The 137,630-nt window shown below is 41.5% G+C and overlaps 2 protein-coding genes and 1 non-coding gene across 4 annotated transcripts; 1 reads left to right on the top strand and 2 right to left on the bottom strand.

Annotated features, from left to right (window-relative positions):
• Positions 1 to 16,471: 16,471 nt before the first annotated feature.
• Positions 16,472 to 87,874, top strand: LOC106565282 (eyes absent homolog 2). Of its 2 annotated transcripts, XM_014132221.2 has the most exons (16): positions 16,472 to 16,861; positions 65,220 to 65,288; positions 68,081 to 68,121; positions 69,306 to 69,430; positions 69,734 to 69,847; positions 75,815 to 75,891; positions 76,203 to 76,383; positions 76,520 to 76,659; positions 77,102 to 77,185; positions 81,858 to 81,947; positions 83,833 to 83,891; positions 84,858 to 85,018; positions 85,289 to 85,403; positions 85,765 to 85,886; positions 86,255 to 86,355; positions 86,766 to 87,866. In XM_014132221.2, exons 4-16 carry the CDS (start codon positions 69,328 to 69,330, stop codon positions 86,844 to 86,846), a joined length of 1,428 nt encoding a protein of 475 aa, XP_013987696.1. In that variant the 5' UTR covers positions 16,472 to 16,861; positions 65,220 to 65,288; positions 68,081 to 68,121; positions 69,306 to 69,327; the 3' UTR covers positions 86,847 to 87,866. The 2 variants fall into 2 exon arrangements, with proteins under 2 accessions (XP_013987696.1, XP_013987697.1); XM_014132222.2 differs by lacking the exons at positions 16,472 to 16,861; positions 65,220 to 65,288; positions 68,081 to 68,121; positions 69,306 to 69,430; positions 69,734 to 69,847 and adding an exon at positions 69,890 to 70,289 and having other exon boundaries at positions 86,766 to 87,874.
• On the bottom strand, positions 50,800 to 50,875 carry trnap-ugg (transfer RNA proline (anticodon UGG)). The gene has a single exon. It is a non-coding gene; the product is annotated as a tRNA-Pro (tRNA).
• A 21,760-nt stretch (positions 87,875 to 109,634) lies between the features above and the next one.
• tgm5l (transglutaminase 5, like) lies at positions 109,635 to 118,087 on the bottom strand. Its single transcript, XM_014132220.2, has 14 exons — positions 117,975 to 118,087; positions 117,331 to 117,510; positions 116,898 to 117,131; positions 116,350 to 116,468; positions 115,967 to 116,095; positions 115,321 to 115,498; positions 114,964 to 115,099; positions 114,678 to 114,781; positions 114,140 to 114,379; positions 112,156 to 112,185; positions 111,779 to 111,988; positions 111,342 to 111,499; positions 110,950 to 111,086; positions 109,635 to 110,185 (listed from the first exon to the last, which is right to left on the bottom strand). The coding sequence occupies exons 1-14, from the start codon at positions 117,979 to 117,981 to the stop codon at positions 110,032 to 110,034; spliced, it is 2,016 nt and encodes a 671-aa protein (XP_013987695.1). The 5' UTR covers positions 117,982 to 118,087; the 3' UTR covers positions 109,635 to 110,031.
• Between the last annotated feature and the right edge of the window lie 19,543 nt (positions 118,088 to 137,630).

The following is a 137,630-nucleotide window of genomic DNA, read 5'->3' on the forward strand; positions in this document are numbered from 1 at the left end:
CAGTTGGTAGAGCATGGTGTTTGCAATGCCAGCATGGTGTGTGCAACGCCAGGGTTGTGGGTTCGATTCCCACGGGGGGGCCAGTACAAAAAAAGAAATGCATGAAATGAAATGTATGCATTCACTACTGTAAGTCGCTCTGGATAAGAGTGTCTGCTAAATGACAAAAATGTAAATGTAAGGTCTGCACTCATTGACTAGTGAGAGAAAACACTTTCAGTAGAGTCACTGTAAACAACCTTGAATGTTTGAAATGGTCCTAAATCCACTGTTCTTCTATACCAGGGATATTGAATTATTATCCTACGAGGTCTGGAGCCTGCTGGTTTTACGTTCTACCTGATACTAAATTGCACCCACCTGGTGTCCCAGATCTAAATCAGTCTGTGATTACAGGGGAACAATGAAAAAAAGCAGTGGAACCAGTCCAGAGTTTAGCTTGAGGGTTTTATACGTTACTTGACTCGTCCTGAAAAGGAAGGAGATTTCTCATAGTTCAGAGTGACAAGACAATGAGGAACAAGATGAGGCAGTGAAAATGTAGAGCCTGGAGCCACTTGGCAAACAGGAGATGAGGAAATGAACATATCGCAAAAAATGTTTTCTCACCTTTGACGCTCACTAAACTCTCCAGCCACCTCAGGCATAGAAGAGCTAATACAAAGGTCACCTGGAGACTCCCTCTGTGACCCCGCCCATCCCTTAAGACAAAAAAACAGGAAAACAACTTGCTGGGGTTCCGCTCCAGATTGGCCCAGTGGCATGGGACTCTGAGAAGTCAAACAGGTGTCTTTCTTTTTGTTACCTGGCTCTTTTTTTTTCTTTACCTAACTTCCACGTTCAATTGGCTCCTTTACTCTTGGACTCAGGCTCTCTCTCTCTCCACAACTCCTACTGTTACCCCTCCAACTCCCTCTGTCTCTCTCTCTCTCTTCCTCCGTCCCTCTTTTTCTCTCTCTCTCTCTTTATCTCTCTCTCTCTCTCTCATTGATTTGCAACGAACCATCTTAACTTGTGAGCATCAGGGGTGGTAGGGGGGTAAAAGTCATAAGGATAGGCCTCCCTCCCTCAATTCTGTTCAAAAACGATCAATGGCACTGCAGTCAAAGCAGATTGGTAAACCGATGACACCGAAATCTCCTCCCCACCTCCGTCCGATATCCAATCCATAAAAACATATGTACTTCATGCTGCGTATTGACCAAAAATCACTTAAAGCATTTTCCCATCATCTCCAATAACTTCTCAATATCAATAACACATTAACAACTGCAACTCGTCAAAAGAGGTATCATATTGCCAAATACATTTTTTCATCTTCAAAGACATATTTATGGGACATTCATGTCTGTTAATGTTACAGCTCATCTTTTGTTTTGAAACATTTAGCTCCAATGTTAATGTTTTTTATATATAAATATAATACTTATTTTTGATATTGTGAAAACAAAAGGTATGGTATATTTTTACTCGACTAATGAAATTGATCGAATGATACCCTGCCATTTGACCACACTGGCCCAAATGTGTTGTCCTGAAGAAGTAATAGGGTCAGTTAATCAACGTGTTTGAGGGGATCAGTTTGAGCAAGGCGAGGGAAATAATCTCTACTCTTGATCACATAATGAGTAGTGATTTAGGATGCAGGATGATTTATATATCAGTGATTCTGTGCAGTCCGACTACAGTCGGTCAGTCAATCAGTCAGTCTCATTAAGAATTACCTCATTCAGGGTTTGCCCTTCATCTGGCCTTACATTAAAAGGGTTGTTTAATGTCCTCAATAAAATAAAGTATATTTTAATATTTGAAGTCAGACATAACAATACAATTCAACATTACAGTATGTCCACAATTAAGTGTAGCCTTAAAACAAGTTTTTAATTGTATGTTTCAAATGAATGTGGATGCAGTGGAACGACCTCAAAGCCACAAGCAATTGGAAGAGAGCCCTCAAATGTTATCCATTGTGTGTTTTTGGAGCATTGTTGGATACTAAGAGGAGAACAATATTGTTTCCATCATACACCAAACGTTGGGCGGCAAACATAGTCACATATCGCAACCGAGCCAAGACAGTCAGGAAACGTGTCAACATTTCAGCACAGCATTATTAAAAAAAAGGTGAATTTTGGTGTACCTCAAGGTTGCATACCTTTGTACAGTATGACCTGCTGGAACAGCAAAGGGAGGTTCTGAGTGACTGATCCATGGCCTCTCCTCCGCTCTCTCTCTTTCTGTGATGCAAATCTGTTTCAGATTGTGAGTCTGCGGGGCTTCTGAAACTCAGGAAGCCGAGCAGAAGTACCCAACATTGTTCTCGTTCATAAAAACAAGGCTCCCTCTCTCTCTCTCTCTCTCTCCCTTTTTTTGGGCGTTTTAAGATTTAAAGTGTAATCAAAGCAGGCCCCAGGAGTAGTATAGACAGGCCAGATAGCCGGAGGCTGGTGGAGAGAGCATTTGAGATGTGTCTCCAGTGAAGAGTGCGTTCTGACAGGAAAGCCTAGAGCAGGTGAAACCAGAAAGAGGGGAGAGGTGCTGGAAATAAGCTCTTTTTGCTCTGTCTCTCTCTCGCTCACACACACTCTTTCTGTCTCTCCATTTCTCTGTCTCCCTTCCATTTTGTTGTTCTCCTCTCTATTTCCCATTGTTTCGAGGACTGATAAAGGAATAACACTAAGAGACATGCACACACAGAATGCCAATAGCCCTCTGCTAGCTCTAGACACAAGAACTCTGCAGCACAACAGACAGAAATCACAATACAGAATAGTTCCAACTAATAAGATAACAGCTTTTCAGATATAGTATTCATTATGATAACAATGCAACCTATATATAGTATGGCTGTCTGGTGTTTTGGTCATGCACTGTTAAAACAATACATAAAAAAACAGTATCTTGTTGTTTGATAGTCAAAAAGAAAGTACATCTACAACCTCTAATTGTTGATCCAATATTTTTAATTAAGTTGGTTGGCTGTAACCCCAGAAGGGGAATTCCTTGTTTTTGATTGCATTGTTACAGTACGTTGCTACAACACTGCATTGGAGGGAGCTTGTTATTCATGTGGGCAAAAAATCATATGATTAAACTTGGCAATAAGTATGGTAAGTTTATTATGATCATGCTCATATTGTTGCCGGTGATTTTAATGCACGGAAACTGAAATACGTTGCACCTCAATTTTATCAGCATGTCACCTGTGCAACTAGAGGCTACAAAACTCTAGATCACCTTTACTCTATACACAGAAACGCATTCAAGGCCCTCCCTCGCCCTCCCTTTGGCAAATCAGACCATACCTCTATCCTCCTGCTTCCTGCTTGCAAGTAAGAACTCAAACAGGAAGTACAAGTGGCGAGCCCAATAGGGAAGTGGTCCGATGAAGCGGATGATAAACTACAGGACTGTTTCGCTACCACAGACTGGAATATATTCCGGGATTTATCCGAAAACGTTGAGGAGTTTACCACATCAGTTACCGGCTTCATTAATAATTGCATTGACGTCGTCGTCCCCACAATGACCGTACGTTCATACCTAGCCAGAAGCCATGGATTATAGGCAACATCCGCACTGAGCTAAAGGCTAGAGCTGCTGCTTTCAAGGAGTGGGACACTAATCCTGACGCTTATAAGAAATCACACTATGACCTCTGATGAGCCAACAAACAGGCAAAGCGTCAATACAGGACTAAGATTGAATCCTACTACACCGGCTCTGACGCTCAACGGATGTGGCAGAGCTTGAAAACTTTAACGGATTACAAAGGGAAACCCAGCCGCAAGCCTACCAGATGAGCTAAATGCCTTCTATGCTCGCTTCAAGGCAAGCAATACTAATCTATGCACGACCTTTAAAAGAGGTTTACATTTGCAAGGCCATGGGGTCAGATGGAATACCAAGACGCGTACTCAGAGCATGCGCTGACCAGCTATCAAGTGTCTTCACTGACCTTTTCAACCTATCCCTGACTTGGTCTATAATACCAACTTGTTTCAAGCAGACCACCATAGTCCCCGTTCCCAAGAATGCCAAGGTAACCTGCTTTAATGACTATCACCCTGTAGAACTGACATCAAGTCATGAAATGGTCATGGCTCACATCAACACCATCATCCCAGAAACCCTGGACCCACTCCAATTTGCATACTCCAACAGATCTACAGATGACGCAATCTCTATTGTTTTCCATACTACCCTCACCCACCTAGACAAAAGGAATACCTATGTAAGAATGCTGTTTATTGACTACCGCTCAGATTTCTACACCATATTTCCCTCCAAGCTCATCACCAAGCTCAGGATCCTGGGACTGAACACCTCCCTTTGCAACTGGATCCTGGGCTTCCTGAATGGCCGCCCCCAGGCAGTGAGGGTAGGCAACAACACATTCGCCATGCTGACCATCAACACGGGGGCCCCTCCGGGGTGTGTGCTTAATCCTCTCCTATACTCCCTTTTCACCCGAGTATGACTGCAAAACATCATCAAGTTTGCTGACGACACGACGGTGATAGGACTGATCACCGAGAAGGATGAAGCAGCCTATATGGAGGAGGTTAGTGTGGTACCGGGACAACATCCTCTCCCTAAACGTCAGCAAGACAAAAGAGCTGGTCGTGGATTATAGGAAACGGAGGGGCCAGTACGATGGGGCTGTGGTGGTCCAGAGCTTCAAGTTCCTCAGTGTCCACATCACTAAGGAATTAACATGGTCCACATACACACCCACACAGTTGTGAAGAGGGCACGACAGTGCCTCTTCCCCCTCAGGAGGCTGAAAAGATTTGACATTGGATCCTCAAAAAGTTATTCTGCTGCACCAATGAGAGCATCATGACTGGCTGCTTCACTGCTTGGTACGGCAACTACAAGGCATCTGACCGCAAGGCGCTACAGAGGGTGATGAGTAATGCCCAGTACATCACTGTGGTGGAGCTCCCTACCATCTAGGACCTCTATACCAGGTGGTGTTAGAGGAAGGCCTAAAAATTTGTCAAAGCCTCCAGCCACCCAAGCCATAGACTGTTCTCTCTGCTACCACACGGCAAGCGGTACCAGTGTACCAAGTGTGGAACCAACAGGAACCTGAGCAGCTTCTACCCCCAAGCCAAAAAACAGCTGAACAACATTTTGTTGTGTTACAGCCTGAATATAACATTTATTAAATTCAGATGTTTGTCACTGGACTATACACAATACTGCATAATGTCAATGTGATATGTTTTACAAATTAATAAAAAATGAAAAGCTGAAATGTCTTGAGTCAATAAGTATTCAACCCCTTGATATGGCAAGCCGAAATAAGTTCTGGAGTAAAAATATTAATTACACTTATGAATTTAACTTTGACGGTGTATCAATACACCCAGTCACTACAAAGATACCAGCATCCTTCCTAACTCAGATGGCGGATTGGAAGGAAACCGCTCAAGGATTTCACCATACTGTACGGCCAGTGGTGACTTAAAACAGCTACATGGCTGTGATAGGAGAAAACTGAGGATGGATCAAAAACTGTCTCACCCTGATCTGTTTACCCTATCTTTGTGATTATCTCCACTCCCCTCCATGTGTCGCCAATCTTCCCCATTATCCCCTGTGTATTTATACCTGTGTTCTCTGTTGGTCTGTCACCAGTTTGTCTTGTTTGTTTGAGTCAACCAGCATTTTGTCTCACCTCCTGCTTTTTCTAGTCTCTCTTTTCTTGCCCTCCCGGTTTTGACCCTTGCCTGTCCTGACTCTGAGCCTGCTTGCCTGGCCACTCTGCCTGTCCCTGACCCTGAGCCTGCCTGCCGACCTGTACCACTGCCCCCCTCTGGATTACCGACCTCTGCCTTACCCAGACCCTGAGCCTGCCTGCCTGCCGTCTGGTACCGTTGCCCGACCTCTGGTTTTCTGACCCCTGCCTGTCTTGACCTGTCTTTTGCCTGCCCCTGTTGGAACATTAAACTATTGCTTATTCGACATGGTCTGCATCTGGGTCTTCCCTTCATATCTGATAAAAAAAACATTGTAGTTTCTCCACAATACTAACCTAATTGACAGAGTGAAAAGAAGGAAGCCTGTATAAAATAAAATAAATATTCCAAAAAAAATGCACCCTGTTTGCAACAAGGCACTAAAGTAATACAGAAAAAAATGTGGTAAAGCAATTCACTTTTCGTCTTGAGTACAAAATATTTTTGTGGGAAATCCAATATAACACATTACTGAGTACCACTCTCCATATTTTCAAGCATAATGGTTGCTGCATCATGTTATGGGTATGCTTGTAATCATTAAGGACTGGGGAGTTTTTCAGCATAAAAATAAATAGAATGGAACTATGCATAGGCAAAATCCTAGAGGAAAACCTGGTTCAGTCTGTTTTCCAACAGACACTGGGAGAATAATTCACCTTTCAGCAGGACAACACAAAAAACACGAGGACAAATGTACACTGGAGTTGCTTACAAGAAGACAGTGAATGTGGAATAAGTCAAGGGGTATGAAATACTTTCTGAAGGCACTGTATATGTACATAGCTAAGTCAATTACCTCGTACCCCTGCACATTGACTCGGTACTGGTACTCCCTGTATATATTCATGTTATTTTTACTTGTTATTGTTATTCGTTATTCACCGTGTATTTATTCCTCGTGTCACTATTTCAATTTTTGTTGTTGTTTATTTTTTATTTTTTTTACTCTGCACCGTTCGTCTACACCTGTTGTTTACAAAGCGTGTGACAAATAACATTTTATTTGATTTTATGGTCTTGGAAGATCCTTAGTCACGCAATGCAACTGCCCCAGGCCATTCAAGTTGATTTAAGCCTAATTACAATGCGCTACATATTTGCAGAAAATTAATGTGTGTGAGATGTGTTTTTCACTATATTTAAAGAGCCAGGAGGGCAAAACAGATGTTTTCCTAATTTTACAGGAAAGCAACTATAAATGTCATGCCACAAGGGTGTAAGCTCATGGAACTATCACAATAAACTATTATCTCTAACACATTTTTTTTAATATTGCCCCAAATGTTGACCTCATCTCAGTTCACCCATGTCATTGGCCAGGAGATAAATACGGAAACAAACTGTAGTTGTTATGATGGCAACTGCTTTGCTCATATAACCTATGCTGTTGTATTATTTCCCGGACAATACATTCTCCCACTAGCAACTACATCATATTTTCCCATAGCTACTCAACAACAGCAGTACAAGCAGCCTGACTAGGGTGGAAACCATAAACATAAGTCAAAAGCTACCTCACAAAGCCCTATTATCCCACCAACACTGCTGCCTTTGCCTGGAGCAGGATTATTCTCACTGTTTCAGCAAACCATTATCTCAGGTGGCTTATTCAAAGAGACGTCGTCACCCAAGTATGTCTGAGCCATGTCACCGTCAGTACACACACTGCGTATTGTCAATGTAAACAGAGCCCGTGTTGTGTGTGAAACTATTTCACACTGTCTTTCTGGCCTATAGAGAGTTCTTCAGAAAGGTTATACGTTGACACGCCTTGTCCCTTTAAGAATAAAAAATCCCCACTCATTCTAAAACATGCATGGGCCCTGCAGCCTGATGCATTTTTGACTGCCGTGGGAACCTGAAAATCTATGTGCAAACGTATCTTTCTCACCTCTGCGCCGACGTGGGAAATAAAAGTTGCAATTCTTGCAGGAGGTCATAAGATAGGGTGACTGGCTGGATGTGGCTAGGCTTTATAAGCATTCATGCGGGGGTTATAAATCTCTTGAGGCAAGAACAAGTGTCAATCATGGCCATCGGCCAGAGAAGCCCCTAGATTGCTACAGACCTCACACTTTGCCATAAAGTACTAACAGGGTTTTATCACTTCCAGGGTACTCATAACCTCTTACATTGTTGTTTACATAGCTTATAGTGGAAAGTACCATCTAATTGTTATTGTTCATAATAATTTAAACATATTAGTATATACTGTAAGTGTTTTTGGAAGATTCTATTGTGAATAAAATATTGGGGAGTAGTATCAAGTTGTTATTGTTGATATAACATACAGCATCAAATTGTTTGTTGTTTGCTGATTTATATGTGATATGACAGATATGTAAACAATTTTAACACAAGTTGACACAACTGGTGTAATGTGTGTTCGCATTCGAAAGCAAGCACATTTATTAATTGAGTACCTGCCTCAAAGACATTCAATTCTACATTTCCGCAGAGACCTTCCTGTACATTTATGATGATGTATCATGGTTCATGTATTTGGTGAGATGTGCGTCTTGTCTTTGGAGCACCCATTTTTACAGGGTTGAACAAAGAAACAATGGCTGGCAAGGAAGGTGTACTTAGCTCAGAGGAACATTAGGGTGAACAAATATTATTATATATATTTTTTGTGATTACTGATCAATTCATTTATACATTTATAATTAGTACGTTTTGTTATCTGTGTAACTAACCTTTTTTATTTTTGATGGTGTGGTTTTCATATAAGCCCTTGTTCTTCCAGCCACACCTGCACACCTTTTTGTATTAGTTTTTTTTCTGTATTGTTGTTTATCACTTGTTTTCTTTGATGCAAATACGTTTTACTTAACCTAAACTTAATCTTAACAAATTAAGTGTAGAATTAGATTGGATAATTTATAGATAATAGGTCAAATAAATGTAATAATATAATGTTGTTGATATTTTCTAAAAGCCCCAAAATCTAAAAGTCTAACCTACATAATTCTAACAATAATACTGAAAATATGACATTGCATAATTCACTATAGTTATATTTTCAGAATATATGAGATGAAAAGCCACAGAACCAGTGACAACAGTTTTTAATGTATCACATACAATACGGTCCATTGTTTTATATAATTTAACATTTATTCTCACTTATTTTATTACTGCACATGTAAAGTAAATGGTGGTACGTACATCAGAAACCTGTTGGGTCTAGGTAAGTGGCAAGGGTGGCCTCACTCACAGGTTAAGAATTCCTCCCGAGAAACTCGCTCTATTGGAGGTTTACAACCTGAAACATCTGTTGTAATTTTTGTCAAATTGAACTTTTATTACCTGGTCATTAAAGCCGTGGCAATGACAAAACCAGATGGACTCCGCTGCTCTTACAACTGCTGTGTTTTTATGGTGTTGGTGAAAATTGAACCAAAGGGAGCCCTGTGCATTATAAAATTAAGGAAATCATTCTCACATTCCGCAGACAAGGGGATCGGTATGGAGATTCGCAGCGTGGGGGGCGATCGGGGTGGTGGGGCCACTCGGTACCGGGGTAAGAGGTGGGGGTCGGCTGGGTAACACGCATTCAGAACCACCCTGAGAGAAAGTGCTTCCGTTCACTGGGAGGGAGGGAGGGAGGGAGGGAGGGAGGGAGGGAGGGAGGGAGGGAGGGAGGGAGGGAGGGAGGGAGGGTCGATCCAATGTTGGGGAAGGAGGGGGAGGAGGAGGGATGGCCTGGGAGTCACTTGTGTGTTTATTAGGTAACATGGAGGCAAAAAGTTAGAGGGAAGGATGGATGTAGGAGGAGAGAGATTTGGCCTAAAGAGAGAGGGGAGAGCAAGTTTGGGGGGTTGGAGGGTGATGGGGGAGTGGTAGGGGGGGACACAGATGCGGTAGTTATTACAGGACAGCTTCCACTGTGTAAACACCCTGTGAGGTGTACTATTACATCCGTCTTTCCCTGTTTACGTTCTCAGCATAGGCCTTATAAAAGCGTTTCAAGGCTCAATTGAGTATTTTATACAAATTTTACTTGATGTAGCAAAGTATTTTGATACTTAAAAGGAGAATAGGTTTTCTGAGGGAGCAAGACCATCATCAGTGCCATTAAGCCTTGTGACAGTGCGACCATTGCAGTGAGCCAACCAATCTTTTTAGAGGAAGACGAGACAATGGTTGCTTTTATTTCTCCTCCGCACATTCCTATGGAAGAATGGAACTTGCCCACCCGCCTTGCAAATGAATCAGAAGCAGACAAACTCCATGTCTGGGTCACATTACATCCCAGAGTCATAGGTAATGTTACGGAACTTTTCCATATTTCTCCCCCCACCACTTCCCTCTGCTGTTTTGTTTTGAGTTCCACAATAAGTGAGAGAGTATCAATATAGGAAATGTACACATTTGTCAAAGGGCTATTGAAATTCATCACCAACGCATGGTGAAATGGGAAAATGTACACACGGTTATACTCCTACTCCGTGTGCCAAAAATAGCAGTAATTGGGGATAATTTAACCCTATATTCCTTGTTTTCAGTCTCTTAATAGGAGTTAGCATGCATGAGAAACTCTTGCCTGCGTTCCCTCCTGCTGGTTGACTTTATCATTCTTGAGGTGTCAAAAGAGTGTCAGAGAGATTTCTCTATTGGAAACGCACCAGGAGACCTGTTTCCTCTTTTGCTAGGCCTGCGGTTCGCAGGTTCACAGCGACAGACTTGCTCATATTACAGGATGTACATCCAGACTGGGAAGGACACGACTCCGAGACGACTCCCAGACAACCGCCTGCCCTTATTCTAATGTAGTTTACGTTATGTGGCTTAGGTTTTGTGTCTGTGATATAAAATATATGCTTATGCTTATGTGATATTATATGCACAATGTAGCCTAATATTGATGCAATTGGTTGGAAAATGTTCTGTTGGTATATTCCTTACGCAGATTTGCTGATACTGTATGTGCCTGGGCATGCTTCTGCGCTTATTGTAGCAAATGTTAGGCTACACAAAGGCCACTTGATGTTAATGCACACAAAGCATACTGAAACTGCGGTGGGATATATTCATTTATGTGACATAATGTCAATTATTTATTTAGAGTCTAAGACTTGGGGGGGTGCTAAGCTAACATATGGAATTGTTTTAAGATGGTCATACTATGGATCATTTAGCTATTTAATTTGGAATTTTAGGACCCCTTTAGGGGTCAATCCCCCCCCAAAAAAAGTATTTGATAAAATAGAGATTTTGGCCCATAGATTTTACAGCCCATAGAAATGCATTGAATAGCACATTCATAAATGGCAAAAAGTACAGTCAAAAAATAAATCATGAGAAACATAGTTTTGAAGTGTCTGTCCTAAATCTGGGAGATATAAAAAAAAATTAAAAAGGAAATATCTATACACTACCTGTCAAAAGTTTTAGAACATCAACTCATGCAAGGGTTTTTCTTTATTTTGACTATTTTCTACATTGTAGAATAATAGTGAAGACATCAAAACCATAAAATTATACATAACCAAAAAGTGTTAAACAAATCAAAATGTATTTTATATTTGAGACTCTTTAAAGTAGCCACCCTTTGCCTTGATCACAACTTTGCACACTCTTGGCATTCTCTCAACCAGCTTCACCTGGAATGCTTTTCCAACAGTCTTGAAGGAGTTCCCACATATGCTGAGCACTTGTTGGCTGCTTTTCCTTCACTCTGCAGTCCGACTCATCCCAAACCATCTCAATTTGGTTGAGGTCGGATGATTGTGGAGGCCAGGTTATCTGATGCAGCACTCCATCACTCTCCTTCTTGGTAAAATAGCCCTTACACCGCCTGGAGGTGTGTTGGGTCATTGCCTGTTGAAAAACAAATGATAGTCCCACTAAGCCCAAACCAGATGGTGTATATATTTTGATTTGTTTAACACTGTTTTGGTTACTACATGATTCCAAATGTGTTATTTCACAGTTTTGATGTCTTCACTATTATTATACAATGTAGAAAATAGTCAAAATAAAGAAAAACCTTTGAATGAGTAGGTGTTCTAAAACTTTTGACCGGTAGTGTATATCCATTTTTTTTTACACACATTTAACCCCTTTTTGGGGGTAGGCACAAAACTTCCTTCATACGTCCATTTGTTTTGTTTAATCCGATACTGGTTACCTTCAGATGAGTCCCGTGATACTTGTGGGGGTCATAGAGCAAAAAGGAGAACACCATCGTTTTGTAGGTCAAACCCTTTGTAGGTCAAACCGTTCGGACGCTACAGACATTTTTGTGATTTGACTAACACTGCTGTAGCTCTGCCACCTTTCACCGCAGATGTGGAAGTGCGACACTGGTGGATGTGGTGGATTGAGACGCATCCAATGCAAAAAAAACCTGATATCTCTAGCTTAAACTGACTGATTTTGATGGGGATTTTTTGTTATATAACCAGTGTGTCAATCGACTCTTATAGCCTTATATATATGCAATTGGTTGGGAAATGTTTAGTTGAAATACTTTCCATACAGGGCCTCTACCGGGTAGCAAACCCAGGCATGGAAACCCCAGAAAGAATTAGTGCCCCCCCAGTTTTGTTTCTCAATTAACATAACAAATGGTATATGATTAACCATGCCAATGTAGTGCTGCCAGGCATGCCAGTAGCGCAGACTGGGGGAGGCTAAATGCCAGGTGTATGCTCATGATATGAGGAGGTGTGAGGGTAATGTAATATTTAGTAGTTAAAATCCCAAAATGCATTCTGATTGGGCACCTAGCCATGCAATGTAAATATATATTAATTTTTTTATCTACCAGCTGGTGCTGTAACGGTGACAAATATGCATATATTTGGATGGTTTTCTTTCATTGATACCTATATTTTTTAAATTAAAGTTACACTGTATTTAAAGGGATGGCCTAAGATAAATGTACTGAAACCCCTATTGAATGAAAATTCCACAAGAAAAATATGTTGGCCAGCAAGTGGGAGGGTTTTCAGTGGTTTAATTATATGTATTCAGCACACATAAGGGAACCACGCCTGCAAAGCCCATTAAGCACCTAAATAAGGGAAGTCTGAATACCAGCTACTGAGAAGTGCGTAGGAAAGGTGTGCATAGGAAAGGGCCCTTATGTAACAGTATAGCGTCCGTCCCTCTCCTCGCCCCAACCTGGGCTTGAACCAGGGACCCTCTGCACACCAACAACTGACACCCACGAAGCATCGTTACCCATCGCGCCACAAAAGCCGCAGCCCTTGCAGCGCAAGGTGAACAACTACTTAAGGTCGCAGAGCGAGTGACGTCACCGATTGAAACGCTATTAGCGCGCAGCACCGCTAACTAGCTAGCCATTTCAGATCGGTTACACTTACAGAGCATTATTAAACAGCATATGTCACACTTTAAAAGAAGTATATCTTGAAAAGGTCTAACTCAGCCTTCATAAACCCTTCATAAGGCCTTCAAAAGGCAACAATTAATTTGGCAATTAACATACATAGGATGATATGATGGATAGTGCTTTGTTTACAAGGTGATACATGTTTATAAGGCAATAAGTTATTAAAGTGCTTCTGGTTGTTATTATAAATATACAGAAAAAACATATAAATGCAAAACGTAAAGTGTTGGTCCCATGTTTCATGAGCTGAAATAAAAGATCCCAGAAATTTTCTAGATGCACAAAAAGTGTACTTCTCACAAATTGTGCGCACAAATTTGTTTACATCCCTGTTAGTGAGCATTTCTCCTTTTCCAAGATAATCCATCCACCTGACAGGTGTGGCATATCAAGAAGCTGATTAGACAGCATGACCATTACACACGTGCACCTTGTGGGTGCACCTACGACCTCCCAGGTCCACCCATAGCTGCGCCCCTGCCCATTTAGGTGAAATTCATTGATTAGGGCCTAATTAACTGATTTCCTTTTATATGAATTGTAACTCAGTAAAATAGTTGAAATTGTTGCATGCTGCGTTTATATTTATGTTCATTGGGCATGTATAGTATAAGCCAAGTATTATGGAAATACACTATTTTGCCTAGAGCGTATAAGCAGGTTATATCAAATGAAATTAAATGAAATAGTTTTTGTCACGTGTGGACTAACAGTGAAATGGTTACTTACAGGCCGTCCCAACAATGCAGAAAGAAAGAAAATACAGAAATAATAGAAAAGCAAAGCATGTAATAATAAAAGTAATAATAGATACACAATGAGTAACAATAACTTGGCTATATACAATGGCTACCAGTACTGAGTTGATGTGCAGGAGTACAAAGTAATTGAGGTAGATACAGTTGAAGTCGGAAGTTTACATACACCTTAGCCAAATACATTTAAACCCTGTTTTTCACAATTCCTGACATTTAATCCATGTACAAATTCCCTGTCTTAGGTCAGTTAGGATCACCACTTTATTTTAAGAATGTGAAATGTCAGAATAATAGTAGAGAGAATGATTTATTTCAGCTTTTATTTCTTTCATCACATTCCCAGTGGGTTAGAAGTTTACATACACTCAATTAGTATTTGGTAGCATTGCCTTTAAATTGTTTAACTTGGGTCAAACGTTTCAGGTAGCCTTCCACAAGCTTCCCACAATAAGTTTGGTGAATTTTGGCCCATTCCTCCTGACAGAGCTGGTGTAACTGAGTCAGGTTTGTATGCCTCCTTGCTTGCACATACTTTTTCAGTTCTGCCCCAAAAAATTCTATAGGGTTGAGGTCAGGGCTTTGTGATGGACACTCCAATACCTTGACTTTGTTGTCCTTAAGCCATTTTGCCACAACTTTGGAAGTATGCTTGGGGTCATTGTCCATTTGGAAGACCCATTTGCAACCAAGCTTTAACTTCCTGACTGATGTTTTGAGATGTTGCTTCAATATATCTACATTATTTTCCTGCCTCATGATGCCATGTATTTTGTGAAGTGCACCAGTCCCTCCTGCAGCAAAGCACCCCCACAACAAGATGCTGCCACCACGTGTTTCAGGGTTGGGATGGTGTGCTTCGTCTTGCAAGCCTCCCCATTTTCCCTCCAAACATAACGATAGTCATTATGGCCAAACAGTTCTATTTTTGTTTCATCAGACCAGAGAACATTTCTCCAAAAAGTATGATATTTGTCTCCAAGTGCAGTTGCAAACTGTAGTCTGGCTTTTTTATGGTGGCTTTGGAGCAGTGGCTTCTTCCTTGCTGAGCCGCCTTTCAGGTTATGTCGATATAGGACGTGTTTCACTGTGGATATAGATACTTTTGTACCTGTTTCCTCCAGCATCTTCACAAGGTCCTTTGCTGTTGTTCTGGGATTGATTTGCACTTTTCACACCAATGTTCATCTCTAGGAGACAGAACGCGTCTCCTTCCTGAGCAGTATGACGGCTGTGTGGTCCCATGGTGTTTATACTTGCGTACTATTGTTTGTACAGATGAACGTGGTACCTTCAGGCGTTTGGAAATTGCTCCCAAGGATGAACCAGACTTGGGGAAGTCTACCATTTTTTTCTGAGGTCTTGGCTGATTTATTTAGATTTTCCCATGATGTCAAGCAAAGAGGCACTGCGTTTGAAGATAGGCCTTGAAATACATCCATAGGTACACCTCCAATTGACTCAAATGATGTCAATTAGCCTATCAGAAGCTTCTAAAGCCATGACATTATTTTCTAGAATTTTCCAAGCCATTTAAAGGCACGGTCAACTTAGTGTATTTACTTCTAACCCACTGGAATTGTGATACAGTGAATTATAAGTGAAATAATCTGTCTGTAAACAATTGTTGGAAAAATGTATTTTGTCATGCACATAGTAGATGTCCTAACCGACTTGTCAAAACTATAGTTTGTTAACAAGAAATCTGTGGAGTGGTTGAAAAACAAGTTTTAATGACTATAACCTAAGTGTATGTAAACTTCCAACTTCAAATGTATGTACATATAACTAGGTATAAAGTGACAGATATTAAACAGTAACAACAGCATATGTGAAAATTTGACCAAAAGGGGTCAATGCAGCTATTTCGTTAGTCTTATGGCATGGGGGTAGAAGCTGTTCAGGATCCTTTTGGTTCCAGACTTGGTTCATCATTACCGATTGATTTAGGGTAGCGGGGAGAACAGTCTATGACCTGGGTGGCTGGATTCTTTGCAGAGAGAACAGTCTATGACTTGGGTGGCTGGATTCTTTGACCATTTTTTAAAGCCTGCTTCATATATAAAATCGTTACTTTATATAAGCAGGTTAAAAGTGTTACTTTAAAAGTAGAAGCCTAGAAGATCTCAAAATGTACACACATTAACGACCTATAGAAACCAGCCAATAGCCTAGGGTCATTAGAATTGAATGATCCATCCACACATCTGAAGTAGCCTACTGTCAACACCATCACAGACTTTCAGAGAAAAGCCCTTAGCTAGTGAGCTCTTCTTCTCTTTTTGTGTAAACAACAGTTGTCTTTGTGTAAACAACAGTCGAGAGAGGCACTCTTGACCAAACAAAGATGTAAATGTGAGATAAAGAGATAAAGGAAGAGCTCAACTCTGCTTGAGCTATTTTGTTAACTGAAGAATAAAGAGAGTCAATTGAAAGCAACTCCTGCGTAATGGAACACGCACGGTCGCGCGCGGGGATCACACTCACACTCACACACACACACACACACACACACACAAATGCACTGTACAGCACTCGGCTCGTGGGGTATTGAGAACACCCTCAGGAGGAGGAACCAAGATTTTTCTATTTGCATAACATCACTTCCCTACCAGCGTCAAAGCAAACACGCTCCAGAAGGTGTATATGACACTATACGAGAAACGGCGCAATGTTTTGGATGAAAACGTACATTTAGATTTGGATGATAGCTGCCATTTCGGGTTATTCGACCATACACGAACGTTTCAAGAAGTCCAAACGAACTGCGCATACAATTCTAAAATCTACAGTCATCACTTTGAAGAAGATATATGCATAGACAGTGAGAAAAGACGTGCTGTGACTTCAGCTTGACCATTGAGCGTTCCAGTTTCATCTGTGGAAGACGTTTTGCTCTAGAGTGTTGAACACACTACGTGATATGGAGAGACAACACTGTTGAAAAAAATACCGGCATTTTATTTTTCCTGACCTAGACACAAATCATGGTAAGTGGATTAATAGCATATGATTGAATGTATCATGTCATGCTGCTTTTCAAAAGTCTTATTGCCTGTTCAGAAAAGGTGTTATAGCATGTGTTCATTATGTGTGGAATTAAACGATTTTTATGAGCGCTTGAATTATCTGTAGGCCTATAGGTCAGGCTACAATGCTACAGAACAAGTTTCAATTTAACTTAAAGTAGGCCTGTATTGTTTTTGTTGTTGTCATAGTACACTATAATAAACTATACAAACAATACTTTAGCGAGGCAATGCCATATCAGCATTAGTATATTACATAATGTAACGATAATATGGGTTGCGCTTGTGCCTATTGTATTTTTAAATCAACTCCAATCAGCAATTTTTAGCATTTTTATTTACTCTAGTTAAATTGGAATGGAATTACAGCAAATTACTATGCATTTAATGAAGTAGCCCATCAGACAATTTCAAAAACATTTCAATCCTATTTCCAATGAGTAGCCTATGTACAGTAATCTATATTTTCCTAATTTAAAACTGAAATATATTGCACTGCAGGTAAAGGCCTAACGTTACTTGACAGCCAAATATTATAATATAAAACAATAGCTATGATCTATGAGTTATGATCAATATACTTCTATGCATATTGCATACAATACCCATTGCGCCATTGTAAATTATATAATAGGCTACAGTTAAGTTTCCAGGGAATCCAACTTTTACATGCACCCATAATATATTACCTAACGTTGCCTTTTTACTCTATGGCAGCAATTACAGTTTAAGGCAACATAACTTGGTTTGAGTTGTCCAGTTACTGCCTTGTAAGTTTAGAAAAATATACATTTCACAGTTAATTTCACAGTTATTCTAAATCACGTATTTTTTTTGTGTGTGTGTGTGTGTGTGTGTGTGTGTGTGTGTGTGTTTGAGTAAAGTGTCTGTCTGTGTACTACGGGGAATGTTGGGGGAGTTTACCATTCTGTCCTACTTTTCCTTAAAGTTCTTTGTTTTCCTTAGTGGCAGTTGAATCCTTTCAACACTTGTTCTTGGCCTAAGTACTGAAGATTACACCTAAATCACGGAGGCCCTTTCCTCGCCAGGAACCTAATTAAGTCATTTAAGGGAACCACGCTAAGCATTTTTCAAAGACGGGTATTCATATTTCTCAAGGACCCCTTCATAGCTCCAATCTAAAATCGCCTCCTGTGTTTTGGTAGCCATTCCAAATACCTTTAAACACTCGTAGATCATGAGAGCTTCAGTCAGAAGTAGCCATGTCTGGATCTCTCCTTCTTGCTCTCAGCACAAAAAATAACAAAACCATTATTCGGTGTCTGAGAAATGCAGACAATGGTTCCATTGACATCTTGATCCACACTTAATAGTGCATGTGGCAAATGTTCAGTCATTGCTTGCATATGGATATTACATTTACTTGACTTGTTGAGGTGATCAAATATGCCTATCTTTCCATCAGAAAAATAAGAACGCTATTACATACCCTTATTTTATTTAAAATGAATATAATCTAGTGCTTCACACTAGTAGGCCTAACTTAATCAGTTAACTGAAGATACAATTATTCAGCTGCTTTGGCTGAAATTGTACTCAATTATGCCCTAATTCATATATATGCATGTGGTGAAGACCCAGGAAGAGTATTAGTTTTGTTTCTAACCGATTACAAAGTTTTGAGCAAATCCATCAGAATTTTACATTTTTCATGTAACTGAATGGGCAGAAAGACTGCAACCCACCATTTTGTATTTCAGCAAACAACCAAGTATTAAATCTAGTAAAATATGCCTCATATCAACTATTTTCCCCAATTTTATAAAAAATCTTTGACTTATCACCTCTCGTCCAAGTCAATTAGTTATCTGAAATATACTTGCGGAGAAAATATCAGCTCAAGCAGTATATTTTTTGTATCAATGCTGAATATAATATATACAACTGAATATAAATGATCAGGAACTTGCTCCATATCTGAATTTCTACACACACAAACAACATCTGGGAAAATTAAAAAAAGTGGACCACATACCGAAGGCAGTGTGTACTGGGGTGTGTTTGATTTAACACTCTGTTTTGTATCTTAATGATATTAGGCCCCATTTTTGGAATGGCCTTCTGCTTCGCGGGACCCTCTCCCTTCATGGTTCCTATTACTTGAGTCTAATAAATAGTGAATAAGCAGGAGCCCAAAGTCCTGGATCGAGGAGAATTTCCCATCCTGTACCGCGAGGCACCCCCTCTTAAGAAAACACAAATTAATTCAAAACTCCTCTGTAGCCAAAAGTTTGTGGAATTATACATATTTTCATAGGAAGCTCTGCTCTTCCTGACTTTATCTCCACTAATTTCATTATTTCACAGCTAGCACATTTGTCTCTCACTGGGAGGCAGGGGGCTTGAATTCTGGGACTCAGCCTGTATGGTCAACCAATCCTCTGTTCAATAGAGCCACTCGGGATAAATGCAATTGATCCACTCGGGATAAATGCAATGGCTTGGGACTGTCCTAAGTGTGTGCACTAAAGCAGCACATGCAGATATCCTGAATAAGTCAAAAGATGGTGTTTTCAAAAGGACTAGTGAACTTCACTTTATTTGCTAAATCAATCTGTCGACCAGAATATAGTATTCTCTTCTATTCACTGTTCATCAAATGCAAAGCATTTCACACTGTTTCAATAGGGTTCTCAATAATCAAATGATTTAAATTATAGCAGCATCTCACTGTTTTGGTTGTTAACCCTCAACCCAGATGTCTTAATATTTATTTAGTAGTTCATACTGTATTTATATTCTGTTCACTGGGGACAGCTAATGGCCATAAAAGCAGCAAGCTAAATGTAACATGCAGCTGTTTTGGTCACATTCACTTATCAATTTATTTCCTCTAAAAACACATTTTAAATCACGAGGCAGGTTTAATGCAACTCCGTCAAAGCATTGAACTGAACTGTGTGTAAACTTTCCATCAACAATACGCCTCTGGATTTAAGCCTTCGTTCCATAGGCTGCAACCAAAGAACTCTGACCACAACGTCCGTCTGTGGAACTATGACTTTAGATTCCACAATGAATAATTAGAACGAGAACAGCGTTTGAAATAAAACATTGAAGGAAATTGTTTCTTGGGTTTTAAATATATCTATTCCTATTCTAATTGTAAAATCAGATGATTGTTCTCCTTTAAAACCTTAGTAACACTTTACTTAAAGCTTGCAATTATATTGCCTGATGATGCAGAAATAATGCATTATAAGACTTATCATAAGCATACGACCCCCTTATAATGTCTCATAATAATCTCATAGTTATCAAAACCTCATACCTCCGTGTCTCACTGTCTCTTTGCAGTGACCATTTACCCAATAACCCCTACAATTACCATTTAATTTAGGCTTTAGAGAGAGAGGTGAATGCAATACAGGTTTACTGTAATCCTTGATTACCACGAGTAAATGGATCTATTGTGTTGGATGAATATGGGGAGTGTGAGGAGGGAACACTGAGTGAATGTGGTGAAATGAGGAAGGGAGATATGAAGGAGAGGGTGGGTCTCATTGGCTCTGCTTGAGCAGTTTGTGGAGAAGCTTCCATATTACCCCCCCCCCACACACACATATGCATGCAGAAACACACACACAACATGCACACACACACGCACATTTACATTTAAGTCATCCAGAGCACCTTACAAATTGGTGCATTCACCTTATGATATCCAGTGGAACAACCTCTTTACAATAGTGCATCTAAATCTTTTAGGGGGGGGGGTTAGAAGGATTACTTGATCCTATCCTAGGTATTCACATAAGGAACACACACACAATTCCTATAAATTCTACAGAACACCTTGGGAGGCCTTCACATTCTAACTCTGACAGACCAGGAGAGAGGACACACACACAAACACACCATGCTATTGTGTTCAACCTGTTCACACCTGTTGCATTACTCTTTCACAATTTCCACTAGAGCCTAACTCCAGATTTGAGGATATTCACATATTCTGCTCTGTATCGGGAATTATGACCTAGCTAAAATACATAAATCATTATTCGTTTTTATACAGTAGCTGTATCATTGACACCTGTGTTATTACATTCAGTTGCACTGGGCTGTTTACCATGGGAAAAAAACACATTCAGATCTTAAGTTTAAACTGATGAGTTTCCCCTACAGAGAGTAATTTAGCTGTTACTCCTAATGTGGTGGAATGGCAAGTTCTGTCACGTCAAGTAAACTACAGGTAAATCATTCAGCCAGGCACTAGCTAATGTTGCCACGTCTTTGGGTAATGGCTGTATGCTTCGCTCCAGTGTGTGTGTGTGTGTGTGTGTGTGTGTGTGTGTGTGTGTGTGTGTTTGTGTGTGTGCTGGTGAGCTCTGGGCAGCTGCTGGCAACTAGGGCGGGCGTTGTCATTGACTGTGTAGACAGAGGGGAAAGGGTGGAGGGCAGCGCTTTTTGTCCAAATGACTAATAAAGAGGCCTGCTCAGTCTGTGTGTGTGTTCCTAGGTGCCTGCCTGCTTTTTGCATGCATGTATGCCTGACTGTGTGTGTGTGCCTACCCACCCTCCCATCAGTAAACCAGATGTTTTACCTGAGAGCAGACCACCATCTGACTGGGGTCACCCACCGCTCTGGCCCACACCTCGTTTTTAAGGGGGCGTCCGGTAGGTCTGCCAGCTGTCCCTCTCCCTGACCCTTGTTCCGGGGCACTGATTCTGGGCAAGAGATGGTGGGGGTGGGTGGGGGGGTGGTAGAGGTGGAGGTGGAAGGGGCTGTATTAGGGGTAGATAGATAGCAAGAGAGTGGGGGGGATAAGGACAGACAGAGAGAGAGAGGGAATGAGACATAGATAAAAGAGGGAGAGAGATCCATGGTAGCTTGATTGAATGAAAGGCGGCTCGGTTACGCTGGGTAGGGGGGTGCAGACCCCCGTGCAGCTGGCATAAAAGCAGGCTTGTTGGTTGGAGTCCGCCAAGTGGAAAGGAAAAGGCCACCAAGTCTCTCAGCTAGTGTTACACACGCACGAACGTGCACACGCACACAGACACACATACACACATACACAAATGGCAACAGGTACGAGAGGGAGGGACCTTTTATGAGCTCAAAGCCACTTAATTGCCATTTTCTCTTTTCTTTTGAATGTTAAATAGAATTTTATTGGTTAATTTGTTGTTTTGATGGACAATGGAGCATAGTAGCAGCTTGTTTGAGTTGAGTACGTTTCTCACATTTATCCCTGGGTTCATTATTTCATTTTTTTTTAGATTATTTCAGTATTATTGGCCATTTCATATTATTTGTTATGCTTTTATTTAGATGTTTCTTTCAGTTAGGAATCTTTGTCTTTCCTGCAACTATCAGCATAGGCCTAGTCAGTTTGATAGTACATTACTGAGGCAAATTCAAGCTCGGAAATTAACTTAAAACTCCCTCACCTCACACATAGCCTGACTTGGCTTGGCTTGCTCCACTCAGCTGTATCCGTGGACATGTGGAGCAGGTTTTCCAAAACAGGAGATGATTTTGAGCCATAAAGGTGGCCTATATGTATTTATTTGCTTGTCCTGATCATATGGTTCAATCAATGAACACATGAATCAATAAACACATCCCATTAATATTGTTGTCATTAACACTTTCATCTTTCTGAATGTCCTACCCCACACGAACAGTGATGGTTGTCTCATAGCAGACTTGCTAATTACACTAGCAAAGATTATCTGACCATCTGACAGAATCAACTTTTTAAAAAGATTGTTCACCTCTTAAAAGAGAATTTCAATGACTTGTTGACTTAACTGGCAAAAAAAAAAGGTTAAATAAATAAATGTGCAGCATTCATGATGATTCAAGTTATTTTGAATTGAATTCCAGGAGCAGGGATTAGGACTGGGGAAACTAGGGTACACATCTAGGTACAGATCTAGGATAATATTATTAACCATTAGTGGGGAAGCACAAACATTACCCAAGACCAGTGTATAGGGGCTACTTCCTCCTACTGAACACACACAAACACACACACTAGAACAGAGCCCCCCGCCATGGGGGGGGACACTGGTCTTGGGTAATGTTTGTGCTTCCCCACTAATGGTTAATATTATCCTAGATCTGTACCTAGATGTGTACCCTAGTTTCCCCAGTCCTAATCCCTGCTCCTGGAATTCAATTCAAAATAACTTGAATCATCGTGAATGCTGCACATTTATTTATTTAACCTTTTTTTTTTGCCAGTTAAGTCAACAAGTCATTGAAATTCTCTTTTAAGAGGTGAACAATCTTTTTAAAAAGTTGATTCTGTCAAAAGTCAGATAATCTTTGCTAGTGTAATTAGCAAGTCTGCTATGAGACAACCATGAGACAACCATCACTGAACACACACAAACACACACACTAGAACAGAGCCCCCCCCCCATGGCGGGGGGCATCCCCGCCATGGGGGGGGGCTCTGTTCTAGTGTGTGTGTTTGTGTGTGTTCAGTGTTCTAGTGTTAATGAAATCCCTGGGCTCTGAGGTCATCCCTGTGTAAGAGTCTTCTCTCTCAGGAGCCCATTACTGGACTCTAATCGCCCCTCACATCTGCTCACAGTCTCAGACACACAGACACACACATGCGCCGGCATGCACACACACACACACACACACACACACAAGTGTGGCAGGCAGCCTTATTTACGAGCCATGCGGTTCAAAGGCTGCAGACGGGGTGAAGCCGCAGGCTCTGTGTGCTCTGAATGGGGACAGGCCCAGTGAGCGCGTGTGTGTGTGTGTGTGTGTGTGTGTGTCAGTTCCTAGGGTATAATATATAGAATTACATTTGAGTGTCCATGTGGAAAGTTTCCTGTGTGAATAATAATGGTAATTTTCTGTTCTATTCTATTGTGTTCTATTATATTCTATTGTGTTCTATTCTATCGTGTTCTACTGTACTCTGCTTATTCTACTCTAGTCTGTATGTGGTTTGGCTATGCAGAGCCTGAGAGGATTGTTTGGGAATGACAGTTTTGTGTTGTGTTTATATGACTCCCTTAGCAATGGCATACCCACTACAGTACACTTTGTAAACTCTCCGTGATTATGTTGTCTCAGCTGAACATTACCTTATTGCTTGTACGCACCTCTCTAGTTAAAATAAGTATTGATGCCCAATTACTCCCTAATGTACTGTAGACTACCTAGATGATGCACACCTGACTTATTACAGTACATATTTTCAGATAGGCTTATCTCTATGTACTATTCTTTACTGTTCTTAGTGTTTTTTCTATCTAATTGCTCTGTAGTTCTGTGCCAAAGGGTAGACACAAGGTCATAGAGGTTATTACTGGCAGATGGCACTAACGTCCAGAACGGAGTCTGTTTAGCCATGGCAGGACGACAATACTGAAGTCTTGTTCAGGGACCTTTGTTGAAGAGAGAGCGGGGGTCTGTCTGTGTGAGACAGTGTATTCAGTACCCCCAGGCAGTCAGTGGGGCCGAATTTAGGGTTCCAGGTGGAGGTCCATATGGTGTCATTAAGAGGTATTCAGTCACCTTCTCCACCTTGTAATGCATGTCACATGGAGCCATTATGCTGCAGGGAGAGGTCAGCTCATTTAGAGGTCATTGCCATTGTGCGACTTGCCTGCCATCCATCACACTGGCACACACGTACAGACACACGTGCACACACACACTAATCCACCCATGCATTCATGCATGGATGGATGCATGAAAGGACACGCACACACACATTTTTTCAGGCTAGACTAGATGCATATTTTAGTATAGTACCTTAGGATATACTGTACATACACATTTTTAAAACAAAAGTAACCACACTTTCATTTATTCAGGCAATGAATCATTCTGAAGGACAATTTAGAAATATCATCCATTGTCATTCCAAACGTCAGAGAGATAGATATATGTATGATGCAACACGTCATTCAATGCACCAGAATCCGATATCCGTGAAAAAAAGCCAGCTCTTGTAAAAATGAAGTCGGAAGGTGAACCAAGGCCGACCGAGGCCAATGGGGCCGTGGCCCTGTTGAGGTTTGTTTTATCTTCGGTTTCAATTGGAACCGTCCAGATCTCCTCGTGTTCCCATGCCCTTTTGCTCCGCTGCTCGGCTCCTCTGGACTCTACCAGGAAGCACCCTGCACATCACAGGGATGAGAGGGGAAGTCAGGGGGCTTGGACGGGGCTGTCACCGTTTACTTTCCCATGTTCAATTCCCCACTAGCATGGTCAGTCTGCTATGAAGTGCGTACTGCTTAGTATTATATCCTCTTTGTACAACCGTGAGTCAACAAGTGTGTTTTCCTTGTACTGTGTGGTGGGATTACTTTTTAGGCTTACGAATCAGCTGACTGGAAGAGGTCAGATTTGGGCATGATGATTCACTGCTAAGGCTTCTAGTCATTGTTTCTGGTTATTATTTTATCCCTAATGTTTATCTGGTGTTTACTGAGAAATTATATAATAGAATGGTAATGACTCAGTATGACATAATAATGACTTTAAGACATAATAATGACTTTAGGATTCAATTCAAACAAGCACTTTAGGACATAATAATGACTTTAGGATTCAATTCAAACAAGCACCGTTATGAATCATTTTATGCAAGTAGTTTGGCTCAAATAATGTATACTTTTTTGAAGTAAGCACCAAAAAGTACTCATAGTTACCAAATACTTTCTCTGAAAATACCGGGAAGATACCAGGTGAAATGGAGTTGTAAACTAAAGTGTCACCTTTCTTACAGTATATGCTTCAATGTGTCTATCCAGCCTCGCGGCTTCCCTGTCCAGTGACATCAGTCTACTATATATATATACATACAGTGCCTTAACAAAGTATTTATACCCCTTGACTTTACTTATTCCACATTTGTGAACCGTTTCAGGAAACTAGGCGTATGTCGTGGGTTACTACTTCACAGGAGAGCCGTTTGAACGTAAACCTTTTTTTATCAAAATGCGTTTTTTAGCAGAAATGCCTTCTCGAACATGTGAACTTTCATGTGCCTTAATTACAAACTTGTATGCCATTTGTAAATACGAATAAAATTGTTAAATTACGAGTGAAGTTGGTTTAGACACTGAAAAAGTAAGCAACCTTCCCGCTAGCCATGATTGGCTGAGATAATGAGTGGGCTGGACATGCCGAGAGATGAGTTTGGATTGGTCTGCCTATTTGAGCTGGTCAGTATGTCTACGTAATCCTGTCTAACGCGGCTTTAAAAAAAATGTATTGCGTAGGAAAAATGCATAAGCGTTGCTCTCCACTTTCTGGAGGACCGAGTTTTGAAATCAGTGGAATTCGAGTATGATAGCTAAGGAGATGGAAAAAACACCTGTCTCTGGATTACATCTTCAAACTAAGGGCAACCATGGCATCCGACAGGAGACGCGTCCATCCATGATGTATACGGGTAAGATAGTCTAGCTAGCTACATTTTCAGATATTACACATTTCAAATTTTGACAGAAAGTGGCTTAATTTCCAGTTAAAGTGTACTGTTAGTGAGCTAACGTTGGCTGGCTGGCTCGCTAGCTAACGTTACCTATATGATGTTATTATTCTTATCTCAGAGACATTGCTTGGCTAGTTATAGCGTAGTGTTAGCTAGCTAACATTGAATCTGGTTGGTTAGCTACCTGCAGATTCATGCAGGGTAGTAATGTCATGAGTTGGGATTATGGTTAATTGTTTAGCTAGCTAGCTAGCTACATGTCTTAACAAAAGACTCCACTATTCAAGTATCCATTTCAATAGAATGTCACTGCAACAACTGTTGATAGACGTACTAGCTGGTAAATTCGCCCTGGCTATCTACTCCGATTTCAGACCACGGGTAAGATAGTCTAGCCTGTTGTGGACAGCGGAACACCTAGCCAACAGCCAATGGAATCGCATGGCGCGAAATACAAAAACAACTAAAATACCACAATTCAATTTTCTCAAACAATCAACTATTTTACACCATTTTAAAGATAAGACTCTCGTTAATCTAACCACATTGTCCGATTTCAAAAAGGCTTTACAGCAAAAGCAAAACATTACATTATGTTAGGAGAGTACATAGACCAAAATAACAACGCCATTTTCCAAGCAAGCATATATGTCAATAAAACCCAAAACACAGCTAAATGAAGCACTAACCTTTGATGATCTTCATCAGATGACACTCCTAGGACATTATGATATACAATACATGTATGTTTTGTTCAATCAAGTTCATATTTATATCCAAAAACAGATTTTTACATTGGCGTGTGATGTTCAGAAAATGTATTCGCGGCGAGCTATTGTGACACCCGCCAAGTTCGGGGCAAACTAAACTCAGAATTAGTATTAGAAATATTGTATTACCTTTGCTGATCTTCGTCACAATCCACTCCCAGGACTGCTACTTTCACAAGAAATGTTGTTTTTGTTCCAAATAATCAATATTTATGTCCAAATACCTCCGTTTTGTTTGTGCGTTCAGGTCGCTGTAATGTACAATTTACCTTATTTTTGCACCCAAAATACGTAATACTTCCAGGTCAACTGTAATATGAATACCATTGTAAAGCACAGTTTTTCCCCTTTCCAGCAAAATCACTGACGAGACCTTCATGCTGCCCGTCTCTGTATGATTGAAGAAGGCAATCAGCTCCGTCGGGTCTTTTTGAAAATGTTGGGTGGAGAAGCGAAACCTGCTGCGTGATAGAGAAAGGGGCAGATAAGCTGTGTGGGGAAATGTCTTTTTTCACCCGATCTGTCCAACTTATCACATCTAAAATGAAAATAAACACTATAAAGAGTTCATATAATGTGTCATTACATACCTATTTGAAGGTTTGTGTAGAATTTGAATCAGGTTTTTAGGGCGGCGCTAAAGTTATCTTCAGAAGTAAACAGCAGCTGTCGCGGCTTTTGAGAGTCATGATGGCTTGCAGTGATGACACAAAAAATGAATGCATTCAGTTGTACAGTTGACTAGGTATCCCCCTTACCCTGTCCCTGTCTTGTTTTTAATCTGCGCGAGAAGCGCTACACCTCGTGGAGAGAGGCTCTACCACACAGAATGAGTTGCATTATGCATGGTGTACGTTACGTCACTTCACAATTTAACGTACAGCGTCGGAGGGGTCAGTTTTTTCAACTTTTCTCAAAAACTATCGGGCCATTACCATGTCAATCAACGCTTGAATAGAAACGTAGTTCAAGCTCCAGATTTTTGATGCCAACACAGTCGCTACAGTCCCATTAGTTTTCATTGCAGTCTCGTTTGAATGCTGTGGATGTGCAAATTTGTACAGAATGGAGTTAGTCAACAGTACGTCTTAACAAAAGACTCCACTATGCAAGTAACCATTTCGGGTGCGTTCGTAAATTCAGTTTTGCCATCTACTCCGATGAGCACTCATCTGAGTGTGCCAGAGTGCAGAATAACTGATGAATTACGAACACTCAACATCCGTTGAATATGGCCGGTGTCAGTAAACGTTGGCAAAAAAACGTAATTAAATTGTTGCCAGCAGCACAGTTACAGTCTCCAATGCTCTGGATAACATGAAAACAGCTCTGAAAGGGCAAGTAAAATGGTCAGAGTGGGGTGTTCTCTCATTTGTGTCAGGAAGTAGCAAGCAAGCTAGCCAATGTTAGCTTGGGTGCTTGACTACCGTTGGGAGGTGAGAACGATCGAATCAACCCTACTCATCGGCCAGAGCGTCCAGTGTGTGCTCTGAATTTACGAACAGACAAAAGTGTGCAAAGCTGTCATCAAGGCAAAGGGTGGCTGCTTTGAAGAATCTAAAATCTAAATATATTTTGATTTGTTTAACACTTTTTTGATTCCATATGTGTTATTTCATAGTTTTGATGTCTTCACTATTATTCTACAATGTGGAAAATAGTAAAAATAAAGAAAAACCTTTGAATGAGTAGGTGTGTCCAAACTTTTGACTGGTACTGTATATAAACACTACCGTTCAAACGTTTGGGGTGACTTAGAAATGTCATTGTTTTCAATGAAAACATACATGAAATGAGTTGCAAAATGAGTAGGAAATATAGTGAAGACGTTGACAAGGTTATAAAGAATGATTTTTAATTGAAACAATAATTGTGTCCTTCAAACTTTGCTTTCGTCAAAGAATCCTTCATTTGCAGCAATTACAGCCTTGCAGACCTTTGGCATTCTAGTTGTCAATTTGTTGAGGTAATCTGAAGAGATTTCACCTCATGCTTCCTGAAGCACCTCCCACAAGTTGGATTGGCTTGATGGGCACTTCTTACGTACCATACGGTCAAGCTGCTCCCACAACAGCTCAATAGGGTTGAGATCCGGTGACTGTGCTGGCCACTCTTTTATAAACAGAATACCAGCTGACTGCTTCTTCCCTAAATAGTTCTTGCATAGTTTGCAGCTGTGATTTGGGTCATTGTCCTGTTGTATGAGAAAATTGGCTCCAATTAAGCGCCGTCCACAGGGTATGGCATGGCGTTGCAAAATGGAGTCATAGCCTTCCTTCTTCAAGATCCCTTTTACCCTGTACAAATCTCCAACTTTAGCACCACCAAAGCACCCCCAGACCATCACATCGCCTCCACCATGCTTGACAGATGGCGTCAAGCACTCCTCCAGCATCTTTTCATTTTTTTCTGCATCTCATGAATGTTCTTCTTTGTGATCTGAACACCTCAAACTTAGATGAGTCTGTCCATAACACTTTTTTCCAATCTTCCTCTGTCCAGTATCTGTTCTTTTGCCCATCTTAATCTTTTATTTTTATTGGCCAGTCTGAGATATGGCTTTTTCTTTGCAACTCTGCCTAGAAGGCCAGCATCCTGGAGTCGCCTCTTCACGGTTGATGTTGAGATTGGTGTTTTGCGGGTACTATTTAATGAAGCTGCCAGTTGAGGACTTGTGAGGCGTCTGTTACTCAAACTTAACACTAATGTACTTGTCCTCTTGCTCAGTTTTGCACCAGGGCCTCCCACTCCTCTTTCTATTCTGGTTAGAGCCAGTTTGCGCTGTTCTGTGAAGGGAGTAGTACATAGCATTGTACGATATCTTCAGTTTCTTGGCAATTTCTCACATAGAATAGCCTTCATTTCTCAGAACAAGAATAGACTGACGAGTTTCAGAAGAAAGTTATTTGTTTCTGGCCATTTTGAGCCAGTAATTGAACCCAAAACACTGATGCTCCAACTGTTAAGATGACGTCCGAGAGGATAGCAGATGTTTTACGTGCCCCCATTTGATTGTGTTTTTTTGTTCGTTTATTTGCGTTGTTTGTAACTTATTGTTTAAGTTATTTACCTACCGTCTCTTATGACCAAAAATAACGTCTAGACATCAGGACTGCGATTACTCACCACGGACTAGCAGAATCCTCTTTTTCCTTTCACGACTCTGATGAGCCCGATGTGAAGGATACACTACTTCCTCTGGAACAGGCCCCGATCCCTGTGATCTGTTTGAAGAGGAGGCGGGGAAAGAGGGGGTGAAGGTCGGGCTGCATCCTGAGAATTTGTAGGCGATCAAATAAATCCCCACTTCCCTCCATTCTGCTTGCAAACGTGCAATCTTTGGACAATAAAATTGATGAGTTCCGCGGCAGATATAACAACCAATGGGATATTAAAAACTGTACATCTTATGCTTCACGGAGTCGTGGCTGAACGACGACAACATCAACATACAGCTGGCTGGTTATACGATGTACCGGCAGGATAGAACATCGGTGTCTGGTAAGACAAGGGGCGGCGATCTATGTATTTTTGTAAACAACAGCTGGTGCACAATATCTAAGGAAGTCTCGAGCTATTACTCACCTGAGGTAGAGTATCTCATGATAAGCTTTAGACCACACTACCTACCGAGAGAGTTTTCAGCTGTATTCTTTGTAGCTGTTTACATACCACCACAGTCAGAGGCTGGCACTAAGACAGCACTGAATGAGCAATATTCTGCAATAAGCAAAAAAGAAAACGCTCACCAGAGGTGGTGCTCCTAGTAGCCGGGGACTTTAATGCAGGGAAACTTAAATCCGTTTTACCAAATTTCTATCAGCATGTTAAATGTGCAACCAGAGGAAAAAGAACTCTGGACCACCTATACCCCACACACAGAGACGCATACAAAGCTCTCCCTTGCCCTCCATTTGGCAAATCTGACCATAATTCTATCCTCCTGATTCCTGCCTACAAGCTAAAATTAAAGCAGGAAGCACCAGTGACTAGATCAATAAAAAAGTGGTCAGAGGAAGCAGATGCTAAGCTACAGGACTGTTTTGTTAGCACAGACTGGAATATGTTCCAGGATTCCTCGGATGGTATTGAGGAGTACACCACATCAGTCATTTGCTTCATCAATAGGTGCATTGATGACGTCGTCCCCACAGTGACCGTACGTACATACCCCAACCAGAAGCACAGGCAGCATCCGCACTGAGCTAAAGGCTAGAGCTGCCACGTTCAAGGAGTGGGACTCTAACACAGAAGCTTATAAGAAATTCCGCTATGCCCTCCGACGAACCATCAAACAGGCAAAGCATCAAGATCAAATCGTACTACACCGGCTCTGATGCTGGTCGGATGTGGCAGGGCTTGCAAACCATTACAGACTGCAAAAGGAAGCACAGCCGAGAGCTGCCCAGTGACATAAGCCTATCAGATGAGCTAAACTACTTCTATGCTCGCTTTGAGGCAAATAACACTAAAACATGCATGAGAGCACCAGCTGTTCCGGAAGACTGTGTGATCACGCTCTCCGCAGCCGATGTGAGTAAGACCTTTAACCTCTTGGGGCTAGGTGGGACGCTAGCGTGCCACCCGTGGTGCACTCCATCAACAGCAGGTGCATTTCAAGAGCGGCAAATTTGAATCCAAATAAATGTCAAAATTCAAATTTTTCAAAAATACAACTATTTTACACCATTTGAAAGATAAACATCTCCTTAATCTAACCACGTTTTACGATTTCAAAAAGGTTTTACGGCGAAAGCATAAATTTAGAGTATGTTAGGACAGTACATTTACAAGAGTTGTGTGTAATGTTTTGTCAAGTCAAAGACAGGGTCACCAAAACCATAAAACCAGCTAAAATGATGCACTAACCTTTTACAATCTCCATCAGATGACACTCCTAGGACATTATGTTAGACAATGCATGCATTTTTAGTTCTATCAAGTTCATATTTATATCCAAAAACAGCGTTTTACTATGGCATTGATGTTGAGGAAATCGTTTCCCTCCAATAACCGGCAGTCAAGTCAGCGTAACAAATTAAATAATTAAAATTAGAAAACATTGGTAAAATATTATATTGTCATTTAAAGAATTATAGATTTACATCTCTTGAACGCAATCAACTTGCCAGATTTAAAAATAACCTTACTGGGAAATCACAAAAATACGCATTGCGATACAGACTAGACGTCATGTTGGGGAGATCTAAAATCGAAAATACTATGTAAATAATCCATTACCTTTGATTCTCTTCATCAGATGTCACTTCCAGGTATCACAGGTCCATAACGAATGTAGTTTTGTTCAAAAAAGCTCATCATTTATGTCCAAAAATCTCCGTCTCGTTAGCACATGATGTAAGCCAGCCGGACTTCTCGTCATGAACGAGGGGAAAAAATATATTTCCGTTCGTTCAAACATGTCAAACGTTGTATAGCATAAATCATTAGGGCCTTTTTTAACCAGAACATGAATAATATTCAAGGTGGACGAATGCATACTCTTTTATAACGTATTGGAACGAGGGTACCCAACATGAACTCGCGCGCCAGGTGTCTAAATGGACATCATCGTTCCATGGCTCTTGTTCGGTCAGATCTCCCTCCAGAAGACTCAAAACACTTTGTAAAGGCTGGTGACATCTAGTGGAAGCAATAGGAAGTGCCAAAATATTCCTAAACCCCTGTGTTTTTCAATGGGATAGGTTTAAAGTCAATACAACACATCAGGTATCCACTTCCTGTCAGAAAATGTCTCAGGGTTTTGCCTGCCAAATGAGTTCTGTTATACTCACAGACACCATTCAAACAGTTTTGGAAACTTTAGAGTGTTTTCTATCCATATATAATAGGTATATGCATATTCTAGTTACTGGGTAGGATTAGTAACCAGATTAAATTGGGTACATTTTTTTTATCCAGACGTGCAAATGCTGCCCCCTAGACCCAACAGGTTAAGCAGGTCAACATTCACAAGGCCGCAGGGCCAGATGGATTACCAGGACGTGTACTGCGAGCATGCGCTGACCAACTGGCAAGTGTCTTCACTGACATTTTCAACCTCTCCCTGTCTGAGTCTGTAATACCAACATGTTTTAAGCAGACCACCATAGTCCCTGTGCCCAAGAACACTAAGGTAACCTGCCTAAATGACTACCGACCCGTAGCAATCACGTCTGTAGCCATGAAGTGCTTTGAAATGCTGGTCATGGCTCACATCAACACCATTATCCCAGAAACCCTAAACCCACTCCAATTTGCATACCTGCCCAACAGATCCACAGATGATGCAACCTCCATTGCACTCCACACTGCCCTTTCCCACCTGGACAAAAGGAACACCTATGTGAGAATGCTATAAATTGACTACAGCTCAGCGTTCAACACCATAGTGCCCTCAAAGCTCATCAATAAGCTAAGGTCCCTGGGACTAAACACCTCCCTCTGCAACTGGATCCTGGACTTCCTGACGGGCCGCCCCCAGGTGGTAAGGGTAGGTAACAACACATCCGCCACGCTGATCCTCAACACAGGGGCCCCTCAGGGGTGCATGCTCAGTTCCCTCCTGTACTCCCTGTTCAGTCATGACTGCGCGACCTGGCACGACTCCAACACCATCATTTAATTTGCCGAAGACACAACTGTGGTAGGCCTGATCACCGACAACAACGATACAGCCTATAGGGAGGAGGTCAGAGACCTGGCCGTGTGGTGCCAGGGCAACAACCTCTCCCTCAACGTGATCAAGACAAAGGAGATGATTGTGGACGACAGGAAAAAGAGGACCGAGCACGCCCCCATTCTCATCGATGGGGCTGCAGTGGAGCAGGTTGAGAGCTTCAAGTTCCTTGGTGTCCACATCACCCACAAACTAACATGGTCCAAGCACACCAAGACAGTCGTGAAGAGGGCACGACAAAACCTCGCTGGCACGACTGAAAAGATTTGGTATGGGTCTACAGCTGCAGGAGTGATGGGTGTTGATAATGGGCCTCTGTACGCCTACGTAGATATTCCATAAAAAAATCTGCCGTTTCCAGCTACAATAGTCATTTACAACATTAACAATATCTACACTTTATTTCTGATCAATTTGATGTTATTTAAAATTGACAAAAAATTTGCTTTTCTTTCAAAAACAAGGACATTTCTAAGTGACCCCAAACCTTTGAACGGTAGTGTGTGTACATATATACATATATACAATTTAATATACAAAACATATATACATTTAATCAATTTTAGAATAAGGCTGTAACAAAACAACATTTGGAAAAAGTCAAGGGGTCTGAATTCTTTCTGAAGGCGCTGTGTGTGTGTGTATATATATATATATATATTTATATATATATATATATATATATATATATATATATATATATATATATATGTATATTAAATGTTAAAATGTTTCTCATCAATCTACACACAATACCCCATAATGACAAAGCAAAAACAGTTATTTGTTAAAGATTTTTCTGATTTATTAAAAATAAAAAACTGAAACATCACATTTACATAACTATTCAGACCCTTTACAGACCTTTTGTGTGCTTAGGATTGTTGTCCTGTTGGAAGGTGAACCTTCGCCCCAGTCTGAGGTTGTGAGCGCTCTGGAGCAGGTTTTCATTAAGGATCTCTCTGTACATTGCTCTGTTAATCTTTGCCTTTGTCTCCCTGTCCCTGCCGCTGAAAAACATCCCCACAGCATGATGGTTTCCTCCAGACGTGACGCTTGGCATTCACGCCAAAGAGTTCAATCTTGGTTTCATCAGACCAGAGATTCTTGTTTCTCATGGTCTAAGAGTCTTTATGTGCCTTTTGGCAAATTCCAAGCGGGCTGTCATGTGCCTAACTGAGGAGTGGCTTCCGTCTGGTCACTCTACCATAAAGTCCTGATTGGTGGAGTGCTGCAGAGATGGTTGTTCTTCTGGAATGTTCTCACACATATTTCTGTTTTCTATTATATATATATATAATATATACTGCTCAAAAAAATAAAGGGAACACTTAAACAACACAATGTAACTCCAAGTCAATCACACTTCTGTGAAATCAAACTGTCCACTTAGGAAGCAACACTGATTGACAATAAATTTCACATGCTGTTGTGCAAATGGAATAGACAACAGGTGGAAATTATAGGCAATTAGCAAGACACCCCCAATAAAGGAGTGGTTCTGCAGGTGTTAACCACAGACCACTTCTCAGTTCCTATGCTTCCTGGCTGATGTTTTGGTCACTTTTGAATGCTGGCGTTGCTTTCACTCTAGTGGTAGCATGAGACGGAGTCTACAACCCACACAAGTGGCTCAGGTAGTACAGCTCATCCAGGATGGCACATCAATGCGAGCTGTGGCAAGAAGGTTTGCTGTGTCTGTCAGCGTAGTGTCCAGAGCATGGAGGCGCTACCAGGAGACAGGCCAGTACATCAGGAGACGTGGAGGAGGCCGTAGGAGGGCAACAACACAGCAACAGGACCGCTACCTCCGCCTTTGTGCAAGGAGGAGCACTGCCAGAGCCCTGCAAAATGACCTCCAGCAGGCCACAAATGTGCATGTGTCTGCTCAAACGGTCAGAAACAGACTCCATGAGGGTGGTATGAGGGCCCGACGTCCACAGGTGGGGGTTGTGCTTACAGCCCAACACCGTGCAGGACGTTTGGCATTTGCCAGAGAACACCAAGATTGGCAAATTCGCCACTGGCGCCCTGTGCTCTTCACAGATGAAAGCAGGTTCACACTGAGCACATGTGACAGACGTGACAGTCTGGAGACGCCGTGGAGAACGTTCTGCTGCCTGCAACATCCTCCAGCATGACCGGTTTGGCGGTGGGTGAGTCATGGTGTGGGGTGGCATTTCTTTGGGGGGCCGCACAGCCCTCCATGTGCTCGCCAGAGGTAGCCTGACTGCCATTAGGTACCGAGATGAGATCCTCAGACCCCTTGTGAGACCATATGCTGGTGCGGTTGGCCCTGGGTTCCTCCTAATGCAAGACAATGCTAGACCTCATGTGGCTGGAGTGTGTCAGCAGTTCCTGCAAGAGGAAGGCATTGATGCTATGGACTGGCCCGCCCGTTCCCCAGACCTGAAACCAATTGAGCACATCTGGGACATCATGTCTCGCTCCATCCACCAACGCCACGTTGCACCACAGACTGTCTAGGAGTTGGCGGATGCTGTAGTCCAGGTCTGGGAGGAGATCCCTCAGGAGACCATCCGCCACCTCATCAGGAGCATGCCCAGGCATTGTAGGGAGGTCATACAGGCACGTGGAGGCCACACACACTACTGAGCCTCATTTTGACTTGTTTTAAGGACATTACATCAAAGTTGGATCAGCCTGTAGTGTGGTTTTCCACTTTAATTTTGAGTGTGACTCCAAATCCAGACCTCCATGGGTTGATAAATTGGATTTCCATTGATTATTTTTGTGTGATTTTGTTGTCAGCACATTCAACTATGTAAAGATAAAAGTATTTAATAAGATTATTTCATTCATTCAGATCTAGGATGTGTTATTTTAGTGTTCCCTTTATTTTTTTGAGCAGTGTATAATACCTACATATAAATACAGATACATATATACAAATATATACAGTATATGTGACCGACCGCCTTGATTCAGTCTTATGTAGAAAGACTTGAAATTGTGTTTGGATAAAAGCAGAGCCAAAGTGGTATATCATACACTGCATTTACGGAACAATGGGAAAGTAATTCTGCTATGAAAGTTGATACACTTGTAACCTCACTTTTGAGAAAATGGCCTTTGAAGGTTTTGGTTCACACCCTCTTAAGCTTTAGTCCGACCCATCTCTTTAAGGGTTGATCCGAGCGTTCTGTACTAACAACAGCAGTGAAGCACCCAAGCTAACTGGCTAACTTGCTAGCTACTTCCAGACACAAATGAGAGAACAGCTCACTGAACATTACTCTCCCTAGCAGAGCTGGTTAGCGTTGGTGACTGCAACTGTGCTTTCAGATTGTCTGAGAGCGTTTCACTCTCGGAGCGTTCAGAGCGCAGACTGGACACTCTGGCCGATGTGTAGGGTTGATCCGAGTATTCTGCACCTCTCAACGGCAGTCAAACACCCAAGCTAACTGGATAACATTGGCTAGTTCGCTAGCTACTTCCTGACACAAATGAGAGAACACCCCACTCTGACCATTTTACTTTGGTAAGGCTGTTTTTATGTTATCCAGAGCGTTGGTGACTGTAAATGTGCTGCTGGCAACAATTTAATTACGATTCTTTGCCACCGTTTACTGACCCCGGTCATATTCAACGGATGTTGAGCATTCGTAATTCATCAGTTATTCTGCGCTCTGGCACACTCAGATGAGAGTGCTCATCGGAGTAGATGGCCAAACTGAATTTACGAACGCACCCGAAATGGTTACTTGCATAGTGGAGTCTTTTGTTAACCTCTTACATCTAGACGTTCCGCTAGCGGAACACCTGCTCCAATATCCAATGATAGGCATGGCGCGAATTACAAATTCCTCAAAAATACAAAAACTTCAATTTTTCAAACATATGACTATTTCACAGCATTTTAAAGACAAGACTCTCCTTTATCTAACCACACTGTCCGATTTCAAAAAGGCTTTACAGCGAAAGCAAAACATTAGATTATGTCAGCAGAGTACCAAGCCAGAAATAATTAGACACCCATTTTTCAAGCTAGCATATAATGTCACAAAAAACAAAACCACAGCTAAATGCAGCACTAACCTTTGATGATCTTCATCAGATGACAACCCTAGGACATTATGTTATACAATGCATGCATGTTTTGTTCGATCAAGTTCATATTTATATCAAAAACCAGCTTTTTACATTAGCATGTGACGTTCAGAACTAGCATACCCCCCGCAAACATCCGGTGAATTTACTAAATTACTCACGATAAACGTTCACAAAAAACATAACAATTATTTTAAGAATTATAGATACAGAACTCCTCTATGCACTCGATATGTCCGATTTTAAAATAGCTTTTCGGTGAAAGCACATTTTGCAATATTCTCAGTAGATAGCCCAGCCATCACGGCTAGCCATTTAGACACCGACCAAGTTTAGCCCTGATCAAACTCCGATTTACTATTACAAAAGTTTCATTACCTTTGTTGTCTTCGTCAGAATGCACTCCCAGGACTGCTACTTCAATAACAAATGTTGGTTTGGTCCAAAATAATCCATCGTTATATCCGAATAGCGGCGTTTTGTTCGTGCGTTCCAGACACTATCCGAAATGGTAAAGAAGGGTCGCGCGCATGGCGCAATTCGTGACAAAAAAAATTCTAAATATTCCATTACTGTACTTCGAAGCATGTCAACCGCTGTTTAAAATCAATTTTTATGCCATTTTTCTCGTAGAAAAGCGATAATATTCCGACCGGGAATCTCCATTCGGCAAACAGAGGAAAAAATCACAAAGACGGGGGCGGCCAGGTCACGCGCCTAAGCCCAGAGTCCCTTGATCGGCCACTTGAGAAAGGCGATAATGTGTTTCAGCCTGGGGCTGGGATGACGACATTCAGGTTTTTCCCGGGCTCTGAGCGCCTATGGACGACGTAGGAAGTGTCACGTTAGAGCAGAGATCCTTAGTAAAAGATAGAGATGGCAAAGAAGTTCCAGAAATGGTCAGACAGGCCACTTCCTGTAAAGGAATCTCTCAGGTTTTGACCTGCCATTTGAGTTCTGTTATACTCACAGACACCATTCAAACCGTTTTAGAAACTTTAGGGTGTTTTCTATCCATATATAATAAGTATATGCATATTCTAGTTACTGGGTAACTAGCCTATCTTACCCGTATTTTTAATTGTTCATTTTGAACCTTTAGTTTACTAGGCAAGTCAGTTAAGAACAAATTTTTATTTACAATGACAGCCTACCCCGGACGACACTGGGCCAATTGTGCACCGGCCTATGGGACTCCCAATCACATCCGGATGTGATATAGTCTGGATTCAAACCAGGGACTATAGTGAAGCCTCTTGCTCTGAGATGCAGTGCCTTAGACCGCTGTGCCACTTGGGAACCCGTATACATCATGGTTGGATGCCTCTCCCTGTCACAGATGCCATGGTTGCCCTTGGTTTGAAGATGTAATCCAGAGACAGGTGCTTTCACTCATTATCTCAGCCAATCATGGCGAGCGGGAACGTTGCTCACTGTTTTGTGGCTAAACCATCTAGGCTCGTAATTTAACAATTTTATTAGTATTTACAGATGGCATACAAGTTTGTTATTAAGGCACATGAAAGTTCACATGGTCCAGAAGGCATTTCTGCCAAAAAAAACGCATTTTGATTTGAAAAAAGAGTAGTGAACCGTGACATATGCCTAGTTTCCTGAAACGGGTCACATATATATATATATATTTTCCACTAACCCTACCAACCTTCCCCTAATTAGAGTAAAGTAATGAACAACAACAATTAGGCTTCTGCTTCCAGCTTTTACATACTATATAGATTTTATGGACACAATCTACAGTATTTTGCAATAGTTATATTTTGTTTGTTTTTAGTCCTGTCCTTCCTCTACCCTAAACCTTTCTCATCTATTTCTGATTTCCATCCAGTTTGATTTGTATTTGCCATATACTTTTAACTGTGCAGTTTCACAAAAGTTCTGAACGTACAGTATATACATTTTACAGACACAGTATATTTTACATGAGTTGTCATGTTGTTATTAGTCCCACCTTTCAGCTCCATTCAACCCCTCCCATCTCTCATTTAACACCATCCATATTGGATTTCTATTTGCCATATATGTTTCAACTGTGAGATGTTTCACAAAAGTTCTGAACCTTTCTATTCTTATATTTTCTACAGATTGTAAATTAAAAATACTTTTTTTGCTAAAAGTATTATTAAATTATTGATAAATTGACTTTGACTTTTCAAATCACCCAGTAGTGCTATCTGCAGAGTTAGCTCCAGGTAAATGTTGCAATGCTCCATTCTCAGTAAACCCTAGACACTGTTGTGCGTGAAAGGCCCAGGAGGGCGGCTGTTTCTGACATACTGGATCCGGAACACCTGGCACCGACGATCATACCACGCTCAAAGTCGCTTAGGTCACCCATTTTGTCCATTCTGACGTTCACTTGTACAGTAACTGAATGCCTCGATGCCTGTCTGCCTGTTTTATATAGCAAGCCACAGAGCAATCGGTTTTCGAGATAGGGGTGGTGTACCTAATAATCGGTTAAAATTGTTTATAAACAGTGCATTCGGAAAGTATTCAGACCCCTTGACTTTTTCCACATTTTGTTACATTACAGCCTTATTAAAGAAATGTACAAAAAAATTTCTTCATCAATCTAAACACAAAACCCAACAATGACAATGTGAAATCATTTTTGTATTTTTTTTGCAAATATATATTAAAAAAAACAGAAATATCTTATTTACATAAGTATTGAGACCATTTGCTATGAGACTCGAAATTGAGTTCAGGTGCACCCTGTTTCCATTGATCATCCTTGAGATGTTTCTACAACTTGATTGGAGTCCACCTGTGGTAAATTCAATTGATTGGTCATGATTTGGAAAGGCACATACCTGTGTATATATAAGGTCCCACAGTTAACAGCGCATGTCAGAGCAAAAACCATACTATGAGGTCGAAGAAATTGTCCGTACAGCTCAGAGACAGGATTGTGTCGAGGCACAGATCTGGAGAAGGGTACCAAAAAATGTCTGCAGCATTGAAGGTCCCCAAGAACACAGTGGCCTCCATTATTCTTAAATGGAAGAAGTTTGGAACCACCAAGACTCCTCCTAGGGCTGGCCGCCTGGCCAAACTCAGCAATCGGGGGAAAAGGGCCTTGGTCAAGGAGGTGACCAAGAACCTGATGATCACTCTGACAGAGCTCTAGAGTTCATCTGTAGAGATGGGAGAAACTCCCAGACGGACAACCATCTCTGCAGCACTCCACCAATCAGGTCTTTATGGTAGAGTGACCAGACGGAAGACACTCCTAAGCCTGTTAGGGATAGGGGGCAGTATTTTCACGGCCGGATAAAAAACGTACCCGATTTAATCTGGTTATTACTCCTGCCCAGAAACTAGAATATGCATATAATTAGTAGATTTGGATAGAAAACACACTAAAGTTTCTAAAACTACCAGGGATTACCGGGGTAAGGTTATTCCCACCCCAGTTAAATTTGAGCATAGCTCGTGAGCCAACCTCTGACACTGCTCGCACCGTTTCCAGTCCCCACCGGTAACAGAGAAGAGCTCGTAACAGAACAAGCATTCTGCATCCCCTTCTTTTAGGGTTTTTGTTGTGGTTTTGGAACCTGGAACAACCTTTTTCAGTGGCCTCACAGCTTTCTTCAGTATCACAGGTTTTTTTCTCCCTTTGCTTTCTTCCTCTCTCTTATTTGTTTGCATTGTTCTCCAGAAACCTCTTGTGGGGTGAGGCTGTTAGGACTGTAGCCGACTCAGCCTTTCTTTTCCTAGGCCTCAAGTCCTGTATCCTTGGCCTGCGGGACAACTCCAAGATGACCTCTGCCGCAGTCTGTTGTTGTGGAACTGGTACTTTAAACAAACAAACTAACAAATAAACAACAAGAACTCATGCATATTGGTTTAATAAACAAGTATTTCTAATCACTCTATATGCTACAATATATTTCCTTAAATGAATGCTGATGTTTTTTCTTACCAACATTCGGAGCAAGGTCACTGGAGACCTGTGGGTGCTGGGCAGGCTGTGGGATGGAGGTTGTGGCGGAGGTTGATGTTGTTGGCAGAGGTTGTGGCGGAGGTTGTGGCAGGGGTAGAGGTCATGGTGGGGGTGAAGCCAACAGCTTGAGCCAGATTGGTTGCTTGTGGGATACGGATGGATACTTCTGGGTGCCGCTTGATAAAACTGTAAAACCAGGCTTTGCCTGCCAACCGCCTTTCTTTATTGAATGTGTTGTGGATTCCAAACAACACATTCATAGGTATGTTTTCGGACATCCCAAGATGTAAGTCCGAAAAGGGCTCGTCCATTTTTGGGATATGACACACCAGATCACATTTGAAAGAGACATTGGAGACTGGTAACCCACCCAAATGGCTGTGGCCTGGGGTTTTGGGTTGCTTGTCTCAGTTTTGGGTGGCACATTTAAAGCATGGGCAGCTGCCTTAATGTCCTGCCCATTTCATTGTCAAATAGATTGACTTTTCTGCCATCTTCAAATATGAACATTCTATCATTAATAGGTTGGGGAAGGACAGAGGAGTTGATCCTGATTCGATAACCCTCACAGCTATACTCCAATCACAACAATAATCCAAATATTGGAACTCTATCACTAAGCAACTGTTTTTGTTTGTCCAGACAAAACTAGTCTGTCAAAGGTTGCTAGCTCTGATCTAAATGCTCAAACTAAATACATACTGCAATTCCAATTTGTGCGCCCCTTGTGTGCACTTCTGGTAATACTGTATACCCCAATATGGTACAGAAATGGTGTGACGGGATGAAAGTCTGGATATCACCCAACCCTAGCTCCAAATGGCTCTAAGTAAACCTCCAGTTGTCCTCCAATTTCCCTCCCACATGAACCTCCCCCTCCCACCATACACATGAATCCTAGGGCCCTTAAGAGGTTGGGAACCATCCCTTGAAAAGAGCACAAAGTGGCATTTACAGAACAAAACCAGGTTAGCAGCCATAAGTGTCTTGCTTCGGTTGTAGTATATATATAATTATAAAAACATGTATCAGCAGACATTAATTCCTTACCACAATTGTCATATAATATGCATAGGACCAGCAGTAGGAAATCCACATTTAAATCAAATCAAATGTATTTATATAGCCCTTCGTACATCAGCTGATATCTCAAAGTGCTGTACAGAAACCCAGCCTAAAACCCCAAACAGCAAGCAATGCATGTGAAAGAAGCACGGTGGCTAGGAAAAACTCCCTAGGAAAAAACTCCCTAGAAAGGCCAAAAACATAGGAAGACACCTAGAGAGGAACCAGGCTATGAGGGGTGGCCAGTCCTCTTCTGGCTGTGCCGGGTGGATATTATAACAGAACATGGTCAAGATGTTAAAATGTTCATAAATGACCAGCATGGTCAAATAATAATAATCATAGTAGTTGTCGAGGGTGCAACAAGCACGTCCGGTGAACAGGTCAGGGTTCCATAGCCGCAGGCAGAACAGTTGAAACTGGAGCAGCAGCACGGCCAGGTGGACTGGGGACAGAAAGAGTCATCATGCCAGGTAGTCCTGAGGCATGGTCCTAGGGCTCAGGTCCTCCGAGAGAAAGAAAGAGAGAAAGAGAGAATTAGAGAGCATATTTAAATTCACACAGGACACCGGATAAGACAAGAGAAATACTCCAGATGTAACAGACTGACCCTAGCCCCCCGACACATAAACTACTGCAGCATAAATACTGGAGGCTGAGACAGGAGGAATCAGAAGACACTGTGGCCCCATCCGATGATACCCCCGGACAGGGCCAAACAGGCAGGATATAACCCCGCCCACTTTGCCAAAGTACAGCCCCCACACCACTAGAGGGATGTCTCCAATCACCAACTTACCGTCCTAAGACAAGGCCGAGTATAGCCCACGGCACAACCCAAGGGGGGGGCGCCAACCCAGACAGGAAGACCACGTCAGTGACTCAACCCACTCAAGTGACGCACCCCTCCCATGGATGGCATGGAAGAACACCAGTAAGCCAGTGACTCAGCCCCTGTAATAGGGTTAGAGCCAGAGAATCCCAGTGGAGAGAGGGGAACCGGCAAGGCAGAGACAGCAAGGGCGGTTCGTTGCTCCAGCCTTTCCGTTCACCTTCACACTCCTGGGCCAGACTATACTTAATCATAGGACCTACTGAAGAGATAAGTCTTCAGTAAAGACTTAACCTCTTACATCTAGATGTTCCGCTAGCGGAACACCTGCTCCAATATCCAATGATGGGCGTGGCGCGAAATACAAATTCCTCTAAAATCCGAAAACTTCAATTTTTCAAACATATGACTATTTTACAGCATTTTAAAGACAAGACTCTCGTTAATCTAACCACACTGTCCGATTTCAAAAAGGCTTTACAGCGAAAGCAAAACATTAGATTATGTCAGCAGAGTACCCAGCCAGAAATAATCAGACTACCCATTTTTCAAGCTAGCATATAATGTCACAAAAAACAAAACCACAGCTAAATGCAGCACTAACCTTTGATGATCTTCATCAGATGACAACCCTAGGACATTATGTTATACAATGCATGCATGTTTTGTTCAATCAAGTTCATATTTATATAAAAAAAACAGCTTTTTTACATTAGCATGTGACGTTCAGAACTAGCATACCTCCGGTGAATTTACTAAATTACTCACGATAAACGTTCACAAAAAACATAACAATTATTTTAAGAATTATAGATACAGAACTCCTCTATGCACTCGATATGTCCGATTTTAAAATAGCTTTTCGGTGAAAGCACATTTTACAATATTCTCAGTAGATAGCCCGGCATCACAGGGCTAGCTATTTAGACACCCACCAAGTTTAGCACTCACCAATATATTTACTATTAGAAAAGTTTGATTACCTTTCCTGTTCTTCATCAGAATGCACTCCCAGGACTTCTACTTCAATAACAAATGTTGGTTTGGTCCAAAATAATCCATCGTTATATCCAAATAGCGGCGTTTTGTTCGTGCGTTCTAGACACTATCCGAATGGTAAATAAGGGTCGCGCACATGGCGCATTTCGTGACAAAAGATTTCGAAATATTTCATTACCGTACTTCGAAGCATGTCAACCGCTGTTTAAAATCAATTTTTATGCCATTTTTCTCGTAAAAAAGCGATAATATTCCGACCGGGAATCTGTGTTTCGGCAAATAAAGGGAAAAACAGAAAGACGGGGACGGCCAGTGCACGAGCCTAAGCCCTTTGTCCTCTGATAGACCACTTAGCAAAAGCGCTCGTGTGTTTCAGCCAGGGCTTTGAATTACGTCATTCAGCTTTTTGCCGCCTTCTGAGAGACCATGTGAGCCGTAGGAAGTGTCACGTTAGAGCAGAGATCCTTTGTAATGGAGAGAGATGGCAAAGAAGTTCAAGAAATGGTCAGACAGGGTACTTCCTGTACAGAATCTTCTCACGTTTTGGCCTGCCAAATGAGTTCTGTTATACTCACAGACACCATACAAACAGTTTTAGAAACTTTGGAGTGTTTTCTATCCAAAGCTAATAATTATATGCATATTCTAGTTTCTGGGCAGGACTAATAATCAGATTAAATCGGGTACGTTTTTTATCCAGCCGTGAAAATACTGCCCCCTAGCCATAACAGGTTAAAGGTTGAGACTGAGTCTGCGTGTCTCACATGGGTAGGCAGACCATTCCATAAAAATGGAGCTCTATAGGAGAAAGCCCTACCTCTAGCCGTTTGCTTAGAAATTCTAGGGACAATTAGGAGGCCTGCGTCTTGTGACCGTAGCGTACGTGTAGGTATGTACGGCAGGACCAAATCGGAAAGATAGGTAGGAGCAAGCCCATGTAATGCTTTGTAGGTTTGCAGTAAAACCTTGAAATCAGCCCTTGCCTTAACAGGAAGCCAGTGTTGGGAGGCTAGCACTGGAGTAATATGATCAAATTTTTTGGTTCTAGTCAGGATTCTAGCAGCCGTATTTAGCACTAACTGAAGTTTGTTTAGTGCTTTATCCGGGTAGCCGGAAAGTAGAGCATTGCAGTAGTCCAGCCTAGAAGTAACAAAAGCATGGATTAATTTTTCTGCATCATTTTTGGACGAAAGTTTCTGATTTTTGCAATGTTACGTAGATGGAAAAAAGCTGTCCTTGAAACAGTCTTGATATGTTCTTCAAAAGAGAGATCAGGGTCCAGAGTAACGCCGAGGTCCTTCACAGTTTTATTTGAGACGACTGTACAACCATCCAGATTAATTGTCAGATTCAACAGAAGATCTCTTTGTTTCTTGGGACCTAGAACAAGCATCTCTGTTTTGTCCGAGTTTAAAAGTAGAAAGTTTGCAGCCATCCACTTCTTTATGTCTGAAACACAGGCTTCTAGCGAGGGCAATTTTGGGGCTTCACCATGTTTCATTGAAATGTACAGCTGTGTGTCGTCCGCATAGCAGTGAAATTTAACATTATGTTTTCGAATGACATCCCCAAGAGGTAAAATATATAGTGAAAACAATAGTGGTCCTAAAACGGAACCTTGATGAACACCGAAATGTACAATTGATTTGTCAGAGGACAAACCATTCACAGAGACAAACTGATATCTTTCCGACAGATAAGATCTAAACCAGGCACACATATATTATTTATTTTATATTACAGCTTGTGATTCTATTCTATATGGTCCAATACCCTACCCTAGCAACAACAACTGTGGGATGCATACACGTACCCACCCACACATATACACCCCACCCACACATATACATCTACACCTCTTCCCTTGTACCATACACCAACCTGCATGCGCACGTGCACACACACACACACACACACACACACACACACACACACACACACACACACACACACACACACACACACACACACACACACACACACACACACACACACACACACACACACACGTCAGTTGTTCCCCTAGCCCAGCTAGATTTTATTTGTGAATGTTTTTACCATTGTGGCTGTTTTGAGAAGTGTACCAACATTTTGCAGGGATGGGAAGATTTTTCTAGTCCCCCCCCACACCCTTCTCCCCAACACACACTGGTCCCCCATAGATATGCTTCTTCCCCAGCACCTCTGTGCACCTCTGTGCAGTCAGACCATTATTATTATTATGCTGTGCCACCAGGCCCACAGTATTCTGCCACCTCTCTGATTGTCCGAGTGCGACCCTCCCCCAATGGGTTGCTGCAGCCAGTGTTGCCAGCACTGCCACGACCTGGGTGGGGGTACTCCACCAGAATTCCCACCGGCTAGGTACGAGGTCATCAAGGTTCTCTTAGCAGCTTTAAGAATTTCCTTGTATATTATGCTCACCCATACGGGGGCTTTGGCTTAGATTGGACCAACCCTGCCATGCAAGCTCAGAGTCGTGAGGGGGGGGGTGCTGCTTTAGTGGGTCTCTGACTGGATTCATCTTTCTTGGCTATGTAGGCTACTTGCAGTAAGCCTATCAAACAGGTAAATACGTCTCATTAGTGGGTGGGTCGCTCAGGAGGGTGTCGAGGGCATGGCTCGAAATTAAGGGCGTCCTGTCGTGGGCCAGGGGACGATAAAAAATATGTCTGGGACAATTCAAAACAGACGTTGGTCCAGAAAAATATTTATATAAAATGCATACAACAGTGGTTCCCTACTAAAATGTTTAAACACAAAGACGAGGCTGATGAATCAAATTGTAACATTTAGCTTAAAATTTGATAAACTATGAATAATTCACATTACAAGCGCAGCAATGTGTGGACTCGTCTCGGCAATAAATGTGAATGTTCCAAAATGCTATTACGGGAGAACGCAATTCTCAAACGCGAGCGGTTTTTATAATGTGACGGAGATGGATATACAGCCTAATGGTAGAAACTTAGAAAAAATAAATATCTGAAGACGCAACAATAGGATTGTACCTTACTGCCTTTGGTCAGTAGAAGAAGCAATGCTGGTTTCAATTACATATGAGGAGATATTTTTCAAATTTTTGCTGTAGGCTATTAAAAGCAAGGTAAGATGTAAAACGTCCGGGTTTCAAACAATGATATGGCTGGCATCGCATATGTAATTATTTAGGTATGGAAATATATAATATTAGAATATGATTCCAATGTTGGGTGAATAGGTTTATTAGAATGCACATTTTACTCTCTGACAGCATGTCTGCGTCCATGCATAGACAGATCTAAAGAAATATGTATTTCATATATTTCAGAAGAACAGAATAGCATACTCTCAGTAGTTCTTATGTTAGTCCCTGATCTGGCTATGCCATATGGCTGTGGGCTACATCTAGTTCCTTTAGCAGACAAGAATTGCTTAGAATTCTGTGGCAATATTTTATATTATTTAATAGTATGAAGAATATAATTTAACATATCGGAATAAATTTGAAAGGATATTTTCTCCAAATTATTTCTGAGGGAGTGCGCACATGCGGCTAATCTGTGTTGAGCTGTTAACAAAAAAACAGGTCCTCCTATATGCTTAATAACTTTTGTTGTGATACAAACTATGGGCTATATGTTTTCATTTTTAGTACATTCTAAGGCTGCATGATGCATCTCTAATGATGATTTGAAGTCGCATGAAAGGCATGTGCTCTGCTTAGTTTTTTGCACAGTCTGCACACCCTTCATCAGTCTCCCATTCACAATTTGACAAGCACTTGGCAATGGCTTGAATTTCCCGGCAGCATCCCCCTTGTGTGGCTGTAATGCCCCCTTAAAAACGACATGTCTTTTGTGGCCAGTGGCTGTTGTACCCTTGGACTGAATATAATAATTGATTCCCCTCGTCGGGCTGTGTGCGCCGAAGCACCACTCACTCACATCGCTCTCTCAGATATCTACATTCTTGAAAACCTGCTCAGGACCTCAAACTGGGGCAAAGGTTCACCTTCGAACAGGACAATGACCCTAAGCACACAGCCAAGACAACGCAGAAGTGGTTTTGGGACAAGTCTCTGAATGTCTTGAGTGGCCCAGCCAGATCACGGACTTGAACCCGATCTAACATCTCTTGAGAGACCTGAATATAGCTGTGCAGCGACTCTCCCCATCCAACCTGACAGACCTTGAGAGAATCTGCAGAGAAAAATGGGAGAAACTCCCCAAATAATGTTGTTCTGAGCTTGTACCCAAGAAGACTCAAGACTGTAATCGCTGCCAAAGGTGCTTCAACAGAGTACTGAGTAAAGGGTCTGAATATTTATGTAAATGTGATATTTCAGTTAGATTTTTTTTATACATTTGCAAACATTTCTAAAAATCTTTTTTTGCTTTGTCATTATGGGGTATTGTTTGTAGATTGATGAGGGGAAAAAAAATATTTAATCAAACTTAGAATACGGCTGTAACGTAACGACATGTGGAAAAGTTCAAGGGGTCTGAATATTTTCTGAAGGCACTGAGTATACAAAACATTATGAACATTATGCTCTTTTCATGACATAGACTGACCAGGTGAATCCAGGTGAAAGCTATTATCCCTTATTGATGTCACTTGTTAAATCCACTTCAATCAGTGTAGATGAAAGGGAGGAGACAGGTTAAAGAATACTTTTTATGCCTTGAAACAATTGTGACATGGATTGTGTATGTGTGCCATTCAGAGGGTGAATGGGCAGAAATAAAGATTTAAGTACCTTTCAACGGGGTATGGTAGTCGGTGGCCGGTTTGTGTGTATCAAGAACTGCAATGCGGCTGGGTTTTTCGCGCTCAACAGTTTCCTGTGTTTATCAAGAATGGTCCACCATCCAAAGGACATCCAGCCAACTTGACACAACTTTGGGAAGCATGGGCCAGCATCCCTGTGGAATGTTTTCGACACCTTGTAGAGTTCATGCCCGATGAATTGAGGCTGCCCTGAGGGCAAAAGGGGGGGGCAACTCAATATTAGGAAGGTGTCCTTAATGTTTTATACACTCAGTGTGTATATATATACACAGTGCCTTCAGAAAGTATTCAGACCCCTTCACTTTTTCAACATTTGTTACAGTACAGCCATATTCTAAAATAGATTAAATAAATACAAATCCTCAGCAATCTACACACAATGCCCCATAATGACAAAGCGAAAACAGGTTTTTAGAAAACAAAAAATGTATTATATTTTTTATGTAACTATGGGTTCAATTCAATTGATTGGACATTATTTGGAAAGGTACACACTTGTCTATACAAGGGGCCACAGTTGACAGTGCATGTCAGAGCAAAAGCCAAGCCATGAGGTCGAAGGAATTGTCAGTAGAGCTCCGAGACAAGATTGTTTCGAGGCACAGATCTGGGGAAGGGTACCAAAACAATTCTGCAGCATTGAAGGTCGCCAAGAACACAGTGGCCTCCATAATTCTTAAATGGAAGAAGTTTGGAACCACCAAGACTCTTCCTAGAGCTTGCCGCCCGGCCAATCTGAGCAATCGGGGGAGAAGGTCAGGGAGGTGACCAAGAACCCGATGATCACTCTGACAGAGCTCCATAGTTCCTCTGTGGCAATGGGAGAACCTTTCAGAAGGACAACCATCTCAGCAGCACTCCACCAATCAGGACTTTATGGTAGAGGGGCCAGACAGAAGACACTCCTCAGTAAAAGGCACATGACAGCCCGCTTGGTGTTTGCCAAAATGAACCTAAAGACTGTCAGACCATGATAAACAAGATTCTCTGGTCTGATGAAACCAAAATTGAACTCTTTGGCCTTAATGCCAAGCGTCACGTCTGGAGGAAACCTGGCTCCTTCCCGATGGTGAAGCATGGTGGTGGCAGAGTCATGCCGTGGGGATGTTTTTCAGCGGCCAGGACTGAGAGACTAGTCAGGATGGAGGCATCAAGAGATCATTCATGAAAACCTGCTCCAGAGCTCTCAGGACTTCAGATTGGCACATTTTACATTTTAGTCATTTAGCAGACGCTCTTATCCAGAGCGACTTACAGTAGTGAATGCATACATTTCATACATTTTTTTTTTTTTCTCTGTGCTGGCCCCCCGTGGGAAATGAACCCACAACCCTGGCGTTCCAAACACCATGCTCTACCAACTGAGCTACAGGGAAGGCCGAAGGTCCACCTTCCAACAGGGCAACTACCCTAAGCACACAGCCAAGACAATGCAAGAGTGGCTTCGGGACAAGTCTCTGTATGTCCTTGAGTGTCCCTGCCAGAGCCTGGACTTAAATCTGATCGAACATGGCTGGAGAGACCTGAAAATAGCTGTGCTTCAACGCTCCCCATCCAACCTGACAGAGCTTGAGAGGATCTGCATAGAAGAATGTGAGAAACTTCCCGAATACAGTTATGCGAATCTTGTAGGATGATTGTGCCAAGCTTGTAGTGTCAAACCCAAAAAGAATTGAGGCGGTAATCGCAGCTAAAGGTTCTTCAACATAGTACTGAGTAAATGGTCTGAATATTTATGTAAATGTATTATTAGAGTTTTTTTTTTTTTTTTTTATAAATTAGCAAACATTTCTAAAAAACTGTTTTTGCTTTGTCATTATGGGATATTGTGTGTAGATTGATGAGTGAAAAAAGTAATTTAATATGTTTTAGATTAAGGCTTTAAGTTAACAAAATGTGGAAAAAGTCAAGGGGGTCTATATACTTTCCGAAGGCACTGTGTATACAGTACCAGTCAAAAGTTTGGACACACCTACTCATTCAAGGGTATTTCTTTATTTTTACTATTTTCTACATTGTAGAATAATATTGAAGACATCAAAACTATGAAATAACACATATGGAATCATGTAGTAACCAAAAAAGTGTTAAACAAATCGAAATATATTTTATATTTAAGATTCTTCAAAGTAGCCACCCTTTGCCTTGATGAAAGCTTTGCACACTCTTGGCATTCTCTGAACCAGCTTCACCTGGAATGCTTTTCCAACAGTCTTGAAGGAGTTCCCACATATGCTGAGCACTTGTTGGATGCTTTTCCTTCACGCTGCGGTCCAATTCATCCCAAACCATCTCAATTGGGTTGAGGTCGGGTGATTGTGGAGGCCAGGTCATCTGATGCAGCACTCCATCACTCTCCTTCTTGGTCAAATAGCCCTTACACAGCCTGGAGGTGTGTTGGGTCATTGTTCCGTTGAAAAACAAATGATTGTTCCACTAAGCGCAAACCAGATGGGATGGCATATCGCTGCAGAACGCTGTTGTAGCCATGCTGGTTAAGGGTGACGTGAATTCTAAATAAATCATTGACAGTGTCACCAGCAAAACACCACCCCACCATCACACCTACCACTCCAGGCTTCACGGTGGGAACCACACATGCAGAGATAATCCATTCACCTACTCTGCATCTCACAAAGACACGGCATTTGGAACCAAAAATCTCAAATTTGGACTATTCAGACCAAACACAGATTTCCATCGGTCTAATGTCCATTGCTCATGTCTTTTGGCCCAAGCAAGTCTCTTCTTCTTATTGGTGTCCTTTAGTAGTGGTTTCTTTGCAGCAATTCGACCATGAAGGCCTGATTCACACAGTCTCCTCTGAACAGTTGATGTTGAGATGTGTCTGTTACTTGAACTCTGTGAAGCATTTCTGAGGCTGGTAACTCTAATGAACTTATCCTCTGCAGCAGAAGTAACTCTGCCAGTTTCATCATTGCTCTTGATGGTTTTTGCGACTGCACTTGAAGAAACTTTCAAAGTTGTTGAAATTTTCTGTATTGACTGACCTTCATGTCTTCAAGTAATGATGTACTGTCATTTCTCTTTGCTTATTTGAGCTGTTCCTGCCATAATATGGACTTGGTCTTTTACCAAATAGGGCTATCTTCTGTATACCACCCCTACCTTGTCACAACACAACTTATTGGCTCAAATGCATTAAGAAGGAAAGAAATTCCACCATTTTTACTTTTAACAAGGCACGCCTGTTCATTAAAATGCATTCCAGGTGACAACCTCATGAAGCTAGTTGAGAGAATGCCAAGAGTGTGCAAATCTGTCATCAAGGCAAACGATAGCTACTTTGAATAATCTTAAATATGAAATACGTTATATGTTATTTCATAGTTTTGATGTCTTCAGTTTTATTTTACAAATGTAAAAAATAAAGAAAAACCCTTGAATGAGTAGGTGTGTCCAAACTTTCGACTCGTACTGTATATATATACAGTTGAAGTCGGACTTTTACATACACCTTAGCCAAATACATTTAAACTCAGTTTTTCACAATTCCTGACATTTAATCATATTAAAAATCCCTGTCTTAGGTCAGTTAGGATCACCACTTAATTTTAAGAATGTGAAATGTCAGAATAATAGTAGAGAATGATTTATTTCAGCTTTTATTTATTTCAGCACATTCCCAGTGGGTCAGAAGTTTACATACACTCAATTAGTATTTGGTAGCATTGCCTTTAAATTGTTTAACTTGGGTCAAACATTTTGGGTAGCCTTCCACAAGCTTCCACAATAAGTTGAGTACATTTTGGCCCATTCTTCCTGACAGAGCCGATGTAACTGAGTCAGGTTAGTAGGCATCCTTGCTCGCACACGCCTTTTCAGTTCTTTCCACAAATTTTCTATAGGATTGAGGTCAGGGCTTTGTGATGGCCACTCCAATACCTTGACTTTGTTGTCCTTAAGCTATTTTGCCACAACTTTGGAAGAATGCTTGGGGTCATTGTCCATTTGGAAGACCCATTTGTGACCAAGCTTTAAATCCTGACTGATGTCTTGAGATGTTGCTTCAACATATCTACATAATTTTCCTACATCATGATGCCATCTATTTTGTGAAGTGCACCAGACCCTACTGCAGCAAACCACCCCCACAACATGATGCTGCCACCCCCGTGTTTCACGGTTGGGATGGTATTCTTCGGCTTGCAAGCATCCCTCTTTTTCCTCCAAGCATAACGATGGTCATTATGGCCAAACAGTTCTATTTTTGTTTCATCAGACCAGAGGACATTTCTCCAAAAAGTACAATCTTTGTACCCATGTGCAGTTGCATACCGTAGTCTGGCTTTTTTTATGGCGGTTTTGGAGCAGTGGCTTCTTCCTTGCTGAGCGGCCTTTCAGGTTATGTCGATATAGGACTTGTTTTACTGTGGATGTAGATACTTTTGTACCTGTTTCCTCCAGCATCTTCACAAGGTCCTTTGCTGTTGTTCTGGGATTGATTTGCACTTTTCACACCACAGTACGTTCATCTCTAGGAGACAGAACGCGTCTCCTTCCTGAGTGGTATGACGGCTGCGTGGTCCCATGGTGTTTATACTTGCGTACTATTGTTTGTACAGATGAACGTGGTACCTTCAGGCATTTGAAAATTGCTCCCAAGGATACTTTTCTGGAATTTTCCAAGCTGTTTAAAGGCACAGTCAACTTAGTGTAACTTCTGACCCACTGGAATTGTAATACAGTGAATTTTAAGTGAAATAATCTGTCTGTAAACAATTGTTGGGAAAAAGACTTGTGTCATGCACAAAGTAGATGTCCAAACTGACTTGCCAAAACTATAGTTTGTTAACAAGACATTTGTGGAGTGGTTGAAAAACGAGTTTTAATGACTCCAACCTAAGTGTATGTAAACTTCTGACTTCAACTGTATGCAAAAACAAATTATTTTAAAACATTCCCAGACTTGAACAGTATAGCATATTTTTTGTTTATATCTTCATCAGATGTTGTATTATATAATAAAATTTTCTCATTTTTTAAGACAATCCCATACATGGATAGTGAAGGGTGTTTCATTGTTGATTCCTTTTATGGGAACTTTCTATTATTTAAAACAGTAGTTTTGGTGTCCAGGAACATTTGGTAATATACAGTTTATCGACTACGAGAGCTACTATTGACCATACATCACCTCGGCTCCCTGACACATTTACGGTCTGACCGTGTTTATGTTTTCCTTTCGGTCATTAACACAGGCACCACCAAGTGGTTTTTTAGAGTCCTTTGCCCTCTCCACAGTAGGAATACTATGATTTACTATGAAAACAGCCTGTACTGCAATGACTCACGACACCATGTTTGGAGAAGCTGGGAGGTCGGCTGCGTCAGCTGGAGTTGCCAAAACATATGATTCATCATTATGTGCAATGTATTTTTTTGGCTAATGTGCTAATGTGAAAAGCTTTAGCCTCTGTAGATATAAAGTAGACCCTACACAGACTTTTTTTTGTCAAGTCTGCTGTTCAATATTGTGCGTCACAACCTATGTAACTCCAATCCTTTTTCAAATGTTCTAGTTATAAGAATTTTAGCTCTTTCTTTCTACTTGATGAGATGTCTTAATTTAGCTTTTTCCCATTCTCTCTCTCACGCACCGTGCCCTCTCTCTATCTCTCTTTCCCCCCTCCTCTTTCTCTCATCCCCTGGGGCCCTATCTCGTTCTGCTGTGCAGTTGCTAATATCCCTCTTGCCCCTATCTGTCTTGCCTCTCCTCTGTCTCTGTCAGTCTTATGTCGGTGATGAGGCCACAGTAAGCAGTAGTGTTCTGCATGGCCAGATTGAGGTGCCCTAAAGGCACTTATAAACTGGTTGGTTCGAGCCCTGAATGCTGATTGACTGATAGGCATGGTATATCAGACCGTATACTACAGGTATGACAAAACATGTATTTTTACTGTTCTAATTACATTGGTAACCAGTTAATAATAGCAATAAGGCACCTCACAGGTTTGGGCTGAGGGCTGTGTCATGTCCGCGTTGTGTCGTGCATAAGAACAGCCCTTAGCTGTGGTATATTGGCTGTATACCACACCTCCTTGGGCCTTATTGCTTAAATAGACCACTGTCAACATCAGGGGAGTGGAAAGAGCTGTTGCTTTTTGTCCTCAACCATGACGAACTCCCTTACTAGCTCTTACTTTCAACCTTTCTCTCACGCTCAACCTTTACTCTCTCTTACTCATATATATATATATATATATATATATATATATCTCACTCCCTCTTACTCTTCATTTTTGTCTTTCTTACTGTCAACCTTTCTCTCTCTCACCATCAGTTATTCTCAGTTAATATCTTAACTTAATGGCCACAAACAAGTTGACATACAATTACATACGTGGATACAGTGGAATTTCAATGTAGACACATATCCATGTTGGTACAGTGCTATATGGTACGTGCTATGTACCAACACGGATATGTGTCTACATTGAAATTCCACTGTATCCACGTATGTAATTGCTATGTAAATAAACAGTTTTCAAGCCACTTATTGAAAAGTGGGTCTGAAAGTTATGGGAAAAAGTGACAATTGTTATATTATATTTACAGTTACATAATATGTCAAATCAAGGCAGGAAAACTCACGACTGAAAACACATTGGAGGTACTCTGTCGGGAGGTAAGTAAGGTCATTCAATCTTCTTGAGCTGCAAGATGAGAGCATGTTCAAGTTGTTACGCAGTGAGGTTCTGGCTGCAGTCCAAACACTTAAAAGACACACCCTATCCCCTCAGCCCTCAAATTAAGTGGACACTTGCGATGATGTATCGTGACATCTGAGGAGTATACACTTGCAGGACAAGGGGCGAGGGAGGAAGGAATGATTTTTAAATGGACCGGAAATTCAGCACTTACTCATCCCCACCGGTGGGTGCTTTATATGCGCTATAGTCAATTATGATTGCATGTCTACTTATATTAACTATATAATAATTAATATACGCCTACTGTATAATAGCTAGCAAATTAATTAGTTAACTAACGTTAGCCTGCCTAGCTGGAACTTCTGAAGAAGAAAAATGTTTAATTCATACAAATTTCCAAAAGATAACCAAACAAAAACATCTTTACTGTTTACAAGACGTGTTTGTGCCGTCATGTGCATTAGTAGTACAATTTCTAACTTATTTGCATTCGTTTTTTCTTACACTTGTATGTTGACTTCTCCATTGAGGTTGTTTTAATGTTTTGGCAGACTTTTCTTAGCGGGAAAACAATCGTCGCGAATTGAATTATGGGTAGTTTCAGGCCACGGATTGAACATAATTGTCACGAATCCCACCGAAGGTGGCTCCCCTGCCTGCTCGGGCGGCGCTCGGCGGTCGTCGTCACCGGCCTACTAGCCGCCGCTGATCCCTTTTTCCTTTTCGTTTGGTATGTCTTATTGTTTGCACCTGTTCCTCATTTGGGTCTTTTGATTTTGGTTATTTAAGCCTGGTTAGCCCGCCCAGGTTTGTGCGGGATTATTTCGCGTTAGGTTGTGTTTTGTATTTGGATGTGCTGGCGATCTACTATTGTTATATTTTATGCATGCTGTGCACCTGTTCTGGGCACTTTGCATTTTTTCACGCCGGTTGTGTTGGCGTCGATCGTGTTGTGTTTTATTTAATAAACACACAGTTCCTTACCTCTGCTCTCTGCGCCTGACTCCTACCACCACTCCTAGCAACTACTGACAATAATTGTACACTCGAAAACTCGACTAAAAACGGGGGCTGATGGGTTTACGTTGCAAACTTCCCTTGCTTGGCTATTCATTTGGACGACCCTTCAAGATGGTGACGGGGATTCCCCCAAGGGCATAAGGCGAGTGTAAGTGAACCGCAGCATCTATTTCTTTCAGACAGTAATTACATGAATCAAAACCCTTCCTCACTATGTTTGTTTATTTATTTTTTCTTACCAAGGAAACCTGGACACAGGTTTTGATCGAAAACAGTGCTTAGAAACACATAGGGTCCGATTCAGAAAGCTATTCCTTTTTTAATCGTTTTGATTTAAGCACTTGTAGGGTTACAGATTTTATGGGAATATTCAGAGGTTGAAACTTTCCGTGGGAATTAATGGGAATATACAGTGAGGGAAAAAAGTATTTGATCCCCTGCTGATTTTGTACGTTTGCCCACTGACAAAGAAATGATCAGTGAGTGAACAGTGAGAGACAGAATAACAACAACAAAATCCAGAAAAACGCATGTCAAAAATGTTATAAAATGATTTGCATTTTAATGAGGGAAATAAGTATTTGACCCCTCTGCAAAACATGACTTAGTACTTGGTGGCAAAACCCTTGTTGGCAATCACAGAGGTCAGATGTTTCTTGTAGTTGGCCACCAGGTTTGCACACATCTCAGGAGGGATTTTGTCCCACTCCTCTTTGCAGATCTTCTCCAAGTCATTAAGGTTTCGAGGCTGACGTATGGCAACTCGAACCTTCAGCTCCCTCCACAGATTTTCCATGGGATTAAGGTCTGGAGACTGGCTAGGCCACTCCAGGACCTTAATGTGCTTCTTCTTGAGCCACTCCTTTGTTGCCTTGGCCGTGTGTTTTGGGTCATTGTCATGCTGGAATACCCATCCACGACCCATTTTCAATGCCCTGGCTGAGGGAAGGAGGTTCTCACCCAAGATTTGACGGTACATGGCCCCGTCCATCGTCCCTTTGATGCGGTGAAGTTGTCCTGTCCCCTTAGCAGAAAAACACCCCCAAAGCATAATGTTTCCACCTCCATGTTTGACGGTGGGGATGGTGTTCTTGGGGTCATAGGCAGCATTCCTCCTCCAAACACGGCGAGTTGAGTTGATGCCAAAGAGCTCCATTTTGGTTTCATCTGACCACAACACTTTCACCCAGTTGTCCTCTGAATCATTCAGATGTTCATTGGCAAACTTCAGACGGGCATGTATATGTGCTTTCTTGAGCAGAGGGACCTTGCGGGCGCTGCAGGATTTCAGTCCTTCACGGCGTAGTGTGTTACCAATTGTTTTCTTGGTGACTATGGTCCCAGCTGCCTTGAGATCATTGACAAGATCCTCCTGTGTAGTTCTGGGCTGATTCCTCACCGTTCTCATGATCATTGCAACTCCACGAGGTGAGATCTTGCATGGAGCCCCAGGCCGAGGGAGATTGACAGTTATTTTGTGTTTCTTCCATTTGCGAATAATCGCACCAACTGTTGTCACCTTCTCACCAAGCTGCTTGGCGATGGTCTTGTAGCCCGTTCCAGCCTTGTGTAGGTCTACAATCTTGTCCCTGACATCCTTGGAGAGCTCTTTGGTCTTGGCCATGGTGGAGAGTTTGGAATCGGATTGATTGATTGCTTCTGTGGACAGGTGTCTTTTATACAGGTAACAAACTGAGATTAGGAGCACTCCCTTTAAGAGTGTGCTCCTAATCTCAGCTCGTTACCTGTATAAAAGACACCTGGGAGCCAGAAATCTTTCTGATTGAGAGGGTGTCAAATACTTAATTCCCTCATTAAAATGCAAATCAATTTATAACATTTTCGACATACGTTTTTCTGGAATATTTTGTTGTTATTCTGCCTCTCACTGTTCAAATAAACCTACCATTAAAATTATAGACTGATAATTTCTTTGTCAGTGGGCAAACGTACAAAATCAGCAGGGGATCAAATACTTTTTTCCTCACTGTATGGGAATTAATGAGAATATATGGGAATTAACGGAAATATATGCAAATTAATATTAATACCATTTAAATGTAGATGTTTTTTGCATTGGATATATTTACCATATCATATGGTAAACCTTTTTTAGACATAATTGCAAATTATTAAATGCTTCAAATAGAAAAAAAACAAAACAATTTAGTTACGAATTTAACTTTAATTAAATGAGTTGACTCTTCACATGGGATAATTTCACTGAACAACAAAATAAATGGAATATTGAATGATCCCCAATGATCCATCGCATCTCCCAAAAACGTTTTCAACATAAAATGATAGTCTAGAAACTAAAGCTTTGGTTGTCTTCCTCTCAGGCTTCCATGTCTTCTCCCTGGACCTCCTCAATGTCCACCTCTTGAACATCAGACTCTGAGGCCTCATCTTCACTGTCACTTTCCAACCATGTTGAGGATGGCTCGTTGTCAGGCTCAAAAGGCCTCAAATTTGCCAAACAAGGACCAGTTGCACTCTGAGGCGGCTGATGTTGGTGGAATTTGGAGGATGACTGTGGCAACTGGGGAAAGAGCCTCAGATCCACAAAGTCCCTTCCACCAGGTGGCTGATGAGATATGTTGGCACGACTGCCATATAGCATCTCCATCCCAAAGCCCTTGCTTGGAAGTGTACTTCGCCAGACTGCCGAGAACCTTGCCCTCATCCAGGCCAAGGTGGCGAGACACGGTAGTGATGACACCATAGGCCTTGTTGATCTCTGCACCAGACAGGATGCTCTAGCCAGCATACTTGGGGTCCAATATGTACGCTGCGGCGTGTATTGGCTTCAGGAAGAAGTCTTCATGCTTTTTGATGTAATTCAGAACTGCAGTTTCCTCTGCTTGGAGCAACAGTGAAGTGGGCAGGGCAGTACGGATTTCTTCTCTAACATCTGTAAGCAGAGTCCGAACATCAGACAGGATGGCATTGTCTCCCTCAATCCGTGCAATGGCTACTGCTATAGGTTTCAGGAGTTTCAGGCTGCTTACCACTCTCTCCCAAAATACATCATCCAGGAGGATCCTCTTGATGGGGCTTTCCATATTGGCAGACTGTGATATGGCCATTTCTTGGAGAGACTCCTTCCACTCCAGGAGACTGTCAAACATGATGACAACACCACCCAAACGGGTGTTGCTGGGAAGCTTCAATTCTTCTCATTTTGCTTGGTGAGGTAGTTTGCTGCTGTTACTTGATGACCCTTCACATACCTAACCATTTCCTTGGCTCTCTTGTAGAGTGTATCCATTGTTTTCAGTGCCATGATATCCTTGAGGAGCAGATTCAATGCATGAGCAGCACAGCCAATGGGTGTGATGTGAGGGTAGGACTTCTCCACTTTAGACCAAGCAGCCTTCATGTTCGCAGCATTGTCTGTCACCAGTGCAAATACCTTCTGTGGTCCAAGGTCATTGATGACTGCCTTCAGCTCATCTGCAATGTAGAGACCGGTGTGTCTGTCCCTTGTGTCTGTGCTCTTGTAGAATACTGGTTGAGGGGTAGAGATTATGTAGTTAATTATTCATTGCCCACAAACATTTGACCACCCATCAGAGATCATTGCAATACAGTCTGCTTTCTCTATGATTTGCTTGACCTTCACTTGAACTTTGTTGAACTCTGCATCCAGCAAATGAGTAGATAAAGCATGTCTGGTTGGAGGGGTGTTTGCTGGGCAAAGAACATTCAGAGATGTCTTCCAATACACATTGCCTGTGAGCATCAGAGGTGAACCAGTTGCATACACAGCTTGAGCAAGACATTCATCAGAATTTCTCTGACTACGTGCCTCCATTGAGTCAAAAAAACTTCTGATTCCAGGAGGACCATGAGCTGTTGCTATCAATAAGGTGTCTGATTCATAATTTTCACCTCGAATAGAAGTAGAGGGCCTTTTGTCAGATGTTGCTTGTTGTTAGCGTTGAGGGATCTTGATGCACTTGGCCAGATGATTCTGCATCTTTGTTGCATTCTTTACATGTGATTTGGCACAGTATTTGCACATGTACACAGCTTTTCCTTCTACATTAGCTACAGTGAAATGTCTCCACACATCGGATAGTGCCGTGGCATTTTCCTGTAACGATTAGAAAAAAATCTGTAAAAACAAAAACCAAATACAATTCCATGTACAGATAAATAGTTAAGCAGTTAGATAAACAACTCCTTTGTAAGATACATTTTTTTTTTATGAAACATGTATGGAAAAAGGTGAATTAACACTCCTCAGTTAGCAGGCTCAAACAAGCTAAAACCTACATGGTAGCAAAAACTAACTAGCAGAAATTAACAAGTTAGAAATGATTTAAACACACTTTGCTGTAGGCTACTATTTACTAGTTAACAAAAAATCATGTATGTCAAAATATATTCACCCAACCCAGTATTGTAATCAAAACTTGCCAGAAAGCATGTAGTCCTTGGCTCAGACAGTGTAGTAGTGTGGGCTCAATAGCGTCTCATTAGTGTGCAAGATCTTGAGAATCAGCTGTACATGTGATGGAAGAGTGCACTTCACTTGTGATGGAAGAATGTACTGTGCATGCAGAGGGTTGCAATTCCATTGAATTGGGGATAGTTTAACCAAAATATGCCACAAGACCTAGAATTGCCTTATGTGTATCCCACAAAAAAAGTTGTAATTTTTTGATGAATTTAAGCAAAACTCCCCAAATTCCCAGGGCTTAACTTCCCATGGAAGATTTCCGAAAAATTCCAGAAATGTACCGTAAAGTTGCCAATGCTTTGCAACCCTATGCGCTTGTCAGTAGTTGGTATTCAGACTTACCTTATGCAGGCCCGTGATGTGCTCTGCAGGTATGGGTCCCTTGCGCACACTGAATACATTTAATTCAACCGCTGAAACCTGATGGCCAGCAACTGGGAGGGTTTTCTCGTGGAGTTTCATTTGCTAGGGTTTTCAGTAAATGTTTCTAAAGCCATCCCTTTAAATACGGTGTACCTTTAACACTGTATATAGTATCAAAATAATGGGTTGAGAATATTAGGGCTCAATGAAAGAAATCCATATATGCATATTCGTCTCCGTTTCAGCAGCAATTGGTAGACTTAAAAATGCTCTGATCTTGGAGATTATTTAGGTTTATTTAGGTTTCGAAATAATAATAAAAAACTGGTTTGGAGAGTCTTTATGCACAAAATATATTGATGAAACAAAAATACAGTGATTTGACTCATCCTGAATGTTACCATATTCAATTGTTCAATCCATGAAATATTGGAACGTGAGAAAAGTGTACCATAGGGGATGAACAATAGTCCTATAAATCTACCCTAATAATCCTCACTAATCATGGAACTATAATGACAACGGTCCAGTCGTCTTGAACCATGCGCTAGGCTCCAGGTTTAAACGGCTAAATGTGATCTGCATTCCATAATGATTCAAAGAGGCTGCATACATGTACTGTATGTCTCAAATTATTGATAGAGGAAAGAAAGGTAAACGGAATCGAATGATGCAAAATGTACAGGCTAGAAATGGAAGAAAATTAACACTAAAATGACAGTTACGAATGTATGTGAGTATTACTGACGGTGGCTACCAATAATGGATAATATTTAACATGATACAAAATTGTAAAAGAAGAAGAAAAAGGGCCAAAATACATGTTGATATGATTTTCAGTTTGCTTCCATATGACTGGTTTCACATTTGTCTCCAGCGATCATAAGGAAAAGTCATCTACAAATATTTATATTTACAATCGGCTTCTCCAAACGGATTACTCATTTGCCTAGCTCTTATTAGTTTTTAAATTACAGTGCATGGAGAATGGTGTTATTTCTATCAGAAAAAAAGATTTGTGTTTTTCCACTTGGAACCGACAGGTGCTCGACCTTATTCATGGTTTCCTCGCGTGTAAAGGTTGTGGAATTATGAGGGAATTAAGTCAAGGTCAGAATATGTGTATCTGAAGACACACCTTTGTCACACCTCCATTTATGTGATCTCCACCCCAAATGTATAGCTGGCTGGTCCATGCTTAAGTTCAAGGTCAGAATACCCGTAGAGAGAAAAGTGCATAAAAGGGAATGAAGTTCTATTTACATGCACGCAACTCTGGTCTGAATCCCCCCATAGAGCACATAGTCTGCGCATAGTTTGGAGAAGGTTATGTCCCCGTTAGGGCTTTGCAAGAGAGAGAGACAGACAGAAGGACAGAGAAAGAGGGAGTAGGGAGGTAACAGTATGGACAGGATGACTCCAGGAATAGCTTATTGGCTTTAACTCCGTCCCTCCCTCCCTCTCTCACTCTCACACACACACACACTCTCCCATCCTTATCTATTGTAGTCCATTTTAATGCTTGTTTATTGTTATTTGTTCATTAAATATTGTAACGACCCGGTATTGTGTTCTGTGTTTGTGGGTGTGTTATGGTTCTCATGGCTACTAGCAGGGGTTAAATATGTCAGGACAGAGGGAAAGGTTGGGGGGGTATGATGGGTAATCCCGCGGGATTTGGAAATGATAAATGGGGATTACTGTCTCATCTTCTCTCTCTTTTCTGTTCGGGGCCTTGATCTGTTCCTATGGGAGTAAACATTAATTAGACTTGGTATAGTTGTGTACATTCGGCATTTAGCGGCGTGGGCTGTGGCCTGAACAATAGCCCAGTTTAGGAATAAACCTGTGTTCTGACCTGCACACCTAGAGTCCGTCTCTTTTTCCTTTATGACCCAGCCGGGTCATTACAATATATTAGGATAGCTATATATTAAGGTAAAGGTGTCATTATGTTAAACTGAATTGGGATACATTACCAGGCAAAAGTTTGGGCACACCGACTCATTCCAGGGTTTTTCTTTATTTCCTACATTGTTGAATAATAGTGAAGACATCAAAACTATGGAATAACACATATGAAATCATGAAGTAACCAAAAAAAGTGTTAAACAAATCTAAATATATTTTAGATTCTTCACCCTTTACCCCTGATGACAGCTTTGCACACTCTTGGCATTCTCTGAACCAGGTTCATGATGTAGTCTCCTGGAATACATTACAAATAACAGGTGTGCCTTGTTAAAAGTTAATTTGTGGAATTTCTTTCCTTCTTAATGCGTTGAGCCAATTAGTTATGTTGTGACAAGGTAGGGGTGGTATACAGAAGATAGGCCTATTTGGTAAAATACCAAGTCCATATTATGGCAAGAACACCTCAAATAAGCAATGAGAAAGACATGAAGGTCAGTTAATCCAGAAAATTTCAAGAACTTTGAAAGTTTTTTCAAGTGCAGTTGCAGAAACCATCATGCGCTATGATGAAACTGGCTCTCATGAGGACCGCCACAGGAAAGGAACTTTTGGCTCTTACTGTATATTGGTAATTTGTGTATATTGGCATTTCACACTTCTGTACAACATAAATGTTACAGTATGCCTGAGTTTAGGTGTGCTTCTAGGTCATTCTAAGTAAGTGCTTTACATACAACTCTGCTCTGTCCGATTATGCCGTTAACTTGACCTAGTTTACCTCTCCGCAGTCATTGTGATGTGACACCTCTCTACAGGTGCCAAGGTGTTGAGACAGAGAGAGAAGCAAAGAAGTGGGGAATTCTTCTGTGCTTTCCCAGGAAACTATGTCATCCATCAAGCTCTTACTAACAAATAGCCATTTTGACTGACGAGGAAGAAAAAAACGGGTGTAATTTGACTTGTCTGTCAGTGGCATCCCTTATGGTGATTCTTATACTGTATAAACCTCATCAGCTCTCTCCGACTTGTAGCATGCCTGCCTGTCAGCCTGCCAGCCTGTCTGCCTGTCTGTTGGGCTGTCAGTCTCTTTTCTCTGTCAAAACCTCCATTCTTTCCTAAACCTAAATCACTCTGTGAACTTTCCGAGTACGATAATTATCCCCCTGCTCTTTTGGCCCAAATTTGAGTTCTGTTCCAACTTTTAAGTAAGTCAGTGCCCAAGGCATGTTGCTTTGTGTCAGTCACCCGCATACTTCTAATGCTTATTCACTATTGTTTCCACAGGAAAGTTGACGTCGAGGACCTTGAGTGACACCCTTGCCAGGGAAGAAAACCCTCTCTTTACAGAGTCAAGTAAGTAGTGCAGACATTTGCAAAATATACAGTGCCTTCAGAAAGTATTCATACCCCTTGACTTATTCCACATTTTGTTGTGTTACAGCCAGAGTTCAACATGGATAAAATAAAAAAATCTCACCCATCTACACACTATACCCCATAATGACATGTTTTTAAAGAATTTGCACATTTATTGAAGATGAAATACAGAAATATCTCAAAATCACAATCAACTTGACAGAGTTTTAGGAATTTTTAGAAGAATAATGTGCAAATATTGTACAATCCAGGTGTGCAAAGCTCTTAAAGATTTACCTAGAAAGACTCAAAGCAGTAACTGCTGGCAAAGGTGATTCTGTTCACTCAGGGGTGTGACTTGTTAAGCACTATTTAATTTACTCTTGAACTTATTTAGGCTTGCCATAACAAAGGGGTTGAATACTTATTGACTCAAGACATTTCAACTTTTCTTTTTTATTAATTAGTAAAAAAATTCTAAAAACATAATTCCATGTTGACATTATGGGGTATTGTGTGTAGGCCAGTGACACAAAACCTGAATGTAATATTTTTTTTATTAAGGCTGTAACACACTGTATTTTCCTTTAAAGAAACAGCAGGTATTTTACGTAACTTAAACAGTGGAATCAAATCAAATTGTATTTGTCACATGCGTCAAATACAACAGGTGTAGACCTTACAATGAAATGCTTACTTACATGCCCTTAACCAACAATGCAGTTTTAAGAAACAACCTAAAAAAAAGTAAGATATTAAAGAGCAGCAGTAAATAACAATAGCGTGGCTATATGCAGGGGGTACCGGTACAGAGTCAATTACAGTGAATATGCATAGATAATAACAGAGAGTAGCAAATAGTCTGGGTAGCCATTTGATTAGCTGTTCAGGAGTCTTATGGCTTGGGGGTAGAAGCTGTTTAGAAGCCTCTTGGACCTAGACTTGGCGCTCTGGTACCGCTTTCCATGCAGGAGCAGAGAGAACAGTCTATGGTGGCTGGAGTCTTTGACAATGTTTATGGCCTTCCTCTGACACCACCTGGTATAGAGGTCCTGGATGGTCGGAAGCTTGGCCCCGGTGATGGTAGTGCGTACGGCCCAGTACCTCCGTAGTGCCTTGCGGTCGGAGGCTGAGCAGTTGCCATACCAGGTGGTGATGCAACCCGTCAGGATGCTCTCGATGGTGCAGCTCTAAAACCTTTTGAGGATCTGGGGACCCATGCCAAATCTTTTCGGTCTCCCGAGGGGGAATATATTTTACCGTGCCCTCTTCACGACTGTCTTGGTGTGCTTGGACCATGTTAGTTTGTTGGTGATGTGGATGCCAAGGAACTTGAAACTCTCAGCCTGCTCCACTACAGCCCTGTCAATGAGAATGTGGTGTGCTCGGTCCTCGTTTTTCCTGTAGTCCACAATCATCTCCTTTGTCTTGATCACGTTGTCGGAGAGGTTGTTGTCCTTGCACCACACGGTCAGGTCTCTGACCTCCTCCCTATAGGCTGTCTCATCGTTGTTGGTGATCAAGCCTACCACTGTTGTGTCATCAGCAAACTTAATGATGGTGTTGGAGTCGTGCCTGGCCGTGCAGTCATGAGTGAATAGGGAGTACAGGAAGGGACTGAGCATGCACCTCTGAGGGGCCCCCGTGTTGAGGATCAGTGTGGTGGATGTGTTGTTACCTACCCTTACCACCTAGAAGTCCAGGATCCAGTTGCAGAGGGAGGTGTTTAGTCCCAGGGTCCTTAGCTTAGTAATGAGCTTTGAGGGCACTATGGTGTTGAATGCTGAGCTGTAGTCAATGAATAGCATTCTCACATAGGTGTTCCCTTTGTCCCGGTGGGAAAGGGCAGTGTGGAGTGCATCCGTGGATCTGTTGGTGCAGTATGCAAATTGGAGTGGGTCTAGGGTTTCTGGGATAATGGTGTTGATGTGAACTATGACCAGCCTTTCAAAGCACTTCATGGCTACAGACATGAGTGCTACGGGTCGGTAGTCATTTAGGCAGGTTAGCTTAGTGTTCTTGGGCACAGGGACTATGGTGGTCTGCTTGAAACATGTTGGTATTACAGACTCAGACAGGGAGAGGTTGAAAATGTCAGTGAAGACACTTGCCAGTTGGTCAGTGCATGCTCGGACTACACGTACTGGTAATCCATCTGGCCCTGCGGCCTTGTGAATGTTGACCTGTTTAAAGGTCTTACTCACATCGGCTGCGGAGAGCGTGATCACACAGTCGTCCAGAACTGATGCTCTCATGCATGTTTCAATGTTACTTGCTTCGAAGCGAGCATATTTAGCTCGTCTGGTAGGCTCATGTCACTAGGCAGCTCTCGGCTGTGCTTCCCTTTGAAGTCTGTAATAGTTGGCATGCCCTGCCACAACTGACGAGCGTCGGAGCCGGTGTAGTACGATTCGATCTTAGTCCTGTATTGACGCTTTGCCTTTTTGATCGTTCATCGGAGGGCATAGCGGGATTTCTTATAAGCTTCTGGGTTGAGTCCCACTCCTTGAAAGCGGCAGCTCTACCCTTTAGCTCAGTGCGAATGTTGCCTGTAATCCATGGCTTCTGGTTGGGGTATGTATGTACAGTCACTGTGGGATCAGACTGGTTTTATCAAATGTCATACTATGGCATTATGGTTAAGTGTTGAAATTGGAATCGTATAAAGCCTTTTATCACTGTGAAATCATATCTCAAGTTATTTATTGCCCATTTAATTTCTCAGTGAATATGATTTTTTATTGGTATTTATACATGTTTCTCTGTTTGTTTCATTTGTTTTCCTCTAGGGACACTAAGACTCCATATCAGACTCTTCCTTCATCTGCAAGTGAGTGTTGTTGAGATTTTAGTCATCATTGTCTTACGTTAGATAGCACGTTGATTTCGCCTGCACTGATCTGTCTTGTATCTTGCAAAGGATAATAGGATAGCTCAAAAGTAGTTATGGTACAATGTGCTGTCTACCATTTGAAAATATACCAAGGTGACATCATCTGCTGAACCCCATTTCTGCGTCAAAACTGTCTGAAATAATATAAGCTAAAACAATTAATATGCCAAAAATGTTAATGCTTTTGTGGTGAGGAAGTCTTAGTCGCTCCATTTTACATATAGCTAAGGACTATAGTGCTTCAATGAGCAGTATTTCTGAAGTTTGACTATGGCACGAAAGCTAGCATAATATGTTTAACATTAACATTAGCTTGCTAACTTTAGCTGAGCCAGTCACTAAAATCATCTTTGACTGCAACGATACTACTAACCAACCAGCTACCTACTACACACACAATGCTGCACACACAATGTTGAATCTTCCATCAAAAGCTAGCTAGCAAGTTACTGTAGCTAGTAGTGCTAATGCTTACAATATTATGAGTTTTCATGAAGCAGCTGTTCTTCTGCCATGAGGCCATTGCAGTAACCTCCCGAGTCAGCTGCTGACTGTGCTCAGCTGACCTAACGATACGATCGTGGAGAAACATGCTGATAGCTGATAACAGCTACATGTCTACAACTTCAGGGTAATTTAAACAGGCTAAGCAAGCTTTTTATGTAAGTGAAGGAAGAGCTAGCTAACTGTGTCAGTAAAGTAGCTAACTACAACAGTTAGCTACACAGCTGATCAAGTCACTGCACTGGTGACCAGAATTTGTGCCGCAGATCGCCACCTGCTTTTTTTTATATTCATATGCAAACTATTAAATCACTGCCACAGCGTTTGTAATAATTTAGCTTGCTAGTTATTTTGTCTATTTCATGGAGAGTCATACGAGAGTGCAGTGATATTGTGAAATTTGGAACTATGTTTTACTTTTTTGAATTGTCAATATGAGTTCCAGGTCCTACAAGACAGATCAGTTGAGGGACGAGCGTCCTGGAGGAGTGACACCATCTGATGTGTGACAATTCTTAGTCATAGCTTAGCGTAGCATAGGCTAAGCAGCCAACATGACAATACATATAGTCCCCATGTTGCTTAGCAACTTACCAGTCTTTAATTCCTCCTCCTAGATTAGCTGACCTAAGAGCTGTCATGGCGGCGTACGGACAGACCCAGTACAGCCCTGCCCTCCAGCCTGCGGGACCCTACACACCGTATACATACCACACCCAGGGCTACAGCATGCCCTCATACAGTAAGTACCGTCATGTCATTCAATATGGGGGTGAAGAGGTGGGGATATGACTGTTTAAAAGTTGTCTTGAAAGTATGGCATCTAAGGTACCGTGAATAGGAACCACAACTCCACATCCATTAACACCAGGGTCTCAAACTACAGGCCCACAGGCCAAATGTGGCTCGCGAACTGATTTAATGCTGCCCGCATTTTACAACACACCCAGTTTTACAGCATGCCCCTCTGTAAAATACAGTGTAACCAGTTTCAGTAACTGTATCCAGTGTAGACATTTATCTCCTTTTGTCCTTTCCTCTGCAGACATTAAGACAGAAGATGGCCTCAGCCACTCTCCAGGACAGAACAGTCTGCTGAGCTACTCCAACTTCAGCAACACTCCCCCCAGCCAGGGCCTCTACAGCTACTCCCCACACGGTCAGTCTCTCTCTCTCACACACACACACACACACACACACACACACACACACACACACACTAGGGTTTAAAATCGGTAACCGGATTACCAAGTTTTACTGGGCTATCCTGCCCAAACCCATTCTTGTTTCCCGAGAAATAATGTTGAGAAACTAGTAAATTATAATACATTATTTCTATGAACAGCCTGGGAAATGGAACTGTTAAATTATATGCAATGTCTAAATCTGACTTCTCTGCTTTGCTATCTGCATAATTAACGCTCAGTGTGAGTGCTGTTGTAGCCTACCGTTTTTACTTGCACAAGGTCGCTGCGTCCTACAGGTTCTCCTACCATGCCATTGCAAACAGATGTAGACCTACAGGAAACAACAGATCAGCGCTAAAAAAAGGATGGCCATAGCCTACCCTCCCCAAGAATCCCTTGAACGTATCACAACTGGTGAGAGGATATGCCGAGAAAGAGAGGAGCAAATTAGCTGATGGAAAAAATACAAAATATGCATGTGTGACATATAAACTTTCTGGCTTCATTCATAGGTTACATTAGACCAGTCATCACAACGCTAGCAGCCTACCATATTTACTCAACATAAAGTCCCCGATAGAAAACATCCTTTAGGCTACTTGCATGGCTTCTATAAATGTTTATGCTTACTATATGCCCACATTAAAAATACTATAGTATGCTATAAATACTATAGTATAGTGTTTTTGCAGACTTTACTGTAGTATTCACTGTAGTGTTTTTGCAGACTTTACTGTAGTACTATACTATAGTGTTTTTGTTTTATTATATTTGACATCGAAGTGGAGGCTTTCTCCTTCAGGAAACCTGCTGGAGAAATACTGAAACAGCAAATTTTCCATAACCTTTAGGTAGGTAGGACTGAGGTTGAATTGCGATATAGGGAGGGGAATGAGCAGTGTACAGTGCATTCAGAAAGTATTCAGACCCCTTGACTTTTTCCACATTGTTACATTACAGCCTTATTCTAAAATGTATTAAATTGTTGTTTTTCCCTCATCAATCTACACACAATACCCCATAATGACAAAGCAAAAAAAGTTTTTTAGAAGTTTTTAAATTAATTTAAAAAACTAAAAACTGAAGTATAACATTTACATAAGTATTCAGACCCTTTACTCAGTACTTTTTTGAAGCAGTGATTACAGCCTCGAATATTCTTGGGTATAACGCTACAAGCTTGGCACACCTGTATTTGGGGAGTTTCTCCCATTCTTCTCTGCAGATCCTCTCAAGCTCTGCTAGGTTGTATGGGGAGCGTCGCTGCACAGCTATTTTCAGGTCTCTCCAGACACTGAGTGTATAAAACATTAGGAGCACCTGCTCTTTCCATGACAGACTGACCAGGTGAAAGCTACAGTATGATCCCTTATTGATGTCACTTGTTACTGTAAATCCACTTCAATCAGTGTAGATGAAGGGGAGGAGACAGGTTAAAGAAGGATTTTTAAGCCTTGAGACAATTGAGACATAGATTATGTATGTGTGCCATTCAGAGGGTGAATGGGCAAGACAAAAGATTTCAGTACCTTTGAACGGGGTTTGTAGTAGGTGCCAGGCGCCCCGGTTTGAGTGTGTCAAGATCTGCAACGCTGCTGGGTTTCTCACAGGTTCCCATGTGTATCAAGAATGGTCCACCGCCCAAAGGACATCCAGCCAACATGACACAACTATGGGAAGCGTTGGAGTCAACATGGGTCAGCATCCCTGTGGAATGCTTTTAACACATTGTTAACACATCCATGCCCCGACGAATTTAAACTCTTCCGAGGGCAAAAGCGGGTGCAACTCAATATAAGGAAGATGTTTTGTACAGTCAGTGAATGCTTTCAAATAGCACTGCTGGTTTTCACGGTAATACCAGGATGTCTGGTAATTTCTCAAACTTTTCTCAGCAGGAAGAATATGTTGATTATCTGGAAAATATTAAACCCCAACACACAAACACACACACACAAAAACAATTGCCCAGCACGTGGTGGGAACTGGTGATGCTTGGAGCCAAAGTGAGCTGCTCAGACCACTGCGCTACGGCAGTTCAGAATACTCCAGCAAGCCGTGAGAATACTTGATGATACTTGATGTTAGGAGGTCGGTAGTTTTGCAGAGCCTTCCCCAAACCATAGCCCTTACCTTAACCACTCTGAAATAATGTCAAAACTGTTAACCTTTGAACTGTTTCTGTTTTAACCCTCTAACCAAGCAGAATGAATGGGTAAAAAATAGACGTGCATACTTCGAGTTTCAAATGGAAACAATGAGATCTTGATGAATACAGACAGACACACAGACGATTGCATGCACACATACCTGCACACAAACACCCAAATACACACACATACAAGGTCAGTACTCCACCTCTCTTTGTGCCTTTCGCTCTAATCTCTTCTCTACTTTACAAATGGCTAGCCATCCTACCCTCTTTCATTCCTCCTTACTGTCTCCCTCCCTCTATTTCTCTCTCTCTCTCTCACATACACACTCACTTTACCTCTCTCTTTTGCTGAGATCTATCCTTTTTTATATGGCCAGTCCTTTCTCCTACAGTGCCTTACAAAGTATTCACCCCTCTAGGCGTTTTTCCTATTTTGTTGCATTACAACCTGTAATTTAAATAGATTTTTATTTGGATTTCATGTAATGGACACACACAAAATAGTCCAAATTGGTGAAGTGAAATGAAAACAATAACTTGTTTTAAAAAAAGTACAAAATTAAAAACAGAAAAGTGGTGCGTGCATATGTATTCACCCCCTTTGCTATGAAGCCCCTAAATACGATCTGGTGCAACCAATTACCTTCAGAAGTCACATAATTAGTTAAATACAGTCCACCTGTGTGCAATCTAAGTGTCACATGATCTGTCACATGATCTTAGTATATATACACCTGTTCTGAAAGGCCCCAGAGTCTGCAACACCACCAAGCAAGTGGCACTATGAGGACTAAGGAGCTCTCCAAACAGGTCAGGGACAAAGTTGTGGAGAAGTACAGATCAGGGTTGGGTTATAAAAAAATATCAAAAACTTTGAACATCCCACGAAGCACCATTAAATCCATTATTAAAAAGATTGAAAGAATATGGCAACACAACAAACCTGCCAAGAGAGGGCCGCCCACCAAAATTCACGGACCAGGCAAGGAGAGAGGGCATTAATCAGAGGCAACAAAGAGACCAAAGATAAACCTGAAGGAGCTGCAAAGCTCCACAGCGGAGATTGGTGTATGTGTCCATAGGACTACTTTAAGCCATACACTCCACAGAGCTGGGCTTTACAGAAGAGTGGCCAGAAATAAATAAGCAAACATGTTTGGTGTTCGATGAGACTAAAATTGTGCTTTTTGGCCTTCAAGGAAAACGCTATGTCTGGCGCAAACCCAAAACCTCTCAACACTCCGAGAACAACATCCCCACAGTGAAGCATGGTGGTGGCAGCATCATGCTGTGGGGTTATTTTTCATCAGCAGGGACTGGTAAACTGGTCAGAATTGAAGGAATGATGGATGGTGCTAAATACAGGGAGATTCTTGAGGGAAACCTGTTTCAGTCATCCAGAGATTTGCGACTGGGACGGAGGTTCACCTTCATTCAGGACAATGACCCTAAGCATACTGCTAATGCAACACTCGAGTGGTTTAAGGGGAAACATTTAAATGTCTTGGAATGGCCTCGTCAAAGCCCAGACCTAAATCCAATTGAGAATCTGTGGTATGACTTAAAGATTGCTGTACACCAGCGGAACCCATTCAACTTGAAGGAGCTGGAGCAGTTTTGCCTTGAAGAATGGGCAAAAATCCCAGTGGCTAGATGTGCCAAGCTTATAGAGACATACTCCAAGAGACTTGCAGCTGTAATTGCTGTAAAAGGTGGCTCTGCAAAGTATTGACTTTGGGGGAGTGAATAGTTATGCACGCTCAAGTTTTCTGTTTTTTGTCTTATTTGTTTGTTTCACAATAAAACTATTTTGCATCTTCAAAGTGGTAGGCATGTTGTGTAAATAAAATGATACAAACCCCCCCAAAAACAATTTTAATTCCAGGTTGTAAGGCAACAAAATAGGAAAAATGCCAAGGGTGGTGAATACTTTCGCAAGCCACTATACCTCCCTCCCTCTCGCTTTCTTTCTCTCTCTGATCTTACCATCATGATCTGGCCCTCTGACTAGGAGCCCAGTGAGTGGGGTCCTGTCATTTCCAGGTGGGTGTCCATAGCAGTGCCCGTCTGTCCTCCTCCACGCCTGTTCTCCATTAGCTGCGGTCTGGGTGCCTGGCGTCAGCAATCTCTCTCTCTCTCTCCTCTCTGGAGGTCAGGCCCCTTCCTCCCCACACACCCACACCACGGCCCAAACCAGCACGCTCTTGTGTGTGTTTGTGTGTGTGTGTCTGCATGTGTGCGTCCGTGTGTTCCGTGTGTGTGTCTGTGCTCCACACATTCTCCAGTTCTTCAGCACCCAAAGCATGCTTGGCTCAGTAGGACTTGATGGCTTTCAAAGCAGCGTGAAATTGACCTTGCTCTGTTAGAGGTTAGAGGTTAAGGTGCATGTTGTGGTGCTGGGAGGGGAGGCTAATGAAGGAACTGCATGGACTTACTGACAGGGGAATGCAGGGCCACTGTTAACAGAGACGCACTGGAGCAATGGAAAACTGAAATGAGCATTTCTTATTGGACAAGTTCAGTTATCTTCTGTTTGATCCTAATGAATACGACCCAAAAGAGGAGACACACGATAAAAACTTGAGAGACGAGAATATGGCCCTATAGCAAAGCAGGTTTATAGAATCCACAATGATCTTCAACGAGAGTTTTGTATATTTGTTATATTTATATTTGTCTTGCTCTGTATTTTGTAGCAGATTCATTTATCTAAGCTTGGACGAAATGTCAGTCTGTTCCAGCTTCAGCCAGCTACCGTTGTTGTCAGAAAGTAAGACTGAAACACTGGTATTCTAACAATGGAATACATGGGATGACTCTGCTTTCTTTCATGTGTTTCAGTACAGGTAAACAAAACCTAGAGTGGCTTGAAACAAACTCCCATGGCAACTCCATGTACAAGACCACCAGACCTTTCCTCCCACATACACACACACACACACACACAACTACACTACAAAGGACAGACCAAATCAAAACCAGAAACTCCACTGTTTATTTGGAGACTTCTGGTTTCTTTGTGTTGTTGCTTTGAAGACTATGTTTTGTTGTCCTGGGAGACTCCCGGGTGGTTCTGGGTAGTCATTCATCTAAGGTTAGGTTTTGGGGTGGTAAGGATGGAGGGAAAGAGGGATGTTGAGGGGTAACAAACGAGTGTGGCTGGGGAAAAGAGCCCTGAGGAAGGCATTCCTTCAGCAGAGTTGATAACACTGATGGAGTAGCTAGCTAGCACACCAGGCTTCCCCCCCAACTGCATTGTTCTCGTTGGGACTCATAAATCAAGCGCCATACTCCCTGGAGGGGTTGAGGCAAGTCAATGTTTTGAGGCCATGATGTGAAGCTACTTCTGTGATTCATGTTGAGTTGATTACATTACAGTAGGTGTTGTTTCCTGCTTATTCCCTTCTTATTCTGGAAATCTTCCAACCAGGATTTTTTGGAAAACCTGTGAATTTTACCAGAAGGTTACCATAATTTTGCAACTCTAGGGCTAATGCTGTCTCACGATCCACTTAGTACACATAGTTACAAATGCATAGTTATGCCCATTAATGAGGGGTAATTGACTGATATACTTGTACGATAGGTGTGCAATTTCTGTTGAGTTACGTTTAACTGCCTTGCATTCTTAAATTTGCCTGTTTTATTTCCATTTGTTCAATTTATTGGTATTACAATACCAATAAAAATATATTTTCAATGGCGCTTTCAATGCAAGTCCAACTTCTGTAAATGCCAGTCAATGTGAGTCTGTTTTTAACGTTGGTTTAATGTTGTTTTCCAGGTAGCAGTATTTCTTCTGGGATTTTCCAGGGAGCCAACCCCATCACAGGCTCAACTCCATTCAACCCCACACAACAGGTCAGTACAGGATGTAATACGCACACCATTATGGACGACGATCTTTTCATAGAAATAAAAACAGCTCTCGTAGTACAAAAAGTTTCCAAATGGCTGGGGTGGCCTTAAGTGGGTTTGGAATACTGCAACTTACAATTGAATGTGCCACTCATTTGGCTTCAGTGATAGACTCTTTCATGACATGGTAGATATATTTTTTTTATAAATCTGTGAAGGGTGAAGCCCAATATGTGATCATTTGTAATATTCTGTGTATTTTTCTTTCATACATCTTATGAAGTGTTTAATATTCATCCTATTCCCTCTGTCAGGACTTCTCAGCGTACTCTAGCTACAGCCAAAGCCAGTACTCGCCATACTACAACACACACTACAACAGCCCGTACCTCGCAAGCAGCAACATCAGCCCTAGCGCCATCACCACGCCCATACCCTATCAGCATCCAGAACACCCTGCCGTGGTGCCCAATCACAGCCCCGAGTCCCACCCAGGTACAGATGGTTGGCCCGCCTCTTCTCTTTATTTGAGAATGATTTATTATCCTTTTAACATTCTATTTATCTTTCTGTCGTGTTCTTTGGTGTTTTAGACATTTTCATTGACGGGATGTGTGTGTGTGTGTTCCAGGAGAGTACCATCCGCCCCCTAGCCCCCCCACCCCAGGGAAAGAGCCAGAGGGGGTGCCAGCCAGACGGAGCTCAGACGGGAAACTGAGGGGCAGGAAAAGAGTCAGTGACCCACAGCCCCCCCTGGACTCAGATATAGAGGTAATGTTACAGTCCATGGAAGTCACAAACACACACACACACACATCCCGTCAATGGTAGCCATTGACACACTGAGCTACAATATGACCACAGACGCTATAGACACATAGGCACACAACAGACCACAGACATACTGTTATTAAAATGTAAGAACATAGGTTACTGACAGTTAGACAGCTGGTTTAAAGTGAAGTTGCACTTTCATAACTGTAAAGAAATCATCAGTAGTGTCATTTATAGACCTCACTCAGTAAATGTCATGAAAGAGTGCACAACATTTACAAATAATGGTAGAACAGTTCTTGGTGGTCTTTTATGATTTTCCAAGTCATTTTTCTACTGATTGATCAGTTTGCATGTGTAGCTGCAATGTCATTTTCTCTTCAACGTAGAGATTGTTATTTTTCTATTTGGCTAAATATGTCTTTGTCTTATTTTCCAGCGTGTGTTTGTGTGGGACCTTGATGAGACCATCATAATTTTCCACTCTTTGCTCACAGGGAGCTTCTCCACACGATTTGGCAAGGTATAAAAAATTGACTTATATGACTTAAAACACTCTCTCCATATCACTTTTCAAATGAAATAACCCTGAAAGTATTTGACGGCTTATTTAAACTAATCCTTGATAGAGTTGCAAAGCTACTGGTAATTTATCAAAGTTAGCGGAATCATCAGTAATTTTGGTGATTAACAGGTAATCTATGGTCATTTGGTCATTTATACTTGAATAAAATGTATTTATACTTAGCATAACATTTTTATATCTGTTTCCATATTGTCTTCTATTGGGAAGATCATATGGTTTAAGAGGAAATAGCCTAAAAAGCATCTAATCCACATTGGCATTATTTTCTAACTCTTCCAAATATTAGCTTTTTTCACAGCTGCCACAAGTTTGGTGCCAAAACATTTACAACAAAGACATATTGACATAGAATAATAGTGTGTAATTTTCTTTCATGCTGAAACCGTAATATTAAACTCTAATGCTATTCACTAAGTTGATTGGTTATATTTAGGATAATGATTTACATCTTTGTCATTCTATTTTTTATTGAAAAATATTATTTTGTCATTTGTATATACAGTATGTTTATATTTTGGACCAATTGGGGATCGAACCCCAGGCTGTAGTGATGCCACAACACTACGATGCAGTGCCTTAGACCTCTGCGCCACTCAGGTGGCCTATTTGTATATATTTTACATTTGATACGGCCACAGAGAGGGCCAGAGATAATTACAGACACCTGTGATAATCTGAAGTACCCAAAAATGCCACTAGATGTAATCTGATAAAATAAAAATTAAAAACGTGAAAGTTACCAAAATTCTGGTAGTTTACTAGTAAACTTAAAATGTTTCCAGTAATATTCTCTCCCTTTGCAACCCTAATCCTTGATGATATAAACTATGCAATATCAGTTAGGGGTGAATCCTAACTTCCAGTGGAATTGTGTGCGTTGATGTCAATGGGACTAAATTAATATTCTACTGGAAGTTAGGATTCACACCTTAAAGCCTAACTTTTTAAGAAGTGTTTTTGTCCTTTGCTCTCTCCTTGACTTTTCACACGCTTGGTGTTTTCCTTCTGTGCCCTCTTGTCTCTTTATATAATCCAGGGGACTTGTTTGGCCAACCCATGTCCCACTGTTTGATTGACAGATGATTAACCTTTACATAATAGACAGCCAGCTGATGAGGGCAACAATAGTCATGTTTCTTTTTTTTGGCCACAACAGTGTTTTGAATTCTCACGGTCCCTCTGCGGTTTGACGCGATGTAAACGTGGAGTTGGAGAGAGAGAGAGAGCCAGATGGGGAGAGAGTAACAAGTATTAGGCCTAAGCGCTCCGCCATTTTGGCACTCCGTTGTTTCTTTTTCAACATATTGTCGGGGAGAAAGGAGAGGATGGAAGTGTTGGCATTTGACTGATGTGCCTGATTCCATCCACCCAGCTTCCCCGCTGAAATGGCAAACTTCAATCCGACATGCTCTGACATCAAAACTTAGACATGCCAGAGAAAAAAAAAGGTTTTGGGTAGGGGGGGTAGAATTCTCAAATCCCCCAAAAAGATTCCGACCAAAGGCCTAGTGGGATTATTTACGAGCCAGGAATTGGTTTTCAATTAGGTAGGAGTGAGTTTGATGTCTTCTCACAATAATGCTCACTGTCAGGCAATGACCAATGTTTATGTTAGCTTAGGTTTCCCTATATTAAAGAAACAGGATCCCAACTTTTCTTAAAAAAAAAAAATTATGCTGCGTCTAGACCAGACAGACTATATTGTAACTCCTTCCTTATAACAGTCATTGCATCATGACCAAACTCATTGAGGTAAACAAGTGTTTGGCCTGTGTTGAGGCAAGCAAGGGAAGCCTGGACCCAGGAAGGGTTAGAAACCAAATGGTAGTGATGAAACTGTTTTCACTGCCTTTGAAAAACCAAGGTAAACTCTTGAGCACATGAGGATTTTATTCCCTACATTATTGGTCCAATGGCATTTTATTTATCATACGTAGGCTACAGTGCCCGCGCCATCGCTCTCTTGCTCTCTCTCTCTTAGAGTGTGAATTTCCTCTATGCGTAAACGATTTGAATACAAAAGTCCACCACTGAACGCATCAGTGAAATTGTCTGGATTTTGGATGTTTTTTGCTTTATGATATTTTCTTGTTCTCTGTGAATTCCTGACCTGTGATTAGCAAGAAGAGTAAGCTGGACCTCTTTAATTGTTATTGCTACCTCCCTCCGCATTGAAGAAGACTTAGCAGAGAGTGTGATTACGGATAATTATCTCTATTTAAACTAAACACTCCCTCCCTCTCCTCCACCTCCCCTCGTTCTCATCATCCCAACACTCTCTTTCTGCCCACGTTCCTCCCTCGCCCCCTCATTCACCAAATCCACATTGCTGTGGATCAATTGGAGGTGGGAGGAAGGCTGTCATTTTTCTAAATCTAACACTCCCCTTTGACTGACGCCTCACTCCTCCAATTTTGTCACACGGCCAAGTTGTAGAACCGCCAGTACAGTACAGCACACAGCCACCTGCCCTGCTGGTGCCCAGCCACTCCCCACAACAACAATGTACTGGACTGTTTTCTGACAAACTGTGATTTGTAATTCTCCCATCATTAGAAAAGCGTATCTTCTTCATTCCTGAATTCTTCAATAACTGTGTGCGCACACGTGTGTGTGTGCGAAAAGAAAGAGGTAGAGAGAAAGAGACAGAAAGAGCAGGGTGCAGTTTGGTAGAAAGAATGATTGACAGAAAGGTAATCAGACTTCCTGCTCAGGTGATGGAACCTGTCCTGTCAATCTGAAGGACTGCCAGTGTCTTTAGAAGGCTGTTTGGACAGGGAGAAAATAATGACTGTTAGGGGAGTTGGAGTTTGGAATGGCACCTGGCGCGCACGCAACCCAAAACAAGCGCATCTACAAGTATTTCTTCTGATTACAGTCTATATACCATAGCGGTATACAGTTGAAGTCGGAAGTTTACATACATTTAGGTTGGAGTCATTAAAACTCGTTTTTCAACCGCTCCACAAATTTCTTGTTAAAAACTATAGTTTTGGCAAATTGGTTAGGACATCTACTTTGTGCATGTCACAAGTAATTTTTCCAACAATTGTTTACAGATTATTTCACTGTTTCACAATTCCAGTGGATCAGAAGTTTACATACACTAAGTTGACTGTGCCTTTAAACAGCTTGAAAATTCCAGAAAATGATGTCATGGCTTTAGAAGCATCTGATAGGCTAATTGACATAATTTGAGTCAATTGGAGGTGTACCTGTGGATGTATTACAAGGCCTACCTTCAAACTCAGTGCCTCTTTGCTTGACATCATGGGAAAATCAAAAGAAATCAGCCAAAACAATTGTAGACCTCCACAAGTCTGGTTCAGGTCATTTCCAAACGCCTGAAGGTACCACGTTCATCTGTACAAACAATAGTACGCAAGTATAAACACCATGGGACCACGCAGCCGTCATACCGCTCAGGAAGGAGATGCGTTCTGTCTCCTAGAGATGAACGGACTTTGGTGCGAAAAGTGCGAATCAATCCCAGAACAGCAGCAAAGGTCCTTGTGAAGATGCTGGAGGAAACGGGTACAAACATATCTATATCCACAGTGAAACGAGTCCTATATCGACATAACCTGAAAGGCTGCTCAACAAGGAAGAAAGTGACTGCTCCAAAACTGCCATTAAAAAAAATCCAGACTATAGTTTGCAACTGCACATGGGGACAAAGATGGAACTTTTTGGAGAAATGTCCTCTGGTCTAGCAAGCAAGCTTCACTTGGGAGAATACTAAATCCATTTCAACTAACCATTCTTGGATCCCTGAGAGATATCCCTGATGCTAGCTGGCTAAATAAATTAGGGGCTTTTGCTATTAGCAAAGTTATTAGATCATAGGCTATTTACTCACCTCACTTCAATCATGTCCATGTAAGCTTGCTACTGTAACTACCAAGGCACTTTCACTCTGTGTCAGAGACGTGATGGGGTCCAGTCCGCCCAATTAGCATGTGTTGTGAGTGTCACTATTTTCACAAAGATGCTGTAGGGAGTAAGACATGCACTACTGGCTCACAGACTGGGCAGAACCGAGTGAATTGATTACCCATCCTGTGGGCTAAGGAAAAAATATAATTATGCCAAGGCAGCCCGGTACCCGTCCAGAGCCCAGTAGTAGGGAAACCCTGTGTTAGATAATCAGACTAAACACTTTGTCATAATTACATACCAAACCTCTTATGACATCTCAGTCAGGTCTATTCAACTGAACTTCAATTCTATCTGTGTGGATATGGAGTCAAGTTCATTTGCTATTTGAAGCTTGGTTGTGTCCTGCTGATTCGACGGTGTATCGTGCAGAAAATCATACATCCTTTACCACTGTGCCAAACGTCCTACCTGTTTTATACCCAATAACATCAAGAGAGACAACCTTTTCTTTCCTGAGAAGAACAATGACCTATGGAAGTAATGTTATGAGAGTAAGTCCGCTTAAACACATGTAAAAAAACTGGTTCATGAAGGGGCGAAACATAACTTCCACTTCAGTCAAATTTTCACCTAGTTATGCATTGGTGTCAATGGGAGTAGATGAAAACTAAGTACATCCTTGTATAAACAGCTGTATTGACCTTTGTAATGTATTTGTGTCTCCTGTCAGGACTCATCCAAGGCAGTGTCGCTGGGGCTGTGGATGGAGGAGATGATCTTCAACTTGGCCGACTCACGGCTATTTTTCAATGACCTGGAGGTGAGACTCACTCACCTAATGGATTAGATAATATATTATCCATTCCTTTGCTCATTATCCATCCTCCGTTATCCATACTGTTGCTCATCCATCATCTAACATTCACACTTGTGTTTATAATCTATCATCCATATTTGTTCTTATTATCCATCATTGATCATCCATACTGTTGTTATTATGAATCATACATACATCATCCATCCTCTTTATTATGCATCATCCATAACATTGCTTATATCCATCATCCTCAATTGATATATCAGTAGGGCCAGGAGTTTTCCCAGGATTTATGTGACAACCCTCATGACAATATTACATCACTTTTAAAAAAAGATTCCCTTTCATATTGTTAGGGTTACTCTGTCATATTCTCAAAAGATTTGAGTTGAAAGCCTAACTGTTTAAGTGGGCTAGGGTTAAACTTTAGTATTTTTAACATCATGAACAACAGGTAGGTTTTTCTCTGTGCATTCCACGGCCTTGTTCTAACAAAGACCAGGCTTAAATTTGGTTTGTGGTGAGAAGGAACACTGAGTTGTTAATTATAGGTGTGTGTCTGTCTCTTAAAGGGAGATTAGTTGTGGGGAGGAGGAACAGCTGAGGGGAAGAAGGCAGAAAAAGCAGTTTTCAAACCCGCTTTTTAAGTTCCTTCTATTTGTCAGCCTCTGTTGTTAGTTCCCCATACAAACAGTATACTAGCGGCGGCCATCTTTGTTAGTCATATGCTGTAGTTGATTTGAAGGAATTTTCCTTCAGGTTTGTCAGCAGCTAATAGAGCGTCAATAGATGCCACAGGCTGAGTAACCTGTACGCGATGAAGAGATACGAGCTAGGAAAAGCTCTATGATAACCAGGTTATAGAGAAACATGCTTTTAGAAGAAATGGAGGATAATTTAACTAGCTCCAACAATGTGGTGGTCTTGTGCTATGAGAATAGCCTAAAATCTGCCATATGTCACTGTTCATTTTGCACGTCAGATATGTACTTGTCCTTGCATGCCAATTCATGTCATTAAATCACTTTAGTTGGAGAGGTGTTGAAATGACTGCTGCGGGGCCTAGAGCTGCCTAAAAAAAAACTAGCTTAGCCTATTAGGTTCTATGGGTCGTGTTATCGATTCCCTCTGTCTGTGGGAGCTGGGTCGCAACATTGGGAGAGTGTCAGGGGGAGCATTGGGGGAATGAGGGATGCTGATATGTAAGAGTGTGATGAGTTAGTGTCTTCCTGTGTCTCAATCCGGTGTAGCTGTGTGAGAGAAGAGATTGAAGTCAGTAGTTACTGAAGTAGGTTTCAGGGGATAAAAGAAGGGAAGAAATGAGAAAAGCAGATCAGAAGTGGAGATTCAAAGGGATTTGGTGGAGAGGAGGTGGGAGGATAGTGCATGTATTGTATAGTACCATCATGGGAAATTCGTTTTTAGGATTTGTTTGAGGAAGCAACTTTTTGCACAGTAGTTCAATACCCTGCCTTATATCTACTATAGAACTAGCTTCCAATATATCAAAAGTCCAGAAATCCTAATAATTGAATAATAATACATTAATACTGTTCAGTGGATCTTGTTTTTAGTGGGCATATATCTGAAGGTTCTTTGGCAGTTGGCAAAAGGTGTTGATGTGGTGTAAATCTTAGTGGGTTTATTAGTGGAGTGTGGTGGTGTCAGGTAGAGCTGGTACGCTCCCATATTCCAAGTACATTTTTTTTCTTCTGGCGCCTGGATGTCCCAGCAGCCTATTTCCGCCTCCCTGTTGTCTTTTGTTTAACATTTTTTATTTTGTTCTATCGCTCCCCTAGGCTCCCTTAAGAAGAAACCTGCCCGTGCACAGCTCTGAAACGGATCTCCCTATCTAATATATCCGATTTCTTTCCCTCTCCTTTCCCAGGAATGTGACCAAGTTCATATTGATGACGTGGCGTCAGACGACAATGGGCAGGACTTGAGGTACTGTACAGCTTTTCCTCTTGAACTCAACTCGGCCCCACACTTAAACCAACACTGAGTGGGTTTAGTAAAGGAGGGGGTGTATTGAAAATATGTCCTGCTCTCTTTCTTGAAAACGTCTCCCACTGGGCGCACACTGGTTGAATAAACGTTGTTTCCTCGTCATTTCAGTGAAATTACGTTGAACCAACGTGGAATAGACGTTGACTTGACATCTGTGCCCTGTTGTCTCTCTCTCGCTCTCTCTGTCCCTTTCTGTTTGTGTTTTTCTGTGTGTGTGCATGCGTGCGTGTATATGTGCCTCTCGCTCTCTCTCCATGGCAAGATAATAACAGTATCATCATTCTTCAACGTCTCATCAGAATAGTACTGTCATTCTGTCTGTCTTATTCCAGACATTTTACTACATAAATTGATGAAGAATTTTAGGATAGATTTCAAAGAAATAGTTGAAAAAGTGCAAGATGTTGCTCAAATGCCTATGTGCATTCCTTACCATTTAAGTGCTTTTAGGCATGTTACTCTTTTCCACACAAAAATATTTATGAACCTCATTACATTGGATTTGCAAACTGCATGTTCTCCCACTTAAATATAACGCACTTATAATATTGATGTATTCTATATTCAATTTGTTTGATTTATTGTGTCAATTATACTGTTAGCTATTGGTCTTAAATCCAAAGGCCTCTCTCTCATGGTTGGCATCTTTCTTTTTATTATTGGTCTCACCCTTGCTCTTTAACTATAGGATTTTTTGTTGTTGCATAATGCATTAATCCATTATTTCGTTACCTTACTTCAGTTATTATATTATACTAGGCCTACTCCATGTAACTACAGGTTCTGGTCTTAGGCACTGGTCAAATCCCACCAAACATCAACTAAATGTATACATTGATTAGACATTAGCCATTGGCATGCTTCTCTCTCATGCTTAGCTCTCTCCTGGTTGTTGTCTTGCAGCATGTATAACTTTGGCACAGACGGGTTCCAGAGCCCTGCGGGTGCCGGTACTCTGTGCCTGGGCTCAGGTGTCCATGGTGGGGTGGACTGGATGAGGAAACTAGCCTTCCGCTACCGGCGAGTAAAGGAGATCTACAACACCTACAAGAACAACGTGGGAGGTGGGTTCTGACAGGAGCTAGAAGGGGGCTGTGTGTGTGTGTGTGTGTGTGTGTGTGTGTGTGTGTGTGTGTGTGTGTGTGTGTAAAATATTCTCTAGCGGATAACTGATATACAAATCGCAATGTAAATTTATTTTGTTCATTCTGTATAATCATGATCGTAATAAATAATGAACATTGCATCTTCATATACTGCTCAGCTATCAATTTGTGTTTTGTTTTTGCATACCAATCTATGATGAATAATGTGTTAGTGTGTGATTGTGTCAGGTTTGGTGGGCAGTCCCAAGCGGGAGGAATGGCTGCAGCTGCGGAGGGAGATGGAGGTCCTGACAGATCTGTGGCTGACCCAGGCTGTCAAGGCCCTGGCCCTCATTAACTCCAGGTCAGGACACACCCCTTCTCAACTGCCTAGCTACTCTATGGTGGAACTATTTAGAAAATAATAAACAATGTAAAGTGATATTAGCGTATGTAATCCATAAAAATGAAATGGACAGTACTCCAAATGTATTGGTTAATAAATAAGTATTGAAATTGAACCTGGAGCTCTATAGAGCTACAGTATATTCACAACCAGGAAATATTGACAAGACTAAGATTGGGAGCTGAAATACCCGTTGGCTGGTATTTTTTTCCTTGTTGTCACTTTTTTTTTTGTCCCATTCAAACTGACAATGCAATTATTGTACTTGTTTGAACATGACACACATATTGACATTGTGTTGACATCTCTCTGTTTGCAGACCAAACTGTGTGAATGTGCTGGTGACCACCACCCAGCTGATCCCAGCCCTGTCCAAGGTCCTGCTCTACGGTCTGGGCTCAGCGTTCCCCATAGAGAACATCTACAGTGCCACCAAGACAGGTGAGGCAGCACTCGATATGGCGTAGAACACTTGTTAGGGTTAAAAAGCGCAACTCATCGTCTCAAGGAAGGAATATTATATTTACAGTTGGGCTGATTGTGCACAGATAGTAGTACCCGACAGAAAATGTTTCCCAACCACGGTGCGAAAACAATCTAGTACTAGCAGACTGGTTTTCTGCGATCCTTGTTTATGTTTGTGAAATTTTTATTAAAAGTGTTATTTAAACACTTCTTTGTTAACGCTTAACACTTTTAACGCTTAATTTGTAAACAATTTGAACACTTACATATGTTTAACACTTATTTGTTAAATGTTACTTTTAACACTTAACATTTTTAAAAGCTACACAACACTCATTTTCCAGGGAAAGAGAGCTGCTTTGAGCGTGTGGCCCAGAGGTTCGGCCGGCGAGCGGTGTACGTGGTCATAGGGGACGGAGTGGAGGAAGAGTCTGTAGCCAAGAAGGTGCGACTCACATGTAACCAGGAAAAGGGGTGGGGGTACACAAGATATTACCCCCTGCCTTATTTTTCATACTCGAATATGCACCCACACATATTATTTGATGCGTTTGCTTGTTATTATTTGAAAAAAAATAAAAATAATGTTTATATCCTGCAGGATGAAATTGTGTTCGGTATTAGTTTGACTGAACCCTCTCCAACACTGTCTAAGATTGTATTAGCTCGCCAAGCTTAGGCAACTTGACTGTGGTTAACCAAACAATAATAGCCAGCTAGATACATTAGTCAGTGTTCAGCTAGTTACATTAGCTACCTAGTTTAGCCAGTGTTCAGCATTTTAAACATTTCCTTTTGTACCTTGCAGTAGCTAGTTTAGTCAATGTTCTGAACATGTCTGTTTGTGTCTTGCAGAAGAACATGCCTTTCTGGAGAGTGTCGTGTCGGCCTGACCTGGAGGCTCTAAGTCATGCACTGGAGCTGGACTACCTCTAGTGGGCGCTATAACAATACCATCATGCCTTTAGCCAGTTCCTGCCTGGTGATGCCGCTTCCTGTCCAACGGGCCAATTGGGTTGAGGGCGGCGACGATTCACCACCATACAAAAGCAAAGAATGACAGACCAATCTTTATCAGCAGGGAATCGCAGTTGTTACTGGAAATATTACATGTGCTTTCACCCGTTCACACAGGGACTTTTACATGTGAAAGGTATCCCACTTTGGAACTTTAGAGCGTTGCACTGAAAATAATGACCAAGGTCAGGGATGGGCAACTGGTGGCCTCAGCATCAGCAGTTTTTCTCTTGTTATGTCAATTAGCCCAAATCAGCTAAAATGTTTTAGATTGGTAAATTCGTCTAGCGGTCAGCTATCTAAACCTGCAATCATGGTTGAATTACCGGCCGGGAGCCACCATTGATTTTGTTACACCATTGATTTTGTTAGTCTTACTCAGATATCATATTAAATACTCCAAACATTTCTCTCCAGCCTATGGCAAAATGTGTAGAATTACAAAAATGTTGCTGTAAAACAGCAAATGTTCTTCTTCGCCCATGGCAAAATGAGTACAATTGCAGGAAATGCGTTACAAAATTGCTAAACTTTCTTTCCGCCCTATGGCAAAATGTGTAGAATTATAGCAAACTTTCGTTAAAGCTCCACATTTTCTCTACGCCCCATGGCAAAATGTGTAGAATTGCACGAAATTAACTATAAAACAATGTCTCTCCGCTGTCAAGAGGAGGGCTGCTAAAATGCTTTGCACTCAATGGTTGGTGTGACCCGCAAGCAACTACCATCCCTCATAATGAGTTCAGTTTTTTGTGGCCCCCAGACCCATCAAAGTTGCCCATCCCTGACCTAGGGAATCTACAGTTGAAGTCGGAAGTTTACATACACCTTAGCCAAATACATTTAACTCAGTTTTTCACAATTCCTGACAATTAATCCTCGTAAAAAGTCACCGTCTTAGGTCAGTTAGGATCACCACTTTATTTTAAGAATGTGAAATATCAGAATAATAGTAGAGAATGATTGATTTATTTCAGCTTTTATTTCTTTCATCACATTCCCAGTGGGTCAGAAGTTTACATACACTCAATTAGTATTTGGTAGCATTGCCTTTAAATTGTTTAACTTGGGTCAAACGTTTTAGGTAGCCTTCCACAAGCTTCCCACAATAAGTTGGGTGAATTTTGGCCCATTCCTCCTGACAGAGCTGGTGTAACTGAGTCAGGTTTGTAGGCCTCCTTGCTCGCACACGCTTTTTCAGTTCCGCCCACAAATTTTCTATAGGATTGATGTCAGGGCTTTGTGATGGCCACTCCAATACCTTGACTTTGTTGTCCTTAAGCTATTTTGCCACAACTTTGGAAGTATGCTTGGGGCCATTGTCCATTTGGAAGACCCATTTGCGATCAAGCTTTAACTTCCTGACTGATGTCTTGAGATGTTACTTCAATATATCCACATAATTTTCCTACCTCAAGATGCCATCTATTTTGTGAAGTGCACCAGTCCCTCCTGCAGCAAAGCACCCCCACAACATGATGCTGCCACCCCTGTGTTTGATGGTTGGGATGGTGTTCTTCGGCTTGCAAGTCTCCCCCTTTTTCCTCCAAACATAACGATGGTCATTATGGCCAAACAGTTATTTTTGTTTCATCAGACCAGGACATTTCTCCAAAAAGTATGATCTTTGTCCCCATGTGCAGTTGCAAACGGTAGTCTGTCTTTTTTATGGCGGTTTTGGAGCAGTGGCTTCCTTGCTGAGCGGCCTTTCAGGTTATGTCGCTATAGGACTCGTTTTACTGTGGATATAGATACTTTTGTCCCTGTTTCCTCTAGCATCTTCACAAGGTCCTTTGCTGTTGTTCTAGGATTGATTTGCACTTTTCGCACAAAAGGACGTTCATCTCTAGGAGACAGAACACATCTCCTTCCTGAGCGGTATGACGGCTGCGTGGTTCCAAGATGTTTATACTTGCGTACTATAGTTTGTACAGATGAACGTGGTACCTCCAGGCGTTTGGAAATTGCTCCCAAGGATAAACCAGACTTATGGAGGTCTGCAATTTTTTTTTCTGGGGTCTTTCTTTTGATTTTCCCATGATGTCAAGCAAAGAGGCACTGAGTTTGAAGGTAGGCCTTGAAATACATCCACAGGTACACCTCCAATTGACTCAAATTATGTATATTAGCCTAGCAGAAGCTTCTAAAGTCATGACATCATTTTCTGTAATTTTTCAAGCTGTTTAAAGGCACAGTCAACTTAGTGTATGTAAACTTCTGACCCACTGGAATTGTGAAACAATGAATAAGTGAAATATTCTGTCTGTAAACAATTGTTAAAAAAAGTACTTGTGTCATGCACAATGTAGATGTCCTAACTGACTTGCCAAAACTATAGTTTGTTAACAAGGATTTGTGGAGTGGTTGAAAAATGAGTTTTAATGACTCCAACCTAAGTGTATGTAAACTTCCGACTTCAACTGTAAGTGCATTTAGTCCTTACGTGGGGGATGATTAGTTTCATTTAGTTTATTTGTTTGTTGTGTGCTCACTTTTCTTATTAGGAATGGGATAGAGGAAATTGTTAAGATAAGAGACCTTCCAGTAGACACTACCAGCAAGTTATTAGAGATAACCTTGACTTGATCTTTTCACATGGCTTTTTTGATACATTGTACATTTCTATTATAACTATGGCCCCAATAGGAGTTCTGTCTCATTCAGCAGGTTATTGATTCATTCATAGTCTAAATATTTATATTTTTTTTACCTATAATTTGTGACCTACGGTATTTATTGATCAGTTCAGTTATACCTGATCAAATGATATTGGGGCGGCAGGTAGCCTAGTGGTTAGAGCGTTGGACTTGTAACCGAAAGGTTGCAAGATTGAATCCCAGAACTGACAAGGTAAAAATCTGTCGTTCTGCCCCTGAACAAGGCAGTTAACCCCCTGTTCCTAGGCTGTCATTGAAAATAAGAATTTGTTCTTAACTGACTTGCCTAGTTAAATAAAGGTTGAATGAATATTGTAGATGAAAATACAAATCAGTCAAGTGTCCAATCACAAAATGAGCTGAGACCTAAAAGAAATGGGAGAGGATTTTCGCAAAACCTACCAGCGACAATTTTCTGATTTTTACCATAACTTTTGATTCATAGTCCACTAACCCATGATATGTCATAAATCATTTAATTTAATATTCTATTGATTTGCAACAAACACACTTACGCAGTCAAATCTAAACTGGACAAAATACTTCAACCCTACCGGAGGTGCCATACCTCTTCTGGATGATGACTGTTATCTAATATACCAAAGATTAATACTCAAATAGCTTATCCATTCCATGCCATTATTGAAAAAAAATTTGTAAAAGCAGAAAGACAGACAAAGACAAACAAAGCAACCTGACAAAGCACAAGGAAATCATATACTTAACTTAAGAAAAATCAATTCCTTGTGAAACGTCTTTTTAGCATATACGTTTGTCATGGAGAGGACTTAGGGCTCTATTCAATCCGCATCGCGGAAATTCAGCTTTAAAACGCGACTGAAATGTAAAGGCAATGTTCCTGCTTTAGCGGGGATTACATTCAAAATGTGTCAGCTCAATCGTAAATTACCTTTACATTTCTATCCCAGAATATGTAACACTTCAGGTTTACAGATTGAATAGAGCACTTAGTCTGGCGATTGAATCTTATTCTGTTTCATGAATTGATGGGTGTACAATTGTTATCTTTCTCAATGAATGTTTATATAGCCTGTATGTAATGAAAATGGTATGATTGTCTTTGGACATGCATGTGCCTATTACACTGCCTGTCAGCTTAGCTATGATTTGTATATAAGGTTTTATTGCTGATTTGTTTTGACGGACAATTATAATAGATTAATAAAGATAAATTAATTACATTCTGAGAAAAGTGTATCTTATTTAAGATCGAATTGCTCACTGATTTTCAGCTAATAGGTCATTTGACGTCTACAGAACAGCCACAATTTGTCGGGGCATGGGCTCTACGTGTCGAAAGCATTCCACAGGGATGCTGGCCCATGTTGACTCCAATGCTTCCCACAGTTGTGTTCTTGAGACACTCAAAGTAATTCTGCTTTTGAAAGTTGATCAACTTGTTAACTCACTTTTGAGAAAACCGTCTTTCAATGTTTTGGGTCAACTATTGTCGAGCCCTTCTTTGTCTACACCCATTCAGCATTGTTCGCACCCTTTTAAGCCTTAGCCCCACCCATCTCTTTAAGGGTTGATCTAACTTGCCAGCTACTTCCAGACATATGAGAACAACTCACTGAACATTACTCGCCCTATTGCTCTCTTTTGTTTCATGTTCAGAGCGCACACTGGATGCTCTGGCCAATAAGTAGGGTTGTTCCGAAAGCTCTGACCTCACAACTACAGTCAAGCACCCAAGCTAACATTGGCTAGCTACTTCCAGACACACAATGAGAGAACACCCCACTCTGACCGTTTTACCCGCCCTAGCAGAGCTGGTTAGGCTTTTTTCATGTTATCCAGAGCGTTGGTGACTGTAACTGTGCTGCTGGCAACAATTGAATTATGCTTTGTTGCTGACGTTTACTGACACCGGACATATTCAACTGGTGCACACTAAGACGAGAATCTTTTGCTAAGAAATGTAGCTAGATAGCTAGTTAGGTAAACAATCAATTCCAACGCATGACGTAACATTAGTTAGCGGGCCAGCTAGCTAACAGTACACTAACTTGAAATGAAAATACTTTGTCAAAATTAGAGTGGAGTCTTTTGTTAAGACATGTAGCTAGCTAGCTAAACAATGGCCCATAATCACAACTCATGACATTACTACCCTGCATGAATCTGCAGGTAGCTGACCAACCAGGCTATAACTAGTCAAGCAAATGTGTCTGAGATACAAAGAATAAGATCATACACATAACGTTAGCTAGTGACCCAGCCAGCTAACAGTACACTTGAAATACTTTCTGTCAAAATTAGAAGCGTGTAATATCTGAAAATATTACCAGTATACATCGTGGTTGGACACATCTCCTGTCTGATGCCATGCATGGTTGCCTTAGTTTGACAAAGTAATCCAGACGGGTGTTTTCTCCATCTCCTTAGCTATCATACTCGAATTCCAATGATTTCAAAACTCGGTCCTCCAGAAAGTGGAGAGCATACACAATGTTAGCTAGCGAGCCAACCAGCCAGCTAACGTTAGCTAACAGTACACTTTAAGTTGACATTAGGTTCAGGCAGTTTTACTAAGCATTTTTGTTTTTTAAAGCCGCGTTCGACACGATTACCTAAACATACTGACCAGCTCCAATAGACAGACACGTGCTATATGGTAGACCAATCCAAACTCATCTCTCGGCATGTCCAACCCACTCATTATCTCAGCCAATCATGGCTAGTGGGAAGATTGCTTCCTTTTCTGTGGCTAAACCAACTAGGCTCGTAATTTAACAATTTTATTCGCATTTATAGATGGCATGAAAGTTCACATGTTCGAGAAGGCATTTCTGCCAAAAAACGCATTTTGCTAAAAAAAAATGTTTACGTTCAAACAGCTCTCCTGTGAAGTCGTGACTTGAGACATACACCTAGTTTCCTGAATCGGGTCACATATTTCCATGAAATCTGTACACCACCAGGGTACAAAGATTGTCTTAGGGTCATTTTTGACCCGGCAGTTCTAAAATAATTTACAAAACACAAAGACACACACACAAATACAATGAGAAATTGAGATTGTGTGCTACTGATTGAACTCAGCCAGCAGCTCCTGAAGAGGAAGATCACCATGGTTGGCACAGTTAGAAAGAACAAGCCTGAGCTTGGAGCAGCTGGGAAAGTCACTTGTAACCCCACATATTCAAAGAAGGGATCGCCTCCCCCGCACAGCAGCCTCTGCAGCGCTTGTGAGAACTGTTCAGGGGGCTGAATCTTGTCCTGATCCACCTGAGACTGCAGCTGGGGCAGGCAAGAAGAGATGCCAATTCTGTCCCCCAAAGAAGGACTGTAAAACAAATACTATGTGCTGCACATGTGAGAAATACATCTGCAAAGTCCATGCACACACGTGGATACTGTCCTACATGTGCTTATTAGAGTTGATGGATTTATGTTCTTCAAGTTTTGTATCTATTATCTTATTTTTATTTGTTGTTTATACACCTTGTGGGTGTGGGCAATGGTTAAAAAAATGGGAGAAGACTAGTATTTTGTAGTTGAATTCCTCATTATACAGTATATTTGCATTTTAGTCATTTAGCAGACACTCTTATCCAGAGCAACTTACAGTAGTGAATGCATACATTTCATTTCATGCATTTAAAAAAAAAATTGTACTGGCCCCCCGTGGGAATCGAACCCACAACCCTGGCGCTGCAAACACCATGCTCTACCAACTGAGCCACAGGGAATACTAGTATATAAGAATATATCACTATGTTGCCAAAAAGTTCAAGACTGTTATTGTTCCCCTTCAATAAAATGCATTCAAAACTACTTTCTGCACATTTCTGCTACATTCTTAGGCTATACAAGTGCTATGTTTACACCTATGCAGTACCTTTAGCAATAATAATAATAATAATAATAAACCTCTACTTTAGCAAAGAAAACAACTGGAACAAACTGCAAAAATCTCTGAAGCTGGAGACTCATATCTCCCTCACTAGCTTTAAGCACCAGCTGTCAGAGCAGCTCACAGATCACTGCACCTGTACATAGCCCATCTATCTACCTACCTCATCCCCATACTGTATTTATTTATCTTGCCCCTTTGCACCCCAGTATCCCTACTTGCGCATTCATCTTCTGCACATCCACCATTCCAGTGTTTTTAATTGCTACATTGTAAATACTTCGCCACCATGGCCTATTTATTGCCTTAACTTACCTCATTTGCACTCACTGTATATAGACTTTTTGTTTTCTTTTGTTCTACTGTATTATTGACTGTATTTTTTTCCCCCATGTGTAACTCTGTGTTGTTGTATGTGTCAAATTGCTACGCTTTATCTTGGCCAGGTCGCAGTTGCAAATGAGAACTTGTTCTCAACTAGCCTACCTGGCTAAATAAAGGTGAAATAATAATTATTTATTTTAAGTAAAAAGGATGACAGGTGTGTTGTAATAAACACGAGTGGTGTCCACTGATTAAATGCAGTCTTTCTGCATTGTGAAGAGGAAAAATCCAGATATTCACAAAGTTTGTGATGAATGACAGGTTGTTTCTTCATGCAAAATAGATTTGGGGTTTAAAATTCAATTAAGCTACTTTATTTTAGGGGTTTAGTGAAGGCGGGTAATTTTTTTACTACACAACGGTTAAGTTTCTATCGCACAATCTGTAACATTTCAGACCTTAACTGAATGTACATTTTTCTGACATTGAACGATCCCATGAGAAGACAGCACAATAACTTTTATTTCAAGATGCCATGACTGGACAAATAAAAGACAAATAGAAAAAAACATTGTACTCATATTCAACCAGAACGCATTCAAACCAAATAATAGATTTTGGATAGGAGGTTAGCATACAGATACCTCAAGCAAATAAAATGATTAGGTCATGTATTTAACTAACTTAGATTTTTTGATTGTCAGGAATACAAATAGAAAATGTGGGCCAATGGCACCCTCAAGTGGATGCTTACTGCACTGATCTCAATCAATCAATCAAATGTATTTATAAAGCCCTTCTTACATCAGCTGATGTCACAAAGTGCTGTACAGAAACCCAGTCTAAAACCCCAAACAGCAAGAAATGCAGGTGTGAACTCAATGTTAGGAAATATTTTTCAAATAATGCCAACCACCAATTGTCTACCAAGATATAAACCCATTTAAAAGTACAAGGAGTAAAAGAGAAGAGCATAACATAAAAATGTTGTAAACATTTAAAGGTAATTTCCGACTAAGCCGACATATGGGTGCTTGGAGAGAATTAGTCGGCGAGTGGATAATGTGCCTTTACCATCCGTCCTACTGGCGAACGTACAATCACTGGAAAATAAACTGGATGAGCTTCATTCGAGACTATCCTACCAACAAGACATTAATTAAGGCTTGAACTATTTTTTTCAATTTCCGCCTAAAATGACACACCCAAATCTAACTGCCTGTAGCTGAGGACCTGAAGCAAGTGTATACATATTCTTGATAACATTTGAAAGGAAACACATCGACGTTTGTGGAAATGTGAAATTAGTGTAGGAGAATTTAAGACATTAGATCTGGTAAAAGATAATACAAACAAAAAAACATGCGTTTTCTATATTTGTTTTGTTCCATCATCTTTGAAATGCCAGAGAAAGGCCATACATTGAGATTGGATTCTAGGTCTGATTTAGATTTTGTTCACACGATAGCAGCAGTGTTTCAAAGTGATCTAGTGAAGAATTACATCACTACACAATATTTTGTATCAAGTCCGCCAGGAGTTTGCCGAATTGGTCAATTTATACATTTTCAAGTACATAACTATAGAGAACATACGAAAATGCTACGGTAATAAAACATTTATGTTTATACACTTCCAGGAATGTCATACATGATGGATCATTAGGTTCCCTAATGAAAATACACTAACCTTCACACATCTGCAGTGGTTGCTCAACTAAAAGTTTTGAGATTATGCGGCATTTAGAGGTAGGCAAGGGGGAGTTAGAGCACTGATTATGCTTTTGGGTCCCAAGGCGCTAATATGTCTCTAACTGACAATGAATGGGTGACATAAACCAAATAGAAACTGATAATTGTGCACGACTTCAAAATTGAATTTCAATGAACTGAATGATGAGGATGAAAAAGGTGAATGAATTTAGAACAATAGTGTAAGAATTATTATTCCTCTGTCCTGGGAAAAATACACTTATTTTTTTCTTACTACTCGTCAGTATTACTTACTAAAACTGTTGATACACTAAGGTTTTTATTCTAAGAGAAATGTTCAATTATATTCCATGTATTCTTAAAATATGTTTGTGGACTGAATATAAGGAAGTGATGTCTGTTAAATAATCAAGTTGGCAGCGCAGTCATATAGCCTCGGCACCTACATAAAGCTGAGTGACTCACTCATTCATGGCTTTGGATCATAATACAGCAGAGTGGCGCAGCGGTCTAAGACACTGCATTACAGTGTAAACTGTGTTGCTAAAGATGCTGGTTCGATACACGTGCTGGCCATGACCGAGAGACCCATTATTTTTTAAACAAAACAATTATGAATTAATTTAGAATTATATAAAAAGCAATAGGATTTGAAGCAATAGCCTACCCGCGTTAAATTCAAATATACTAATTGATTAAAAAAAATATCAATTAGAATCTTTAACAAGTGGAAGGGGGGAAAAGTATTATTATTAATAAGGAGCTCCTTTAGCACCTCGGACTCAGTGACTACCTACAGAGAGAAACGTTGTAGCAGGGCATGGGAAAAAGAGGGAGAAGCATCAGGGATAGTCGCATTAGAAGGGATGGGAGATGTGGAAATGTTGGATGGGCAAGGAGACATGGCGTCAAATAGGAATCCTGACTTAATGAAGGGATGATTAAAGAGCTCAGCCATGTGCTTCTTGTCAGTAATAACCACATCATCAACTTTAAGGGACATGGGCAGCTGTGAGGAGGAGGGTTTTTCCAGAACTTCTTGGGTTTAGAACCACAGAGAGAGAACTGCTCCTTAAACTAACAAAGTTTGGCCTTCCGGACAGCCTGAGTGAACTTATTTCTCATTTGCCTGAATGAGAGCCAGTCAGTATGCCTGTGCCGAGCCTTTCGCCAAATGCAATTCTTGAGGTGGAGTAACTCTGCAAGATCACGGTCGAACCAGGGGCTGAACCTGTTTTTAATTCTCATTTTCTTTATGGGGGCGTGTTTGTTAAAACCTGTTAGGGCTAGGGGGCAGTATTTGCACGGCCGGATAAAAAAACGTACCCGATTTAATCTGGTTACTACTCCTGCCCAGTAACTAGAATATGCATATAATTGTTTGATTTGGATAGAAAACACCCTAAAGTTTCTAAAACTGTTTGAATGGTGTCTGTGAGTATAACAGAACTCATATGGCAGTCAAAACCCTGAGACAAATCCTGACAGGAAACTGAAATCTGATGTGTGGATATCACTTCAAACATTTGCCATTGAAACACACAGGGGCTTGTGATTCATTTAGCACTTCCTATGGCTTCCACTAGATGTCCCCAGTCTTTACAAAGTGGTTTGAGCCTCCTACTATCAAAATTGACTGAAAGAGAGGATGTTTACCTTGGTCACAGGGGATGGGCCATTACCATTGTGACGTTGGCGCCCATGGGTACTCTCCCTTTTCGAAACGTTTTGAAAGACAATGCAACCGTCCCAATGGAATATTATTGAAGCCCTGGTTGAAAAAGCCCCTAAAGATTTATGTTATACAACATTTGACATGTTTGAACGAACTTAAATATATATTTTTTGCTCATTCCTGACAAGTCAGACGCACACGGTACATTTTCACTAGCCTTCGGAGCGCGCTAACACTATTGGGACATAAATTATAAACTTTTTTGAACAAAACTACATTTGTTATGGACCTGGGATCCCTAGAAGTGCCTTCTGATAAAGATAATCAAAGGTAAGGGATTATTTACAATAGTATTTTTGATGGTTGATCGTTCCAAGATGGCTCCAACATTTATAGCCTAGACTTTTTTTCTGGGCATACCACATCGTTTATTGCAAAGTGTGATTTCCCAGTAAAGTTATTTTTAAATCTGGCAAAGAGATGGCATTCAAGACATGATAATCTATAAGTCTTTGAATGACAATATTACATTTTAACAATGTTTTCGAATAGTAATTTTGTAAATTGTAGCGCTTTTGAGGGAAAAGATTTTCTGAATGTCATGCGCCGATGTAAAATGCTGTTTTTATATATAAATATGAACTTTATCGAACAAAAAATGCATGTGTTGTGTAACATGATGTCCTAGGAGTGTCATCTGATGAAGGTTGTCAAAGGTTAGTGCTGCATTTAGCTGTGTTTTGGGTATTTGTGATGCATGCTAGTTGCTTTGAAAATGGCTGTGTGATTATTTCTGGCTGGGTACTCTGCTGATATAATCTAATGTTTTGCTTTTGCTGTAAAGCCTTTTTGAAATCGGACAACGTGGTTCGATTCAGGAGAGGTGTATCTATAAAACGGTGTAAAATAGTCATATGTTTGAGAAATTGAAGTTATAGCATTTATGAGGTTTTGCATTTAGCGCGACGCGATTCCACTGGCTGTTGATTAGGGTGGGACGCAATATCACTGAAAATATACAAAAATAAGGTCCAAGCTTCTTCGACAGAGGGGATCAAGCTGATTCTATACAAATTTACAGAGGCCAGGTCATGAAGGAAGGCTTGCTCATTAAAGTTTTTTAGCAAGCGTCTATGACAAATCAGGACAGGACGTTTCATTGAGCAGCCATTACGAACAAAGGCTGGTAACATCGAGGAGAGTAGCCTTTTCTGGTTGTTTGGAGTCATACCTTGTGGGATTGGTAATAATCGGAGAAAGATTTAGGGAGTCCCATTGCTTTAGGACTTGGTCAGGTGGTTTAAGCATGTCCCAGTTTAGGTCACCTAGCAGGACAAATTCAAACTTAGTGTAAGGGCCAGGAGAGAGCTTTAGGGCAGGTAGGGTACAGGCCGGTGCTGATGGAGGACGATAACACACACAACAGTCAACAGAAAGCTATTTGAAAGTTGAATGCTTAAAACCAGCGAATCAAATTGTTTGGGGACAGACTTAGTGGAGAAAACCGAGCACTGAAGGTGATCCTTGGTAAAGATTGCCACTCCCCCACCTTTGGAAGACCTGTCTTGACGAAAAAGGTTATAGCCAGAAAGAGTGTTTTGAATACTGAGGTTAACCTTTCTTAACCACGTCTCAGTAATGACCAACACATCTGGATTGGAGCTGTGAACCCACACCTTCAATTGATCCATTTTCGGTAATAAGCTTATAGTGCTAACGTGCAGAAAACCCAGGCTTTTACGAGAGCAGAAATCAGCGAAAGAGATCCGAGCACAAGTCAGAATTGGGGCTAGCAACAGTAGATGGGCCAGGGTGTACATGCACATTTCCAGATATCATCAACAGTAATACAATCAAGCACAGCAGAGGACAGGGAGAGCTCTGCAGTGTTGATTTATGACATTTGAATGTGCATTAGGGTTAGGGTTAGGGTTAGGGTTAGGGACAGTGTGGTTAGATAAAGGAGAGTCTTGTCTTTAAAATGGTGTAAAATAGTCATATGTTTGAAAAATTGAAGTTTTGGGATTTTTGAGGAATTTGTAATTCGCGCCACGCCTATCCTTGGATATTGGAGCAGGTGTTGCGCTAGCGGAACGTCTAGATGTAAGAGGTTAATCCAACCACATTGTCCAATTTCAAAAAGGCTTTACAGCGAAAGCAAAACATTAGATTATGTCAGGAGAGTACCCAGCCAAAAATAATCACACATCCATTTTTCAAGCTAGCATATATGTCACAAAAACCAAAACCACAGCTAAATGCAGCACTAACCTTTGATGATCTTCATCAGATGACACTCCTAGGACATTATGTTATACAATACATGCATGTTTTGTTCAATCAAGTTCATATTTATATCAAAAAACAGCTTTTTACATTAGCATGTTTTGTTCAGAACTAGCATACCCACCAAAAACTTCCAGTGAATTTACTAAATTACTCACGATTAACGTTCACAAAATACATAACAATTATTTTAAGAATTATAGATACAGAACTCCTTTATGCAATCACGGTGTCAGATTTTAAAATAGCTTTTCGGTGAAAGCACATTTTGCAATATTCTGAGTAGATAGCCCGGCCATCACGGCTAGCTAATTTGACACCCACCAAGTTTGGCCCTCACCAAACTCGGATTTACTATAAGAAAAATTAGATTACCTTTGCTGTTCTTTGTCAGAATGCACTCCCAGGACTTCTACTTCAACAACAAAATGTTGTTTTGGGTCTAAATAATCCATAGTTATATCCAAATAGCTCCATTTTGTTCGTGCGTTCAAGTCACTATCCGAAGGGTGACGCGCCGGCGCATTTCGTGACAAAAAAATTCTAAATATTCCATTACCGTACTTCGAAGCATGTCAAACGCTGTTTAAAATAATTTGTTATGCTATTTTTCTCGTAAAATAGCGATAATAGTCCAACCGCGCGACGTTGTAATCGTTCAAACACTAAAAGAAAAAAATGTAGTTGTCTCGTGCACGCACGCTCCAGTGTCATTGTTCTCAGAAGGACCACTCACAAAATCCCCTGCTGTTTTTCGCCCAGACTGGAGAGCTCTCATTCCACTTTCTTGCGCCTTCTGAGAGCCAATGAAAGCCTTAGAAAATGTCACGTTACAGCAGAGATGCTGTATTTTTGATAGAGATGCCCTAGAAGGAGAACAAATTGTCAGACAGGGCACTTCCTGTATAGAATCTTCTCAGATTTTGGCCTGCCATATGAGTTCTGTTATACTCACAGACACCATTCAAACTGTTTTAGAAACTTTAGAGTGTTTTCTATCCAAATATACTAATTATATGCATATTCTAGCTTCTGGGCAGGAGAAGTAACCAGATTAAATCGCGTACGTTTTTTTCCCGACCGTGAAAATACTGCCCCCATCCCAAACAGGTTAAGCAATTTTGAGAAAAACAATGGATATACACTATATATACAAAAGTACGTGGACACCCCTTCAAAGTAGTTGATTCGTCTATTTCAGCCGTTGCTGACAGGTGTATAAAATCGAGCACACAGCCATGCAATCTCCATAGACAAACATTGGCAATAGAATGGCCTTACTGAAGAGCTCAGTGATTTTCAACGTGACATCATCATAGCATGCTACCTTTCCAACAAGTCAGTTAGTCACATTTCTGCACTGCTGGAACTGCCCCAGTCAACTGTAAGTACTGTTATTGTGAAGTGGAAACATCTAGGAGCAACAATGGCCCAGCCGCATGGTGGTAGGCCACAAAAGCTCACAGAACGGGAAGGCTGAGTGCTGAAGCAAGTAGCGCGTAAATATCATGCACAAAGTGAGGTCCATACATAAATGATCGATGTGAAAGAACTTGACTGGCCTGCACAGATCCCTGACCTCAACCCTATCTAACACCTTTGGGATGAATTGTAACGCCTCATCGCCCAACATCAGTGCCCAACCTCCCTAATGCTCTTGTGGCTGAATGAAAGCAAGTTCCCGCAGCAATATTCAAGCATCTAGTGGAAAGCCTTCCCAGAAGAGTGGAGGCTGTTATGGCAGCAAAGGGGGGACCAACTCCATATTAATGCTCATGAGCAGTTGTCCACATACAGTACTTTTGGTTATGTAGTGTATGTTGCCCTAAGACTTGTACAGAGTTGGTAGAATCTTATTCAAAATTATTTATTGCTGTAATTTAGGGCCAGTGTTATGGGTGGACGGGCAACCGTACCTCGTTGCCCGTCCAAATAAAATATTTAAATATTGATAATTTATTTGGCGAGACGCTCGCCGACAGAAAGACACATCAATCTCATATAAAGCATCCGAGTGAGCGAAATAGCGCCCCTCTGTCTCACTACGTGTAGACCATGTATCTGATACTGTCTGGACCAAAAGAGTATGGCATGTCATACCATTTCTGTCCAGACAGCATCAGATACATGGGCTACATATACTGCCCTACCAAGCAAAAAGGCACTAGCTGCTCATTTGGTAGAAAATTAGTTAATGTCATTTTTGCTACATTAAATACATGCTTAATCATGTGGACAAGTATCCTGTCTCTATTGTATTGTGTTTTGGAGAAAATGGGGGTCATGTTAGCAGTAACTATGAAACCAAGGTAAATAAAAGCAATTTTTCTCAGTTCCACGCTATGAGCAGTTACTTCCTTTTTGCATGGTAGGGCAGTATACAGGGGCGCTGCTTCGCTCACTCAGATACTTTCTCCTGTGATATAGTTTCAGTAGAGAGAAAGAGGCAAAGCGAGAGGGCTTACACTCGCCAAAATCTGTCCAGTATAAACCCAATGCGTTTCTATAGGAATAAAATACAGACCTAAGCCTGTCTCCTGCATTCCCGCCTCTGGGACAAAGACTCCCATTATTAGGGCTGAGACATGAGCATCTCGTCATTAAATACAGACCTCTAGTTTCCACCTCTTGCGAATTGGAAAGGAAAGTTGGCGAGTGAACAGTGCACTGTTAGGATGCTGGATTACCCTAAAGTAAATTCATGTTTTGCCAAAATTCTATAATTACTCCTGTCCAGGGTCGAAAATCTGATAGCAACTTTGGAGGGGACAATTAAATGACATTTTCTCAAGAGCAATTCCCGAGGGGACACCAAAAATAGAGTTGTAACACATAGCCTACATTGTAATATGTTAAATGTATATTGTGGAACCATAATTACTACTACTGTATAATTGATAGGTAGTTAACTGATGTTTATATCATTATAATACTACTACAAATAATAGTTATAGCAGTGTTCCTTATCAGTCCAGTATGTATGCAGGTATTTGTATTTACAACTAGCAATACCAAGAAAGGCCAGTAGGTGGTAATGGTACTGTACACTGTGTATGGGTGCAGTTTTCGTAAATACAATGAGCATCGTGCGATCTCATCCGTTGAGAACCATCATAAAGTTGGTCTCAGTATTGAATTTACCTTTTTATTTGACTTTTTCTGATACATTTATATAGTCATTAAATATGTGCCACTGGCCTGAGTCTACTACAATAGCTTTACAAGAACAAAAAGCAAAATAAAAACGACTTAAATTAAATGAATAACCCAAATAAATCAACCACAATATCCTTCAAAAATATGTATTTATTGTTCAGTCAGTGTCTCAACTCTTCAAACAACAGCTATGGACAAGTATGTCACACAAAGTATGCTATTTTAAATAAAATAACATAAAATAAATAAAACTGAAAACTACTAAACAAAAGTACAAATATCATACTATACACCAGGGGTTCTCAAAGAGGGGTCTATGGAGCCCTAGGGGTCCCTGGTGTAATTGCAAGGGGTCTGTGAAATAAAAAAGTGTAATGAACGTATTCAGTACTACAAGGTTTCCAGTAACTTTACATATAATATAGAGGGGGTGGGGGTCCCTGAGGACCGCTCAAAATATGCAGGGGTTCCAGTACCCAAAAAAGGTTGAGAACCCCTGCTATACACACTACTGAACAAAAGAACTGAACATACGTTTGCAGGTTTCAATGGATCCAACAAATTGCTGGCAGATATTTTCCCTCTTGAGACTGTCCAGCCTGTCTTTATGTACATTACAGACAACTACACCGTTCAGTCTCTCTTGGCCCATGCTAGCCTGTAGCCAAGTCTTCAACCTGCGGAGTGCACTGAAACTCCTCTCAGCCTCACATGAAGACACTGGCACCACAAACAAAATTCTGATCAGCACCTCAACTTGGTCAAACAACCCCCGCACCTCCACTGGAAGCCTCCTGACGACCTCTGCTGCCTCTCCACTACAGGGGTATTTGTTGCGAAAGAGAGGCAACTGTGCTGAAAGAGAATCTATGTTCAGCTCAGGGTGCTGATCTAGAGACTCATCCAACTCCCAAGTGAGAAGCGCTCTTTCCAACATTTGCAGGACGTTTAGACTGTCCTGGTCAAAATGGTCGCCAAACTAAACCTCCACACCATCCAACAATGAAAAAAATTCTGCCCTATAGTGATCCACTGCTTTGCCAGCAAATCGTCTTGTCTGTCTCAATGGATTCAATGGAGTCAATCAATGTTGTTGCTTTCTCATACAGTGCAAGGTAGCTTTCGTCATTTCTCTTGCCCCTAAGAGATGACCGCACACACTCGACTGGTGCCTGCATACCAGAGACAGTCTGAGTTTTCTGTTTAGTACCCGCTCATACTGCCCTAGCACAGCTCTAATAGCAGTATTCCGCACAGTCCACCTTGTTGGACATAGGGGTTTCAGATGTGTATCTTCGGACGTGGCAATTGATTCAAAAATTTCCCAAGAAAGTGAAGGTAACTGAGCTAAATGACTATCGCCCCGTAACGCTCACTTCCGTCATCATGAAGTGCTTTGAGAGACTAGTCAAGGACCATATCACCTCCACCCTACCTGGCACCCTAGACCCACTCCAATTTGCTTACCGCCCAAATAGGTCCAGAGATGACGCAATCGCAATCACACTGCACACTGCCCTAACCCATCTGGACAAGAGGAATACCTATGTAAGAATGCTGTTCATCGACTACAGCTCAGCATTTAACACCATAGTACCCTCCAAACTCGTCATTAAGCTCGAGACCCTGGGTATCGACCCCGCCCTGTGCAACTGGGTCCTGGACTTCCTGACGGTCCGCCCCCAGGTGGTGAGGGTAGGTAACAACATCTCCACCCCACTGATCCTCAACACTGGGGTCCCACAAGGGTGCGTTTTCAGCCCTCTCCTGTACTCCCTGTTCACCCATGACTGCGTAGCCATGCATGCCTCCAACTCAATCATCAATCATTGCAGACAACACTACAGTGGTAGGCTTGATTACCAACAACAACGAGACAGCCTACAGGGAGGAGGTGAGGGCCCTCGGAGTGTGGTGTCAGGAAAATAACCTCACACTCAATGTCAACAAAACAAAGGAGATGATCGTGGACATCAGGAAACAGCAGAGGGAGCAGCCCCCTATCCACATCGACGGGACAGTAGTGGAGAAGGTGGAAAGTTTTAAGTTCCTTGGCGTACACATCACGGACAAACTGAAATGGTCCACCCACACAGACAGCGTGGTGAAGAAGGCGCAGCAGCGCCTCTTCAACCTCAGGAGGCTGAAGAAATTCGGCTCGTCACCAAAAACACTCACAAACTTTTATGGATGCACAATCGAGAGCATCCATTTGGGCTGTATCACCGCCTGGTACGGCAACTGCTCCGCCCACAACCGTAAGGCTCTCCAGAGGGTAGTGAGGTCTGCACAACGCATCACCAAGGGCAAACTAACTGCCCTCCAGGACACCTACAGCAACCAATGTCACAGGAAGGCCAAAAAGATCATCAAGGACAACAACCACCCGAGCCACTGCCTGTTCACGCTGCTATCATCCAGAAGGCGAGGTCAGTACAGGTGCATCAAAGCTGGAACCGTGAGACTGAAAAACAGCTTCTATCTCAAGGCCATCAGACTGTTAAACAGCCATCACTAACATTGAGTGGCTGCTGCCAACATACTGACTCATCTCTAGCCACTTTAATAATGAAAAAATGTATGTAATAAATGTATCACTAGTCACTTTAAACAATGCCACTCTATATAATGTTTACGTAACCTATATTGCTCATCTCATATGTATATACTGTACTCTATACCATCTACTGCATCTTGCCTATGCCGTTCGGCCATCGCTCATTCATATATTTTATTCATTCCTTTAAACTTGTGTGTATAAGGTAGTTGTTGTGAAATTGTTAGGTTAGATTACTTGTTAGATATTACTGCATGGTCGGAACTAGAAGCACACGCATTTCGCTACACTCGCATTAACATCTGCTAACCATGTGTATGTGACAAATAAAATTTGATTTGATTCTGTGCTTTGGGGCCTGTGTACATTGTGGTACACTCTGTTAACCACTTCAGTAAAATGGGATCATCCTCTTCTGCCCTACGTTTCAAAAGCTGGTATAAATTCCCACTGTCATTCATGTGGCCTCTAAAGGCTTGTCTCTGTCTTGCTACATGCCGCACTAATGAAGGCAGCATCTGCTCTTTGGCCAAAAGATGGCTGGCTTGAAAACCCTTGGCTACAGTGAAAACACAACACTCCTTTTCTTGATGGATTATAATGTAGCCAGCGGAAATGTAGCCAGGCGAAACCATTTTTCTTGAAACATCAACACTCCGTTGACAAGAGTTTGCGGTTCTATAAATTGTGGGTGATACCTCAGTGATGGCACAAAAGCATAACTGGACAATGCTGTGCCACTGTCCCCTATACTGGTGCTGCTGGCAACAAGGTTGACAGCTGGTCCTTGCCCTGGCTGTGACACTGTCATCTGAAGTCTCTCTCCCTGGCTCTTTCCCTTTCACCACCCTCACTGACTCACAGTCTGTCTCCTAGAAAATAAATAAGATGTTTGCCATACTCCTAACTACAGGTACCCAAAACTAAACAATTAATCGCAGCAGCAATACCATTGCCTTAAACAAATTGTGGTCCAGTCACCAGTTTAAGTTGAGAGTAGGGGTATCCATGTCATTGTCCAATTATGTCCCTATTTTACAAGTCTAAAAAAGAGAGAACTCATGTTGCCAAAGACAAACTTACCTGAGACTCCCTGTCTCTGCCAGTCTGTCCCTGCCTATCTGTCCCCAGCTCTGCTGTGTGCAATCCGTTGCCTGCTGTGCCTAATGACATCATCATGAAACATTCCCATTAGCATTTCACTTCTTTCTTATGAACAGTTTATCAACTAGTATTTGAGATATTAGGCTACTAGTTCTTCCTTTGCGTTTTGGTGTACTGAAAAATGTCATGATGTCTGTCTTTTTTCTGCCATTTTTCTACCTGGCTGGCTAGCTACACACAAACACACATACAGTGTGCAGGTTATTTACAGTAGGAGATGGGCTTCTATCATCTATTATCGTCTATCATTCTATAATGGGCTTCGATCTACCAAGTAGCTAGTCAGCTAGCAAATGTGAAACGGATTGCAGTGACAAGGGTTGACAGCTGAATGAGTTCACCATTTAAGCTACAACTTTTTGTAATTTTAATATAGTTGATGTTTTAGTTTTATATTGGCTGGCTTCCCAAAATAGCTGAAATTGCAGAGCTAGTGAGCACCAATTCCATTTCAGTGGTGTTTGATATAATCTTTGCTATTATCAGTTTACGCCAAGATCGGCACACGGGTGCTTCAAAGTCCCCTAGCGACAATTTAGCTTTTGCAATGAGACCATTAAAGATAGTTAAGACAATGATAGAAGAGAGTGTAGTTCTGTTCAGTTTGGAGTTCAGTTTATCGCTAACTTTATCACAGGGACTTCGATGAACTACCCTGCATGCTGGTCTTGGAATAAACTGACAATAGCAAAGATTCCATCTTTGACGATGCCACATAAATGGAATAGGTGCTAGCTAGTTTGATAGTTAATGGTTGCTTTAGTTTGCTCGCTAGTTCTGCAAATTCAGCTATTGTGTGTGTGAACCCTGCCAACATAAAACGAAATTGCTATGGTGCGATTGACTGGATTAACCTTGAGTGCCTTTCAGACGGTAGACACAAACCCTCTGTCACCTTGCCAGCTAAGGAACACTACGTTGCATTGCTAGCTTTTCTCATTGACTCGAATTCAAACAGCTGCAAACACTGATTGATGTTACTGTAGCTAGCTAGAAATCGTTAGCTAACCGCTAGCTAACATAAAGAGTGACCTGTAAATCAATGCAGCAAAAATGAAGACTGGTGACGGTTATAAATGTGTTTTGTTTTATTATATTAAATGGTAGAAGTAAAGAAATGTCTAACATATCCTTTGTTTGAACTACTTACTTACTTGAACTACTCAGCCACCAACTACAGACTTGTCAGATTCCCACACATGCACTGTACCTGCATCATGTGCCACTGTTGAGGGCTGGGGGAATGCAAACTTTTGAAACTTAAAAACGCGCTATTAAGTGTCTGTAATCAGCACAAGTGCTTTCATTGCCTATTATTGAAATTATATAGTGTAGCGACCCGCTCAGACAGCTGTGGGTTATGTCTTACTTACCAGTGTTCGCGGGGTCATGCCAATCAACCTGCTATCTGCCAATCACGGGAATGCCTGGAATGTTCTGATACCGGGTAGCCTGGTGGTTGGTGGAGGGGGGTTGGGCAGGGGGATGGAGCATTGGAAGTTAAGACCGGGTTTAGCCATTGTTCTCTCTCTTACGTCTGGGCTTCACAAGAGAAGTTCACGGTTGGTTTGGCGTGGGCTACGGCCAAACAGTAGCCTGTGTTAAATTGGGTTAATAAACCGTCCAGTCGTTAACTCCATCCTCTGTCTGGACAATTGTTCCTTTATGATCTAGTCAGGTCATTACAATAGTTACGTTTGCAATGATATATTGGGGGGGACAAATCATATTCCCCGTTTCCCCTGGGATTTCAGCCTACGCTACTGTCTACATAAAATCATTCAAAATAGGCTTGTTGATACAATGTTGCAAGTTTGTTAGTGACATCTTTGGGTTGGACCCTATCCATATGACAGAGGCTAGTGCTCTAGCCGTAGGTGGATTTTTTATCATTTTACTTCCGATTTTTATGATTACCCACATGCCAATGATTTTGAGAAACAAAAACGTTATTATTGAAATGAAACCGTTCCATAAAAATGTGCAAATGCAAATAATCATAACTGGCACGCAGATCGGTAGAAATTGTTGGATAAATTGTAAGCTTCCCCAAACTTGAAACTCAGGAGCAGCCTATGGTCTTTACCAGAGGGGCAACTTTGGTTTTAGAAGTAACTATATATTTTTTATTAATCCAGTCAGATACACACTCCAAACAGCCTACCTGACCACTCGGAGGCGTCGCATTATCCTAAAGCACACCGTTGCCTCATTTTGTATTACATTCCAATGATAAAACTAGGGGGTTTCAAAAATGAAATTTCAGACCCCATTGAAAGTTGTACCCCTGACCTTTACTATTACACCCATTTTAAAAAAGCACACAAGCGGGTACACACATAGGAGGTCCTGTGAAAAAACGTCCCGCCTATGGAAATCAAAGGCCCGTACAACTGATCCGTTCTGGTGCCGGATCTGCAGTAATTGTTGCCAAATGTGCTTCCACCAAATATTGACTCTGGTGTGTGAAGACATACGCAATCATGGCATGTTTTTTATTATTATTATTATTAATTTAGAAAATGTGGAGCAGGTTCTGTAGATCTGTAGGAAAAACATCTAATTTAATACCTTTTTTAGATAACATTTTAATGCAGCAAAATGTGACAACTGTGCAAGGGGTATGTAGACTTTCAGTAGGCAATGTAGGCCTATCAAGATACCTTATCACTGTTTATTAAGTCCTTCCGTGTCAACCTTTTGTCTTTATGTGACTGTTTTTCTCATATTTAGATTTTTTCCATGTTATAAATATAATTTACGACTTCGGTCCACTGTCTCAATGTTTTTCATCTCACAGCAAGTTTCTAAATAGGTCTGGAGACAGGAAAACACACACGGAGGTTGCGTTGTGGTAGGGTTTTTGATTTTCCCAGTATTTTTCTACTGCTGCACGTGTGATAAAATATGATAATTTCGCCACATTTTCTCCAGTAAATTGATGGCCCACCTATGACAAGCTACTGTGAGGGTATTTGAGTTAGAAACAAATAACTTTTTTCAACCATCTACAGAAGGCCTAGCTATGCACTATAGTTTTGGGGTTATTTAGCCAGGAGATTACATAGGAAGTATCCAAATACTGACTAGCGGATGTGGTTCTGGTAAATATTTTCCCAAGTTTCTCTGTTTAAAACAGTGTTTAAAAAATATTTATTACATATACTGTATTAAAATACCTGGGTTGTAGAAATACTAAGAAGATATTGAGGTGATGAGGATGTGGTTTCACTTATTGACAATAAATCTGTCTTTAAGTGATCTACAACACAGGACAAAGATGAAGACTTGTAAGCTTTTTCACTCAGAATTAATTTATCTGATTTGTTTACAGATTTGTATAAAAAGTTGTTTCATTTGATAAATACTAAACTCAATAGACTTGAAACAAACTGAAAACAAAGAAAATGATACAAACTCCAGAAACCTTAACTTGTTCACAGGCAAATGTCAAATGAACAATTAAACCTCATTCAAGTAGTGATTACCAATCATACATTAAAATGTTTTTAAAAAATCAACAAAAAAGCTACATCAAACAAAAAATAAAGTTATTATAAGAAAGAAAGAAATACATGTTTTAGTTAAAAATACACAAATATAAATAATAGATATAACACTTAAGTTGTACATGAAATTCCTACCTGAAATACAAGTATATTTATTAGCACCATCTGAATCCTTGCAAAATGACTAAGCTGACTTCACAGAGATCATTCTGTAGCCTATAATTTTTGCAGAGTTGTTTTTGAGGACTAGAGTAGCCTGCAACATCTTTTTTCCCACCATCCTCGGAATGAAACTGAAGCTCCTCTCCATAGTGCCCCCTGGCTTGAACAGTTGAATCCTGCAAGATAGGAAGGCATTTTTATGTTAGGTATTTGTCTGAATGACGCAACATTTGAATTGACAAGACTGGTTATTCATGTGAAAGTTAGGGGAATGGGGATTAAAGGGGTAGTTCACCCAATTACAAAATGACATATTTGTTTCCTTACCCTGTAAGCAGTCTATGGACAAGATAAGACACTGGCAGCAATCCAGGCTTTGGTTTTGTTAAGGTGTCTTTCCATGTCAATAGACCGCTTACAGGATAAGGAAATCAATATGTCTATTTGTAACTTGAGTGAAGTTAATCTACTGCGTAACATCTCATAATGAAAATGTTGAAGTGCAAAGAGTTTACAGAATGTAGTTTTGCCTCTAAATCTTGTAAAGTTCCCCTATGGATATCACTCACATTGCCATGGCTCATATTGCCATGGCACCAAGTAACCATGTACAGTATAGTTACAGCCTTTATATAAGAGTTTCAATTGTTTCTCCAAATGATCTCATACTGGCGCTTAGTGCCAATAAAGTTCACACAGCGTTACGTTCTGTCCTTGACTAACCATACAAATATTTAAGGACTTATACCTTACGACTATGCCACTCCTTGTGTTTGCACATTCTTTTGCCAATACTCAATGGAATCCACATTTTTGTTGTTGTTAGCAGTTACCAACACTGCCTTCCGTCACTCCTTATGTAAGAAATGTTTTCTAGTTGACGTCTGAGACAGCAAAGAAGGAAACACATTTAAAGAACACTAAAAGAACATGTTCTTACCTTGAGTGCATTTCCCCCTCGATCAGACCAGAGCCAGTCACGGTTAATAGGCCGCTCACAGGTACAGGGAAGGGGTTGCAGAAGACTACGAGGGCAGTGTGCTCCTTGTGTGCCATGACGGAGTCTTCATCTGCAATCTAAAGAATAAAAAGTTTAAAGCCATATCCTTTGTCTGCACACATAGTACACAGGATGTTATCAACCCATTTGTTTTAGGTATGAAACAAGTAATGGACCTATTTCACATAGCAAATCACTGTCTAAACATAGCTATATTGTTTAGTCTAGGACTTAATTGCTTTGAATGTTGACGCAAGATGTATAACGGACGTTCAAATACCCTGTGTGAAGTTCATTTGGTGTGTAGAGACTTTCTGAAGAGATGCCTGTACCTGTATGGAGAGTTGAGGGCTGGTGATGTTGAACTCCTCTGAGGCCAAGACTCTCTCCTGAGTGGACTCGTCCTCCATGACCACAGCCAGGTTGACCAAGTCATCTCCCATCAGAGACTCATACTGGGCATGGTCGATCAGGTGATGAATGGCCTTAGCTGGAGGGAGGGCGAGGGAGAGGGAGAAAGAGTGAGGGGGGAACAAATTAGTGAATACATGAGGTAGGTTCAACAAAATGATATGGTGTCCCTGAAATGTTCCAAATGACCAAAGACAGAATTTTAAGGAAAATGACTACTTTTAAGTGGTATAGAAGGTATGTCAAGAAATACAACACATTTCATATATCTGTGTGGAGGGAGTACAGTATCTTTAGGGTGCTAGCCATATGACATTATGTGCAAATATTAACGTTAGCGATGCGTTAAGGTTCCTACCTTCATGCGGCGCTATCCGGATGACGTTGTGGACCTCCCAGAAGGTGTCTGAGGGACAACGGTTGTACTCCTTGGTCTGAGCGTTGACATGCTCCCTCAGCACCTTGGGGATGCTGTCCATGTTGGTGACCATGACTGTGAAAGTTATGTTTTCCCCAGCCACAGGCACTTTAAGGAGGCTCAGAGACACTGAGAGGCCCTGGGTTGACCCTTTGAGACACATATGAATGGAACATTAAATTAAGTGTATTATGTCAATGACTCAAAAGAAGTGTAAAATATGTAAATTGCTCAATTAAATGTATGATGTCAATGAAATTTGTGGACAGATGGAATATAGACAGAACCATACAGAAGATTAAATAATCAACACTCACCTCTCTTATGTGTTGATTCTCCTGAAAATGCTAGAGAGTAAAAAATATTGTTAGACATTTGGAAATAGGAATGGGAATTTGCTTGTAATAAATACTCATGAATAGCGCAATTTTTTTCATACACTGAATGAATAATGTAGCTAGTAAGTTGGCACTTTCTTGCACTCTTTGATCTGTGTGAGGACATGGCTGCTGCATATGAAATAAAAAGGATTTAGATATAAACACAACGCTGTGACATTGAGACTCAAAAGAGATCAGTATTCTTGAACCAACATTCACAATCATTTTATGGATTCATAACAGCCACTCAAAGGCCACTTTACTCATAGTATAGAGAGGTAGTGTAGGGTTATGGTGAATCCATTTATATACCACATATATAGAGAGTAAATATACATATATATACAGACAGACAGACAGACAGACAGTGTATTCGGAAAGTATTCAGACCACTTCACTTTTTCCACATTTTGTTACCTTACAGCCTTAATCTAAAATGGATTAAATATTTTTTCCCCTCATTAATCTACACACAACACCCCATAATGACAAAGCAAAATGTTCGAACATTTATTTAAAATAAAAAAACATAAATATCTTGATTACATAAGTATTCAGACCCTTTGCTATGAGACTCGAAAACCAAGCCATGAGGTCGAAGGAATTGTCCGTTGGGCTCCGAGACCGGATTGTGTCGAGGTACAGATCTGGGGAAAGGTACCAAAATATTTCTGCAGCATTGAAGGTCCCCAAGAACACAGTGGCCTCCATCATTCTTAAATGGAAGCATTTTGGAACCACCAAGGCTCTTCCTAGAGCTGGATGCCCGGCCAAACTGAGCAATCGGGGGAGAAGGGCCTTGGTCAAGGAGGTGACCAAGAACCCAATGGTCACTCTGTCAGAGCTCCAGTTCCTCTGTGGAGATGGGAGAACCTTCCAGAAGGACAACCATTTCTGCAGCACTCCACCAATCAGGCCTATATGGTAGAAATGCCAGATGGAAGCCACTCCTCAGTGAAAGGCACATGACAGCCTGCTTGGAATTTGCCAAAAGGCACCTAAAGGACTGTCAGACCATGAGAAACAGAATTCTCTGGTCTGATGAAACCAAGTTTTAACTCTTTGGTCTGAATGCCAAGCATCAGGTCTGGAGGAAACCAGGCACCGCTCATCACCTGGCCAATACCATCCCTACGGTGAAGCATGTTGGTGGCAGCATCATGCTGTGAGGATGTTTTTCAGCTGCAGGGACTGGCAGACCAGTCAGGATCGAGTGAAAGATTAATGGAGCAAAGTACAGAGAGATCCTTTATGAAAACCTGCTCCAGAGTGCTCAGGACCTCAGACTGGGCGAAGGTTCACCTTCCAACAGGACAACAACCCTAACCACACAGCCAAGACAACACAGGAGTGGCTTCGGGACAAGACTCTGAATTTCCTTGAGTGGCCACGCAAAGAGCCTGGACTTGAACTCGATCTAACATTTCTGGAGATACCTGAAAATAGCTGTGCAGCAACGCTCCCGATCCAACCTGAAAGAGCTTAAGAGGATCTGCAGAGAAGAATGGGAGAAATCCCAAATACAGCGTCATACCCAAGAAGACTCGCTGCTGTAATCGCTGCCAAAGGTGCTTCAACACAGTACTGAGTAAAGGGTCTGAATACTTATGTACATTTTTATAATTCAGTTTTTCTAAAAACCTGTTTTTGCTTTGTCGTTATGGTGTATTGTGTATAGATTGATGAGAGAAAAAAATGATTTAATACATTTTAGAAAAAGGCTATCGTAACAAAATGTTAAGTGGTCTGAATACTTTCCGAATGCACTATATATGCACTATATATATATATGTGTGTGTGTGTGTGGTGTGCCTTCATAGTCTACAAATAGTTTATTAATGTTTATTCATGATAGTTACTACAAAGTCTTACCGATTTAATATTAGCATTTGATTCATGACATCACTTCTGTTCGACTCACCTTCGGTGGGTTTGTAGTTCCCTGTGATGTTCTGAGGCCTTGGTGAGCCTATGGTCTTGGTGACGATGAGGGAACCAACTCTCTCTGTGTCTGTGCTGGAACTCAGCACCTGGCCCTGCTTCACAATGACCGTGTGGACGTCAGCATTCACCTCAGCATACACAAAGGGGATGTCGTAGACCAGGTCCACACGCCGGTCTCTGATAGCCTTCACTGGGGCTGGGCCACAGCAGAAGATTCCTAGGAGGGGGACATATATGGTGGAGCTTTAGAACTAGAAACAATAGTAGCCATACTCTTTGATTGATTCCAGTCTGGATGACGTAGAATGTGTCATAAAAATAATAAAAACAGGTAATAAACATACATTAAAAAAATGGTCTGGTTATCAGTGTCGGTGGCTCGTGACAAGTGCAGTGTCTGAATATCATAAAAACTAAAATAATCGTTTTTTAATTGTTATTTATGTATGGACTTTCAGTTTTATTTAATCTAACTTGTATTATGGAGTTTCTATTTAGTTTGTTTCGACTCTGACCTCCGCTCCTCTCCTGCGGGGTTGGATCCAAAACCTGCCATCCGTCAAATTGTGCACCCAGGTCTGGCCGGGTCATCCAACACTCCACCCATACATGGAAATTCCTGAAATGGAGGACAAAATAGCACATTTTAATACCAAAGCCTGATTGATTTTTACATGCAATTACTTACATGTTACTTAAAATACTTCTTGCTATCATATAATCTACTTTCATATTATTTAATCTACAAATAATATTTAATATTCATGATGTGGTAATGCTGTAGACTAGATATCTGCTTACCATATGCTGTCTTTACTGTAAGATAGTTTCTTGCCCGTCTCAGAGTAAAACTCCTCGATGACCAGGTTGCCGTCGGTGTCATGGGCTGAGTTGAAGTTGGTGATGACACGGGATGGAATACCAAGAGCTCTCATGACTAGGAAGAGATAGAAATACAAGGATGAAGAATTTGTCAATGATTTGACCAATGATTTCCTAACTCTTTATATTCCTAACATAAATTAGACAATCTTGTTCAAATATTCCATTTCGATTGTGCCATGATGAACATATACAGAAATTCAGCTGGAAGTGATATTATTCAATATGCATTGATAAAACATTTTACAATACATACATTTCCAACATATTCATTACCTGTGCACATCACAGCAGCAAACACCCAGCACTGGCCGTACATCACTGGGCTGAACTTGGACTTGGCCCACTGTCTCATAATAGCCGCACTTCCTGTCCACTTGGAGGGGGGCACCCCGTTCTTGAAATCGCCCGACCAGTTCCCTCTCAGAACTCCTCGGTCGTCCTCGCAGTTGATCTGATAGAGAATGACACAATTATCTACCCAATGTTCCCTCTAGGGATCAACAATGTTATTCGGTAACCATTTATTTGACATTTCTTAAATACCTGGTATTTATTTATTTGACATTTCTTAAATACCTGGTCATTTTTTCGAGTCCAAAACCTAAGTACAAAGTACAATTTATTCAATTCAGAGTGAAATCATTTAAGAAAGGTTAACATAGTAAGATGACTCAGCTACACAGAAACAATATGTTTTAATGGCCTTATCACGTAACCTCACTTCAACCCTCATTGCTTGAACTGAAATATAAACACATTGCATGAGCGTATTATCAGTATTATAGACTGCCAGACACAGTATTATAGACTGCCAGACGTTTTGTGAGCTCCAGAGCTCCTGAGCTCTTATTCTAATTTCCACACATAAAGCGTGAGAGATTAATTTACTATCTGAGGGATCTGAGGCATTGTCACTCACCATGGCAGAAACCACTCTACTGAGGTAGACAGGATCGGCGCGGCCTAGGTAGTCCTTTTGCCAGTTCCTGCCGTGCTGCGGGCTGACCTGGAGCAGCTTCAGACAAATATCCAGAATCTCTGGCTCGTACTGCATAGATAGAAACAAAATTGAATATTTATTTATTTTTCATCTATGTTATACATTTTTCATTTATGTAATTATTTTGTAAACTTATGTCATTATTTATTCATTTATGTAATAGATTTTTCATTTATTCCTTTATTTATTTTTAGTCATGTATGTTGTCATGTCAAGCCTTTTTGTAGATGTCTCTGGAAAATGTGGTAATTGACTGTGAATGGTATCGTAAAATGTTTTGAAGCTGGTCAGGAGATGCTCACCTGATCGAACGACCAAGGTCTTGATTGAAGGTTTTTAGGGGTCCCCATGTACAATAAACCAGAGTCCTTACTAACATATTCCTCTCTCTGGTCTTCGAAGGGAATGTACACGGCATCCTCTGGAGGGAGAAAACTTTGATTACTTTAACATCAAAAATGTTTGTATCGTATATAATTGGTACTTACTTTGAGAATGGATCAATGTAGAAATTTGCCAGTATGAACCCTTACCTCTCCACCGCAATAACGGAGGTAGGATTCAAAATAGCCGCCATGCATCCCCAACGTGATCACACTTAGTAAAGCACTTTTGATAAAAGGCACTGCATTAATGCAGTGTACCATTATAATTTTCAGAAATTAAAGTTTGCATTAGACTCAAGGACAATCTGTGTTGGGATAAATTCCATTCCATTTTGTGTCTTGAATCAGAATTTCTATTCACTTCTATATTGCTATGAAGCGAAATGGACTTGACCCCAAACCCGGCTACAATCAATACATTTAATCATAGGAGCGGGTTTAAGTCGTTCTGTAGATCAACTCACCGTGGCACCAGGGGTTGTAAAGGAGAACAAAGTCTCCGACCGTGTAGCCCTGCTGACCGTGCTGTGTGAGCACGTGGAGCTGAATACTGTAGCGCCCTATGGAGGAAGAGGCAGGGCTGGATATGTACAGAGAGGGAGAGTTGGGGTTTAGGCCTTTGGGGTTGAAGTAGGCACTCCATCGGGAGGGGGATCCCTGCTTGGAGAAGGTGACGGGGAACTCTACGTACAGCCCACCTGTTGGGAAAAAGGAATTGTCTCCTTAATCCTCGGTTACTAGTCCAACGCTCTAACCACCAGGCTACGCTGCCGCCCCAAAATGAATAGGTATACTTTATCTTTCTACATACATACATCATTCATGCTCTGACAATAAATGTCCTAACCAATTATTGACAAAACAAATATGACTTGAACAGTATGTATCCCAGTGTACCGAGGAGGATTCTGAACATCAGTGTGTCAGAGTGTGGGTTAAAGGCTCGTCCCTTCAGGAGCAGGGTGATTTTGAAGGGTGCTCCTCTCCGCACCACCAGGCTTTTAGAGCTGAACCCCTGGGTATAGTGGCTCTCATGGTTGCCCTGATGTTCCAGGTTGACATATTGGATTCTCAATTCTGGAGGGAAAGAAACACTGGGCGTTTGTCAATGGAATACTGAAGACTTTAATGTGAGTAAAATGCAGAGATCAGAAACTACATCAAAATGCGGAAATACCATGATGTTCCTTTTTGCTATTCAATAAGATATCTCATCTGAATAGTTAATTCTGCTTAGCAGTGCTAATAACACATTTAACAATTCCATCTAATAATTTCAAGGATAATAAAAGCATACTGATTCAATTGTGCTGTCAAGAGCTCACGGGTGTGCAATGTTGAATTGCCTCGAAAGTGTTATTGCGGATTGACCATGTGACCACAAAACTACAGTTTGACAGCTGAGTAAATCTGAGTTGTGATATAACCCACCAAAGAATCATACCACTAAACTTGTAATGTCACAGGACAATAAATTGAGTAGTGTAATGATAGTCATAAAACATAGCCTAACGATAAGCATAACAAAAGCAGTATCTCACCTTCCATTTGTGTGTGCTCCGGTTCGAAAGGCTCACTGTTTTATTGATATGAGGAACACTTTCCATCTCCACCTATTTAAACAGTCTCCTCTGCCCCACCCACTGGAGTATCTGAAGAATGACTGTACTGGGTGTTTGCAAGCGGATTAACTGGTTTCACCTATGATCACTGACAGGTTTTTAATCAGACTAATAACCTTTATGTGATCGCCTAGGGAAAGACTTGTACAATAGTCAAGGACATAGGTGTGTTCTTGCGCAGATGTCTTACCAATGTGCATGTTTAGAACGTGAGTGACTAGCAGGACCAACCGACTCAAAAGTACAGTACATCCCAGATAGCAAGATATGTCCCCTGCTTGTTATTTTCCACTGGCACTACGCCCAAGGCTATAAATTTGAGTTAGCCACTCAAGACATGATTTGCATTTCTGGCGGGTAGCCCCCATTCAGAGGACCGCTATAAGCCCTTGGCAGACCGCTTTTGCATCTCTGGCATTAAGCCTCCGTTCAGAGGACAGTTATTTAGCCATTTAGCCATGAGTTAATTTCAAAGACGATAACAAGGAATTTCTCTCATCTCAAATTCGGCCTGCCACCCTCCAGCTACTATAGCCAGCCAGAGGCTGCAAGCTGTTTTGTTGTTTCTATAAATACCTTATATTTGCTGTGATTTTAATTAGATTTAATTTATTTGCCAATTTAAAAACACAATACAACAACACATAGGGACATAATCCATTTACAATCATTACTGATTACACAAAAAGTGATAGGTCTAGAATCTAAACATTTACAGTTTAAGTTAATGATAAAATTATTATGCCCAATAATAGCCTACATTTTTACCATTGATTTAATATAGGCTACTATATATTTGAGGCACTAAAAAATGGTTCCTTTCTAGCAATAAATGCCACTTCCTAAATTGCCTCACCCACTTGAAGGAAAATGTTAATCACAATGTACAGCAAGTAGGTGGCGGCCCTTCTTAAACCCACAGAAGAAATAGCTACCATCCTACATGGTCATCACTAGTGTCATGACGTTGGCCTCTTTGAGTACAGGGAGGACAGTTGACCCCCTCCCCCCTTGCACCATCCCCCAACCTACCTTCCCCCACCCAGTCCCTGTGGGAAGGAGTGGTAACATTCCAGGAGAATCTCTTGCCACATGGCCCATAGAGAGACACAGGAAATTCTTCCAACTCACAGAATTGGGGAGCCAAGCGACATTTGTGTTCTGGAGAAGGTATGGAAGATTGGTGAAGAATCCAGCTACGAACTGGTCCGCTTGGTACAATTTTGTGATACTCAGAAGAGACAATATAGCCATATTACCATAAAACGGTTTATATAATAGCCTCAGCCTTGAGACTTGCATCCACATGGTTGTATAGAATGTATTAATAAGGATAAAGCTATTTGTAATACATTGAGATGCTATGTACTGATGTTAATGTGATAGAATTGTATTTCTGTACCAAGCTTAACTCAGTCATCGGCACGCCCCCAGGGACACAGACAGGACCAGGCGTCATGTGACATGTTCACTATATAACTATACCCTGATCTACTTTCTTCAGACCAGGCCTCCACTCCATTGCAAGTTGGCCAATAGGTTTGACCATCCAATCCATCTACTGAAAGTGAACCATACCACGTGGTTAACTTTTAGACTATTGATATCGACAGAATAAGAACAAGTCTTTGATATTAATTAATAGTCTGCAGCTAGAAAGTATATCATTGAACGCGAAGACCAACGAAACATCCATTCTATAACGACATTAATGAATGTCGCTTTGAAAGATCCATTCTAACTGAGAGAGAGAGAGAGAGAGAGAGAGAGAGAGAGAGAGAGAGAGAGAGAGAGAGAGAGAGAGAGCGGACAAAACTCTCCAACAGAACGACGCTCCAGCAAGGATCCCGACGACACACTGAGCGTAAATATATATTGATTGCAATTGTTCCCAAATGAGTGAGCGTTCATGTGCAAAAGGATTAGCATATCAATTGTTAATATTAATGAACTCTGTAGGTGTGCATCCTCAGCTGACTTTTTATGACCCATTGTTCAACAGGCCGCCAGGCCTGTTAGCCCACTAGGGCACATTACTCTACCAATTCTTTGTGACGATAATTACTGTTTGTATACTTTCTGTGAATTTCTTAGTTTAGTAAATAAATGATTTTAAGACAATTGATGTATGGATGACTCTTAGTAAAGGCTGGGTTCGTGCAGATACAACAATTTACGACGTTTGGAATGAGACTGGACGCGAGGTAAAATACACCATTTAAACCAGAAGATAATCGGCCTTTACTATAATAGAATATAATATATAATGTTATAATATAGGAAAGTTATATTAGGAAAATTATAACTTTGTAATCTGAATATTGTCCTTGGTGCCCCGATCTCCTAGTTAATTACAATTAAACGATTAATCAGTTTAATAGCGTGATAATAATTACAGGGAGTTAATTGATAAACATGTCTTCAGTTTAATGGTACCCCAAAGACACGACACTAGTTACCACACCCACAAAGTCATAAACCCCACCTATTTATATAAACTATACTGAACAAAAATATAAACAAACATATAACCATTTCTAAGATTTTACTGAGTTACAGTTCACATAAGGAAATCAGCCAATTGAAATAAATTCATTAGGCCCTAATCTATGGATTTCACATGACTGGGAATACAGATAGGCATCTGTTGGTCACAGACACCTTAAAAAAATGTAGGAGCGTGGATCAGAAAAACAGTCAATATCTGGTGTGACCACCATTTGCCTCATGTAGCTTGACACATCTCCTTCGCATAGAGTTGATCAGGCTGTTGACTGTGGATTGTTATCCCACTCCTCTTCAATGGCTGTGCGAAGTTGCTGGATATTGGCGAGAACTGGAACATGCTGTCGTACTCATTGATCCAGAGCATCCCAAACATGCTCAATGGTTGACATGTCTGGTAAGTACGCAGGCCATGGAAGAACTGGGACATTTTCAGCTTCAAGGAATTGTGTACAGATCCTTGCGACATGGGGCTGTGCATTATGATGCTGAAACATGAGGTGATGGTGGTGGATGAATGGCACAACAATGGGCCTCTGGATCTCGACAGGGTCTCTCTATGTATTCAAATTGCCATTGATAAAATGCAATTGTGTTCATTATCTGTAGCTCATGCCTGCCTATACCATAACCACACCGCCACCATGCGACTCTCTGTTCACAACGTTGACATCAGCAAACCTCACACCCACACGGTGCTAACAGTCTGCTAACAAGCTACTAGCTAACGTTAGCTAGGCAGCTAATGCATGGCTTGAAAACAATCAAAACAAGTACTCGAAAGTATTACTTGCATAGATATTTACAACGAAATAGCAACATTTGACTTTATATCTAGCAAGATATATTACATACCTAGCTATGTCTTACCTTTTCAACAGGAAGAAATGCTAATTCTGGGTTGGTATTGAATCCCTTCAACTCCTCAGTTCTCTCTACTGTAAAAATGGAAATTTGAGGTTTACTCTGATTGTGGCTCTATCACTATCCATTTTTCCCTGTCTGCTCTCCAAATTTCTATGGCTTAGATGGAGTAGTTTCTGCTGGGTCAGGTCGTTTGCCCATCACGTCTGCCATATCTATGCTAGCCAAGTGTTGGCCATGGGCTCAGCTAGTTAGCTATCATACCTAGGGCTGTGGCGGTCACAAAATTTTGTCAGCCGGTGATTGCCAAGCAAATAACTGTCAGTCTCACAGTAATTGACATTTAATTAACATAAACACATTTAGCATCTCCTGGCTTCCACACAGCCTTCAAGCCACTGACGCAGACCTTTGGAACATCTACATTTTAAAAAGTCTAATAAATCCATGTAATATAGCCTACACCTTCTCAATAAATCAATTATTTATTTTAGACAGGTCTAAAGAAGTATGATATGAAGAAAATGTAGTCTATTTCAGGAGAACAGAATTGCATACTCCGAGTCATCCTTATGTAAGGTCCTGATTTGGCTATGCCAAATGGCTGTGGGCTACACTAGTTCATTTAGCAGACAAGAGTTGCTTAGAATTCCGTGGCATTATTTTATAGTATGAAGAATACAATTGAACAAAACTGAATAAAATAAAGGATATTTTCCTCAAACGATTTGAGGGAGTGCGCACATGCGGCTATTTTGTGTTGAGCGGTTAACAAAGAAACAGGTATTCCTATATGGCCCTTCTTTGGACACTGTGTTAACAACCCTCCAGACGAGCTTCAATGCCATTCAACTCTCCTTCCGTGGTCTCCAACTGCTCCTAAACACAAGTAAAACTAAATGCATGCTCTTCAACCGATCGCTGCCTGCACCTGCCCGCCTGTCCAGCATCACTTCTCTGGACGGTTCTAACTTAGAATTTGTGGACAACTACAAATACCTAGGTGTCTGGTTAGACTGTAAACTCTCCTTCCAGACTCACATCAATCATCTCCAATCCAAAGTGAAATCTCGAATTGGCTTCCTATTTCGCAACAAAGCATCCTTCGCTCATGCTGCCAAACATACCCTCGTAAAACTGACCATCCTACCAATCCTCGACTTCGGCGATGTCATTTACAAAATAGCTTCCAATACCCTACTCAACAAGCTGGATGCAGTCTATCACAGTGCCATCCGTTTTGTCACCAAAGCCCCATATACTACCCACCACTGCGACCTGTACGCTCTCGTTGGCTGGCCTTCGCTTCATAATCGTCGCCAAACACATTGGCTCCAGGTCATCTACAAGACCCTGCTAGGTAAAGTCCCCCCTTATCTCCGCTCACTGGTCACCATAGCAGCACCCACCTGTAGCACGCGCTCCAGCAGGTATATCTCTTTGGTCACCCCTAAAGCCAACTCCTCCTTTGGTCGTCTCTCCTTCCAGTTCTCTGCTGCCAATGACAGGAACGAACTACAAAAATCTCTGAAACTGGAAACACTTATCTCCCTCACTAGCTTTAAGCACCAGCTGTCAGAGCAGCTCACAGATCACTGCACCTGTACATAGCCCATCTATAATTTAGCCCAAACTACTACCTCTTCCCCTACTGTATTTATTTATTTTATTTATTTTGCTCCTTTGCACCATATTAATTATATTTTATCTTTGAACTTTCTTCAAACTACAAATCTACCATTCCAGTGTTTTTTCTTGCTATACTTTATTTACTTTGCCACCATGGCATTTTTTTGCCTTTACCTCCCTTATCTCACATCATTTGCTCACATTGTATATAGTCTTATTTTTTTTTCTTCTACTGCATCATTGATTGTATGTTGTTTTACTCCATGTGTAACTCTGTGTTTTTGTATGTTGTCAAACTGCTTTGCTTTATCTTGGCCAGGTCGCAATTGTAAATGAGAACTTGTTCTCAACTTGCCTACCTGGTTAAATAAAGGTGAAATAAAAATAAATAAAAAATATGCTTAATTAATGTAACTTTAGTTGTTCTACAAACGTTGGGCTATATGTTTAGATTTGTAATATATTGTAAGGTTGCATGATGCGTCTCTAATGATGATTTGATAAAAGTCGCTTGAAAGGCATGAGCTCTACTTTGTTTTTTTGCTCAGGCTGTACACACTACATCAGTCACTCATTCACAATTTGACAAGCACTTGACAATGCCTAGAATTTCACGGCAGCATCCCCTTCGATTGGCCGTAATGCACTCTAAAAAAATCCATGCTGTTTGCAGCCAGTAGCTGTTGTGCCGTTCTCCCTGAGTGCTGCGCGATCGGGTCTTTCTCACAGGCTACAAGTGAAGACAGACATATCGGGGATGCAACTGCTTGTGTCCTTATCCAATTCCGAGGTGCAATTCCGAGAACTGTCCATATTTACTTTTCGTCAGCCAGCAATATGAGTAGGCCTAATGAACAGCAAAAGCACTAGCCTATGTCAATTTACTATCCCCCATACTACAAAGTAAACTTATTATATTCTGTGCGAGAACAGTTGTGGGACGCAATAGATCCCAAATGAATACCACCACTAGCATAAAACATTTTTTTTTACGCAATGTGGCTGACGCAACAGATCAGAACATTTAACTTAAAATGTTGATAAACTATTAGGCTATTTCTTCACATTATAAGCGCAGCCACGCACACATGGCAGTAGTCTATAAACGCGAATGTTCCATTAGCGGGAAAACACCAATATCGAAAGTGAAGACAAATGCAATTATGCATGTAATGCTTTTATTATAAAGGTGCATTTTTATGGTGAAACCCACACGCTGTATGCCAGTTAGGCTCTAAACCCCTTGTAAAGCGGATTAATGTGCTTAATTTTAAGAATTTATTTGGCCACTTTAGTTGTGATAGAAACCTTATTAAAACATATAGGCCTATGGACTAGGCTACATGAGGTATGCGACTATGATTCAGAAAAGTCGCAAAAAAAGGCAGTTCTTATGCTGAGCATCATTAACAAATGATAAAATATAATTCACAAGTGATAGGCAAATTTTGTCACCTATCAGACTATTCTTGATTTAATCTTGTCTTTACATATACTAAATAATATATGTGACATTTGTTGTGATTTAGAATGGACCATTATCATGCACCTGTCATGCACTTAAGTAGCGAATAGAGGATGCTTTTCCTGTGGTTGAATTTCATGCCAGCCAGGTAGGCTATAATCCTGTTGTAAAGATAAATAATGTGCTCAGTACAAGAAAAAGTTGAGAAATAAATATAGTAGGCCTAGTGTATAGAAAGCTGATGGGATCCTCCTCTTTTTAAGAGGCCTTCAAAACACGGTTCTCACGCAATTGCATAGCCTACATGTTGCGCAACATGAGCTCATGGGCTCTAATTAAGTGTTCGATTAGATTTTTCATTACATTTGCATTGATGTCAGAGTGATTAGAGGGACAATAGAGTGCTGAGTGCCAGGCAGTTAGCAAGTTTGGTAGGCTACTAATGACCATCAGCAGCATCAGCGCTTGGAGAAGCCTAATTGGTCTGCCTATCCATGTGAGAGACGCAGACTCGGTCTCGACCTTTAAGTCTTAATTGAAGACTCATCTCTTCAGAAGGTCCTATGATTGAGTGTAGTCTGGCCCGGGGTGTGAAGGTGAACGGAAAGGCACTGGAGCGACGAACCGCCCTTGCTGTCTCTGCCTGGCCGGTTCCCCTCTCTCCACTGGGATCCTCTGCCTCGAACCCTATTACGGGGTCTGAGTCACTGGCTTACTGGTACTCAACCATGCCATCCCTAGGAGGGGTGCGTCACTTGAGTGGGTTGAGTCACTGTCCGGGTTGGCGCCCCCCTCGCATTCGTGCCGTGGGGGACGTCTTCGTGGGCTATACTCGGCCTTGTCTCAGGATAGTAGGTTGGTGGTTGAAGATATCACTCTAGTGGTGTAGGGGCTGTGCCTTGGCAAAGTGTGTGGGGTTATATCCTGCCCGTTTGGCCCTGTCCCGGGGCTATCGTCAGACAGGGCCACAGTGTCTCCCGACCCCTCCTGTTTCAGCCTCCAGTATTTATGCTAGTTTGTGTCGGGGTGCTAGGGTCAGTCTGATATATCTGGAGTACTTCTCATGTCTTATCCGGTATCCTGTGTGAATTTAAGTATGCTCTCTCATTCTCTCTCTCTCTTCTCTTGGAGGACCTGAGCCCTAGGACCATACCTCAGGGCTACCTGGCCTGATGACTCCTTGCTGTCCCCAGTCCACCTGGTCACGCTGCTGCTCCAGTTTCAACTGTTCTGTATGCGGCTATGGAACCCTGACCTGTTCACTGGACATGCTACCTTGTCCCGGACCTGCTGTTTTGGACTCTCTCTCTCTACCGCACCTGCTGTCTCTAACTCTGAACGATCGGCTATGAAAAGCCAACTGACATTTACTCCTCAGGTGCTGAATTGTTGCACCCTCTACAACCACTGTGATGATTATTATCTGACCCTGCTGGTCATCTATGAACGTTTGAACATCTTGGCCATGTTCTATTACAATCTCCACCCGGCACAGCCAGAAGAGGACTGGCCACCCCTCAGAGCTTGGTTCCTCTCTAGTTTTCTTCCTAGGTTCTGGCCTTTCTAGGGAGGTTTTCCTAGCTACTGTGTTTCTACATCTACATTGCTTGCTGTTTTGGGTTTTAGGCTGGGTTTCTGTACAGCACTTTGTGACATCGGCTGATGCAAAAAGGGCTTTATAAATACATTTGATTTGATTGATTAATTACCATGACTAACAGGTCACGTGGAAGTTGACTGCCTTCATGACTCGTGACCGCCGGTGTGGTGGAAATATGGTCACCGCAACAGCCCTAATCATACCACTAGAATATCCCATGTGGCACCTTGTCCTCAGTGACAGAAAACACATTCATTGTGTGCTCCACAAAATCTGGCAGAAAATCTGACCCGACCAGGAAAATGAATACCACTGAATACAGCGGTTCTCAGGCAGGCTAGGGGCACACTGCTGTTAGTGTTGCATCACATTGGATGACCACTAGTGACTTATTGAACACAAATACAAACAGTTATATTGCAGTTTTAAGCCATATCATTTATTACTCCTCCTGAAATGTTTTTCTAACCATATAACGTAAAAATGAACCACTTTTACAGTAGGCCTACTACTTTGGTTTTGAGGTGACATGGGTATGACGACCAAACATCATATTATGGGCCTGTTTCCAGGTACTGATGAAACCTAGACTGGAAACCAGTTCTGTATAAAACATGAAATTCACAGGAAAACAGGTGTGGCCATGTGGGTGTGGAGAGACAAACACATGCACTCACTCAAGTACACACTCACACACACTGATGCAGGGGTTTAATTAGGATCTTATCAGTACCTGGCCTTGAATTTAGCTGCTTCTATTTAGTAATGTTTTCAAGCAGAGATCTACACAATCATGTGTACTATTCTTCCACGATGCCGTCTCTCATCCTTTCTACTGTACTACTAACACCTTGTCGTCAACGTGGCATGGGGTGGACAATTAGGTTGAGGTTGACTCAGCATCAGGGGCGAAAATCTGATATAAACTTTGGAGGGGACAATTACATGAAATTTTCTCAAGAGCAATTCCTGGGGGGGGACACCAAAAGTAGTGCTGTAACACATAGCCTACATTGTAATATGGTAAATGTATATTGAGGAACCAAAGAAATAAGGTGTTTGCCGTACTCCTAACTACCGGTACCCAAAACTACACAACTAATCACAACAGCAATACCATTGCCTTTAACAAATCTTAGTTCAGTCACCAGTTTAAGTTGAGAGTGGGGGTATCCATGGCATTTTCCAATTATGTTCCTATTTTACAAGTCAAATTGTTTTAGAACCTTTCATAATGTTGCCAAACAAAGACTCAAACTTACCTGAGACTCCCCGTCTCTGCCAGTCTGTCCCTGCATATCTGTCCCCAACTCTGCTGTCTGTGTGCCATCTGTTGCCTGCTCTGCCTAATGACATCATTGTGAAACATTTCCATTAGAATTTCATTTCTTTCTTATGAACATTTTATCAACTAGTCTTTGAGATATTAGGCTACTAGGGTTCTTACTATGCGTTTTGGTGTATTGAAAAATACTCTGATGTCCGTCTTATTTTTCTGCCATTTTTCTACCTGGCTGGCTGGCTGGCTGGCTACACACACACAGTGTGTAGGTTATTTTCAGTAGGAGATGGGCTTCTATCATCTTCAATCATTCTATTTGGGCTTCGATCTAAAAGGTAGCTAGCAAATGTGAAACGGATTAAAATGACAAGAGTTGACAGCTGTATGAGTTCACCATTTACACAACATATGCTGCAACCTTTTGTAATTTTAATAGTTTGTTTCATATTGGCTGGCTTCCAACAATAGCTGAATTTGCAAAGCTAGCGAGCACCAATTCAGTTTCAGTGGTGTTTGCTATAATCTTTGCTACCCGGGTTAAATAAAGGTGAAATAAAATAAATAAATAAAAGTTCACTTGCGTCAATTTAGCTTTTGCAACGAGACCATTAAATATATTTAAGACAATGGTAGAAGAGAGTGTAGTTCTGTTCAGTTTGGATTTCAGTTTATCGCTAACCTTATCACAGGGACTTTGAAGCACTAACTTACATCATGTGCATGCTGACTCCATCTTTGACGACGCCACATAAATGGAATAGGTACTAGCTAGCTTAATAGTTAATATTTGCGCGCTAGCTCTGCATATTCAGCTAGTGTGTGTGCGCGATTGACTGGATTAACCTCACGTCAGTTACGTGCATTGAGTGCCTTTCAGACAGAAGATACGACCTCTCTGTTACCGAGCAAGCTAAGGAACTGGCAGTGGATCAAACCATTGTGAGGCAAAGGGTGGGGGGGGTTGCAATCTTTTGAAACTTAAAAACGCGCTATTAAGTGTCTATAATCAGCACAATTGCTTTCATTGCGTATTATTAATATTATTTAAATTACATAGTTATGTTTCAGTGATATATTGGGGGGGACAAATCATATTTTTCCCAGGATGGGGGGGTCATGTCCCCCCCCGTGATTTCCGCCCCTGCTCAGCATACAAAGCCCTGAAGTGGAATAGGTTAATTTCACAGGAAAATTATTGGTCAGACAGAGTTAGAGGAACTACCCTGACGTCACACACGCATCTGTTGCCTAGTCACTTTATCCCCACCTAAATGTACATATCTACCTCAATTACCTCGTACCCTGCATATCGACTTGGTACCTGTACCCTGTGTATATAGCCAAGTTATCATTACTCATTGTGTGTTTATTCCCTGTGTTATTATTTTTCTATTATTTCACTTTTCTCTCTCTGCATTGTTGGGAAGGACTATCGTCAGACAGGGCCACAGTGTCTCCCGACCCCTCCTGTTTCAGCCTCCAGTATTTATGCTAGTTTGTGTCGGGGGGCTAGGGTCAGTCTGATATATCTGGAGTACTTCTCATGTCTTACCTGGTATCCTGTGTGAATTTAAGTATGCCCTCTCATTCTCTCTCTCTTCTCTCGGAAGACCTGACCCCTAGGACCATGCCTCAGGGCCACCTGGTTTTAGGCTGGGTTTCTGTACAGCACTTTGTGACATTGGCTGATGTAAAAAGGGCTTCATAAATACATTTGATTTGATTGATTAATTACCGTGACTAACCGATCATGTGGAAGTTGACTGCCTTCATGACTCGTGACCGCCGGTGTGGTGGAAATATAGTCACCGCAACAGCCCTAATCATACCACTAGAATATCCCATGTGACACCTTGTCCTCAGTGACAGAAAACACATCATTCATTGTGTGCTCCACAAAATCTGGCAGAAAATCTGACCCGACCAGGAAAATGAATACCACTGAATACAGCGGTTCTCAGGCAGGCTAGGGGCACACTGCTGTTAGCGTTGCATCACATTGGATGACCACTAGTGACTTATTGAACACAAATACAAACAGTTATATTGCAGCTTTAAGTCATATCATTTATTACTCCTCCTGAAATAATGTTTTTCTAACCATATAACGTAAAAATGAACCACTTTTACAGTAGGCCTACTACTTTGGTTTTGAGGTGACACGGGTATGATGACCAAACATCATATCATGGGCCTGTTTCCAGGTACTGATGAAACCTAGACCGGAAACCAGTTCTGTATAAAACATATGAAATTCACAGGAAAACAGGTGTGGCCATGTGGGTGTGGGGAGACAAACACATGCACTCACTCAAGCACACACACACACTGTCAGAATGCTCAAGGAAGCAGGAGGGTTGAAGTCAGGCGCAGGAGACAAGTCCGTGAACACTCGTTTTTAATAAACAATCCACGCTTGCCAAAACAGGTAGGGCAGGGCAAGGTAAAACAAATACCCATAAACAGCCCGAACACAGCGTAGGGATGCAGCCCAAAACACACTGCCACAAAACCCACAGGCAGAAGGGAAAAAAACACCTGTTCCCCAGACGTACAACCTGACGAAAATAATCACGCACAAACACAGACATACCTTGCTAGACTAAATAACCCCCCCTACTAATAACTAAACCAAAACAGGTGCGTGCCTACCTAGACCTAACCAACAGAAAGTGAAACAAAAAGGATCGATGGGAGCTAGTAGGCCGGCGACGACGACCGCCGCCCGGTCGAGGAGGGGCGCCATCATCCGTCAGTGTCGTGACACACACAGGGGTTTAACTGGGATCTTATCAGTACCTGGCCTTGAATTTAGCTGCTTCTATTTAGTAATGTTTTCAAGCAGAGATCTACAAAATCATGTCTAATATTTTTCCACGATGCCGTCTCTCATCCTTTCTACTGTACTACTAACACCTTGTCGTCAACGTGGCATGGGGTGGACAATTAGGTTGAGGTTGACTCAGCATACAAAGCCCTGAAGTGGAATAGGTTCATTTCACAGGAAAATTATTGGTCAGACAGAGTTAGAGGAACTACCCTGACGTCACACACGCATCTGTTGCCTAGTCACTTTATCCCCACCTATATGTAAGTGGGGAAAAAAGTATTTGATCGCCTGCTGATTTTGTACGTTTGCCCACTGACAAAGAGGATCAGTCTATAATTTTAATGGTAGGTTTATTTGAACAGTGAGAGACAGAATAACAACAAAAATATCCAGAAAAACGCATGTCAAAAATGTTATACATTTATTTGCATTTTAATGAGGGAAATAAGTATTTGACCCCCTCTCAATCAGAAAGATTTCTGGCTCCCAGGTGTCTTTTATACCTGCTCCTTAATCTCTATATTCTGGACGTCACAGACGACCAATTCTTATAGCTTTTAGCCGTACCCTCATACTCATTCTTCTCTACTCCTCTGGGGATGTAGAGGTGAATCCAGGCCCTGCAGTGCCTGGCTCCACTCCTACTCCCCAGGCGCTCTCTTTTGATGACTTCTGTAACCGTAATAGCCTTGGTTTCATGCATGTTAACATTAGAAGCCTCCTCCCTAAGTTTGTTTTATTCACTGCTTTAGCACACTCTGCCAAATGTCCTAGCTGTGTCTGAATCTTGGCTTAGGAAGTCCACCAAAAACTCTGAAATCTTCATCCCTAACTACAACGTTTTCAGACAAGATAGAACGACCAAAGGGGGCGGTGTTGCAATCTACTGCAGAGATAGCCTGCAGAGCTCTGTCCTGCTATCCAGGTCTGTACCCAAACAATTTGAACTTCTACTTTTAAAAATCCACCTCTCCAAAAACAAGTCTCTCACCGTCGCCGCCTGCTATAGACCCCCCTCGGCCCCTAGCTGTGCTCGGGACACCATATGTGAACTGATTGCCCCCCATCTTTCTTCAGAGCTCGTGCTACTAGGTGACCTAAACTGGGACATGCTTAACACCCCAGCCATCCTACAATCCAAGCTTGATGCCCTCAATCTCACACAAATTATTAATGAACCCACCAGGTACAACCCCAAAGCCGCAAACACTGGCACCCTCATAGATATCATCCTAACCAACGTGCCCTCTAAATACACCTCTGCTGTTTTCAACCAAGATCTCAGCGATCACTGCCTCATTGCCTGCACCCGTAATGGTTCAGCGGTCAAACGACCTCCACTCATCACTGTCAAACGCTCCCTGAAACATTTCAACGAGCAAGCCTTTCTAATCGACCTGGCCCTGGTATCCTGGAAGGATATTGACCTCATCCCGTCAGTAGAGGATGCCTGGTTATTTAAAAAAAATGCCTTCCTCACCATCTTAAATAAGCATGCCCCTTTCAAGAAATTTAGAACCAGGAACAGATAAAGCCCTTGGTTCTCCCCAGACCTGACTGCCCTTAACCAACACAAAAATATCCTGTGGCGTTCTGCATTAGCATCGAACTGCCCCCGCGACATGCAACTTTTCAGAGAAGTTAGAAACCAATACACACAGGCAGTTAGAAACGCCAAGGCTAGCTTTTTCAAACAGAAATTTGGTTCCTGCAACTCAAACTCTAAAAAGTTCTGGGACACTGTAAAGTCCATGGAGAATAACAACACCTCCTCCCAACTGCACTGAGGATAGGAAACTCTGTCACCACCGATAAGCCCACTATAATTGAGAATTTCAATAAGCATTTTTCTACGGCTGGCCATGCTTTCCACCTAACTACCCCTACTGCATTCAACAGCACTGCACCCCCCACAGCTACTCGCCCAAGCCTCCCCCATTTCTCCTTCTCCCAAATCCATTCAGCTGATGTTCTGAAAGAGCTGCAAAATCTGGACCCCTACAAATCAGCTGGGCTTGACAATCTGGACCCTTTCTTTCTAAAATTATCTGCCGAAATTATTGCAACCCCTATTACTAGCCTGTTCAACCTCTCTTTCGTGTCGTCTGAGATTCCCATAGATTGGAAAGCAGCTGCTGTCATCCCCCTCTTCAAAGGAGGTGACACTCTTGACCCAAATTGCTACAGACCTATATCCATCCTATCCTGCCTTTCTAAGGTCTTCGAAAGCCAAGTCAACAAACAGATTACCGACCATTTCGAATCCCACCGCACCCTCTCCGCTATGTAATCTGGTTTCAGAGCTGGTCATGGGTGCACCTCAGCCACGCTCAAGGTCCTAAACGACATCGTAACCGCCATCGATAAGAAACAATACTGTGCTGCCGTATTCATTGACCTGGCCAAATCACCACATCCTCATCGGCAGACTCAGTAGCCTTGGTTTCTCAAACGATTGCGTCGCCTGGTTCACCAACTACTTCTCTGATAGAGTTCAGTGTGTCAAATCGGAGGGCCTGCTGTCCGGACCTCTGGCAGTCTCTATGGGGGTACCACAGGGTTCAATTCTTGGGCCAACTCTTTTCTCTGTATACATCAATGATGTTGCTCTTGCTGCTGGTGAATCTCTGATCCACCTCTACGCAGACGACACCATTCTGTATACTTCTGGCCCTTCTTTGCACACTGTATTAACAACCCTCCAGACGAGCTTCAATGCCATACAACTCTCCTTCCGTGGTCTCCAACTGCTCCTAAATACAAGTAAAACTAAATGCATGCTCTTCAACCGATCGCTGCCTGCACCTGCCCGCCTGTCCAGCATCACTTCTCTGGACGGTTCTGACTTAGAATTTGTGGACAACTACAAATACCTAGGTGTCTGGTTAGACTGTAAACTCTCCTTCCAGACTCGCATCAATCATCTCCAATCCAAAGTTAAATCTAGAATTGGCTTCCTATTTCGCAACAAAGCATCCTTCACTCATGCTGCCAAACATACCCTCGTAAAACTGACCATCCTACCAATCCTCGACTTCGGCGATGTCATTTACAAAATAGCCTCCAATACCCTGCTCAACAAGCGGGATGCAGTCTATCCCAGTGCCATCCGTTTTGTCACCAAAGCCCCATATACTACCCACCACTGCGACCTGTACGCTCTCGTTGGCTGGCCTTCGCTTCATAATCGTCGCCAAACACATTGACTCCAGGTCATCTACAAGACCCTGCTAGGTAAAGTCCCCCCTTATCTCCGCTCACTGGTCACCATAGCAGCACCCACCTGTAGCACGCGCTCCAGCAGGTATATCTCTCTGGTCACCCCTAAAGCCAACTCCTCCTTTGGTCGTCTCTCCTTCCAGTTCTCTGCTGCCAATGACTGGAACGAACTACAAAAATCTCTGAAACTAGAAACACTTATCTCCCTCACTAGCTTTAAGCACCAGCTATCAGAGCAGCTCCCAGATCACTGCACCTGTACATAGCCCATCTATAATTTAGCCCAAACTACTACCTCTTCCCCTACTGTATTTATTTATTATTTTGCTCCTTTGCACCATATTATTTATATTTTAACTTTGAACTTTCTTCAAATTATAAATCTACCATTACAGTGTTATACTTTATTTACTTTGCCACCATGGCCTTTTTTGCCTTTACCTCCCTTATCTCACATCATTTGCTCACATTGTATATAGTCTTATTTTTGTCTACTGTATCATTGATTGTATGTGTTTTACTCCATGTGTAACTCTGTGTTTTTGTATGTTGTCGAACTGCTTTGCTTTATCTTGGCCAGGTCGCAATTGTAAATGAGAACTTGTTCTCAACTTGCCTACCTGGTTAAATAAAGGTGAAATAAAAATAAATAAATAAATACAGGTAACGAGCTGAGATTAGAAGCACACTCTTAAAGGGAGTGCTCCTAACTGCAGCTTGTTACCAGTAAAAAAGACACCTGTCCACGAAGCAATCAATAAATCAGATTCCAAACTCTCCACCATGGCCAAGACCAACGAGCTCTCCAAGGATGTCAGGGACAAGATTGTAGACCTACACAAGGCTGGAATGGGCTACAAGACCATCACCAAGCAGCTTGGTGAGAAGGTGACAACATTTGGTGCGATTATTCGCAAATGGAAGAAACACAAAAGAGCTGTCAATATCCCTCGGCCTGGGGCTCCATGCAAGATCTCACCTCGTGGAGTTGCAATGATCATGAGAACGGTGAGGAATCAGCCCAGAACTACACGGGAGGATCTTGTCAATGATCTCAAGGCAGCTGGGACCATAGTCACCAAGAAAACAATTCGTAACACACTACACCGTGAAGGACTGAAATCCTGCAGCGCCCGCAAGGTCCCCCTGCTCAAGAATACATATACATGCCCGTCTGAAGTTTGCCAATGAACATCTGAATGACTCAGAGGACAACTGGTGAAAGTGTTGTGGTCAGATGAGACCAAAATGGAGCGCTTTGACATCAACTCAACTCGCCGTGTTTGGAGGAGGAATGCTGCCTATGACCCCAAGAACACCATTTCCACCGTCAAACGTGGAGGTGGAAACATTATGCTTTGGGAGTGTTTTTCTGTTAAGGGGACAGGACAACTTCACCGCATCAAAGGGACGATGGACGGGGCCATGTACCGTCAAATCTTGGGTGAGAACCTCCTTCCCTCAGCCAGGGCATTGAAAATGGATTGCGGATGGGTATTCCAGCATGACAATGACCCAAAACACACGGCCAAGGCAACAAAGGAGTGGCTCAAGAAGAAGCACATTAAGGTCCTGGAGTGGCCTAGCCAGTCTCCAGACCTTAATCCCATAGAAAATCTGTGGAGGGAGCTGAAGGTTTGAGTTGCCAAACGTCAGCCTCGAAACCTTAATGACTCGGAGAAGATCTGCAAGGAGGAGTGGGACAAAATCCCTCCTGAGATGTGTGCAAACCTGGTGGCCAATTACAAGAAACGTCTGACCTCTGTGATTGCCAACAAGGGTTTTGCCACCAAGTACTAAGTCATGTTTTGCAGAGGGGTCAAATACTTATTTCCCTCATTAAAATGCAAATCATTTCATAACATTTTTGACATGCGTTTTTCTGGATTTTTTGTTGTTGTTATTCTGTCTCTCACTGTTCAAATAAACCTACCACTAAAATTATAGACCGATAATTTCTTTGTAAGTGGGCAAACGTAGAAAATCAGCAGGGGATCAAATACTTCCCCCCCCCCACTGTACATATCTACCTCAATTACCTCGTACCCTGCACATCGACTTGGTACCTGTACCCGTGTATACAGCTAAGTTATCATTACTCAATTTATATTTATTCCTTGTGTTATTGTCTCTGTGTTAGTATTTTTCTGTTATTTCACTTTTTCTCTCTCTGCATTGTTGGGAAGGACCCCTAAGTAATCATTTCACTGTTAGTCTAGTCCTGTTGTTTACGAAGTTTGTGAGAAATCTAATTTGATTGACATGCACACAAAACACACACTAGTTTTAACAAGGACTGTATTGGTGGTGGAAATTGGCTTCTTTTATTTTTCTACTAAACTCCCACTATGCTTTCTCCCATCCATTCTACTGTACTACTAAGACCATCAAAGTTGCATGGTTGAGGTGGAAAATTAGGTTAAAACATGTTTAATTTGACTTACTTTGTTATTAACATACAAAGTTATGAAGCAGGGTAACTTAATTTCACAGGAAAATTACAGGTGAGACCATGTGGGAATGCAATGAACTACACGTCTCTCTCTCACACACGCACACATACATGTGGCATGTACAGTACAGGTGAAAGGTTCATGTAAAACCACCACACACAGCACATCCTCTTTCCCTTGAATTCAAACAGCTTTGTAAACCACACTTAGGGTGGAACTAGGAGCAGATCAAATGTTTACTCCTATAAACAATTATAGGGTGTAGAGAGAAAGAAGAACTGAACTAACTGACAAATTCTGACAGTCCCTTGTGCCTTTGGAAGAGGATACTTTTTTTTCTCAGACTCCCTAGCTAGCATATGCTATTATTGTGAAAGGGTTGGGCAGTACAACAGCATTACTGTCCATATAATACTTGTCAACTTCAACTGTGTGTGTGTGTGTGTGTGTGTGTATGTATGTGTACACATATATACACACACACACACACACACACATATACATACACACACAGTTGAAGTAGGAAGTTTACAATACACTTAGGTTGGAGTCATTAAACCTCGCTTTTCCACCACTCCACACATTTCTTGTTAACAAACTATAGTTTTGGTAAGTCGGTTAGGACATGTACTTTGTGCATGACAAGTAATTTTTCCAACAATTGTTAACAGACACAGTGAATTTTAAGTGAAATAATCTATCACAATTCCAGTGGGTCAGAAGTTTAGATACACTAAGTTGACTGTGCCTTTAAACAGCTTGGAACATTCCAGAAAATGATGTCATGGCTTTAGAAGCTTCTGCTAGGCTAATTGACATAATTTGAGTCAATTGGAGGTGTACCTGTGGATGTATTTCAAGGCCTACCTTCAAACTCAGTGCCTCTTTGCTTGACATCATGGGAAAATCAAAAGAAATCAGCCAAGACAGCAGAAAAGAAATGTAGACCTCCACAAGTCTGGCTCATCCTTGAGGGCAATTTTCAAACCCCTGTAGGTACCACGTTCATCTGTACAAACAATAGTACGCAAGTATAAACACCATGCGACCACGCAGCCGTCATAGGGCTCAGGAAGGAGACACGTTCTGTCTCCTAGAGATGAACATACTTTGATACGAAAAGTGCAAATCAATCCCAGAAAAACAACAGCAAAGGACCTTGTGAAGATGCTGGAGGAAACAGGTGCAAAAGTATCTATATCCACAGTAAAACGAGTCCTATATTAACATAACCTGAAAGGCTGCTCAGCAAGGAAGAAGCCACTGCTCCAAAACCGCCATAAAAAAGCCAGACTACGGTTTGCAACTGCACATGTGGACAAAGATCGTAGTTTTTGGAGAAATGTCCTCTGGTCTGATGAAACAAAAAAAACAACTGTTCGGCCATAATGACCATTGTTATGTTTGGAGGAAAAAGGGGGATGCTTGCGAGCTGAAGAACACCATCCCAACCGTGAAGCATGGGGGTGGCAGCATCATGTTGTGGGGGTGCTTTGCTGCAGGAGGGACTGGTGCACTTCACAAAATAGATGGCATTATGAGGCAGGAAACTTATGTGGACATATTTTAGCAACATCTCAAGACATCAGTGAGGAAGTTAAAGTTTGGTCGCTAATGGGTCTTTCAAATGGAGAATGACCCCAAGCATACTTCCAAAGTTGTGACAAAATGGCTTAAGGACAACAAAGTCAAGGTATTGGAGTGGCCATCACAAAGCCCTGACCTCAA

This window comes from Salmo salar, chromosome ssa12 (genome assembly GCF_905237065.1).
Source record: "Salmo salar chromosome ssa12, Ssal_v3.1, whole genome shotgun sequence".
Lineage (NCBI taxonomy): Eukaryota > Metazoa > Chordata > Actinopteri > Salmoniformes > Salmonidae > Salmo > Salmo salar.

Excerpts from the sequence above, each read along its gene's own strand:
- tgm5l (XM_014132220.2), bottom strand. Across the intron at positions 116,469-116,897 it reads TTACAACCCCTGGTGCCACG|AGGATGCCGTGTACATTCCC; the intron begins GTGAGTTGATCT and ends TTCTCCCTCCAG. Across the intron at positions 115,499-115,966 it reads GTAGAGTGGTTTCTGCCATG|ATCAACTGCGAGGACGACCG; the intron begins GTGAGTGACAAT and ends ATTCTCTATCAG.
- LOC106565282 (XM_014132221.2), top strand. The coding sequence starts at position 69,328 with ATGGCGGCGTACGGACAGACCCAGTACAGCCCTGCCCTCCAGCCTGCG. Across the intron at positions 69,431-69,733 it reads CTACAGCATGCCCTCATACA|ACATTAAGACAGAAGATGGC; the intron begins GTAAGTACCGTC and ends TTTCCTCTGCAG. Across the intron at positions 85,404-85,764 it reads CTGGCCCTCATTAACTCCAG|ACCAAACTGTGTGAATGTGC; the intron begins GTCAGGACACAC and ends CTCTGTTTGCAG.